The 121,896-nt window shown below is 39.9% G+C and overlaps 1 protein-coding gene, 1 non-coding gene and 1 pseudogene across 3 annotated transcripts; 1 reads left to right on the forward strand and 2 right to left on the reverse strand.

Moving 5' to 3' along the window:
* Positions 1–27,726: 27,726 nt before the first annotated feature.
* On the reverse strand, positions 27,727–27,799 carry Trnaa-agc (transfer RNA alanine (anticodon AGC)). The gene has a single exon. It is a non-coding gene; the product is annotated as a tRNA-Ala (tRNA).
* Positions 27,800–56,222: 28,423 nt separating this feature from the next.
* Gfpt1 (glutamine--fructose-6-phosphate transaminase 1) lies at positions 56,223–113,375 on the reverse strand. 2 transcript variants are annotated; one of them, XM_074049879.1, is made up of 20 exons: positions 113,201–113,375; positions 102,971–103,078; positions 101,976–102,083; positions 101,086–101,211; positions 99,298–99,356; positions 98,301–98,435; positions 96,446–96,507; positions 95,436–95,515; positions 95,133–95,186; positions 91,882–91,987; positions 88,710–88,873; positions 87,647–87,742; positions 83,272–83,369; positions 80,431–80,551; positions 79,903–80,060; positions 63,969–64,083; positions 63,485–63,612; positions 62,276–62,443; positions 61,724–61,885; positions 56,223–61,057 (listed from the first exon to the last, which is right to left on the reverse strand). In XM_074049879.1, the coding sequence occupies exons 1-20, from the start codon at positions 113,205–113,207 to the stop codon at positions 61,013–61,015; spliced, it is 2,100 nt and encodes a 699-aa protein (XP_073905980.1). In that variant the 5' UTR covers positions 113,208–113,375; the 3' UTR covers positions 56,223–61,012. The 2 variants fall into 2 exon arrangements, with proteins under 2 accessions (XP_073905980.1, XP_073905979.1); XM_074049878.1 differs by lacking the exon at positions 95,133–95,186 and having other exon boundaries at positions 113,201–113,373.
* Positions 113,376–115,941: 2,566 nt separating this feature from the next.
* On the forward strand, positions 115,942–117,910 carry LOC141414834 (large ribosomal subunit protein P1 pseudogene; annotated as a pseudogene).
* Positions 117,911–121,896: the final 3,986 nt, after the last annotated feature.

The raw sequence follows: 121,896 nt of genomic DNA on the forward strand, positions 1-121,896 counted from the left end.
TAAGTTATGTATGTTCTTCCTTCTTAGCTTAACTTAGGACATGTTTAATTTTTGGAATTTGAAACTACAAAGTTTTAATCACTTTTCAGTGCCATTTCACAGTGTACTTATAAAGCAATAAAAGCAGTCAACAAAATTTTGTCACTAGAGAACTCCAAGCAACACTCTGCTAAAAGATACCCAATCATGAACATTCGGTACTTCAGTCAGCATCTTTAGTTGGGAGTTTCTTTACACATTAAAATGGATATAACTAATAAAAGACATTTTCCTTTATGTCATAGAGTAGTTCACATTCTTGCATTTCACTTTCTTCTAAGGGAAGGGTGATAGGGCAAGAGATCTGTCAATCACCCATACCAGCCCCTTCCAAAACTGTGCTTGAATAGCCATGCAAGCCTATTCAGCCTCTCACTTCACATATTTTTTAAACTATGAGCACTTTGACATCCTCTTCCCTGTGGGTGCCACCCCAACTCTGCAGAGTTTATAACTTTGGTTAGTTTTCTTAAATTATTTACAAGATACCAATAAATGTTATAAAAGATGAGTTTTAAATTAATTATAGTCTACATTTCCAAGCAAGCTCTCCTGAAGAAAAATATTTCTTACAAATACAAAAAGTGGTTCATAGACAAGATGATGCAGAAGCATCCCCGTTCATCTGAATGCAGGGAAAATTCCTCTTGTTCCAAATGGTGGCAAGGATGGTGGACCTCAAACATCCAATGAATAAATCCATTCCTCAGGGGAGAAATGTGGGTCCCAATCATCTGTCCAGATGAAAGTCAGAATCTTTCTCACTTCAAACAGGCATGTATTCCCTTCAAATAAGCCTTTCTAATACCAAAGCCTAGAATGCCTTCTCCACAATGGGCAGAAGTGGGTTTGATGAGCATTTCTCTGCCTTTGCTGGTGTCTGTATTCTGTCTGCACCAGTGATGGAATCACCATGAGGAATAAGACCTGCAGAGTTGCAGCAGAACTTGGTTCCACCTCCTGCACTGACCAGACATTTTCTTTGGTCTTATCAAAGCTACTTACTGAAACGAATGTTCACTCTCTTTTTTTTTTTATTTTATTATTCATATGTGCATGCAAGGCTTGGGTCATTTCTCCCCCCTGCCCCTACCCCTCCCTTACCACCCACTCCGCCCCCTCTCTCTCCCCCCTACCCCCTCAATACCCAGCAGAAACTATTTTGCCCTTATTTCTAATTTTGTTGAAGAGAGAGTATAAGCAATAATAGGAAGGAACAAGGGTTTTTGCTGGTTGAGATAAGGATAGCTATACAGGGCATTGACTCACATTGATTTCCTGTGCGTGGGTGTTACCTTCTAGGTTAATTCTTTTTGATCTCACCTTTTCTCTAGTTCCTGGTCCCCTTTTCCTATTGGCCTCAGTTGCTTTTAAGGTATCTGCTTTAGTTTCTCTGCGTTAAGGGCAACAAATGCTAGCTAGATTTTTAGGTGTCTTACCTATCCTCACCCCTCCCTCGTGTGCTCTCGGTTTTATCATGTGCTCATAGTCCAATCCCATTGTTGTGTTTGCCCTTGATCTAATGTCCACATATGAGGGAGAACATACGATTTTTGGTCTTTTGGGCCAGGCTAACCTCACTCAGAATGATGTTCTCCAATTCCATCCATTTACCAGCGAATGATAACATTTTGTTCTTCTTCATGGCTGCATAAAATTCCATTGTGTATAGATACCACATTTTCTTAATCCATTCATCAGTGCTGGGGCATCTTGGCTGTTTCCATAACTTGGCTATTGTGAATAGTGCCGCAATAAACATGGGTGCGCAGGTGCCTCTAGAGTAACCTGTGTCACAGTCTTTTGGGTATATCCCCAAGAGTGGTATTGCTGGATCAAATGGTAGATCGATGTCTAGCTTTTTAAAAAGCCTCCAAATTTTTTCCCAGAGTGTTTGTACTAGTTTACATTCCCACCAACAGTGTAAGAGGGTTCCTTTTTCCCCGCATCCTTGCCAACACCTGTTGTTGGTGGTGTTGCTGAGGATGGCTATTCTAACAGGGGTGAGGTGGAATCTTAGCGTGGTTTTAATTTGCATTTCCTTTATGGCTAGAGATGGTGAGCATTTTTTCATGTGTTTTTTGGCCATTTGAATTTCTTCTTTTGAGAAAGTTCTGTTTAGTTCACTTGCCCATTTCTTTATTGGTTCATTAGTTTTAGGAGAATTTAGTTTTTTAAGTTCCCTATATATTCTGGTTATCAGTCCTTTGTCTGATGTATAGTTGGCAAATATTTTCTCCCACTCTGTGGGCGTTCTCTTCAGTTTAGAGACCATTTCTTTTGATGAACAGAAGCTTTTTAGTTTTATGAGGTCCCATTTATCTATGCTATGTCTTAGTTGCTGTGCTGCTGGGGTTTCGTTGAGAAAGTTCTTGCCTATACCTACTAACTCCAGAGTATTTCCTACTCTTTCCTGTATCAACTTTAGAGTTTGTGGTCTGATATTAAGATCCTTGATCCATTTTGAGTTAATCTTGGCATAGGGTGATATACATGGATCTAGTTTCAGTTTTTTGCAGACTGCTAACCAGTTTTCCCAGCAGTTTTTGTTGAAGAGGCTGCTATTTCTCCATCGTATATTTTTAGCTCCTTTGTCAAAGACAAGTTGCTTATAGTTGTGTGGCTTCATATCTGGGTCCTCTATTCTGTTCCACTGGTCTTCATGTCTGTTTTTGTGGCAGTACCATGCTGTTTTTATCGTTATTTCTTTGTAATATAGTTTGAAGTCAGATATTGTGATACCTCCAGCATTGTTCTTTTGACTGAGTATTTCCTTGGCTATTCGCGGCATCCTGTGTTTCCATATAAATTTCACGGTACATTTTTCAGTCTCTTTAATGAATGTCATTGGAATTTTGATGGGAATTGCATTAAACATGTAGATTACTTTGGGGAGTATCGACATTTTTACTATGTTGATTCTACCAATCCATGAGCATGGGAGATCTCTCCACTTTCTATAGTCTTCCTCAATCTCTTTCTTCAGAAGTGTATAGTTTTCCTTGTAGAGGTCTTTCACATCTTTTGTTAGGTTTACACCTAGGTATTTGATTTTTTTTGAGGCTATTGTAAATGGAATTGTTTTCATACGTTCTTTTTCAGTTTGCTCATTGTTAGTGTGTAGAAGTGCTAATGATTTTTCTATGTTGATTTTATATCCTGCTACCTTGCTATAGCTGTTGATGATGTCTAGAAGCTTCTGAGTAGAGTTTCTTGGGTCTTTAAGGTATAGGATCATGTCATCTGCAAATAAGGTTATTTTGACAGTTTCTTTACCTATTTGTATTCCTTTTATTCCTTCTTCTTGCCTAATTGCTCTGGCTAGGAATTCCAGTACTATGTTGAATAGGAGTGGAGATAGTGGGCATCCTTGTCTGGTTCCTGATTTTAGAGGGAATGGTTTCAGTTTTTCTCCGTTAAGTATAATGCTGGCTGTAGGTTTGTCATATATAGCTTTTATAATGTTGAGGAACTGTCCTTCTATTCCTAGTTTTCTTAGAGCTTTTATCATGAAATGGTGTTGGATCTTATCAAACGCTTTTTCTGCATCTATTGAGATGATCAAGTGGTTTTTGTCTTTGCTTCTGTTAATGTGGTTTATTACGTTTATTGATTTTCATATGTTGAACCACCCCTGCATCCCTGGGATGAAGCCTACTTGGTCGTGGTGAATAATCTTCTTGATGTGTTGCTGAATTCGGTTTGCCATTATTTTGTTGAGGATTTTTGCATCAATGTTCATTAAGGAGATTGGCCTATAGTTCTCCTTTTTGGAGGTGTCTTTGCCTGGTTTTGGGATAAGTGTAATACTGGCTTCATAAAATGTGTTTGGCAGTTTTCCTTCCCTTTCTATTTCGTGGAACAGTTTAAGGAGGGTTGGTATCAGTTCTTCTTTAAAGGTCTGATAGAATTCAGCAGAGAATCCATCAGGTCCTGGACTTTTCTTTTTGGGGAGACTCTTGATTGCTGCTTCAATTTCATTTTGTGTTATAGATCTATTCAGGTGATTAATTTCCTCTTGGTTCAGTTTTGGATGATCATATGTATCTAGAAATCTGTCCATTTCTTTTAGATTTTCAAATTTATTTGAATATAGGTTCTCAAAGTAGTCTCTGATGATTTCCTGGACTTCCATGGTGTTTGTTGTTATCTCCCCTTTTGCATTCCTAATTCTACTAATTTGGGTTTTTTCTCTCCTCATTTTAGTCAGATTTGCCAGGGGTCTATTGATGTTCTTTATTTTTTCTTTTTTTTTTTTTTCATTTTTCTTTTATTATTCATATGTGCATACAAGGCTTGGTTCATTTCTCCCCCCTGCCCCCACCCCCTCCCTTACCACCCACTCTACCCCCTCCCGCTCCCCCCCTCAATACCCAGCAGAAACTATTTTGCCCTTATCTCTAATTTTGTTGTAGAGAGAGTATACGCAATAATAGGAAGGAACAAGGGGTTTTGCTGGTTGAGATAAGGATAGCTATACAGGGCTTTGACTCACATTGATTTCCTGTGCGTGGGTGTTACCTTCTAGGTTAATTCTTTTTGATCTAACCTTTTCTCTAGTTCCTGGTCCCCTTTTCCTATTGGCCTCAGTTGCTTTAAGGTATCTGCTTTAGTTTCTCTGCATTAAGGGCATCAAATCCTAGCTAGTTTTTTAGGTGTCTTACCTATCCTCACTTTTGTTTCATTAATTCTTTGTATGGTTTTTTTGGTTTCTATTTTGTTGATTTCAGCTCGTATTTTTATTATTTCTCTCCTTCTATTTGTTTTGGGATTTGCTTGTTCTTGTTTTTCTAGGAGTTTGAGATGTATCATTAGGTCATTGATTTGGGATCTTTCAATCTTTTTAATATATGCACTCATGGCTATAAACTTTCCTCTCAGGACTGCCTTAGCTGTGTCCCATAGGTTCCAGTAGGTTGTGTTTTCATTTTCATTGACTTCCAGGAACTTTTTAATTTCCTCTTTTATTGCATCGATGATCCATTCTTCATTAAGTAATGAATTATTTAGTTTCCAGCTGTTTGCATGTTTTTTGTCTTTACTTTTGTTGTTGAGTTCTACTTTTACTGCATTGTGATCAGATAGTATGCACGGTATAATTTCTATTTTCTTATATTTGCTGAGACTTGCTTTGTGCCCTAGGATATGATCTATTTTGGAGAAGATTCCATGGGCTGCTGAGAAGAATGTATATTGTGTAGAGGTTGGATGAAATGTTCTGTAGACATTAACTAGGTCCATTTGATCTATTGCATATTTTAGATCTTGGATTTCTTTATTGATTTTTTGTTTGGATGACCTATCTATTGATGATAATGGGGTGTTAAAGTCTCCCACAACCACTGTGTTGGTATTAATATATGCTTTTAGGTCTTTCAGGGTATGTTTGATGAAATTGAGTGTGTTGACATTGGGTGCATACAGGTTGATGATTATTATTTCCTTTTGATCTATTTCCCCTTTTATTAGTATGGAATGTCCTTCTTTATCTTGTTTGATCAATGTAGGTTTGAAGTCTACTTTGTCAGAGATAAGTATTGCTACTCCTGCCTGTTTTGGGGGGCCATTGGCTTGGTAAATCTTCTTCCAGCCTTTCATCCTAAGCCTATGCTTATTTCTGTCGGTGAGATGGGTCTCCTGTAAGCAACAAATTGTTGGTTCTTCCTTTTTAATCCATTTCGTCAAGTGGTGCCTTTTGATGGGTGAATTAAGTCTGTTAACATTAAGCGTTAGTACTGATAGGTATGTGGTGATTCCTGTCATTTAGCTGTCTCAGTTGTTTGAAGGTTTGATTGTGTGGACCTAAGTTGAGGTTACTCTACTTTCTTGCTATTTCTTTTCCTGTGGTTTGGTGCTGCCTGTCTTTTCATGGTTAAGTTGGGTTTCACTTTCTGTGTGCAGAATCCCTTGAAGAATCTTTTGTAGATGGTGGCTTTGTGGTCACATATTGTTTTAGTTTCTGCTTATCATGGAAGACTTTTATTGCTCCATCTATTTTGAATGATAGTTTTGCTGGGTAGAGTATCCTGGGGTTGAAGTTATTTTCATTCAATGCCTGGAAGATCTCACCCCATGCTCTTCTTGCTTTTAATGTTTCTGTTGAGAAGTCTGCTGTGATTTTGATGGGTTTACCTTTGTATGTTACTTGGTTTTTCTCTCTTACAGCCTTCAATATTCTTTCCTTAGTTTCTGAACTTGTTGTTTTAATGATGATATGTCGTGGGGTAGTTCTATTTTGATCTGGTCTGTTTGGTGTCTTGGAGGCCTCTTGCATATGTATGGGAATATCTTTCTCTAGATTTGGGAAATTTTCCGTTATTATTTTGTTGAATATATTACGCATTCCCTTCGCTTGCACCTCTTCTTCTTCAATGCCCGTGATTCTCAAGTTTGGTCTTTTGATGGAGTTTGTGAGTTCTTGCATTTTCTTTTCACAGGTCTTGAGTTGTTTAATTAATAGTTCTTCAGTTTTTCCTTTAATTACCATTTCATCTTCAAGTTCTGAGATTCTGTCTTCTGTTTGTTCTATTCTGCTGGATTGGCCTTCCATTTTGTTTTGCAGTTCTGTTTCGTTCTTTTTTCTGAGGTTTTCCATATCCTGGGTGGTTTCCTCTTTAATGTTGTCTATTTTTGTCCCGAGTTCATTTATCCGTTTATTCATCATGTTCTCTCTTTCACTTTGGTGTTTATACAGTGCTTCTGTGGTTTCCTTTATTTCTTCTTTTGCTTTTTCAAATTCTCTATTTTTGTTGTCCTGGAAGTTCTTGAGTGTCTCCTGTACATTTCGGTTGACCCTATCCAGTATCATCTCTATAAAATTCTCATTGAGTACCTGTAGTATGTCTTCTTTTAAATTATTCTTGTGAGCTTCATTGGGTCCTTTGGCATAGTTTATCTTCATTTTTTTGGAGTCTGGATCTGAGTTTCTGTTCTCTTCATTCCCCTCTGGTTCCTGTACTAATTTTTTGCTGTGGGGAAACTGGTTTCCCTGTTTTTTCTGTCTTCCCATCATTGTCTTTGGTGTTGTTACTGTTCTTGTACTGTGTGCAATTAAGTATTTTCTAGCTTGTAATAATAACAATGGTAATCTTTAGAATGGAAGGGTGAGCTGAGATGGAAAGCAAGAAGTTAAAGAAAGGGGGAAAACAAATACACAGACAAGAAGGAGAAAACAGAACAAGGTATCAGACAAGAAAGTTTCAAAAATATAAACAGGGAGCATTAGTGTACTAATTGACAGTAAGCTGAACAGATATTAGAGAGACAGAGAGAGGATTGAAAATCAAAAATAAAAAAAAGATAAGAATAAAAATAAAAATAAGTAAATGAAAGAAATATCTATATATGAAAATGAGTTAAAATAAGATGAAAAATAGAAAATTAAAAAAAAAACCAAAAAACTAAAAAACCTCCAAGTTCAAATGCAATGAAGTTTCAGTCTTAATAATTTTGGTGTCCGTCTCAGTCTCCAATCCTGGAGATGGTGCCTCAGATATTGTTCTGTAGTTGTCTCTCAAAAGGGACACATAAAGTAGAACAAAACTACACACACACGCACGCACAAAAAAAAAAAAAAAAAAAAAAACCCACCAAGTGTCCCAAGTTCAAATGCAATACAGTTTCATTAAGTTTTTCAGCATGCAGGTGTAATTCAGTTGTTCTCTCATCAAGAGTAGGGAGAAAAGGAAAAAAAAGAGTCTGGTCCACATCTTCCCGAGCCGTCTGGGCGTGGGCGACTGGTGGCCCATGGGCCCTCCTGGTTTCTCCATTTAACGTGAAGTGAAGATTCTCTGCGCCAGCTGGAGGTGTGGAGGGGTCAAAGTTATGCCTCTTCTCAGTGATTATGCCTGCAAAGTGTGTCTCCAGCGTCTCTCCAAGATTTCACTATAGGAGGCTCACTTTCTGCTTCTTCCCTCAAGCCGCCATCTTCGTATATCACTAGCTAAGTTTTTAAAACAGTATTGTTGTGTTGATATAAACTTACACTTTGTGGGGAGTGGAGTAGGAGAAGCCTAGGAGGACATAAGCACAGCTGTACTCAGTGTACTGCAGGATGAGTTCAGCACAGCCCCAGCTAGACAGACAGTCTATCACGGCTCTCTTCGGCAGTTAGTCAGAATGCTTCAATACAGACCGCTGCTTGGACGCAGAGGACCCGGCGGCCGCGCCCATGTCTTCGGGCGCTGCTGCTCCTCGGGAGCCCGCACTTGGGGTCCTGGTGGACTCACACCCGGGAAGCGGTGGCCGGCCAGGTGGACACCCGGGACGCTGGCTGTGCGCACGCCCTCGAGTCTCCCCAAAGAGAAAGGGTCAGGGCGTGCCCTGGGTGCCAGGCAGCGATGGCCACACGGCTCAGAGCACTGCCAACTCCATCTGCCCTCACCACACAGAGCTGAATGCTCACTCTCAGTGGACCCTGGTCATTCCACCTGTTATTGCTGCGTCTGTTGATTTACACACAATTTTAATGTTTTGATCAGCATTTTATTGGATCTTTTAACATTTGCTTTTAGGGGATCCTTAACAGATCATTATCTGGCTGGGCATAGTGGCACTGGTTCATAATCCTAGCACTTGCGAGGCAGAGATGCCAACCCAAGACCGAATCTCAAAAAGAAAAGAAAAAGAACCAAGGATAATAATTAAGTTCTCATTCCCCCATTGCCTTTGCGCAAGTGGACCAAATATTCAAAAATGTGAACTCTTGTTGGGTGGTATTGAATGAATTCCTCTAAAAATTCATTAACTTTGTCAATTTACTGGATTACTTTCCAGTGCATACACATTCTTCCACACTCTCATGTCAGCTGAGGTCAAGTCCTTTTTGCTTTTGGCTTGAGAGAAAAAAATAAAAGTAGATGCCAGGAACTTAAGGAAGGTGCCAGAAAAAAAAAAAAAAACTTGCAGTGCTGGCAGTCATCAGAAGAACCAACTCCAATTTGCCTCATTTGATAAACAAATTATCAAACATCCTGTCACAGAACCAGACGCCATGCCACACCATGAATGTGCAGAGCAAGACACAACACTTGTGTCGTGGCTCACTGTGGAAACAGCAAAAATCCAGAATGATCACTGTTATGACACCAATTAACGCATCCATAAACAAAGTAGCTGTTTATTTAAAGAAAGGTTCAGGTTCTAAGAGTTCACAAATGCCTGCAAGAGCTTTGTCCCATCTGTGATAAGGAGGTCTCGCCTCTGCTTGCTGAGTCACAGCTGCTGGTATTGTAGAAAGGGGTGCTCTTTTTTCTCTTTTTTTAAAAATCAACAAACTTTATTAACAGTTTTTGATTTACAAAAAAAATTGAGGAGATATTGCCGAGTTCTCTTCTATCCCCTCTTCTCCTCATCCAGTCTTCCTTATTATTCACATCTTCTATTAATGTAACACTTGACAAATCAATGCTGACACGTTATTTATTAATGTCCATTAGAATTCACTCTTTTATTCTATGGTTCTTGTGACATGTGCATATTTTGACATGTGCACATGAACTCACCATGTGTCAGGCACTAGCAAGCAGAATAGGTCCACTGCCTTAAAACTTTCCTGTGCTTCACCTACTCATCTCTCTTCCCCTCCCCGCCCTTGACCTCCTGTGTGTTAGGATTCTCCAGAGGGGCAAAACCAATATACATCCATATCTATATGAGGACACATATAGGAGAGAGGGTTTATTAGAGAATTGGCTCATGCCAATATGGTGGCTGAGAAGTCCTACAACAGGTCACCTGCAGGCTACAAACCCAGGAATGCTGGTTGCGTGGCACAGGCCAAAGCTGACGGCTGTGGAACCAACGAAGCCAACAGTGCAATGCTCAGCCCAAGGTCAGAAGCCTAAGAACACAGGGAGGGGCTGCTGGTATTCATCTGGAGTCCCAAAGCTGGAGAGGCTGGCAGAGGACATTTCCCCTGGTCACCTGCAGAAGGTGGGGCATCTTCCACACAGTGGGGGCCCAAGTGATCCACTACAGTGTCTCCTGGGGTACCTGAATCCACTTTTAATAGTAAATGGGCAAGAAAAGCAGCCATGGCTTGATAAAGGGGGCTCAGCCCCAACAGGAATAAGGATTTGGGTCTCCCTATCAGGCTAGCCATCTAGGGCAATAGAGATGATGGCTGAGAGTGAGAAGCTAGCAGAAGGGGATGCCAGCAACCACTTCAGCCTTGATGTCAGCTGCAGCAGCAGCTGTAGTTCACACCACCATTTCTTACCTGAGTTCCCTAGAAAACAAGACAAATTAGAGTCCTGGAGAAGGTGGGCCCAAATATGGTGGCAAGTGGACCTCAGCAACACAAAGGTGGTCTGTGGTGCTCCATTCAGAGCCCCTCTTCAAGGTCAATGCTCCATCCTGAAGCTGCTGGGCATACAACCTGCTGATGCTCCCTGCCGAATCCCCTCAGAGACTTCTTCTCAGTCACAGAGGATTGCTTTGGCCAAGGTTACCTTCTCCTCCAATGGGCCAGCCCAGAACCAAAGATCAATTGATGGAGTACCACAAACACCTAATCACTTGCCTTGATTTGGGATGATCTGAAGGACATCCCAACTCCAGAGCTCCTTGTAGGATCAGCCCAGGTCTCTGCTGCAGCTATGTTGCAGGCCTGTCTTCTCACGTTCTTACTTTTATAGCTCACTGCACACTAAATCTTCCACATACACCTCTGGCTCAGTCTGGTCCAAAGAACCCAATCTAACCAAGGTTCCTAATATGGGAAAATACCTGCAAATGATTTGGACAATCACTTATACTGACAAAACATAACCACTCTCCAGCATTTGAACATTTGCTCATCACTATGTGCCAGGAATGGCCTGGGTTCTTTAGTATTTATTATTTCATTTAGTCTTCAAAATAAGCCTGCAAGGTAAGTATCAATTACAAATGCTTTGGACTATGCTACGGTTTGAGTGTGTTCCCCAAGGGTTCTGTGTTGCAAGCTTGGTCCCCAGTGTGGCAGTGTTGAAAGACATTGGGATCTTTAAGAGACGGGACCTATTGGGGTGTCACAAAACTGGCCCTACCCCTCCTTCTTCCTGTCCAGCAAAGTGAGATCTCTAACCTTTATGGTGCCATCCGTCATGAAGCAATGCACCCAAGCAGGCCCTCACCAGAGCTGGCATTTTGCTGTTTGAACTTTTTGCCTCCAAAAGTATGATTGAAATAAACCTCTTTTCTTTATAACTACCCAGCCTCAAATGTGTTGCTATAGTGATAAGAAAGATGGCCAGGAAAAGCCACCCTCAGCACGTCGGCTTTTTCTTCTGTGTGTGCTCAGAAGGATGCACTCAGTAAAAAGAGAAAAGTAAAAGCACAGTTTACTAGACAGAATTGTGAGCAGACAAAAAAGTATAAATTTAATTTACATTTTTAACTACAAAACTTTTTTAAGATAACAGAAAGTGTTATAAAACCTTACAACAATAGCAAGATTGGAAAAGGGAATGTCAGTGCATCATTATCCACAAGAAAGTCCTTGCCTTGAAAGATGACATAAATACCATATAACTTTGGAAGTATCAAAATAATTTAAACTTAACTTCAAAAATTAAGGTACACACTGAGGAATAGACTATAATCTATACCTTCTAACTAGAAAAGAAAAAAGAAACTGTAAGTAATTATAGGAATCTAATAGAAAGCAGGAAAACCAGGGACTTGATGCCAGCAGTTTTCCTCTGTGCATCCTCCAGCCATTTGTTGAGGTTTTGGTTTTGTTTGGGGGGGGTTTTGTGGCACATGGGTTCGAACACAGGGCCTTACACTTACTACACAGGCACTTTGCCAGTTGAGTGACACCCCAACGTTTTTTATTTTAGCTATTTTAGGGATAAGGTCTCACATTTTTGCCCAAGGCAGGCCCCCTATATCTACCCCAACCCACATAACTGGGATAACAGGTTAATGCCACCATACCCTGCTTATTAGTTAAGATGAGGTCTCCAACTCTCCATGCCAAGGGGTCGATGAAACAAATCCATGTTGGTGTTTGCTCACTTAAGAACTGACGTGTCAGGGCGGCCTGGCAACATAAGCCAATGAAGAAAATTGAGGCCAGGAGGATGATAAGAAATGAACCTGGCACAATAACACATCATGAGTTCTTACGAAGTAGACTGTAAGGATAAGAGCCTGCTGTGTTTTTTCTGATCAAGGTCCATTATCACTGAATGAAGCCATCAGGGGAAAAGAAACAACACAAAAGAACATCTATAGCTTTTCTTTTTCTGTACCTACTCATGTCTCCAAACCTCAACATTTCCCACTGAGAGGGTGCAAACCTCATCTCTGTCCTTCATTAATGATGATGTTCAGATTAAACCCTCAGGTGCTGGGAGCTGACATTTTCCAAAGCAGACTACAAAGTCCAAGGGCCAGCGCCCTAGCGCAGCAAGCAGGAGGGCATCCTGCTCTGTAGAGTGACCATGGAAATGTGCTCTTGCCAACTACTTAAAGCTCCCCAGTGGAAAACTGCAACATGACACAGTGTTGCCATCGCACAGGTGAAAGAGCAAGAGACTTTCTGAGGCCGACAAGTCACATTCACATGCAGGGAGGTGTCTTAGCCTCTTGGTGCTGAAGAGTGAATTTACTGCTCTAGAACCTCTGCTGGCGGTGAGCAGACACTGGGACTGCCAGGGGTAAAGGACGTTTTGTTAAGGCAGCTAAGACGTGCTCAGACATCCACTTTATCTTTACTCTTCCTAGTTCTACCTGGGTGAGGTCATCTTGGCATTAAGAGGATTTTACAGTAAATGAGGTCCGTTCTTACATCTGCAGCCTAACTTTTCACTCGGAATTATGGTGAATGTTTCATGTTGACAAGAAAGTAGACTTGAAGGTGTGTCCTTAGATTGTCTCGCATCCATTATATGAGAAAGAAGTGTGTGAGAGGAGGAGGAAGCTGAGACCGGCTGATGTTCAGGGACTTTATCCCTCAGAGGGAATCGTGACACTGCGGAGGCATCAATTCTGAAACTTCCCTGTGTTGCCCACAGCTGCAGTTTGGATTCCGACAGATAGGAATCATCCTATCCAAATACAGTTCTGACTTTGCAGACCCCAGCTCAAACTGCCTGTTGTGAAGTTTGACTTCTTGTGATCATGCAGCCATCTTGGAGGAAAGAGGCCACTTGTGCTTAGATTGGCAGGGTTGCTCACAGCTTTGCTTTCCATGCTGATTATGAGGCATTATTCCAGAATTGTTTCCATTTCCCATACTTTCAAGCTGACTATTGTTGCAGGGCCACTCGCTTCTCCTAGAGTATGAAATTAGGGCCTGCCTTACTAACTGCAGGGTCTACACACTGCGCCACGGTGTGCACACTTCCTGATGCAGATCTTGCTTAATTTAATAAAAAGGAAACCATAAATTAGTCATTGAATTCCCTCCTGAAGCTTTATAGTTTCTGACAGTTCTTGCCCTTGCTAGTTCTTTCATCAGATCTGTGCAAGAGCTATTCTCCTGGATAAGAATTTTAAGCAGACTTATGAACCCAAGAAGCTGTATTACAATTACTGTTGGTCCTACTGAAACACATTTCCTTAGGTAAAGACTACAAGAAACTGTTTTGTACAATGTATATCCTCAGTATTTTTACACATTTATATTAGGATGGACATTATTTTCCTTCGTACAGACAGCTTAAATAAAGCACTATGTCAATCTTCTAAAAAAAAAAAAAAAAAATGAGCGTCTCACTAACTTTTTGCCCAGGCTGGCCTCTAACTTCCATCTTCTAATCCCTGCCTCCAAGGGCTGGGATTACAGAAGTAGGTTACTGCACCCACAATTTTTTTTATTTTTTTTAAACACAGCAAATAGATTAAATTGGAGAACAATGAAAACAAAATAGGGCTTGAGATATAGCTCAAGTCCCCGAGTTCAAACCCCAGTACCACACAAAAACAAAAAAAGAACACAAAACAGACTTTATACCCTCCACCTTGCTGAAGACAGAATTTTTCAGTACCTTGAAAGTACCAGCCTTCTTTCCCTTCCTCTTCCCATCTACCTTACTCTTTGTCTCTTTTTAATTTTATCATTTATGGATGTATCCAACATTTACAATGTTTTTTTTTTTTTTTGGTGGTACTAGGGTTTGAACTCAGGGTCTCATGCTTGCTAGGTAGGCACTGTGTGACTTGAGCCTCTCTACCAGTGACTATTTTCAAGATAGGGTCACGTGAACAATTTGCCCAGGCTGGCTTCGAGCCACAATCCTCCTGACCTCTGTCTCCTGAGCAGCTAGGATTACAGGTGTGAGCCACTGGCACCCAGCTCAACATTTACAATATTGCATTTAATTTGAAATTTAAATCATTGGACTAACACTATAAATATATGTTACTACTTGTTTCATGCCCTAAATATAATATTCATAAGAAAGTTACTAGATGAATTATAACATTCATTATCACTAAATTAATAACATAATATATTTATTCATTCTCTGCTTAATGAACATTTAGATAATTTCTAAATCAAGCAGTGCTGCTGTTTGCAATCTTATATCCATCTCAGAGTGTACGGATAGGAATGTCTGTGGAGCAACACTACTCAAAAGAAAACAAGGGGGGCAACTGATGAGGGGCACGAATAAAACTTAAATTGCATACTAGCCACATTTTTAAAAAGTAAAAATAAAGAGATAAAATTAATACACTTTATTTAAACTAACAGCATTTTTCAATATGTAATTGATATTTTGAAATAAATTCAAATATGATTTTTTTTTCATAGGAAATCTCCAAAATCTGGGAATTTTATTCTTACAGCACACCTCAGTGAGGTCTAGACACATTTCATGGATCAAGAACCACATGAGGCTAGAGGCTGCTACATTACTCAACACCGCGGTTGAGTATAAGCCAAAAAGTGGAATTGTTGGGTCATAAGATACGCACATTTTCAACATCAGTCAATCGTGACCATTTTTTTCCAGTGATTGGACCAATTTACACTTTGACCAGAAGCCTTCAAGAGTTCCTGTTATTCCATATCCCAGTCAAAACATGACTTCTTTGAGAACCTGTGGGTTTTGCCAGTCTTGTGGATATGCATGGACAGTTCACGGTGGTTTCTCCTGAGAAGCACTCAGTCTTCATGAATGCTTATTGGTTATTTGTGTTCCTCTTCTACAATACTGTCTGTCAAATCTTTCACTCATTTTTCTTTTGGATTTTCATCTTTCCAGTACCAATTTTAGAAGCGCTTATATGTGCTAAATACTCTTTTTTTTCACAGTTATAGGAGCTGCAAATATTTTCTCCTAGCCTGTGAATTGTCTTTTCACTCTTGAAGATTCTTTTGATAAGCAGAGGACAGAATGGTGGTTTCCAGAGCCTGGGAAGGGAGAGAGAGAAAAGATGGAGAGAGAGTGGTTAACTTTCAGGGGACATTTGTTGTACCAGTGTCACCAGGCCCGCAGCAGGGAAGGGGCCAGCACTCGGCAAGGGCAAGGGCAAGGTGAAGATGGTTTCTCTGAACCAGCAACTGCATCGGGAACACTCTACAGAACTAAAGAATGAGTGTCATCTGAAATTGTACTTGGCTCATTAATAATCCCAGAACAAAGCTAGAGATCTCTATCCAAGGGCAAGTTTTCCTAAAAACCATTCCACAGAAGTCTGCCCTGAAGGCCTGCGCCCAGGATGCTGTGCTTAGAGCAGCCCTCATTCCTGTTCCTATCAAGAGCAATACTGCCCTAGAAATGGCTCAGACAATTGAGCCCAGGGAAAAGGAGCCAAGAAGAGAGGAAACCTTCACAAAAACATTGCAAAAGCTAAAGGACTGAAAGGGATTTTTAAAATGAACAGGAGCTGCAACCAGAAAAATATCACTTAGAAAACTTGAGCATTAGACGGACACACTAAGATTTCTCCTTTGGACTCCATGACAGTTTATTTAGTAAACCAAATCTGGTCGTATGGATCAATTGTGTAGTTCTGACCTTGGGAGTGCAGGAACTCTTTGGCTTGAGTGCAGAAGTTTGTTGGTGTCTGTTGAGAGTTACTGTAAGTTGGTATTTATTATGCTACAAAATCTTTTTAACTGACTTAGTAAGTCACTTTCCACTTTGTAGCTTAAGCACTGCCAAGTGGAAAATGTGGAGAAAAATGACTAGCTACGAACTCTATCCAACGGATGCTTTGTTGTTGTTGTTGTTGTTGTTGTTTGGCAGTACTGGGGTTTGAACTCAGTCAGGGCCTTGTGCTTTACCAATTAAGCCATGCCCCTAGTCCTTTTCCACTTTATTTATTTTTTGGATAGGGTCTCCCATTGTTGCCTAGGATCAGACCATGATCCTCCTACCACAGCCTCCAGGGTAGCTGGGATTATAGATGTGAATCACACAACCTACTTATTAATTGAAATGGGGTTTCACTAACTTTTTGCCTGGGGATAGCCTTAAATCAAGATCCTCCCAATCTTGGTCATTACAGGTGTGAGTCACTGTACCTGGCTTTCAGTGGTGGTTTTAAATAAGGTCCTCTCTGGACAAAGAGAATTTAGAATGTAAAAATCAGGATTTTCCTCTCTGTGGTGAATACTAAGCTTTGGCTTAAAACAGATACAGTACATTAATCACATCTCAGCAGTATCACTAAATTTCTTAGAAAAGAATCATTTCTGGTCTTCTCAAAACAAAATAAGATTAATCAATGAGTACTCCTGTTTTCTGCATTTTTCTGATTTTAACTTTTAACTGTTATCTCAACTTTGGATTTGGGGGGAAAAGGCAAACAAATCAGTTGCAACTTTAACATGAACTCATTTGATGTATTAAGTAAGACTTGTAGGAACTCCACCAAGAATTAGTATAAATCCCCCAAACCTATGTGGTTCAGTATTCTAATTTAACTTATATAAAGTTTAAATTCAGTTCCTCAGTCACACCAGCCACGTTTCAAGTGCTCAGTATGGGTTGGCGGAGTGGCTCAAGCAGTTGAGTGTCTGCTTAGCAAGCGTGAGGCCCTGAGTTCAAACCCCAGCACTGACAAAAAAAAAAGAAAGGAGACAGAAATAGCTTAATCAAGTGCTCAGTAGCCACATGTGGTCAGTGGATTCTGGTGACTATACTGCACAGTATAGAAAACATTTTAATCTTCGCAGAAAATACTGGGTATCACTGTTCTAGAAGCCAAAGAGCTCATCACTGATGAAGATAGCTGTAATCTTTTATTTCATAGCCTTTGACTCATGGAAAATATTAGCAAAACATGAGAAATAGCCTTTAACAAAACCCAAACATTCCATTTCCTGTTGGTTCAATACCGGGAAAGTTCCTTGTACCAAATGGAAGAGACTTCAGAAAGAAGAACTAGGAGTGAAAAAGAGCCTTGAGATTGTCGCACACATTGTGGAGAAGATCTTGGCATGCCTGTGTCTTCTAAAGTCATATTGACTTTATGGTTGATCTATACTTTCCATCCCCCTCCACTCTTCCTCCACACTGTGGAAAATATTGTTCATGTTTCATTTGTTAGACAACATGGTTTGGCAAGAATAACTCTTGACCAAGACAAACTTCCAATAATAAAGCCTGTAATATTATCCAAGGAACTCAGAAAATTGACCGAAACATCCCCAATAGGACCTAAGGAGTGAGGGCTTTGAGTCATCAAGACTGGAAAGCTATTGTGAGACACTGAACTTCAGAGCCTCTGATCACATCCTGTCAGTCAACAACTGTTGATTGCCAACAGGATCTGAAGTTAACACCATCTATGATCACCAATGAATATCCAAAGTATACTGAAGTAGAATCCAAGAAAAAATGTAGTTTCACATCACTAATGCAATATTTAAAAACATGCAAAATGATATGATAAACTATTTTTCATATATAATAGTATATTTAATAGAAATATAAACACTTGCATGGTAAGAATAAACACCAACTTCAAATAGCAGTGCCCTCATGGGAGGATGGGAGAAGAAAGACATCAGGAAGAGAAGCACAGAGTTCCAAATGCGTATGTTAATATTTCACTTTCTTTTTTAAAAAAATTGGATGCAGAGATGGCTTCCTGTTGGAAGAGGAAGAGGTGCCAACTACATTAGTCTTTTAATGTGTGTTGAAGTATTTCGTAACAAAAGAAAAGTTTAATAAAACAGTCCTACTTCTCCTAGGTGGTATTTGTGTGATCACTAGAGCCTTTATTTTTCTAGTGGCAAACAAGATTAGCATAATGCCTAGTGGACAGGTTGTTATAACAAGTTCAGGAGTGCTGGGACACACACAGAAGACATTGGGCACCTCACAGAATCAGCCCACTGAGAAGTGGCTGGAACACCAGGTGTGTGGTGGAGCAGGCCAGCCAATCCAACATGTGACACGCAGTTGTCATGCTTTGCTCTAAATGAGAGGCCAGAAGTGGCCCATTCACTTTTGGACCAGAATAGACTAGAGGAGGAAAGCTGGGCCCGACACTCCAGTTAAAGCAGAGGGAAGGTTTAGATTGTTAGCCTCTCTGCTTATTTTGGCTGGTCAGGCTGCTGTTTCCACATCTGTCAGGGGCAGTCTAATATGTGCTCGTAAACATGAGCAGCAGTCTTGCACATCAGCACTTCAGGAACCTGGATTCAACCCTGCACTTATATCTGGGCTGCCCACCTGCAGGGCAGGCAGCTGGTCTCAGCCAACTGGTGACTAGAATAGCTGAGAGCAATGGAGGGGTCGTTTGATCAAGGTACGTTATCTGCATGCATGGAAAGATCACAATGAAAACCCTTGGTACAATTAATGCTAATAAAATGTGCTAAGAACATGATAAAAGCAAGAGCACACCAGGGAGGGGTGAGGATAGGTAAGACACCTAAAAAATTAGCTATTATTTGTTGCCCTTAACGCAGAGAAACTAAAGCAGATACCTTAAAAGCAACTGAGGCCAATAGGAAAAGGGGACCGGGAACTAGAGAAAAGGTTAGATCGAAAAGAATTAACCTAGAAGGTAACACATACGCACAGGAAATCAATGTGAGTCAATGCCCTGTACAGCTATCCTTATCTCAACCAGCAAAAACCCTTGTTCCTTCCTATTATGGCTTATACTCTCTCTTCAACAAAATTAGAGATAAGGGCAAAATAGTTTCTGCCGGGTATTGAGGGGATGGGGGGGAGAGGGAGGGGGCGGAGTGGGTGGTAAGGGAGGGGGTGGGGGCAGGGGGCAGAAATGACCCAAGCCTTGTATGCACATATGAATAATAAAACAATTTAAAAAAACGAAAAAAAAAACAAATTAGATCATTATCTTAGGTGAAATAAACCAGTTCCACAAAGATGAGAAAAATGGTACTTGTTAGAGAGAAAAATTCAAGAGGGGTGTTTAGGCTAGGTTCAGACCTATCTGAAGAAAGCCCAGGCAAAAAAGTTAGTGAGACCTCATCTCAGAAAACAAACTCAGCATTCTGTAATTCCAGCTATGTGTCTGATACAGGATCATAGTCCAACGCCTGCCCTGGACAAAAACATGAGACCTTATTTGGAAAATAACTAGAGTAAAAATAACAATCTGAGTGTGTGGCTTCAGTGGTAGAGTACTCATCTAGCAAGCACAAGGCCCTGAGTTTAGGCTGCAGTACCACCAAGAAAAAAAAAAAAGGGAAATTTAAGCTGAGAACTGAAGGAAATGGAGCCAGGAAGATTTGTGGTAGAAGTACTCAGCAAACAGAAGAGCCTGGGCAAAGAAACTGAAGGAAGAATTAGAATTTCAGGTCTCTATAACTACAGCAAAGCAAACAGAAGGAGCATGGAGGGTATTGCAGGTAGAGAGGTGCCTGGACTCTACAGGTCCTGTTTCCAGGTCTGAATTGTATTTTAAAGGCCATGAACAATCGAAGAGTGGGGCATACTGCCTAGTGAAGGATACAGACAAACAACAGACTTCCATCCATGTCCCGCATGTAAAGGTAGGGATGACAGACGTACTGTGTGCTGTGAGATCACTAGGGATACATGGTCCAGTCTGGGAAAGTTATGTTTATTCATTCTCCAGTTGACCACTGCAGCAGCCTTTGAACAGGTGGGTGCCCTCCAACCTACCTTCCACACAGCTGCCTGTCATCTTCTTACTACACTTGACTGCATGTTAGCTCAAACCACCATGGCTTGCCAAACTCCTTGATCCCCTGTCACTGTCTGAACATAACCTTTATCTTTTCAACTCCTCTTACTACCAATCACAATGATTTTCAAACATTTTTGAAAAACTCAACCCACAGTAAGAAATACATTTTACAAGTATAAATATACACATCCTTACAAAACACTGAAAAAAATAAAAATAAAAATAAAATAAAATGTGCTAAGAATATTCTAATAAAAAATTGTAAAGAAATATCTGCGAGCAGACAGGCCAGTTTGGAACACCTCCTACTTTCCTCTCACTCCCCTTCTAACAGTCACTGTCCCCTCTCCACACCAACTCTTCTCCACAATGCCATCCTCCCTGCCATACCATTCTCAGCTCCTCTCAAGCCCTCATTTCTCGGTTCTTCTTGAAGCCCTCATTCTCACTTCTCTTTCCATTCCTGCTTCATCACTGGCCTCCTTCTGCTGCCTTCCAAGACCTGGCTGTCCCCCAGGGCGACTTCCCTCACATTCCTCAGTCCCATGTACCTCATCCTCAAGACCCAGAGGCAGTACTGGAATCCGCCTAACCCCTCCTACCACCCACACTCCTTCACCTCCCCTCAAGAATGTCATCAACCTACTTTGCAGGCACAGCCTGCATGAATTCTGGTGTTTCCTAGGGCTCTGAGCTTGGCTGTCTTTCCATGCCACACTCTCTCTTCATATCCACACCCACAATTTAAACTTTCCTTGTGAGCCAGTGACTCTCAAAGCTGCACCTTCAATACAGATGTCTCCCCAGCATTCCAGACATCTTCCCAACTGGCTCTGGACATGACTACCTAGATACCTCGGTTACTTCAATGCCACCAGGTTTGATTCCACATCTATTCCACCATTTTACATGGCCTCATTCTCTCTGACTCCCTTCTCCAAGCATATCCATCGTCTCAAATATAGCAAACAAGCCTCCATTGGCCTTCCTACTTGATCCTGACCCCATCTTCTCCTAACTTTTACATCTCATCTATTAGTCAACTTCCCATCACTGTAACAGAATACCTGAGGCAAATGATTTATTATAAGAGAAAATAGTTGTTTTGGTTTGCAGTTTTGTAGGTTCTAGGCCATCGTCAGTTGGTCCTACTGCTTTGGTCTGTGGTCAAGGCAACACATCATGGCAGAAGTATATAGTAGAGCAAAACTGCTCACCTCAACACTAGGAAGCAAAAAGGACACACCTACAAAGGCACAGACCTTAGGACCTCCCACAAAGCCCTATCTCCTAAGCCTCCACCATCTCCCATCCTCTCCCAAGTGTTTAATACAGGGAGCTTTGGAAGATACTTATCCAAACCATAGCATGGTCAGTGACCAAATTCTGTTGATTCTCTTTCTGAAATAACTCTCATATGGCCTCTTCCATTCAACCCTATCTCTACTTCCAAACCAGACTTATTCTGATAAATTCGGATACATTCTAAATTCATTATCTGTTGCCTGCTACATGGTACGAGCATCTCCTAACTTGCTCCCTGTGTTACTTGACACTGGTCTAACATCCTTTCAAGTTATGACTCTAGAATTATGTCTCTAAATTACAACATGGTCATGTCACTCGCCTACTTTAAAGCCTGTTTTCAGCAACAACCCCAAACTCCTTCACAAAACCCTTGGTCACCTAACCTCTGAACAAAAGGATGAGCTTGGGAGGCAGTCTGCCAGGGATCATATCCCAGCTCGCCCACTTAGTAGCCAAGGTCCTGTAAATCTGTGCCATCATTCCCTCATCTGTCACTGTGAATAATGATTATGACTTGTGAGATATGCTAGCTGCCATTGTTAATTTCCCAGTCTCACTGCTTCCCCTCCCTCCACAAGCACCATGTAATCTACCAGTCATTAAGCGTCCCCTGCGATCACCAAGTTCTGTCACGACTATGCTTAGGTACTTTCTAGTCCTTTTGCCTGGAATGCCTTTCCTCCCACTTATAAATCTGAAGAACTCTTATTTAAGCCTCAATATTACTTCCTCTATAGAGCCTCGTGCTTCCGCCCTCGCCTATCCTGATATATCACTCATTATATATCATTGTCACAGCACTCACTGTAAAATCTTATTCTTTTAACTCTACCAAACCCTGCTCCAACCACCTGCCAGGAAGTATCTACATCTTATTCATCTTTGTTTCTCTAGTATTTACCACCAAACCATGTGCATGGTTGATTCATGGATTACAGAAATGACTTTCAAGTGCCAAGCCTGGGTCTCAGACAAGAGAGTTGTCTAGCTGACTCTCCCAGAGCTTCCCCAGTCTTCTACCTAACATCAGGGCCACAGCTGGAAGGACAGCGGGGCATAAAAATTCATGAAACTATCAATAAACCCAAGATCTTTCCTTTACATCCACTGAAACTAACAGTTTCTAATTCAAGATAGCATACTGCCTTACGAGAGCTCAACAAAACAGTAGTAAAAATCCTTAAAAGCCCATCACAAATAAAGAAAGTGGGAGTTGCTACCAATGGAGGAGAAATTTTAATACATTCCTGAAAAACAGAAAATAATACAGAAGGAGCTGGCAACAGATGAGACAAAGTGGAAGGGGTTGCAGTTAAAGAGAGAGACCTGCCCTGAACAGCCCCAGAGAGGCTCCCAGCTCAGAAATGCCAGATGGTAGAGTGGGAGGAAGATGAAGGGATGAAAGCAAGGAGATTACTGGAAAACCTGTGCATGGAGCAGTGGTCCCAACTCGCCACCTGCTGTACAGAGCTGCTAACAGCCTGTTGTCCTCTAATAACCCAGTCCTCCTCCTCCAAGCAAAGCAAATGGTTCCTCTCTTTTTCAAGTGGAAAAACTAAGAGGGGTGTGGTGGTGCACGCCTGTAATCCCAACACTCAGGAACTTGAGGCAAGAAGATCGAGAGTTTGGTTACAGGCCAGTCTGGACTACATAGCTTGATCCTATTAAATAAACAACAAAAAAAGTAGAGAACCTAGAGCGGTCAGTGTAGGACATTTGGAGTCTCTTGGTGAGGTTTAACTTCCTGCCCACTCTCCTTGAAGGAAAGCAAAGTCTGCCACCATTGATAAGCTGTGCCCCATGAACAGACCTAAGTATCACTTTTCTCTATTGTCTCGTTCTTAAATATAGCCTGGCAACTACACACTCACTAGACATTTGAAGGAAACACACCTTGTGAAAGAAAAAGACTCGTGCAAACAACCAGAAATGAGTAATTCAGAGCCAGATGAGAATTTTAACTAGAGCCCTTAGATAAGACGCAGTGTCACCCAAAATGATAGCAACATAGTGTTAACAGAAGAGTCCAAGAAAAAACTGGAAATAATCAGAATGATTAGGAAATAAAATTAAGATGATTTCCTAGCAAGGAAAATACTAAAGATTAAAAATAGAAGAAAAAAGATAAAAGACATAGACATTTAATCCAGAAAGTTCATAAAGAGAAAAATCTTAAAAGCTTCCAGAAGGAAAAATAAAAGTTATCTGCAGAGGAAGAGCCAGAATGGCCTCAGAGCTCTCATTAGAAATACTGGATTATAGACAGCAGTGCAACAGAACCTTCCCATTTCTGAAGAAAAGCATAGTTTCTGCATGGAATTTATACCTCCAGGGGCCGGTGAGCCAGCCTTTGGTGGGGAGAAGTGGAGGATCGGCCCAGGGCACCCAAGTGTGTGCCTCAGCCGAGATCAAGGCCAGGCCTTGGAATGCAGGAGGCACGTGGTCCTGACCCAGAGAGAAGGAGAACGGGCAGCTGCTGAAACTAGTGCCTCTCTCCACCAGACAGCAGCTTTCACTCCTCCTGGGATTAGGTCTTTTTGGGGGGATGGGGTAGGGGATGGGGGTTTGAACTCAGAGCTTCATGGCTTGAGCCACACCTCCAGTGCATTTTGCTCTGGTTATTTTGGAGATGGGGGGTCTCAAGAACTATTTGTCCGAGCTGGCCTTGAACCACGATCCTTCTGATCTCAGCCTCCCATGTAGCTAGGATTACAAGCATGGTCCTTTTTAAGTTTTGCATTTTCCTTTGCTTTCCAGAAAAGTTAGACTGGCTTTTTTGTTTAAATGCCAAGAATTGCCAGAGGGCACATAGCACAAAGCACAGCTTTCACTTGGCCTTTCAGCTGTTTTTCCCATCTGGATGCTGAGAGAAGTGGCTGTCACCCTGCCAGCAGCATGTCTCTGGGGAAAAGAAATGGAAAATGTGCAACTGAAGGACTGAGCATTACTTTTAGACATATTTTGGAAGTACTGGGGTTTGAACTCAGGGCCTCATACTCTACCACTTGAGCCACACCCCCTGCCCTTTTTCATCTTAGTTATTTTTCAAGCAAGATCTCTCATTTTTGTCCAGGACCAGTCTCAGACTATGGTCCTTCCTACCTGTGACCTGGGATCACAGGCACAAGCCACCATGCCCAGCTCTCTTGTTGAGATGGGATCTCACTAGCTTTTTTACCCAGACTGGCCTCAAACCATGATCCTCCCAATCTCTGCCTCCTGAGTGGTTGGGATAACAGGGGTGAGCCACTGCACCTGGCTTCAGAGCATTCTTTGTACATAATCATACCCAGGTGAGTCTCTTCTTCCAAATGAAATATTGAAACATGACCTATTTAGGCAATGAATATATAATATGCAAACATTTTGGAATCATTCATATTTGGGTTGAAGTCCTGAATCAGTGGCTGTGTGACCTCAGGAAAGTCACTCCACCTCTCTGAGCTTAATTTTCTCCATCTGACTCATGGTAACAGTAAAAAGAGCTAACACTTAATTGGTTATTTTCTATGTACCAATGTTCTAAGCCCTCTCGTATATTAACTCTTTTCATCTTCATGATAAACTTTTTATACATATTATCATGGGTTGAATTGTGTTTCCCCAAAGTTCATGCATTGTAATCCTAACCTCAGAATGTGACTTTGGTTGGAAACAAGGTCATTGCAGATACAGTGAGCTGTGATGTCATCACACTGGAGTGGGACAGGCCCCTGAGCTAACACGTAAAGGACTGTTAGCCTTATGCAAAGGAGAATGTGGACACAGAGACGCGTACAGGAAGACTGCTGTGTGAAGACCTGAGTTGAGATGCCGTTAGCCAAGCAGCTCCCAGAAGCTGGGAGGGAGGCCTGGAACAGAACCTTCCGTGACGCCTTCAGGGGGAGTCTGGCTCTCAACATCTTGTTCTTCGACTTCAAACCAACAGGCCCAAAATGCACAGTAGATAGCTGAGCTGAAGACTAAACTCAATCAAAACCTTGACCTTAACCCGTCTTCCCATGGAAGAGGAACTTCATGGAACTGTCACAAGCACCGAGTGAGGTGATTCATGTAACAAGGTTAGCTTTGTCACCAGCATATATTAAGCGCTCAACAAGTTCAACTACTTCTGCTCTTTATCCAGAGTTCTACACTGAATATTCATCACCAGTTCATCTTCATCATCGCCCATGTTACAGACAAAGAAGCTAAGGCTGGGAATTAGTGATGGGACTGGGATTCAAAGCCAGTGTGTAGCTCCAAAATCCATGCTACCCTTTTTTTCTATGTTTTCATCTCCAGCTGTCTCCATTCCAGAAAAGAGTGCCCCTAAACCTTTGCGGGAAAGCCCCTCCACACTGGCACAGCTGCACTGTGACCATTTGTTTGGATAAGAGACAGGGGTTGACAGTGCCACCTGGGATGAGTGGTCCTGCAGGCCCTGAAGCTGCCTGAGTCTCTGCAGGCCCAAGCACGACTTTACATGGATCAGAACAAGACCAGGCCTGGCCAGAGAACATAAACCAAAACCCTTTATACCTCCAGAAATCCAGAACCGCCAGAATGGAGTCAGAGAAAAATCCCTCCGCTTATGATTTTATTAGCATATAATAGCTGTAAAGGGGATGCATTGTGATATTTGCATGTGTTTAAAATATATCTTAGATTTACCTCCTCCACATTCTCCCTCTTCCTCTTCTCCCCCTTCTTAGAACAATTTCAACAGGTTTTATTCTTCGATTTTCTTACATGGATACAAAACACATCCACTATATACACCCATATGCACCCTTCCCTGTACCCACCCCCAGAAAAGATATTGATAGTCCAAGGGGGTTTTGCCTTGGTAGTTCAGATCTGTATATACCGTGCCCCTCCCCTCTATCACTCACTCATGCACCATGCTCCCCTAATATCCATCAGCTTCCTGTAGACTGCATTATATATTACTCATACATAGATGGGTTGTTTCAATAGTTTTCATTCTCTAACATATTCTTTCTCCCTCCCACCTCCTGTAGTCCCCTCAGACAGACTTACTAATACAATTTTGTTTTCTCTGTCACTATATATATATATATATATATATGTATGTATGATCATATATGTTTCTGTATGTACATTTCTGTATGAGGGAGAACATGCGATCTTTGACTTTTTGAGCTTGGCTTACTTCGCTTAACATGAAGTTCTCCAGTTCGATCTATATACCTGCAAACAACATAATTTCATTCTTCATGACTGAATAATACTCCATTTTGTGTATATTTTCTTGACCCATTCATCAGTTGTGGAGCATCTGGGCTGCTTCCAAAGCTTGGCTATTGCAAATAGCGCTGCAATAAACACGGGTGTGCAAGGGGCTCTGTCATGTCCTGGAGCAATTCTTTCTGATCTATGCCCGGGAGTGGTATAGCTGGATCATACAATAGTTCTATTTTTAGTTTTTGAGGGACCTCCAAACTGCTTTCTCAGGAAAGTTCTGATCCATGACCAAAAAGTATAAGCAGTGAGGAAAAGATTTACAAATTTGACTGAATAAAATTGTTTAAGTTCTTTTCAGCAGAGGTAAGTGTAGCAAAGAGAAAAGTGAAGCCCAATGCAGAAGAGCGTTTGCAGTGAACATAACCAACAGAAAACCAGCATCCAAAGCACAGCTGTAAAGCTCCCACACCTCGGTGGAAATGAGAAAAATATGCTACAAAGGAAAACTGGGCCCAGACACTGAGGCTCCACCGGGACAGTAAGGTCGCGGTCTCGAGAGGCTTTGCAGCTCACGTGCTTTTACCCCAGAACGATGGCCTGCCCCTCCACAGATCAAGGTGCACCTAGGGGTCCAAACCCTAAAGAAACTCCTGTGTATGCTCCAGGGACCCCAGCCCTAATGAGCTCTGCAGAGCTCTGTGTGACACAGAAAATGAAAACAACCCAGACAGATAACAAGGGGCGGCATAGTCACAATCATGACCTAAAGCTAACGGTATCGATGTGTATGAATCTCACAAAGTTGAGTTACACGCGTGGGGAGTCGCTCAGGGGAAGAGATGTGCTTAGCTCCCCACCACCACCAAATGAGAGCAAGTTTTAGAAAGATCAATGGGGTACTACTTATACCACTTAAATAAACATGTAAGCATGTAGAACAATGCTGTGTGTTGTCTAGAGCTAAAGGTGTAGAAAATGAGCCTATGAATGTGGGCGGGCCCATGATAGACCCCAACCTCAGAACTGGGGTGCAGCTAAGGGGGACACACAGGAAGCTTCAGATGCATTTTTATTTTATTTATTATTATTTTTTTAATGAATCCTTTTATTTTTTGGCAGCACTGGGGTTTGAACTCAGGGCCTCATGCTTGCTAGGCAGGCGCTCTACCACTTGAGCCACTCTGCCAGCCTCAGATGCATTTTTAATGTCTGAAGCTAGATGGTGGGTACATGGTGTCCATGAAATTATTCTATAAACTTTTAGTAAGTCTGAAATGTTTCATAATCAAAAATGAAAAAACTTTTCTATTGAGAATTCTAGGACCGGACACATAGTGGTTTCTTGGGGACAGAATGTTAAGTAAACAGCAAGTGGCAACTTTTGGCTGGGGGCCCTGCCAGTCCTGGGAGCCAAAAAGAAAGATGAACATGTTAAGATCCGTGACTGCCCTCAAATTGTTTGTGACCTAGTTGAAGAAGAATAAAATCAGCAACAAGACAGCAGGAGTCAAGCAAGAGCCATCCAGCCATACTAATAGGTGGCCATCAGCTCCCTGCCTACCTGTCACCAGCCCACAGCCCATGAGGGCATTTGACCAGAGCAGTGAACACAATTTATCCTGAGCCACAAGCCTCTGAGACCATCTGAGTCCCTGTCCCCTCCCACTCACTTCCCTGTATCTTTTGTCATTAGTTGAATTTCGTTTGTTTAATTTTCTTATTTTTAATTGAGGACTATCTTAAATATTTTGGAAAAGTTATGTTGTCATTTATCAACATAGAAGGAATAAAATCCTCACACACTAACTATAAATCTTCCTGACTCCACTCCAAGGGGAACCTATACCTGGTATTCATCTCTCTCATGCATCATTTTGGATCTAGAAACAAAACATTGTTTTGATTTTAGGGGGTTCTGGGGTTTGAGCTGTAGGCTTTGTGCTTACTACACAGACACTCTACCACTTAAGCTGCAACCCCAGTCCTGTTTTGCCTTTTTTTTTTTTTTTTCAGTACTGAGGCTTGAACCTGGGGCCTAAACCTTGAGCCACTCCCCCAGCTCTATTTTTGTGAAGGGTTTTTCAAGATAGGGTCTCGCAAACTATTTGCCTAGGCTGGCTTCGAATTGCAATCCTCCTGATCTCTGCCTCCTGAGTAGCTAGGATTCCAGGCGTGAGCCACCAGTCCCCAGCTTGTTCCATATTTTTAATGCATATAAAACATTGGCTTTGGGGCTGGGGATGTGGCTGTAGCAGTAGAGTCCTGTCTGGCAAGCACAAGGCCCTGAGTTCAAACCCTTACCTCCAAAACAGAATTGGTTTCCAAACTTCTCTACCACATCCAATCTAACAAATTGCAGTTTACACTTTGGGTGAACATTCACCCACACTCGTGTGTATGTGCACCTGTCCCACAGGTCCCCCATCTAAAGAGTCAACCAACCAGGAATTCAAACTATTTGACAGAAATTGTATCTATCCTGGGCTTGCACAAACATTTCTTTTTGTCATTATTCCCTAAACAGTATGGTTTAACAATTACTTACATAGCATTTACGTAGTATTAGGTTTCATAAGCATTCTGGAGATGACTTAGCGAGCATGAGAGGATTGCAGGAGTGATAGATTCATAAGGAATTGAGCATTGTCAGGAGGCCTTAGACCCAGTCTCCAAAGACACTAAGAGACATCTGTATGCAATGACCGTGTGCACGCGCTTGTGAACTCTGAAACAAAACTTTCACAAGATGATACCGTGAACTACTTGCAGCTCATTCTAGTATTTTCCTTGTGTTCTAATTTTATTTTGTAATGCTAGCAGTGATCCATTAAATTGATTTCACCACCAACAAAAGACCTGTAACCAACAACATGAGAGAAAAATGAGATCCCATTGTATTATCATTTCCAGTTTTTCACCCTGAATGCTTTGAGAATCACCCACGTGTAATAGATCTGTTCATTCATTTTAATGTGTGCATGTTTTTGATACTTTATTCTTCTATTTCTGGATAATGAAACTGACTCCAGTTTTCACTATTCCCAAGAGCCTGCTGCGAGCTTTCTTGCCTGTGAATACAGAGGTTTCTCTAGGAGGCAAATTGCTTGAGTTGAAGCTTGCACCTGTGCCACATCAGTAGGTTCTGTTAAATTTTCCTAGAACCTGGACTATTAAAAAGCTTCTATTTCCCCACAATTTAATCATCACTTAAGCGTTTCAGATTTTGAATTTTTTTTCAGCCTAGTGGTTGTATGATAGTCTCTCTCCCTCTCTCTCTCTCTCTCCTCCCCCATTTCCTAACAAAGTGAACTATTTTTCAAGTGGCCATCTTGAAAAAGATGGATATTCAACTATCTTTCCTGTGAATCACCAACTGGATTGTCCCTACCTTTATCGTTAATTCTTAAGAGTTTTTATCTGCTCTACCCCCCAATTCTTTATAGTCATATATGTTGTACATATTCATTTTCATGTAATCAAGGTTATCAAATAAATGCCTCTTTAATTTTTTAGCCTGTTTCTCTCATTTTAAAACATTGTTCATACTCTGAAGTTATAACATTGTTGAAATATTTCCCTTTTAAAATATTTAAAGTTTTACATTCTGTACTTATAAATCAGTTGGTTGTGTGTGCTTATGTAGGTATCTTATTTATCTATATTTATCTATGGTTTATTTATCTATATCTTATTTATCTATAGTTTATTGTCCAAGACCATTTGTTAAATAATCTGTTCTTTCTCTGTTCCTTTTTTCTTTTCTCTTTTTTTTTATTATTCATATGTACATACAATGCTTGGGTCATTTCTCCCCCCCGCCCCCACCCCCTCTCTTTTTCTTTGCAAATTGCTAATAATCATAAATCTGTCCACGCACTTCCCATTCTGTTCCACTGGTAGAGTTCTCTATCTCTCTCCCAGTATCACATTGTTTAAATTACTATGGCTTTGTATAAATTTTTAAAATCTGGCAGGAAGATCTTTCATCATTATCATTCTAATTACTTAAGTTTTTTTTTTTTTTTTTACTATTTTCTCTTCTATGTGAATTTTTGGATCTATTTTATCAATCTGTCAAAAATTTTCTTTGGAATTTTTATTGGAATCAAATTAACTTTGGCTATATTTGGACAAAAAATAATTTTTCTTGGCAGTGCAGGGGATCAAACCCAGGGCCTTGTGCATGCTAGGCAAGTGCTCAACCACTGAACTACATCTCCAGCCCTTGTTTTCTTTTTTAGACAACCTCACCATGTAGTTTAGGCTAGCTTTAGAACTCATCAAGTAACCCAGGCTGGCCTCCAGCTCAAGATCCTTCTGCTTCTGCCTCCTGTGTGCTGGGATTATAGATGTATGCCACCATACCTGGCAAAAATTGGTATCTTTTATAGTAGGTCTTTCTATCCAATGACTATAGCATTTTGTCCCCAACCAGCTAGATCTTGTTTTATGTCTTACAATAAATTGTTTTGATTTTTTTTCAGGAAAGTTTTATATCTATTTCTAGAAGTTCATGGGGTTTGTTGGTTTTGCTGCTATTATAAATATATTTAACTAAATTTTCTAAGTTCTGTTACAGATGATTTTATGTATTGGTCTTGTTTCTAGCAACCTTGCTAAATTTTTGTGTTATTTCTACAACTTTGCCCGTGGGTTCTCATGGCTGTTCCATGTTGCTCACCACATAATTTCAAACAATGACAACTTCCTTTTTCCTTTACAAGCTTTTTCTTCTTTTTCTACAGTCACAGCAATCCCAACACAGCTTACAGGTACTAATAAAAGAGTTGACTTGACTCTATTACTGTCTATAACAACACAGGAGTGGAAGCAGCCAAACTAATAGTAATTCATCCTATTGTGGACAGCTGATCATCAGGCATGCTCAGTGCCCACTATAAAAACACAGATGATTGAATGTACACACTCATGCAAATTTTATAAATTATTTTAAACTTCTTTTTTTCTCTCATGGGATTCCACTTTGATTCTCATTAAGCACCTTCCACTATATTGTATCATGAGGCTGCTTATTCAGGAACCCTACTGGCCTAGAATTCACAGTTCCTTTCACTATTATGTCATTATAATACAAAGATTATCTTGGTGTCCTATGCAACCAAATTTAGTGTCTGCATTTTCTTTTCCTCAAGATAAACTTAATACTAGCTGGTATATTTTACATGGGTGTATAAACTAGACTAAACTTCAGTGGGATGGAATAAGCAAGAAGAAAATTTGGGCTGGGCATTGTGGTACAAGCCTGTAATTCCAGCTGCAGAAAGAGGATCACAGTTAAGGACTGCTCCCAGGCCAAAAAACCAAAAAAAAAGCATGAAACATGAGACTTTATCTGAAAAATAATGAAAGCCAAGAAAAAGCCTGGGGGCATGCCTCAAGTAACAGAGCACCTAAGTTCAATCCCCAGTACTGCCAAAAACAAAAAAAGAACAAAATGTGGGATATGGGCTTCCTACTTTCTCTTTCCAAGGTCTAGATTTTAGAGTTTTTAGTACTTTGGTTGGTTATTTTGGGGGGAGAGGTAAGAAAGGCCTTGTTGGGTTGGTTTTGAAGGAGGTTGTTTTTTGTTGGGAGGGTGTGGTGGCATTCTTCTCTCCTTAGTTTTAGTACTTGACATGAACACAAATAAGTTTTATTGCTAGTGTTATGCCCATTTTTTTTTTCATAACATTCTAGTCTTTCATCGTGGCTTCGTTGTTGATATTGTCTTATCTGTTAGTAAATCAAACAGATCTATATTTTATGGTTTCTTTGAGATTGCTTTTCCATTATTTATGTTTGGAGTTGCTGATCCTTCTGTTTGATGTGTCTGCAAATTCTTGCGCATGGTGAATTTTCCACCATGTGTTCTAAAATTTTTTACTGAAAACAAATGACATTTTATTTTTCAATGGAAATCTCTTATAACCAGGGTGATTTTCAGTCAGCCTCTGAATGTATCCTAGCAGTAGAATAACCAGGACCACTTTTTATGTGCACTTCTTGATTTAGGATGTCCACAATTCATGGAAAATACAAATTTGGTTTTCAAAACCTTTCTTTCTCACAAAAGATTTATATTTTCAACAAAAACCCAAGCAGATGCAAACTTTCTTGGGATCTTCCCAATTCAGTGGGTTGATTTTTTTTCCCCCTAGTCCTCTTTCACTGAGTTCAGCCTTACAGTTGCCCCAGCTTTTGGCTTTCTTGTTCAGGTTCCTGCACAGCACTGGTCCAAGGCCCTAACTCTCCTAGGCCCTACAACAGCACAGACAGGCAACACCATGCCCCACTCCCTTGCTGAGGTGCCTGCCTCCCACTTCCAACCACGCTCTGTCATTTGGTCTGCAGCTCCAGCAGCTGAACTGATTTGGTGTCCTTTGTTCTCTCATTTCTGTGCATTTGTAGTAGGAAGTTCCCATGTCAGTTGTTTCTCTTCTTCCACAGAAGCCTCTGGAATCAACCATACCTTAAAAGCTCTAAAAGAAGCCAGGACCTGGCCTCTGTGGGGTCGAGGATCAGACCTGCCTGCAGCACGCATCTCCAGAATTTGACCAGGATCTTTTTGGGAGGAAATAATTGGGTCTGTCTGATTTTTCACCAGATAATTTCTGGTTAACAACCACCTTTCTGTTCCTGCTGAGGAGAATTGGAATGCTTCTTCCCTGCCAGCATTAGGGGATGAGGTCATTCTTACAAGGTCTTTGGGGGGATATTAAGTCAGGAATGTTTTACAAAAGAAATGCACATGGCCTGTGAGCCTTAAGGAAACCCAGCAATGGATCCTCTCCTACAGACCTCACCCCACTGGCGCTGTGCTATTGTTGCTTGGGGGAGGAAGCATCTTGTTGGGGTTTTTAGTTTTGTTTTAAAGAAAAATAGCAATGAGTCAGGGAAGTTGGCCCGTGATGGAGCAAACAGGGAACTGCATGGGAGAGCAGGCTAAAGAGTCACAGCTGAACACCCTGATAGTGGTCAAAATTGCCTCTCTCAAATAGGATTGGTATGTGAAGTCAAGAGGAAAGCCAGTAAGTGTCTCAGGAAAGGTAGTCATGGACAAGAGAGTCCAGATTTCAAAGTCCACGAGAGAGCAACAACCCTTACGAACAATTCAAGTGTTGATTTTCTCCTATTAGACGTTAAACGCAGAGAGGCCAAAGGCCTGTACACTGAGGCTTGAGAACAACCAGTCCAAGGCTAAGTGTGTGGAAATGTCCTGGCTTTTGAACCTATTGCTGCCTTCCCTCTGCAGCATTTTCATGCTCCTGGTTTTCAAAGGGTCTCTAATCCCCTTCAGAAGTTGCTACAAGGGAAAGTTTGACTTGACTATCCCCCACACCTTAACGTGAACCTAATGTGTGGTCCATCTAAAGATGCTGTCTCTTGAACACTGGAGTCTCAGTGAGATAAAAATCTGCCGAAAACCTTATTGTGCACAGCAAGGACTCAAACAAGATCCTCGAGTTCCAAATCCCAAGTTCTTTCCTTGGGAAGGATGAGATGGAGCCTCTTTCTGGGATAAGAGCCCAGTGAGAACTGTGAGCTTGTGCTTTCTCTACCTATGGACAGGGACATCTCTGGGCAAGCAGCGATGAGAGACAGGCCCAGGTTCTATTTTTGCCACCTCAGCCTCCAAATTCACATCTCCCACCAGTCAGATCTGCTTGCTGGGGTAATAAAGAAACTAGGAGTTATGAGGAAATACGCTTCTTGCTCTTAGGGAGTTCTAAAGCATCTTACGGGAGCTATCAGCTAATTCTTTGCCATCTCTTAGGAATCTTTCAGCCTCCCAGAGAAATAACCAAAATAATTGTCCTAAAATAATTTCATTCACATCAGCCCAAACCTCAATGTACTAAACTTTTTTCAGGGTCCTAATCTCACTGAGAGCCTCTTCTATAAAGTTGTTTAGACATTATCCACAGTTGCTACTGGTAAGTGGATTTCACCCACAACCCCACACCTTGTCCAGAGCTTACTGAAACATGAGTGGACACTTGGCCCAGGAGAAACCAACCCATAGCTTGGGCTGAGATAATTAAATTCTCCCGAAGAGAAGCCCAGAGGATAAGATTGAGTTAGGATAGTTGGAGATGTTACTCAAGTATAGAGCACCTGCCTAGTAACCCCTGAAGCCCTGAGTTCAAATCCCAATACTACCAAAAAAAAAAAAGGATTGAGTTAAGCACTGGATGTATAATTCCAGACCAGGCCAGAGTTGTGTCACAGTGAACTGAGCCAGATGCAAGATGCGCACAGATGCCCATAGACCTGGGGAGGTGTACTTCATCTTCATCCTGAGGTCAGCCAAAGGCTGCATAAAAGCCACATGTGGACACTTGTGCTTTACTTTGCATTCAAATACCACATTGAAAGAGAGGAAGGAAGGAGAGGAAATTCTGAAGGACAAGTCATTACCCCACAGAAGCAAAAGGCCTCACAATTCCAATGCACTTGGCACATGAAGGGGAGCAATGTAGTGAGAGGGATGAGGGCCACACAATATCGCGTCTTAGTCCATTCACAATACCTTAGGCTGGGTCATTTGTAAACAACAGAAATGTACTGAGCACAGTTATGGCGGCTGAAAAGTCCAAGATCAAGACAGCAGCAGCTTAGCAGTGTAGGGAGGGCTCACTCTGCTTCAAAGATGGCTGCACCCTCATATCATGGAAAAGGGAAGGCAGCTCTCTCCAACCTCTTTGATAAGAGCACTAATCGTATTCATGAGGGCAGAGATTGGGCTAATCAATTCTCCAAAAGTCTCATCTCTTAATACTCACATTGAGTACTGGTGCCAACATATGGATTTTGGGGACACCAACATTCACACCACAGCACAAAAAAAAGGACACCTGGCTGCTACCTTGCCTTCCATTTTTCTCTAGATATTTCTTATTGATTTCCTTATAACAGTTTTTTTCTAAACTTCTACCCCCACTCCTTGCCCCTTCCCTTTCAGGTGGATATCTGCCCCTCCTATCAGTGAAAAGATCAGATCACCCAAGAAGAGCTGTGTCTTCATTTCATTGCTCACTCATTCCTTCCTCCTTTCCTGTTAGAGGAAACACGCGTCCTGCTTTACAAAGCTGAGTCTTCAGCCTGGACCTCCCTGGTACCTCCACCTGGCATCCTAAATCTCCTTCCTCTGCTGCAGTATTTCCTCTGGATCCTGCCCTGCTTCCCCTGTTCTCCTTTTGAAGGAGTCTAACACTTTCTCAAGTTTCACTCATCCCTCAACTCATGTTGGGAAATTGCCCTGGGGAAACAAGGAAAGCTCTCAATTGTGAAATTTCATGTCTTAGTTCCAGTCTTCATTTGGCACTATTTAACATAGCCAGCCATCTCCTCTCCATTGGTCACAGCCCAAACAGAACACAGTTGGCACACACAATCTGGCTGCTTTGCCCGAACCATCCCACACCTCTATAAACGGTCCCTTTCTTGACAAGGAGTGGTGCAGTATACTGGGGCCAGTGACAGAGAAGAGTTACCAGAGAGAGTGAGCTTTGTGGAGAGGACCACAGCTGAGGCCTGGGGGTGGGGAAGGGAGGAGTAAGAGCCAGGGAAGTGCCACTGCTTGCTCCCCTCCCTCCCTTCCTCCACCTCCTGCAGTGCCCACCCAGAGTCAGGAAGGTGAGAGAGACCACTGCTGCCAGTCCTGGGGGGTGGGGAAGGGGAGCGGTGACGGGTGTCCTGTCTGACATAGAGCAACTGAGATGAGATAGGAAGAAGGGTCCAGGGGCAAAGAGAATGACCAGGCTCCTCATCACTCCTCTTGACTCTTCTCACATGGTTTCTGTCACCTCAGAGATCCTGGTCATTCTCCTGAAGTTCTAACCTCACCTTGACAGTCTCACCACTGGTCTTTCTTCTTACATCAGCATCTTATGTGTCTTGTCCTAAATCCTACTCTTTTTTGCTCTTCATAAACTCCTCCTTATCCTCCTCTTCTTTCTATTTCTTTCTCTTTCTTTCTTTCTTTCTTCCTCTCTCTCTTTCCCTCCCTCCCTCCCTCCCTCTCTCATCCCACGAACCAATACCACACAATTTCCCACAGGAAAAATTTGAGTGCCTCAAATGCAACACATCTAAAATAACTCATTCTCCTCCACTCCTCATTGACAACAGGCACCTGTGACTCCACTTCCTTTACAGTCTTGCTTCTCACAGGGTGGCCCAAAACTTGCAGAAAGATATCTCCTAGAGATTTGGAGAAGCCTGGAATCTCAGGCCCCATCCAGACTTTGGGCATCAGAATCTGCATTTTACTAAGATCCCCAGGTGGCCCATACACACATTAAAATTTAGAGTGCTGGTTTACAGAATATTTTACAACCACTCCTCCTTCCCATCTGACACTGTAAGTGTTGACCTGTACTAGATGTAAAGGTTTTAATATTAGAGCACAAAGAACTAAACGTGATAACGAATAGAAACTTTGTGGAATTCTCCACTACCCCCACTCACTGCTTTGGTCTTTTTCTCAAAGGACATTGCATTAAGAGGGGTGGTGTGAAAAAGTACAAGGAGAGGAGGAGGAGAGGAAGGAGGAGGAGAGGGAGGAGGAGACGGAGGAGCAGGGAGAAGGAGGGGGAAGGGGAGGTGTGCGTCTAGACTTTACTTTGTTCCTTCTTTTAAAGACAGGGTCTCACTATGCAGCCCAGGCTTGCTCTGAACTCAAGATCCTCTTGCCTCTGCCTCCTGAGTACCAGGATTTTAGCTCTGCACCACCATACCCAGCTTCCTGCCTATTTACAGTTTTAAGAATCCTCAGGACTGGAGGTGGGGCTCAAGTGGTAAAGCACCTGCTTTGCAAGCAAGAAGCCCTGAGTTCAAACCCCAGTCCCATCAAAAAAGAAAAAAAAAAAAAAAAAAAGAATCCTTACCTGTCACCTCAATCCTTCTTACCTGTATCTTTAAAGGATCCTGAAAGGCACCTAGATTACTCTGTGTTTAAAAAACAAATTTTAATATTCATAATAAGAATTCCATCATCTGAAATTGACCCAGATGATGTCTGCAGTATGGAGAGAAGACACCCATTTAAGTCCTGTCAGTATTTGAATCTCCCTGAGCCTCTGCTTCTTCATGTGTAAAATGAGAGACGGTAAGAACTCTTTCGTGATGTTTCTGTAAGGGTTAGCTGGGGCAAAATATGTAAACTATGCCCTGCAAGTGGATGTGCTCACATAGTCATTGGATTAAAAAAGGACAGTATCGAACATACTTGAGCCTCAGGTCACTCACCAGAAGCATGAAGAATGTATTATCAAGTTTAGTGAGTGCTGGCTCCCAGCTCCTGTGTCATACACTCCCAGGGCCCACACATGCTGACATGGTGTGCAAATGTGAGCACAGACTTGCATGCACACCTCCAACCACATGCGCACACAGGCGGGCACATACACTCACGCCCTGTGTACACACATGCCTGTGAGCACGTACTCCACACACACCAGTCGCCAGGACCTCCAGCCACTTCCCACAGTGTCTCCTGCAGCCTCCCACCTCTGTGAACCCTCACCTGGATGAGGCACAGACTCTCCCTGGAGTAGCTACAGCTGGCTGGACCCCTTCCAACCTCTTTCACACAAACACGAAATCATCAAACACAAGCCTGACTGTCTCTCTGCTGCTTGACACCTCACAGACAGCCAGGCCAAAATCACTGTGTCCTTAAACATGCTGCCAGGCTTTGTGCACACTGCCTCCTCTGTAAGAGTCTCTTCTCTGGGTAGCTGATTCCTACTTGCCTGCCCTGGCCCAGGATTCTCCTGCTGTCCCAGGTGTCCCCTGTCTGGAGGCAAACCTCTAGCATCGCCCTGTCCATCTCCCCATAGGCTGCAAGGCTTGCCACATCTCACCGTCTCTGCAGCATCCACTACCCAGAGTGGGGGCACAACAGGCTCGGTGCATGGTGGGTAGAATGCTGGCTCCAGGAGAGGATGAGGAACTCTGCTCCCCCACCAGAGTTTTGCCCACCCTAGAATCTAAGGCAATAGCAGGATCCTCAGTGTTCACAGAACAGGCGGCTCCTCCAGGCTACATCACCTCCTGTTCCTAGTGCCACACTGAGGCACCAGGACTTGTTAGGTTTGTCCTGTGAATTTGGAACCACAGACACCGGCTCCTCTGTGGGCAGCAGCCCCTTGGAGTCTCACACACACACACACACACACAGAGCATCTGATCCACCAGGACCAGTCTCCATGTCCACTAGCCTCCACTGTAGCAGGTGCCATCCATACAAATGCTATGGACACTGACCTCAAACTTAGGCTTCTTTTGGGAAAGCCTGCGATGGCCAGGCACCATACAAGGGGCTTGGAGAGGGATGGAGGGAGACTTCAAGCCCAGGCCCTGCCTAGCCTGCTTTCACAGCTCCAGGCTGGATAGCATATGGGGCTGGAGGAAATCGGCAGTTGCCCAGGGAGGCTTACATCTTGCTGGAGGCAAGGCATAAGGCCCACACCAGGTATGGAAAGAAACCCACAGGGCAGGTGGCAATGAGGAGCTAAGCAGCGTGGCACTGCCACTACTTGCTCCAAAGCCTCGACATAATAGAGCTGTGCAGACAGGAATAGTCAGGGAGGTTCATGAAGGGGGAACTGGAAGGATGGATAGGCAGATGGGAAGTGCATTCTGGAAGGGTCGCATGTGTAAAGGTCATAGTGGGTCTGTATGGAAAACACTCCCCCTGCTGACACAGATTTCTGCCCATAACATTGGCCGTGACTTATTTGGATGGATGATTCATTTAGAAATCTGCCCTGCCGGGGCTCCAGGCAGCTTAGGAGCCTAGATAGGCTAAGTCATCTTCATTGCCCAGACATGTTAGCAAACCACTGAGCAAGGGCCAAACCACCAGGAGTTCAGCAGACCAAGGAGAGGAAAGGCAGCCTGAGAACCGTTATTAGGACTTGAAATGTCCCGGATCTCCATCTCCTCCCCTTCTTCATGGTTAAAAGGCATGCCTCAATTTCTAAAATAAAATTAAAAAGTGACCATCTTAAGTAAATCCCAAGATTTTTCCAAAATTTTCAAGACTCAGAAACTTTAAGTCTGACAACCATTGTATTACTTATCTACATACGTGTAATGAACTATTCCCAAATTTAGCAACTGAAAATAATAAGCATTTGTTTCTCCAGAGCTCCTGTGAGTCAGGAGCATACGTTGGTGTAGCTCGGTCCTCTGACTTGGGGTCCTTTATGAGGCTATGATCAGTGAGTGAGTGAGTCGGGACGGTGACCTCATCCAAAGGCTCCACCAAGGAAGGGGGATTCATTTCCAAGTTTATTCACATGGTTGATGGCAAGATTTGGGGTTTTGCAGGTTTTTAAAACATTTAGGGTGTTTTGGTTTTTTTATTTCATTTGTTTGTTTCTTGGGTTTTGTTGTTATTGTTTTGCAGTGCTGGAGATCAAACCAAGGACCTTGTACGAGCTAGGCAAGCCCTCTGCCACTGAGCTATATCCCAGCTCAGCTATGCAGGCTTTTGAACTGAGAAACTGGGTTCCTTGCCTTGTCTCCATAAGGCAGCTCACAGCGTGGTATTTGGCTTACAGCAGAAGAAGCAAATCAAAGAGCAAGAGGGCAAGAAAGATGGAAGTCAGAGTCTTTCTAGAGGCTGTGTGTGCAGTCATTCTCCAGAATATGGAGAACCAGGTTTGGCCATCTTCAGTGTGACAGGAGAAAAGGACAAAAGGGAGGAGGTACCTCTGGAACCCGATGGGAAGAAGAGGGATGTTTGACCACTGGCTTCATTTCCTCCCCAAATTACAGTGGCTACCAAGCGGGGGGTGGGGAAGCAGGTAGTGCAGTAGGAGGCCTGAGGAGAATGAAGGGCTTTAAAATGGTAGATGTGGAGGACATGAGACAGATACTAGCAGAGAAGCCCAGGTGAAATGATGCTCGAGCTGGGACCTGAGCCAGGACAGTTTTTTAAACTTCAAATAAGTTGTACTCCAAGGCTCTAAGCAGTTCGTGTCCATAACAAGTTGATACTTAAACCCACCCCAAAGTCAGATTTGCCTCTTGTGGGAAAACCATCTTGCAGGAAGCAAATGTCCTCCTTGGTCTCCCTGCAGGGCACTGTGAGGCCATCAGGAGGCCAAACTGTGGCCCTTCTCTCCAGCAGGGACACAGCTCATGGAGAAGAATCCGGCACTAAGTGGTACCTAGAGCACCACAGCTACCTCCACACCAAGGAATTCAGAAATGTTTTTGAATCACCAGATCCGACTGTTAAATCAAGGCACAAATCCCATTCTTCTTGGACCTTTGTCTTAGCTACAGTACTTGTCACCCCAAGCCCAGGACCCTCCCGCACACAGCATGCTTACTTTAGAGACATCACCATTCCTTGCTGGTCCCTGATGTGCTGAGGCCGGGGAACTCTCCCAGCCTCGCTGACCTCAGCTGTGTAACTTGTGCCAAAAAGGAATAAGATCCAAAAAGAAAAGAGGCGTGAGAGAACGCAGTTTGAGGAGAAAGATGTGTACGGATAGGTTCACTGTCTTGCTTTCAACACCTGAGCTATGAAGCCTGGGAAGGATGCAAATTTGCAACAGATGTCAGATACACAACCCTCTGTCTGGGGGTTGGGGGGTTGCTGTCATGCCAGCTTCCTGAATTCTTTTCTCAAAATCAGCTCCATGGGGACTTCAACTAGTAAGCATAAGATGGATTTTACCCTCCAACAAGCAGGAAGGGGGGGGCATGGGCCGGGCGCGACTGTCAGAGGGCTTTTTTGTGTAAATCCAGCACCTAACTCAACACGCCCACCTATGCTGCGCCCAAGCCAGGAACCGCACTTCCCACCAGAAGCCGGGACTCCGGGCCCAGCTCTCCCAGACTAGGGCCATTTCCTGGCTGCAGTTAAGAAGGCGGAAAGAACAACCACGAAACCTAGAGGACAGGGAGGGAGACCACCTTCGGTCTAGGCGGATGCTTGCGGATGCCAGCTCGCGGGCTCCTGCCGCCGGCCCTGAGTGGGAGGCCGGGTGGCCGTGGCGCGGGTGGACGTGGATCTCTGTGCTCAGAGCACTCCTACGAATGATCCAGTGAGAGAGGGGGCTGGTGCAAAGAAAAGCCGTGCCTGTTCTGCCATTGTGACCTTACTTTGACCCCAGAGTTTGGTCCCCACGATCAAGTCCCTTTCGTGTCCGGGCTCTCCCTTGTGGCCACAGCGCGCCCTGCAGCTTCGCGGTTCCCGTGTGCGGGGCAGACCCTGGAAGACCCCCCCCACCGCTCCCCCACCCCGCGCCTCCTCCCTAAGCCGGGTATGGGGCTCCTGGCACTGGCGAATGTGGTGACCAACGAGGAGGAGCTGTTGGACCACCATGGCACCTTCCCTCACAAGGAAGGTTCCGGAGCGGCGGGGCACCCCGGGATTACCGAAGTGTCTAAAGCCAGTGGCTGTCCCCAAGGTGGGAGGTGCCAACCTGGGTGAGCGCAGGGAGCAGGCACAGGGCTCGAAGATGACCATCCGGGGCTATCAGGGTCTGCAGCCCGAGATGCTCCCCAGAGTATCTAGTGGGGCCTGTCTAGGCTGCACCGATGGAGTCTGGACACCCCAGCCTGCCAGGACCATGCGCGCCCCCATCAGTGCAAGCGTGCTGTTCCCGGCCAAGGACAGAAAAATAAAAGATTCCTCCCGGCTCCGGCCGGGCTGGGCCGCGTTAGTACTGACGGGCTAGTGAAGCACTGCCCCCTAGTGGCCGCGGCCCGCCACAGCAAGTGTAGCGCCGCCCTGTCCTTTCGCTGGACTCTGCTTCTTCCACTCCCCGCCGCGTCACACACCCCTAGGGAGGATATAAGAGGGTACCACAAAATGTCTTTCCCCCACCTCGGTTCGGCCCCACCTGCGGAACTGTTTGTTCTGAGGACCCCCAGAAGTTCCAATCGATTAATTCAAAAAATTCCAGGGAGTCTGGGCCACTCTCTGACAGTCACCTTTCTTTCTTGCTGAGGCGACCCTTTCTCTGTCCCTTGCTCTCTTTCTCTCTTCCCTGTACTCTCAGTTCTTAGCCCCTCAAAACCTTGTGGCCTGCCTCCTTCAGCTTCTCCATACTCAATGGTCCCCTTCCCTTAAGATCAAGCTGGTGCTAACCGATGACTTTCTTTGGGTACTTCCTTCCTACCTGGCTCCTCTGTCCCTCTGGCAAGTACCTGCTGTCAACATTGTTCCACTGTCCCCCACCCCAGGTTCTCAAATTAGACTCTCAGACTGAAGCTCCTGCTAAATTTATAAGGTGTAGGGGTGTGTTTTGTTTTTTTAGTTTTCACATTTTAAGCAACAGTCCTTTCAAATATTATTAACAAAGAATGAGGACGTCTGCACCCAGGCCTGGATCAACATCATAGAAATTACGGTGCCTGGCTTGGAGATGGCCCTCAGTGCTCCCTGCTGGCTCTAGGGACCCCAGCCAGCAGTAAAGATCCAACACCCAGAGGTGAGAAAAATACCAACAGTGTATGTGAGAAAAATACCAACAGAAATCACAGGTATGCTGTGATTTCTGATCACTCTGTGTTCCTAGGGAAGGGATGTCTGAAAGCACCCAAAATTCCTTATCTCAGAAGTTAAATTTCCAAAATCTCTAAGCTGGGGGTGCAGCTCAGGACAGAGTACTTGCCTACCATGCCCATGGACCTGGGAAGGACTCTCAGGAAGGAAAAAAAGTCTTTCGAAAGGCAGGTGGGGACAGAATCTGGAACCCTCTGTACATATGAGCACTTAAGCTAGATCCAGTGATTCCTGCAACTGCCTTTCCAGTTACATGACCCCAAAATAAACCCTTTTCCAGTTGCATGATCCAATAATGAATCCCTCTTTATGCTTCAGTTCAACAGACTGGAGCTTTTGTTATTCATAACCAGACGAGATCTTACAATGCAGGAGCCTGTTAAGACTTCCCAAATAATTAGATATGAGCTAACAAGAGAGCGGACCTCAGAGGCAATATGAATACTGCCGGGCTCTGAAGAGAGACTAAGAAGCTAGGATGGAGGACTACAGGTTTTGTGTGGAGATTACACTTCCGAATGCCCAGTGTGGGCCAGTCCCGCAGAGCCTGGCTCAGTGAAAAGCCTGGTTTGCATTTTCGCATTGCAAATTAATCAGCCTCACAATCAATAACTCTCTCTCTGCCGGCAACATATCAGTACTTAACACTTAATTTTGAAGTGTTTGGCGTGTGGGAAAGAACCACACACAATAATAAAACTTTACCCGCGTCTAAACGGCATGAACTAGCTGCACACAGAGAGAAAAAGCCCCTGTGGATTGAGGATTATTAAATATGAAGTATGTTTGTCAGGAAAAAACCTTTGTTTATGTAAACAGTAGAAGTGCCGCCATGGTAACTGCTTGGTTTGCTGTACGGTCCATAAAGGCCTCATGGCCAAATTACTGCCTCTTTTTTCACTCCTGCCTACATTTGGGGGAAAAAAAAAATCTCCAGCCAAAATTCCATGATCTGCCTGCTTGGTTTCCAAAATCAGAAAATATCATTTTAAAAGTACTGGGGAGCCAGCGGAAACCACTTGCACGGCTTCCAAATGAAAACTTATTACACACACACACACACACACACACACACACACACACTACAGTATGCTTTCCCTTTTTTATGTAACCCCGTTTCCTTAGGCCTCACAACCTTGAATGGCCAATGAAATTCACGAATGTGATCAACAGTGACTCCATTCACGCTGAGGATTTCTCCCACCCGCTCACAAAGGTATGAGCCTCTGAGAAGGGCTCCTGCATCCCTTAGGTGTGTGCTTGGTTGTAGCCATGACCCTGCTGGCTTCATTGTTCACTCCAGTGCTTTCCCCAGAAACCAGGACACTTGGTGGTGTATGAGGCAGCCAAGAAAGCTGCCTTTGTGTCACATTCAGTGAACGTGTCTCAAACCAAGATGTTGTGCCCACTGTCTTGATGACATTTTTCAGAGGGAATTCTTATAGAGTTTCTGCACGGGCTCTGCCACACAAAGAACCCATCCACGGATCCAGGGGCCTGCCCAAGTGGTGGCTTTTCTCAGCAGCTAAGGACCAACTCATTATGTCTGTCATGTCTACCCTTGAAGAAGCCATTCATGCCCTCACCCAAGAATCTTCTAAACAGCCCAGCTGCCCCAGTCAGACACATCCAAACATGTCTGCACCCAATTATCCTCAAACAGGGATCTCTTGTCCATATGATAAGGGGCCATTAAATGAGAGAATGCAGCAGTGACAGCCACCCTCCCTGGTCATCATCTGAAACGGTTGAGGAAAGGTGGGCCTGGGCACTGGGGGAAAGAGTTACTGCACTCCAAGAGGAAAGCAAATTGACAGATTATTTTCCTACAGTGTCCCACTTCTTAATATTTGCCACATCGCCCTCTGCAGGCCAATTATCAACAGGACAGGATCGTTAATATTAGAAGTGAAATTAACTGGGATCAAGAACTTTATAGCATTCAAGTACATAAAGCACGAGATTTATGGCTGAGCTTCAAGTATGGCTTTGACCTGAAATCTTCTCATAGACGTCAGGGAAACGGCCTGGCATGGACCAGACCTGTAGAGACTCTTTAGAGTTGCAATAGACCAAGTTAAAAGTATTTATTAAATTGGGTCAAATTTCAGATTTCTGTTTTTCCTACTTGGCTTGCTCTAGTTTTGCTTTCTTTTTAAAAGTTTTTTAAAGTTCTTAATTTAACAGAGAATAAGTTCTCTCTCTCTCTCTCTCTCAATTACCTCTTCCTCATTCACATTTCTGGCGAGCTTCACCTTCCATATGCTACAGGTACTGAAACATTGAAAAGTCCTTTTATAGACATTTATTCAAGTACTAAGTGTCTAAGAGCTTCAAGGGCCCAATTCATTATCTGTTTTCACTATTGGCTCAGGCTTCAATTCATACATTTCCAACTCAGTCAAGGATAGGTAGAACCAAAAATGACTCACAGAGAAAGGCTCATCTTGGTGTTTCAATCTAGCAGCACAGCAAGAGAAGGATGCCTCCATTTAGTTCTAGCACTCACTCAGGAGCAGAGACAAGCTAAGCATGCTAGCACAGACCAGGACATCAACAGCATTACTTTCTCTGAGGTGTTATAAACACTTGCATAATAAAATGCAAGGGACTTTTTCTTTTGTTATTATCCACTGGGTGCTCAACAACAGACTGATGGTCCAGGAAGGCCAAGTGCCGTGGCTCCCACACATTCTTGCCCAAGGTTGTACAATGGACCCAATGAAGCACTGAGATCTGAAAATGATGTTTCTTAAAATGTGTATCTCTGCCACCTCTGTTCAGGTCATTGATGATTGTCACCAAATTCCTGCATCCTCACCCACTTGTTGATTAGCGAATCAATACCTTCCACGAGCTTTCACAGTTTGAGAGCCCCTTCATGGAGGCCTAGAAGGAAATTAAGCAAGGCTCAGCAGTCTCTTTTTGTAAAGTTGTTCTCTGCTGGGAAACCATGATACCAGGCCACCAATAAGATCCTTGAGGAATTAGAGTTGTACAGATTTAAGGCCCCAGTTCACATCACAAAATGCTACAAAACCTAACCATGAATGCAAAAAGCAATTCTGGATGGGTAGAATTTTAGGCACCTCATAGAAACAACAGCAAACTTTCTGAAGAAAGACTTCAACCACCTTGGCCTCAAAGAATTTCCCAAAGTAATTTTCCAAGAAACTCATTATCAAAACTAACAAAGCACACAAAGAAACAAGGCACCAGGAGCAAATGTCAATAGAAACAACAAACAATCCAGATATTGGAAATACAGGACACAGACTTAAAAATAATCCCATCTATCATGGTCAAATAAGTAAAAGACAAGCTTAAAAATAGCTTCAAGGAAGAGAAAATAAATAATGACCAAAGTTGCTAAGAACCAAAATGAACTCAGTAATACAGAGAGAGCCAGTAGATAGTCCCAGCTACTCTGGAGGCTGAGGTGGAAGAATGGAGAGTTCAAGGCCAGCCTGGGTAACATAGCGAGACCCTGTCTCTATTTACATAAACATGTATGTATGTATGTATGTATGTGTACACAGTGATTGAAATTTAAAAGTCAGTGGATTGACTGCAATCAAGCACCAAAGAACTTACTGGAGTTATGGATAGGAGCATTCTAAAATTGGATTGTGGTGGGTGTTATACAACTCTATGAATTCATTACAATGTATTGGACTTTACAATGAAAATGGTCAAAGTTTATGATATATGAGGTTTTCCTCTGAGACCTACTTTAAAAAAAATAAATCCAAAAGTTGCTTTAACAATTCAGACATAGCTAAGAGTGAACTAGTGAACCAGAAGACAAATTAGGAGAAATTATCCAAAATGAAACCCAGAGAAGCAAAAAGATGAAAAATTTGCCTGAGAGGTTAAGAGTCATGGAGGATATAATGAGATGGTCTGGTACAGGTCGAGTCAGGGTAGTGGAAGGAGTGGAGAGACTAAATGAGGAAGAGGCAGTATCCAGAATTAGCAGATGAGAATTTTCCAGTGTGAAATCCACAGATCCAATGAACTCCAAGTATATATATAAATGAATCTACACTTAACAGCAGGGCAAAACTGCAGACTACCAAAACCAAGGAGAATTCTAAAAGGCACTACAGAGAAACAGATTCCATCTGAGAAGCCAGTGAGTTTGGTGTCTAGCCACAGTAGAAGTTAGGACATAATATGATAAAACAACTATTACCGAGAATTCTATGCCCATCGAAAGAAAGCAGTAAGAGCACCTGCCTAGCAAGCCTGAGGCCCTGAGTTCAAACCCAGCACTGCCAAAAAGAAAAACTAAAGATACAATCAGATAAAGGAAAATAGTTTGCCTCTAGCAATATGTCAATAAGGGGCATCCAAAGAAAAAAAGCCCAAACACAAAGCATGAGGAACAGGAAAAAATAAAGATGAATATGGGAAAATCTAAATGAACACTGACTGTAAAAAAAAGAATAACTTTTGTGATGTTAAATAAAATTCATATGTTAAAAACATGAGAAAGGAAGAGGGAAATGAATTTAGATTTCCTATGGTCCTTCAATGTTCCTGGAGGAGGAAGAGCACATTGATTCACTTGAGACTTTAATGCACGATATCTGAATACTGTAGTTTCTACAGTGACCTGTGAAAGAACAGAAACGGGGGTAGCACCCAAACAAGTAGGACAGAAAATGGGATGGTGAAAAGCATTTAATCCACAAAGAGGCAAAAGGAGACCAAAGGAAACAGGACTAACAGGCAGAAAGCACAAGTAAGATTACAGAAATCTAAATTATTTTTAATGCAAATGGACTAAATGCTCTGTTTTTACAAGACCAACAATTTCAAATGTGGGTTTTTAAAAATTCAATTATATGTTGATTATAAGAGTTTATACATAAAAGGTTGAAAATATGTATTATGCAAATATTAACCAGAAGGAAGTTGGTGTTATCCTATTCTTATCCTACAAACTAAATTTTAAAGTAAAAATTATGGCTGGTGGATTAAAAGGGTCCTTTCATAAGAAAAAAGTTTCCAATTCATCAATAACAACTTTAAATGTATACACTCCTAAATATGATATGAAATACGTGAAGCAAATAGAGAAAAACAATATAATAATGAGAAGAAATTAGACAATTCCACAGTCATCATAGGAGGGGTTAAAACACCTCTCAGTAACTGGAGAACAAGGAAACAAGAAATTCAGTGAGGACAAATTATGATTTGACAAACACAACTGACAATGGCTAATGCATATATACAGAGCACTATTCCTAGCACCAGCTGGGAATATAAATTCAAACATGCACAGAACACTTGAAACCTGGCCATATACCACACTAGAAAGCAAGTATCAAAGAGATTTAAAGGATTAAAACAACAGAGTATGTTCTCTTACCATTCTAGATTTCAGCAACAAAGAGATAACTAAAACCGTATGTTTGAAAATTAAGAAACACTTCTAAGTAATCCATGAGTCAAAGAGGAACTCGTAATGGAAATTAGAATATTTTGAACCGAATAACTCAAATGTTGCGCATGGTAATATAAGGCCTCACAGAGGGAAATTCACAGTCCAAAAATGACCAAACTGAGTTTACTGGGAAGGCAAAGTTATCCAACTCATTAACAGATTAAAGGAACAAGTAATGTGATCACCTTAATAGATGCAGAAAGGGCTTTTGGTAAGTTGAAGCAGCCATATGAGTTTAAAAAGAAAGGGAGGGGAGAGAAGGAGGGAGGAGGAAGGAAGGGAGGGAGGAAGGAGGGAGGGAGGGAGGGAGGGAAGGAGGGAGGAAGGAAGGAAGGAGGGAGGGAGGGAGGGAAAGTAGAGCTTAGAAAACCAAGACTAGAGATTAAAAAAACAAAATGTCCAAACCTCCCAAGGCTGGGGGTGTGGCTCAGTGGTACAGTATGTGCCTAGCTTGAGCAAGGCTGAATCCCTAGCACCAAAGAGGAGGGGAAACTCCAAAACCTTCTGTAACCTGATAGACTATCTACAAAAGCCTACAGCCAACATACTAGCATTTACTGGTAAAATATTGAAAGCTTTCCTTTGAGATAAGGAACAAAACAAGGAAGTTTTCATTACCCTTTCTATTCAGATTATATGAGAGTCCTTGGCAGCAAGGACCTACTTTAATGTGTGAGGATTAGAAGACAAGGAACAAATCCACTATTATTCTTAGGTAGTATGATTCTGTATACAATTAGAAGTGAGTTTAGCAAATCTGGAACAAACAAAAATCAACATACAAAATTTTATTGTATTTCTGTATCAGTGACAAAGAGCTAGAAAGTGCTTTTTAAAAAAATCATTTACAAGAATAAAAATTATCAAATTGAACTGGGAGTGTAGCTCAGTAGTAGAGCACTTGCCTACCACACGAGGCCCTGGGGTCCATCCCCAGCACCACGCTTGTGGGCATGCACACACACAGCCCCACCCCCATCCCCAAATACCTGGGAATAAATACAACAGATGTACAAAGCCTCTGGATTGGGTCCTGTCACTGCTGTACCAAATTTGGTGGTTTAAAAACAACAAATTTGCTCTTCCAAAGATCTGGAGGCTAGAAGTCTGAAGTCAGCACAGAGTGGAAACCAGGTAGGGCCCCCACGCTTCCCTCTGGAGGCCGTAAGAGAGAATCCAGGTCTTATCTTTTCCGGCTTCTGGTGGCTGCTGCCATTCCTTGGTGTGTGGCCTCTAATCTCTGCCTCCATGGTCCAACACCTTCTCCTCCTCTGTATCAAATATCCTTCTGCCTCGTTCTTGTAAAGATACAGATAGGACCCAACCAAGTAATCTAGAATAATCCCATTTTAAAATCCTTAATTCGATCGTATCTACAAAGACCCTTTCTCAAATAATGTAACATGTATAGAGATTAAGACTTGATCTTTGGGGGTCATTATTCAGCCTACAACAGTGTTTTGTGGATTAAAATTACAGAAATGTAGAATCATTACAAGATTTAATCAGATGTGTGCTCAAACCATGTACATAGACTTGAAGGCTCAATTCCTATTAATCAATTCTTGGATTCGTCTGTAACACTAATGCAATCCCAGCAGTTGTACAACTTGACGAGTTACTTCTAAAATGCCTGTACACATGCAAAAGGCAAAGAATCACTCAGACATTCTTGAAGGAAACATGGGCAAGAGGACTGCCTTACCAGACATCAAGATGTTTTAAGCTGCACAGTGCAGACAGGGCTAAACTGGTGCAGAGACAAGTAGTCCCTGGAAAAAGATCCACTCGTATGAGCACTTGAGGTGAGGGGTAACATTGCAGAGAAGCTGGGGATGGATGTGGTTTGGTTTTGTTTTTCATGAGTAGTGCTGGGAATAGGGTATCCACATTTTAAAAAGTTAAAGTGATTCCCAGCTTTCAACAAATTTGAAAATAATTCTAGGTGAACTAAGAACCCAAGAATGAAGAAAAGGCAGAACCGTAAGTGTTACAGAAGATACTATTAGGAGAATGTATTGAAGACCTAGGAGAAAGCTTTCTTGAACAAATCTATTAGTGAGGGTTCTTCGGAGGAACAGAATCAATATTCTGTATAAAAGGGAATTTAGTGGATTGGATTACACAGCCAGGGAAACCAGTAGCTGCTCAGTCCAAGAAGCTGGACGCCTTAGAGCAAGAAGGACCAATGAGGCAGCATGCCAGGCCAAGGCTGAAGGCCTGGATGCCCCCTGGTTTTTAGAGGATGCAAGTCCACATTCAAAGGCTGCAGATCCTGGAGTCTGTTGTCCACAGGTGAGCAGAAGCTAGAGAAACAGCCACTGAAGAAGGGCCAATCTGAGCTTCCCCCTTCTTGGCTTTTTCACCCCCAATGGGCCCCCAGCCTACTGGCGGATGCTGCCACATCCAGGGCAGGTCTTCCCCACTCAGCAAGCTGACTCACACCACCAACCATCTCTGGAAACACCCACAGACACATCGACAAATGTGGCTCACCAATTTCCAGTGTCTCTCAATCCAGTCTAGTTACCAATCAAGATTAACCATCACAAGTCACATAAAAGTACTATCAATGAAGGGAAAAAATTGATAAATTTGACTATTTAAAATTAAGCATTTCTATACAATACCAAAATGAGAATGAAAAAGACAGTCATAAAGAGAACGTATTTACAATGTACATAACTAAACCCAGAATATGCAAAGAATCCCTACAAAATTAGAGTAAACATAGATCTAATCTTTAAAAACTGATTTTAAAAAGACTTACTCAGATAACTCATAAAAGTCAATAAGGAAAAGATAAGCTTTATAATACCTGTTAAATTGAAACTTAATAATTTTTGTGAATTTTTATCTCTACTAATGTTTTTGGAAAAAACCCTTTTATGTGGTAAAAGATATAAAACATACTTGTCATTTTGAACATTTTTAAATGTACAATTCAGTGGCACTAGTTATATTTACAATGTTGTGTAATCACTATTTTTTGAAACTGTTCATTACCTCTGTAAACATTAAAAAATAACTACCCATCCCCCTCCCTGCAGCCCATTAACCTATCGTCTCTATGAATGCCTCGCGTATACATTTCATATATGAATATATGAATGTCTATATATTTCATGTAAGTGGAATTATAGAGTCCATCCTCTTACGTGTGGTTTATTTCAATTAACGCATTTTTCAAGGTTCTTCCACATTTTGGAACGGATCAGGACATCATGACATTATGACTAATATTCCATTGTGTGCATATTTCACACAGTTTATCCAAGTGATGGACCCTGGGCTGTTCCCACCTTTTGACTATTGCAGATAATGCTATGAGCAGCCATGTGGAAATATCTTGAGTTTCTGCTTTCCATTCTGGTGGGTATAGCCAGGAATGGCACTGATGGTGCATGTGTTAATTCTGTTTTTGAGGAACTTCCAGACTGTTCCACAGATCTGTTCCATTTTCTAGTGATGGGTTTCACTGTGTCTTTCTTGTTGTATTAGCATAGCTCTCAGTTTTCCATGGACTAGGGTTTGACTGGTTTAACTCTCCTTAGCTCTTCACATTTATCCTGCATCTATTTTAGATGTGTCTCCTTAGTTTGTGGTCACAATGACAATGTATCTAGATTTTCCAAATTCCATTTCTTCCTTCTATGCCTTTGGAAACCATGTCCTCTACTTAAAATCTTTTAGTTGTTAAACAAATTTTAACATGTAACTCAAGAGGTAAAGCACTTGACTAGCATGTGAGGCCCTGGGTTTGATCCCAACCACCACAGACAGAAAAAGTTAGTATGCATAATTAACAAAGCCCAAAGTTATCTTTATATCCTGATGCCTAATAAAAAGGGGTTTAAAATATTTTAATTCTGCCAAGAATGTTATGTTCTACTTTGCTCAGACTTCCCATCTTTTTCCAGCTTTATCTTTGTGTCCTGCCCCATATATAGCCCATTAAACCTGACACTGGCACATGCTTCCTTCCCAGCATAGCCATCACTTCAGTGCTTGTTACTTCACTACTTTTTCCACTTCTTAGAATTCCTTTTTGGCAACTCACCTATGTACTTAAAGAGTTGTTCTTTTTCTTGTTTCATTTTTATCCAATATTATGTTTTCTTAGCTAGGAAGTTCCTCAGGCTATCTAGTCTCCCACTCTTGATGTAACTTTTCTCACACACATAGGTCCTCAGTTTATACACAAAGATGGGGAATGCAGGGAGGTGTGTCATCCTTGCTAAAAGTCCTGGCAAGGAATCACAACCACAAGGGGGGGGGGAACAGTAAAGGGACCCCAGAATGGTAGGTAATGTGTTTACCTCAGTGTGAAAAGTGCTCATCTGTATGTCTACATAAACTGAACACTTGAAAAATGAGGATCTTAGTTGCAATGCCTAATTTTCTTTACTTATTTGATATGTATACATACATATCAACTTTCCCCTCTCTTCTAATTACTATATGACTTTTTATCATATCAAGAAAGATCTGACCAAGCAAGAGGAATGACTATCACACAGAGATGGACAGGGTAATTTGTGAAACTTTTTCTTCTCTTGGGAAGAGGGTGGGTTTATCTTCATTTCACACAGGAGAGCTGCTGCATGTAAGGCAGAATCACTGCATTCTTCTGGTACTTCTGTGGAAATTTAAACATGAATACAAGGGTGAGTAGGACGCTGCAAAGTATGAACTGTGCGGTTCTATACTAAACTCATCCACTGTCTGGATATTCATCCACAGAAATTCAGTTGGATTTCACCAACTCTAAAGAGGTAGAAATAAGTATTGTCCAATGACAACTGTGATTGGGCTGCCAAGCATCACACAGCTGATGGGGGATCTGCCAATAGCTTCCAGGCACCTTCCTGAAAACCCCTCACCTACAGCTGCAGATTTCACAGTGGCCTCCCTGCCCCTTCTCCTCATGCTTTCTGATGGTTCTCCATATTAAATCCTTTCCTACTATAAATTCCACCATTGATTTCTGATTTCTTCATCAAACTCAGCAGATAAAGGTACTGAAAGAAAAAAAAAGGAATAAAATGCTATTTACAATACAACTTAAGTTGGCAGCTACTGTGGCAATTCTGTGCTTAGATACTTAGAAATATGCTACTTAGGCCAAGTCTGTTTTTACACAAGTATGCTCATGTGACCATGTCCCCAGTACACGGGCAGCACAAGGTAAAAGAGTAGAAAAGCAAGAGCTGGCTATTATGTTCTGTGAAGGGAATTTCCATTTAAATAATGATCCAAGTTGTAAGGCATCTTATTTGGACACAAGCCAAGCTGTGGTTAGGTTCTTTAAAAAATAACAGCATTAAAAAACAGCCATACAGGGCTGGCAGAGTAGCTCAAGTGATAGAGCGCCTGTCTTGCAAGCATGAGGCCCTGAATTCAAACCCCAGTACCGCCAAAAACCATCCCTATTTTCTGATAGGATGATTATCAACATTTTCAGAACTGCCTTTATTAGCTGAGAACCATTAACTTAGGAACATTACACAGCTAGAAAGGTCCAGTTGTGGAGGCTAATGTCTGCAAGTTAGGCTAGCTTTTCTCTGTCCTGAGGAACCATTACCCTCCTTCATTCTTGTGTCTTATCCCATGAAGAAACAGGAATGTACAAGCCTATTTCTACAAATCTGTCCTGAGAAAATAACTCAAAGCATTTAAGTTCTTGTGTCAGTAAAGTCAATTCTCTTGATATTCAGAAGCCAGCACACTTTCCCACTTTGGTAAATCATATTTGTGTCACACACACACAGATGTCACCTGAAATGGAACTATTGGCAGAAACAAGCTGTAGTGATCCTGATATATCTAGGTCATTGCAGCCTGGAAGTTGTATAATAATCTACATCAGTGGATATCAACCTTTAGGTCTCACAAACACAAATTAAGAACCAAGGGTTAGTTCACAATACTGTTTCTTTCATTTGCCCTTTAAAGGTAATGGATCTGAAATTCTCAATGAGTATTATATGCTTCAAACAGACTTAAAAAAAAAAAAAAAAGACTAGAGGGCATAGGCTTGTAGCTCAAGAGGTAGAGCACTTACCTAGCAAGCGTGATACCACCCCCGCCAAAAGCAAAGCTGAGTGATAAAAACTCCTAAAGATCCCAAGGGTAACAGCTATTAGATTTTTCATAGGTTTATAAGTTCTATGATATAACTTATTTGCTGGCTCTGTTTCTAAATTGTTGGATGATTCTAAACCACTCAGTATACTGCAGAAATTAAAAACATGAAAATATGCTGTTTGTCTTCAACAAACTATGTAAATAGTTTTTTTTAAATATTATACAGACATATAGACGCAGACTGATAAATAGGAACAATCATAATTCAATCAAGGGGGCATTTCTCTAACTGTTTAAAAGCTGCATTTGTATTCCATATTTTCAATTATACACCCATATTTCATAGTCATAATTTCCTGAAATGTAAAAAAGGAAAATATGACTACCTAACAGCATTCTCTCTGAGTCAGTGAGCACATTAATATGAAGTTCACAAATGTGCCTTTCAATCTTGGAAATAACCTGTGTGCATGCTTACCAGAAGAATGAAGACTTATCATACTCCACAGGTACTTCCTGGGAAGGAGGAGGGGATTAGAGACAACTCAGAAACTACTGACTTTTCTATGCATTCACATAAGATTAGTTTGTATTTCCAGGATCTATTTCTAAAAACTGAAAGAATATTTACCTTCAGATTAATGAGAGAAACTCAATCTACTTCTTTCTCTCTGAATACCACTCAATGAGAAGCAGCCTATTAATTTTTAGGGAAATTATTTCTTGGCCTTTAAAAAGCTCTCAGTAAATACATACTGACAGTCCATTGAGAATTTAAAGAAAACTGTCCACTAGAAGTAAAACTGAATTTTATGACAAAAGCATAGCCTGTAAAAAAAAAAAAAAAAAAGAAAAGAAAATACAAGGGGATCCTAGACAGTGAGGCACCCTTAAGCTTCACTGCAGAATGAGAGCATGGGAGTGGGGTGGGGGGAGAGAAGGGAGGAAGCCAGAGTTCAGAGACTAGACCGTGTGGGCAGGCCAACAGCACATCTATTCATTCAAATCACCCTCACCTGAGTCTCCAAAACACATAGCAAGTGCTGTAAACACTGGGGAGAGCTGTTTATAAAAGGATCTGTAAAGGGAATCTTTGTCCTGTAATCAGGTGACTGACAGGTACTACAGACACTTTAGCTTGTCCCTCCTCCCCCCATCACTCACCTTGCCTCTCCTCCTTTCCCAACTATCAGTGCATTAAAGTTTTGATCACTGTACACCCTGGCAATTTGCTATTAGCAACAGGTTTATGGCAAAAAAAAAATTAAGTGACATGAGAAAGTGTAATATTTAGGAGTGCCATCAAAAAGAGCACAGCCTTTGTTTTAGCTGATGATCCTGGGGAAGTCAAGGTACAGACACCTGGCTTTTGATAATATTTATGCAATTATTTCTTATTTTAAAAAACAATAATGAATAAATTTTTAACATCAGAAAAGTAAAATGTTGGCTACATTCTAAGTACAGTACATTTTTTTAAAAACAATTACATACATGCATACTCTTCAAATATTGACATTATTCAAAATGAAATACTCAGAAAGTTTTTGGTAATTTATTCACAGCTCTGTATTAAGAGTCACTGGTAACAGGACATAAGGACAAAATGACCAACGGGCTCAGAAAACTAAATATTCATTTCAAAGAACACAAAACCAAGATAAAGCAAAGATGAGTCCAAAATCCTCTCCCTGTACACAAGAAGTGTAAGTTAAACAAATACCAAAAGTTTTGTTTAAGCAAAAACACATTCAACCATAGAACATTAAAAAAACTAGCAGGATCATTTCTACCTTTATTTGGAAAGCTAGGAGAGAAAGCAAGGTAACCTGGGAATTTTCTAAGATGCTTTTCATTAGCCATTATTTATGGGACATTATATAACATTTTGATTCAAGCTATTACACATAAGCTACTAGGGAAAAACTTAATGGTCTTGTTAGTTAACTATGATTTTAATTGTAACCCTGCATATTACTGGTTTGAAGCCAATACTGTTCAGTCTTATTGGTCATCATTGTCCTATATTTGAAGATATCTTTAAACTCATCAAGCTTGGAAGATACTGAAATATTAACAGTCTTAATAGTAGAAAAACTATATGTTAAAAGATCTAACCTTGAGACTCAGTAAAACAAAGTAATCTGAGATGTTTCCATGGTTAAAACAATGCCTGGTATTCTTGTACATAAAATTTACTAAACATGTGGCTATCATAAAACAAAATATCTTTACCATTCCCTTCAAAATTCTTTGGCCTTTACAAATTCACATGAATTATGAATCCTTTTTTCAACAGTTTCAATGACATTGTGCCTTTTTTTTTTTAGAAAAATCACTTAAGTTGTAACATACAATAAATAGGTAACATTAGTCTTTCTCTTTATTGCTATAGAATATCTTAACTGTAAAAAAAAATAAGAGAAAAAAACTGACCCCAAAGTTCCTAAAATGTTTGTGAAAGCAAACATTTTGGCTGTTTTTCCTTCTTTGAAGAGTAATAGAAATAAATGTCAGAGGAATGCTACCAAGGAGCCAAAACCAGGCTCCTTTCCTCCCATCGTCAGCACTAAGACAGGACAAGAGACCTGATTCAAAAGGAAAGCACAGTATCATCCAGAAACAGGCTGCATAGGAGGGAAGTTTGTGCCCACGCTCTGAACCAAAAGCCCCCTGCACAACACCTGCCCTCCCTGTGTCCCTTCCTTCTGAGCAGGACTGCTTGGTGGTTTAACATCTTTGCTTAACAATGGCTGTTGTTCCACAGAGTACCATAGATCTATGTATTGTTATAGGCTGTGACAATAGCTTACTTGGCAAATGCATTTCACTTCTATGATCATAATATGTCCCACAACTTGGACCATTATTGAAGTAAACAAATCTACTCCCTCACAGCATTTAACAACTCAGCTCAACTCCACCTGTGCACTCTCTCACCCCAGGCCTTCCAATGAATCTAGTCTTCACGAGTGATGAGTCTACCTGGAGACAAATGAACACGCCTCTAAACATGTAATTTCTATGTCTAGCACAGTGACTTTCTTGTAATAGCTATTAATAAATATCTGCTGTCATAGTTTAACAAACTAAACAGCATTAGCATTCAATTTTGTCTTTATTCCTATGGCATAGAGATAAGATAGAAAAGCTGACTCAAAAGTATCAATCATTTACTGGGCCAGGTGTTAGGTACTACACGTGTTTATGCCTAAAAAGAATGTATGAGTGAATTTAAACTTTAAATGTATTGTAAGAAAGGATATGGTGACCAGGCACAGGGGCCCTTGCCTGTAATTCCAGCTACTCAGGAGGCAAAGATTGGAAGGGTCATAGTTCAAGACCAGACCAGGCAAAAAGTGAGACCCCCCTGCATCCCAATCAATAATTGGTGATATGCGCCTGTGGTCCCAGCTACAAGGGATGTAGGTAGATGGCTGGCAGTCCAGGTTTCAGGCAATAATGTGACATCCTATCTTTAAAACAACCTAAAAGCAAAAAGGGCTAGAGGTATGGCTCAAATGCTATGCCCTGTTTTCAAACCCCAGTACTGAAGGTGGTGGTGGGGGAACTTTTTATAGAAAGAACTTTTGTAGAATTATCTTTTTTTTTTTTTTTTTAAATCGGACTTCTGCATCCTATATTACATTGGTTTTAACTGGGCATGCTCACTTATTTCATGGCTTGCCTCACTGCATTACCTTTTGTGTGTTAAGAATTTAAAGAAAAATAATTAATTTATAAGCTGGTAGTGGTGGTACATACTATAATCCCAGCACTCAAAAGGATGAGGCAAGAGGATCATGAGTTCAAGACCAGCCTGAGCTACATAAAGACCCTGTCTCAAAAAATCAAGGGCTGGGGATATAGCTCAATGGTAGAGTGCTTGCCTAGCACTGGGTTCCATCCCCAGCACCAAACACACACTCAAAGAATTTAAAATAGCTACATTTGCTAGGGGCATGGCTCAAGTTGTAGAGCACCTGCCTAGCAAGTGTGAGGCTCTGACTTCAAACCCCAGCACTGGAAAAAAAAAAAAAAAAAAAGAGAGAGAGAGACAAAAACATCACTACATCTAATAGGGAAGAGAGCATGAAGAGAGAGGGAGGAGAAATCATATTTGTTTGGAAAATGCCACTTTGTTCTTCATTTGGGTGTCAGATATTCAGCTTGGAACTCACCCTACTTGGAGTATGTGTGGAGGGGAAGGTGGATAAAGGAGTACAAAGTCACAGCCAGATAGCAGGAAAAATTCTGCCATTCTATTACAACGAAGGGTGATTACAGTCAACAATACCAAATTATGTAATTCAAAAAGCTATGAGAGGACTCTGGATGTTCTTACAAAACATGACAAATGTTTGAGGTGATGGATAACCTAAGTATCCTGAGTTGTCATTTCATAATGTATAAATGTACTGAAACACCACACTGTACCCCATTAATGATGCACAGTAACCTGTTAATAAAATAATTTTAAAAACGAAATGTTATAAACCCATACAAATCATGTGTCAAATGCTATTAAACTATACACTTACTAAAACCTGCAGACTTAAATAAAATAGTCTTAGAACAGAGTAGATAAATATAACTAAAGTAGCAACATATATGATGAAATAGTGACATTATTTTTTAAATCAGATTTCTAATCACCATCAGTCCTTCCAAATTGCCTCAAAATGTGCCTCATACACAAGTAGAATTCTGTGCTTCTTTTGCAGCAATAATTGCTATCAGGAAATCTTAACCTCATGAAGAAGTTCAAATACAAAAAAAGAGAAAAAGACTGAGCTTATTAATAATTGTATTAAATATTTTACCTGCAGAATTTAAAAATGAAAGCTTTTGAGGGAAAAGGACTTAACCAAAACATAACCACTCTCTCATATGCCCACCAAGATCTGGCCCAAAAACCTCTGTTAAGAAATTATTACTCACATTTTGGGTGTCAAACAAATACTCTATTTTAAACATTGTAGTCCAAATTGTCAAATTCCATTTCAGAAAGTAGCTCAGTATCACTTTTACATATTCTGTCTTCATTCCCAAATAAATTTCAGGGATAGAACATAGAAAATACAGAGGAAAAATACTAGGAAGAAATACTAAACTTGATGCCATCCTTCTTTAACATCAGTGGAAAGCACAGAATTTTTCTGATCCTAGCCTATCATATACATTTTCACTCAAATGATTAGTCAAAGACTTGTAAATCTTCCAACTAATTGCAAAGAGTTTCCAAACTGGCACTACAGGTATTAATTAGTTTTATGCAACAAGGTAGTTCAACTGTAGGAAATTCTTTCTTTTGACAAAGTTGAAGAGAATACTGAATAGATCATATTGATTTAATTTGATAGCAGCTGTGCTGTGATTTCAAAGAACAAGAAAAAAATGTATCATTCAACAGTTATTTAAAAAGCAAAAGACTACAAATATAAGGAAATACAAACCACTTTTAGGAGATGAGAAAACAAGGAGCAAGTTACCCAAAATCTCATTTTCAAATTTAAATCCATGTTGTCAGTTGTCCAAAATATTCAAAGTTAAAGTTTGTGCTATGAAATTGTGCAAATATGTTCTATTAAGGATTGGAGCACACCAACGCACTACTATAATATTTTCCTTCCTAAATTACCCCCATATACAGATAATAGACAAGTCTGAGAATGAAGGTTAACTGAACTTAGATATAAGTCCCACCAGGAAAAGTGTTTAGTGTATGAGTTGTATAGTTTGATTTAAAAACAAAACAGAGGGGTAGGGGTGTGGCTCAACTGGTAGAGCGCCTGCCTTGAGTTCAAACCCCAGTACTGCCAAAAAAGAAAACAAACAAACAAGCAAAAAAAAAAAGCAAACACCACAGCATCTTTTTGTTTCTATATAACTTAACAAAATCGTCAGTAGATGTCCAACAATTGCACTATATTGCCACTGGCTTCAGACATCCAATTAAATGCACTGCCCCTTCACTGGTGTGAATGAACAGAAGCATGGTAAAAACAAAAAGCAATTATTTAAAATTCAAAAACATAACAAAATCCTCCCAGATTGAAGTCAAGTACCCGGAAATTTAGTACCTCGTTCTTTAATAGCTAAAATCTTTCTGGTATGGATTCCAATACAGATTTCATTAAGCATATTTACTGGAAAAATATAAGAGGCATTTTCACAAAAATCACAAGTTGAGTGGAATAATTGTAACTGATATATAAATAAGGATTTACTAAAAAAGGCTTCCAGAGGTGGTGTTTTAAATCAAAGTTTTAAATACGAAAGGTGTCTTGTGTTGCTGACTTGTCTCAGCTTCCGGGTGCTCATTACTCCACAGTTACAGATTTGGCAAGATTCCGTGGAAAATCAACCTGTAAAAAAAAAAAAAAAAAAGCAAGACTTGAGAAATCATACTGACTGGGGAAAGGATTTTTGTTTAGAGCCTGGCTTGGTGCTATGTGCCTAAAGTCCCTCAGGAGTTTGAGGCAGGAGGACTGCATTAGCTCGGGAGTTCAAGGCCAGCCTGGGCAACATAGCAAGCCTCTATCTTAAGAAAAAAAATGTTATCTTGGAAAAAAATAAAACTGAAAAACTTAGGGGAAAGAATTCTACAGGTACTAGAATTCTACAGGGGACACTAGAAACATAAGAACAGGATATTTTGGTTGCCACAGTAATTGGGGGACCAACAACACTAAAAGCTCTGCAATGTACATTGTAGGAGAGTTCCAAGCAACAAAGAATCGCCCCGCCCAAAATGCCAACAGCTGCCCTCTTAAGAACATGCACTAAGAAAATAGGTGATTCCCCAAGGAGAGTCCCAGTCTTGGTAGTGACCTCTACAGTTCCTTCAAGTTCTATGAGTAAGAAGATACTGTGATATAACCTAAAAAATGGGCCAGGAAAAGGTAACAGGTGACAGACATAAATTTGATGGAGTTCTAAAATGCTATTGTTCAAAATTTAGGAGAAAAGTATCCGGATGAGCCCACTGGTAAAAAGCCATCACGAAGTTTCTGCAGTAATAGATCACTTACGTCATAGCCTCTCAACACAGCAAGATGGAAGGCCAGCAACTGTAAGGGGATCACACTGAGAATGCCCTGCAAGCAGTCCACTGAGTGGGGCACCTTGATCGTTCTTTTTGTGTTCTTAATGGTCTCAGTATCCTCCTTATCACAAATCACCACAGGGCGGCCCTGGGAAGAAAATCACACACATAGACACAGTCACTAGTATGCAAATGCAGGGCTAGAGCACATGAATGTGCAAGTCTGCACTGCACAGTCTCCATGCAGCCTTGCTAGTAAGACTTTTTAAAACTCACAAGCTGTGTGGTTAAGCTGGATTGATCTCATTTTGCAGAAACAGTCTTGGTTCCATCTATTGTAAGATCTATGAGCTAGGGCCCATCAAAACTCTTTGATGTCTCATTTTTATAAATTCCAAAGCAAAAGGGTTTACAGGTAAACAAGTTTTGTAAGTCACCTCTCACGCACTGGTCTATCACTTTAAGTGTAAAGTCCAAATAAGCATTAGAAACATGACTCTCTTGAGCTGCAAGGTGTGCTTACAGCAACCTGACTTACCTGACGAGCAACTACCTGCTGAAGAGCATTCTGACACTTGGCGTACGTGTGGTCTCTCGTGATGATCATGATGACAGGCATCAGTTTATCTACCAAAGCCAGGGGCCCATGCTTCAATTCACCAGCAAGGATGCCTTCAGAGTGCATGTAAGTAATTTCCTTGATTTTCTAATAAACAAAGAATCAGATGGGCATTCAGTCCATTTTTCAAAATTCCATCTGAGGTAAATACTATACAAAACATTTGATAAGTCATTGTCTATCCAGAAGTAGTAGAAGACCACTGATCTGTAAATATACCTAGCAAGTTAACAGACCGTCAGTTCTATAACACCAACAAGTATTTGGAAGGCTGAAAGTTCCACAAGGATCTCCTTAAGACTTCAGATCATCATAAAAATATTCTTATTTCTTTGTACCTGTTCTACTGACTTCACATTTAATTTCAAGTTTATTTCTTATCTAAAGAACTGTAATCATCTTTTTTCCCCCCTGTGGCAATATTGGGGTTTGAACTCAGGGCTTCATGCTTGCTACGCAAGAGTGCTACAGCTTGTGCCACACCTCCAGCCCTTCTGGTTATTTTGGAGATAGGGACTTGCTTTTTGCCCAGGCGGGCCTGGACCATGATCATTGTATTTTCTACTTCCTGTCACAGATGAGATGACAGACATGAACCACCATACCCAGCTAATTAGTTAAGATGGGGTCTCATGAACTTTTTTGCTCAGGCTGGTCTCAAATCTTGAGGCTCCCAATCTCAGTCTCTCAAGTAGCTAGTATTTCAAGCATGAGCCACTGGTGCGAGGTGAGAACCTGAATCTTTTATTCATATTTGGATAATACATAAACTTAATTACTTGCTAAACTCAAGGTATCACATTAAAACATACTCTTCTTGTTTTTCACTTCTGAATTAAGTTCTGTGGCACTCTCCCAAGGTAAACAAACCATAATTCACGAATATAGAGGCACCTTAAAAAGTTCCACCTACTTTGTTCATTCATTCTAAAAGTATCAATGGGGTTGGGGGTGTGGCTCAGTGATGCAGGGATTGCCTACCTAGAATGTGCAGTCCCTGGGTTGGATCCCCAGCATTGCAAAATAAATATAAAATAAAAAAATTAACTTAAAAGATAAAATAAAAGTATGACTATGTGCCAGGTCCATAAATTAATAGGCTGAAATGAACCTGGTGAGAAAGCTTACCAGTGCTCCTTCAAGACAAGTGGCATAATGATAGCCTCGCCCCATTATCAGGACTGACTTCTGATGATACAGTTCTGTTGCCAGTTTCTGAATTTCATCATCCATGCTCAGCACTTCCTTAATCAAGTCTGTGAAGAAACATTAGCAAAATCTATGAAAAAGGAACAATTTATTGAACAGATAAAACATTATTATATGGCTAGCAGACAACAAAAGAAGAGTATTTCTATTCTTCCGCAGTATCAGCTAGGGATTTTTTTTTTTTTAATACATGGGAACAGAAGCAGAAAGATCTTATTAATGAAGCAGCTACAAACCACAGCTTCAAGAAGAGGGGAGGGCAGGCAGAGTGGCACAAGCAGTAAGAGGGCCCACCTAGTGAGCATGAAGCCCTGAGTTCAAACCCCAGTACCACCAAAAAAAAAAAAAAAAGAGGAGAGCTTCGCCTTGGAAAACAAGTGTGTGTGATTGAGGGTCTTCATACCTGGCAGCCGTTTCAATCCAAGCATGATCTCCTTGCGCCTCTCCTGCATAGAGATCCTATCATCACACATCATAAGAGCGAACATCACAAGAGACACAAATTGGCTGGTGTAAGCCTGAAACACCACGAAAAAGCAGAATTAGCTGCAGTTGCTTTTTAAGAATTTGGAATTTTTAATTTAAAACAGATGAAAATAAGATCCCATTAGTTTTACAGTGCATACTGCTCATCTTTTAAAGCAGCATTAGCAGCAACTACATTGCATCAGTAGTGGATATACTCTCCCTATTCTTCTTTCCCACCCATGAACGAATGACTTAACCATTACTGCTCAGGTACAAAAGCGAAACTCATCTTCATGCCCTGAGTGCTCATGAGACCCTATCACCTCAAGAAAGGAAGGAAAAGAAACATGCCAAAGGAATATAAACAATAAACCTGCATGCACCTAAACAGATTAAAGCAAGCGCTGGAAGGACTCTCCTTGGGGGTATGGAGTTGGCACTGGTGTTATTGGATTTCTTTAAAATGTTCTTTGATTTTTTTGTTTTTAACCTTTGCCTACTGCCTGTTCCTCATTCTCACTTCTAAAAACAAAAAGGTTAGCTAAAAATAGGAGAAAGTTTAACAATAGGAAAAGTAAGTAGAAATTAGAATAGTCTCCAATTCTGCTAATAGGAATAAGTCCATTAATAACAGTTATTTATTACTGGCATTTATGGATACTGCCCTTTTGTTTGTACTGATTTTCTTTCTTTATATTAAGAACATTCTTAGCAGGCACAATTTTAAATGGCTTTTACTCCTAATTAATATTATGAGCACTTTCCTAAGACAGGTTCTTTCTCTCTGTCCAGTGGTGGTACTTTTCCTCCCTTTAAGCCTCACATGCCCCACCAGTTACGGGCACAAGTAATAAGACTGTCGTGACAATTAATCAAGACACATAAAGCACCCAGTCACGGCCTGACATACAGGCTCAAAATATACTAACTTTGTTGGTAGAAGCTTGAACTAAAAGACATTTTTGTTCTTATGCAATAGTACTGTGAGTATTTCAAAACCTGCAGTCATGCTTCCAAGATCATTTTCATTCTCATTAGCTACATGCAAACGGGAGATGTACATATTGTGTCACATGCTGTAAACAACCGATTTATCTTTTAAACAAATGTATACCATTTTGGCTGCTGGACAGCAACACTTCACTGCTATTTAACCATATGTGCTCCTTTTTTTTGAGGCAGTGTCTTTTCTGTTTCCCAGGCTGGTCTCAAACTTGTAGGCTAAAATGATCCTTCCATCTCAGCCTCCCAAGTAGCTGGGAATACTTGCCCAGCTACCCACATAACTTCAATCCAAAACATTAAGATTTTCCAGCTGTGTTGGCCATTTTCTCTCTGGAGAATTAATTTTGTTGTTCTTTACCTGTTTTCCAACTCAGGTTTTGGTTTATATTTTGTTTTGCAAATTATTGAAAAGGCAGTTTCCGAAAGAACTATAAATGACTAATAAATACATAAACGTTCAACACCATGTTGCAAGTCAAAACTACATTGAGATTCCATCTCACCCCAGTCAGAATGGGTATCATCAAGAAAACAAACATGCTGGGCACCGGTGGCTCACGCCTGTAATCATAGCTACTCCAGAGGCAGAGGTCAAGAGGACTGCAGTTGAAAGCCAGCCCAGGAAAATAGTTCATGAGACCCTATCTCGAAAAACCCTATCACAAAAAATTGGGCTAGAGGAGTGGCTCAAGGCGTAGGCCCTAAATTCAAGCCCCAGCACTGCAAAAAAAAAAAAGAAAAGAAAAAGAAAAAGAAAACATACAACAAATGGTAAGGATGGGAGGATGGCCCTTATACGCTGTGGGAATGTAAATTAGTGAGACACTATGAAAATCAGTACTGAGGTTCCTTAATAAAACTAAAACTAGAACTCCACATGATCCTGCCATACCATTCTTGGACATATACTGAAGATATAAGATATATAAGTCAACCTACAGCTGAGGTACCCATACATCCATGTTTACAGCAACACTATTCACAATAGCCAAAATATGAAATCAGCCTAGGTGCCAAGAAAACAGATGAATTGATAAAGAAAATATGGTATGCGTACACAATGGAGAACTGTTCAGCTACAAAGAATGGGATTATGTTGCATGTAGGAAAATGGATGGAACTGGAGCTTATCAAGTGCAGTGAAATAAGCCAGACTCATAAAGACAAACACTGCATGTTTCTCTCATATGTGGAATCTAGTCCTTAAAAATGAATGACAAGAATATAAAACAGGTTCTATTTGGGGGTGTGTACCAGCGGGAGGGGGGTAAGGTAAGGGTGAAAAGGGATGAACGAGGTCGAAGTGCTTTATATCCATGAAAATAAAAGGAAACCTGTTAAAATTACTTTTTAAATTATATTATTGTTGTACTGGGGGGTACACTGTGATTTACAAAAGTTCTTATAATATATCATAGCTGAACTCACCCCCTCCCTAAAACTACTTTTTAAAAGGGGGGAGGAAATCAAAAAAAGTAATAGAGAGGTCAAACTACATCACATGCGTGTATGGAAATATCACAATGAAACAACTAATATATGCTAATAAAAAAGAGAAAAAAAACCCAAAAGGCTTTAACATTGTGCTTCAAGTACTTTTTCTGAGCTTGAATGACATATGGTTTTATTTTTTAACTTTCATGTGGTACAGACAATCCTTCTACATTCCTAACATCCGTTAGGGCTATCAAATTGTCTTCTTAGTTCTATTGCTTTCATTGTTCCTTTTTACTTCTTTTTTTTTTCTTTTATATTTTCCTTTTTAGTCTATCTGAAAGTAATTTTAGTGTGAGGTGTTAACCTTCTGTTTTTATTTTATAAGCAGCCAACTTTCCCTCCATTTTCTACTGGCTTGTGACACTTCTTTAGAATACTGAGTTACATTATAGGCTATTGATTTTGTCCCAGAGATCATTAAATAATAATAATAATAATAATAATAATAATAATAATAACCTTCCCACCCAGCTATATGGTATTTTCATGAATTTGTGCTAGTAATCTAAAAATGTAGTTGTTTTCATCTATTCAACAAATATTTATGGAGCATCTTGTGTATTTCTTGAAGTTATTTTTACTTAGTTTTTATAGCTACTGAAAATAAAATTTTCCTCCAACACACACCCCATATCTCCCAAGTAGATATTTCAGTTCATAGACGTTTTCTGCATATGTTTTATATACAGCACTTACTAAATGCTTACTCATTCTAAGAAGTCTTTTAGCTGATACTCTTAAGCCCTACAAGTAGTCAATCATAACTAAGAAGAATTATTTCATCCTTTCCCATTATTTTACTCACTTTCTCTCACTAAAAGGGATAGAACTTCTAGGACTGATAGCAAATAGATTTCAGATACAGTCAATGCATCAGTAACTCAGTGAAACAGTGGGTTGAGAAAGATTCTAAAGCCACCTGTTTTGCTTCTGTATCACAACATTGGAGATAAAATCTTCTGAAGGTTCCAGAAGAGCAGCTAAGGCTCACAAAGATGAAGGTCCTAAAACTATCTATTTTGCAGTTGGCTTACGTTTATCTATTATTTGCCACCTTCTGTTTTATTGGGTTTTTTTTCTAACTTTCTATGTTTTTAAATCTTATTTTCTCTTTGAAAATAAAGTATTTAATGCTAGCTATGAATTTACCTCTGATTATCACTTTGGCCATACTTTTACTCTGTTTGTTCACTGTCTGTACTTTTTTCTAATATGTCTTTCTTAATGCTCTCTTATCTTTTTAACCCAACAATTATTTAGAGGGATATTTTTATGCTTTAGAAATCAGAGATTTTTACTTACATTATAATTATTAAATCACTAGGACTTCTGTGCTGCCCTCATTGTTATATATAATTTTAACATTAGGAAATTTGTAATGGGTTATTCACTGAATTTGTCTTTTTCTTTTTTTTTTTTTTTTTTGGCAGTATTGGGTTTGAACTAGTACTTGCTAGCCACGCCTCCAGCCCTACACTCAATTTCTATACTCTTCTGTAGCTCACTTCATTGGTGAGTATTTTCCTGTCATAACATGGATAATGAGACCTCTTTTATAATGAAATGACAGTCTACACTGCTCCTTATCTCCCATGTTTCCTCTGGCTGGTCTCTAACTTTCAGCAGCTCATCTGGTCCTCTACAAATACATGTCCACACACTCTTTATGTTCCAGCAACAGACTGGAATTTCTTCCCATATACCAAAGTACATTTGGAGACCCTTTTCTCAAAGTCTAATGAAAACAACTATATTCTAAATTCCAATGCCTCCCAGTCTTCTTCTTCCTACTGTACTTTACTTTTTGATAAATCAAAATGTCATAAAATATACTATAAGGCAGAAGAGACCCAGTATCTTGAAGCCCTGGGATACCACAATGGTTTCAAATCCAAACTGATCATGTAAGAATTCCAGTTGTTCCAGCATATCACCAAAAATGCTATTCTGCAAACTAGTATTTCTCCTGACCAAAAACATCTCAATGCTGTTTTTTTTAAATTAGCATCTGTTAATTGTACAAAGGGGTTTCATTGTGATCTTCCATATAATATACTCTGATCAAATTCACACCTTCTATTTCTTTCTTTCCTTTTTTAATGGTACTAGGGTTTGAACTTAGGGCCCTGTGTTTGCTGGGAAGGCACTCTATCAGTTGGGACGTGTCCCCAACCTTTTGCTTCTAAGGGCTGGCCTCAGACTGAGCCCCTCTACCTAATCCTTCTGAGAAGCTGGTATTATAGACATGCACCATAACACTCAGCCCCCTTCTATTATTTTCTTAACTGATCCTCTCCCACCTTTTTTTAAAAACAATTTTTGATGTATTTCATTATTTTACTTTCATATATACAATACATACTTAGACTGAGGGAGTGACAGAGCACAAGACCCTAAGTTCATTCCCTAGTAACACACACACACACACACACACACACACACACACACACACACACACAATACTGGAGATAAAATCTTCTGAAGGTTCCAGAAGAGCAGCTGAGGCTCACAAAGATGAAGGTCCTAAAACTATCTATTTTGCAGTTGGCTTACTTTTATCTATTATTTGCCACCTTCTGTTTTCCCACAAGTGTGGGAGTTGTGGCTCAAGTGGAAGAGCATGTGCCTAACATTTGTCAGGCTCTGGGTTCAATCCCTAGTACTGGGGGTAAAAAAAAGTTTTAAGTACAAATAATAAACTTTAACTTTAATACACTGCTATTACAGCTCAATTTCTTATTTCAATGTTCTCTCTCTCTCTCTCCCTCACTCTTCTTTCTATCTTTGATGGGAATCACAGCCAGACCACTATGCATGCCAGGCAAGTGCTCTATGACTGAGTTATACTCCCTGCCACCACATTTTTCATTTCATTTATACATACCAGGAAACCAATTATGAGAAAAATAAGCTATAGACCACATTTAGAATCTACTGAGGTTTGAAAGAATTTACCAAGAAAATGTTGACTCTGACTTTTAAACTTTGTTTTCTTTTTGTTCAGCCAAAAACAAAGTTACATGGATGTGTTTTTTTTTTTTTTAAATCAACATAAGTCAGCACTGTGGTGAAATTTTAAGCACCTGCAATAACATATAAAAACTTCTGAGCCTGCATATTTATACTCATCAGTTCCTACAGAAATATCAAATTATCTATGGTCTGATATTATGAGAAAATCAGTAATATCCCTCTAATTTCAGTGATTTTTTTTCATGCAAAGTTGGAAATTCATAAGCAGTATCAGCACTAAGCCAAGGGATCAAGATCAATGATCAATTTCTTTGATTACCTATAACATATAAACCTATATTTGCCATTCAGAAATGATCTATGGCTAAATATCCCAAAACTCATTTTAAGCAACTCCAAGCCCAGAGTGTCTTAGTCAGTTGAGAAAGTAAAATCTCTTTGAAATCCAACAAAATGAAAGCAACACTAAATTGCCATACTTACTAATAAAGCATATAGTATAAAAGGATGCTTATTTAAAAAAAAAAATACTTATTTCCATATATAAGATGTAAGCACGGGAAAAACTGGGTGAAGAATACACAGGATTTCTCAGTACTGGGGCTATGATTTGAATGAGTGTCCTCCCAAGGGTCTATGTTAAAGGCTTGGTCCCCAGGGTAGCATTATGGGCAGATCTGGGACATTTAGGACCTGGGGCCTACTGGGAGTTCCTTTGGTCACTGGGGGACATGCCACTGAAGGAGCTTGCAGGACCTCTGGCTCTTAGACAGTCTGCTGTTCCATGCGCTCCCACCATGATAATGTCACCCTTGCCCAAGGCACAAAACAATCTTGAACTGTAACCTCCAGAACTGTGAGCCAAAATAACCTTCTCCCATCAAGAATTTTATTACCATAATGTGAAGCTGAGTAATACAACTTTGCAACTTCCTATAAATCTATATTAATTGCAAAATAGATTTTTAAAAGGACTGGCAAAAAGAAACAACTACTGATATTAATAACATGAATGAACCTCAAAGACTTCATGGTAAATGAAAGAAGGAAGATACAAGACATGTATTATACAATTCCACTTATAGGAAATTTCTGGAAAAGGACATAATATAGGAAGAGACAGCAGCAGTTGCTGAGCATGGGGCTGGAAGACAGGAGTAGGAACTGACTATCAAGGACACAAAGGAATTTTGTCATGTGACTGAAGTCTTCTAAAACTGGGTGTGGTAGCAGTTGCACTGTTAAATTTACTAATATTGGCTGGGGAGGGAAGTGGCACAAACAATGCATACATATGTAAGTAAATGTAAAAATGGTAAAATAAAAGGAGAAAGAAAAAATAAATTTACTGATACTGTATACTTAAAATTGGTGAGTGTTATGGTGTAATCTAAAAAACTGTAGAAAAAGGTAAATGGTAGAATCTAGGTGGTGGGTATATGGGTGTTAATATAAAATTATTTTAACTTTTCCGTATGTATGAAAAGCATCAAAATAAAGTGACAGGGAAAATTAAAGTTTTCATAAGCTAAAGTAGTAGAAATTTTTAAGAGAGTATTTCCCTTAGTAGCTTCTGGTTCAAGAAATATTTAATAAAAATGGAATCATCCTGTGTCCCACATACACCATGGTAAAAGCCCTTGGTTCATGCTTTGCTGTGAATGAGGAACCTGGGATTCCAATCCCCCAGGTCAAAGTTGTCTGTCTGGATGCTGCTCCAAAAACCCACAGCTGCTGCTGAGGGCAGCTGTTTATTTACTCATCCACAGGAGGGAAACCCAAGCTCAAACATCCTACAAGTTTTAATTACCACATGGAGAAAACTCAAGCTTCAGTTCTCTGTAAATTATAGTGTCAAAAGTCAAGATTCCCAAGAAATAAAGACCTCACTCAGAGTTTTTACATAAGAATCAAATTTTCCACAAAATTCTCCATGAGATTCTTTACAAGGAAAAAAAAGATTCAAATGTAGTTATATAAAAGTTAACATCATTTTTCATAAGCTTTTACCTCAAAACCACAAGTTATCCAATTATCTTATGAGACAATCAGCAAAAAAGATTAGACTTAAGCAAAACAAAAAGAGCAACAGAAATTTTGAAATCATACAAAGTAGTACACTTGTGATGAAGTAAGCCTTTTGTATTTATATGACTTCCTAAGATTCCAATCTTTTTACTATTACTAAACTACTACCTAAAGTAAGGTAATCTTACTAGCCTTTAAAAAAACAAAAATACTTTTAAACTTCCTCAGCTGTAATATCTAAAAAGAAACAGATATTGTCATATAATACTCATTTAAAGTTTTTTAAAATCTCTTTTAATTACCAAATTTTATACCAAAGGTGTATTCCTCTTTAAAAACTTTAAAAGCAGTATATACGAGTTACAGGTATAGCTCAAGTGGTAGAGTGCCTGCCTAGCAAGCACAGCACTCTGAATTTAAACCACTATAACGCTAAAAAAATTTTTTTAAAAGGAAGGGAGGGAGAAAGGGAGGGAGGGAGGGAAGGAAGGAAGGAAGGAAGGAAGGAGTGCATTTTGACATATTTATAAGAAACCAGTAATGTGTAAATAAAAATTAAACTGTATGTTTTCACTTATTATTTTCTAATTCCTGACTATATGTAGTAACAGAAGGGTTGTTTTATATGTACTACTTATCCCACTGCACCTGGCAGAAAGACTGTAAGTTGTAACAGGAACAGACAGCAGAGACCTTTTCAAAGTATTTGTATTATACACCTTTAGTACTTTGAAACACTAGGATCGGGAGAGGGAGGTAACAGTCTTTTAAGACTTATTACTGAGCCGGGCACCAGTGGCTCATGCTTATAATCCTAGCTCCTCAGGAGGCAGAGATCAGAAGGATCGTGGTTAGAAGCCAGCCTGAGCAAAAAATTTATGAGACCCTATCTCCTCGAAAAACCCTTCACAAAAATAGGGCTGGTGGAGTGGCTCAAGGTGAAAGACCTGGCTTGATTCCAAGATGGCGGCTAGAGGGAGGAAGCAGAAAGCGAGCCTCCTATAGTGAAATATTGGAGAAACGCTGGAGACACACTTTGCAGGCAAAATCACCAAGAAGAGGCAAAACTTTGACCCCTCCACACCTCCAGCCGGTGCAGAGAATCTCAACTTCACGTTAAACAGAGAAACAAGGAGAGCCCCCAGGGCCACCAGTTGCCCACGCCCAGACGGCTTGGGAAAATGCGGACCAGGTGAGCTTCGCGGTACCTTGGTACTCCCAGACAAGCCTGGGCCAGAGCAGCATAGCCCCCTGGACAGACCAACCTCCACCCTGGGAAAAAAAGAGAAACTGACTAATAAGCAATAAAAACAATAAAGACACACGGGAAAGAGGGTGGGGTGCCCTGAGCGTGAAAGATTGGGGGAAGGGAATCCTTCCCGGGAATGTAAATAAATAAGCCGAGCAGGCCGGAGAGGCCCTGGCGGGCGCACCCAGCAACCACGAACAGGAAAGCTTGTGAGAGAGGCAGAGAGAGGAAAACTCCACAGGAGAGGAGGTAAGACCCACTTCCCACGTGAACTGTAAACAAACATGGCGGCTGGCAGGAGCAGCAGCACCGACCAGTAATCAGGAGCAGGAAAGCTTGTAAAAGTTGCGGTGGGAGGAAAACTGCATAGGAGAGGGGGGAAGACCTACTTCCCACATGAACTGTAAAGAAACACGCAGGCCTGAGAATGTGGGTGCAGTGTCACCTTCCCCAGTGTGCTTGGAAAGGGGAAAGCTTGTAGCAGAGGCTCACGCATAGGAGAACTCTGAGTAAACAAAGCCTGCAGGGCCAGGTGAGTGCTAAGCTCACCCCAGAGATCTGCATAAATAATGCCACCAGCTACAGCAGGCTAACAGCAGCGGGCAGGCAAGCCACAGCTGCAAATACCATTCTCAGAACTGTCTCCAGACTTTTTTTTTTTTTCTCTTTTTCTCCCTACCTTTGATGAGAGAACAACCGAATTACACCTGCATGCTGAAAAACTTACTGAAACTGTATTGCATTTGAACTTGGGACACTTGATGGGGTTTGTGTGTGTGTGTGTGTGTGTGTGTGTGTGTGTGTGTAGTTTTGCTCTACTTTATGCGTCCCCTTTGATGAGACAACTATAGAACAACATCTGAGGCACCATCTTCAGGACTGGAGACAGAGACAGACACCCAAATTATTAAGACTGAAACTTCATTACATTTAAACATGGAGGTTTTTTGGTCTTTTTTTAAATTTTCTATTTTTCATTTTATTTTATATGTATATATATATATATATATATATATATATTTCATTATATATTTCATATATATATATATATATATTTCATTTACTTATTTTTTATTTTTATTCTTATCTTTATTTTTTTTATTTTTGATTTTCAATTCTCTGTCTCTCTAATGCCTGTTCAGCTTACTGTCAATTAGTACACTAACGCTCCCTGTTTATATCTTTGAAACTTTCTTGTCTGATACCTTGTTCTGTTTTCTCCTTCTTGTCGCTTGTTTTTCCCTTTTAACTTCTTGCTTTCCATGTCTGCTTACACTTCCATTCTAAATATTACCATTGTTATTATTACAAGCTAGAAAATACTTAATTGCACACAGTGCAGGGACAGTAACACCACCAAAGACAATGATGGGAAGACAGAAAAAACAGGGAAACCAGTTTCCCCACAGCAAAAAATTAGTACAGGAACCAGAGGGGAATGAAGAAAACAGAAACTCAGATCCAGACTCCAAAAAAATGAAGATAAACTATGCCAAAGGACCCAATGAAGCTCACAAGAATAATTTAAAAGAAGACATACTACAGGTACTCAATGAGAATTTTATAGAGATGATACTGGATAGGGTCAACCAAAATGTACAGGAGACACTCAAGAAATTCCAAGACAACAAAAATAGAGAATTTGAAAAAGAAAAGAAGAAATAAAGAAAACCATAGAAGCACTGTATAAACACCAAAGTGAAACAGAGAACACGATAAATAAATAGATAAATGAACGCAAGACAAAAATAGAAAACATAAAAGAGGAAACCACCCAGGATATGGAAAACCTCAGAAAAAAGAACGAAACAGAACTGCAAAACAAAACGGAAGGCCACTCCAGCAGAATAGAACAAACAGAAAACAGAATCTCAGAACTTGAAGATGAAATGGTAATTAAAGGAAAAACTGAAGAACTATTCATTAAACAACTCAAGACCTGTGAAAAGAAAATGCAAGAAACCACTGACCCCATCAAAAGACCAAACTTGAGAATCATGGGCATCGAAGAAGGAGAAGAGGTGCAAGCGAAGGGAATGCGTAATATATTCAACAAAATAATAACGGAAAATTTCCCAAATCTACAGAAAGATTTTCCCATACAGATGCAAGAGGCCTCCAGGACACCAAACAGACCAGATCAAAATAGAACCACCCCACGACATATCATCATTAAAACAACAAGTTCAGAAACTAGGGAAAGAATATTGAAGGCTGTATGAGAGAAAAACAAATAACATACAAAGGTAAACCCATCAAAATCACAGCAGATTTCTCAACAGAAACATTAAAAGCAAGAAGAGTGTGGGGTGAGATCTTCTGGACACTGAATGAAAATAACTTCAACCCCAGGATACTTTACCCAGCAAAACTATCATTCAAAGTAGATGCAGCAATAAAAGTCTTCAATGATAAGCAGAAACTAAAACAATATGTGACCACAAAGCCACCACTACAAAAGATTCTGCAAGGGATTCTGCACACAGAAAGTGAAACCCAACTGAACCATGAAAAGACAGGCAACACCAAACCACAGGAAAAGAAAAAGCAAGAAAGAAGAGAGTAACCACAACTTAGGTACACACAATCAAACCTCCAAACAACTAAGACAACTAAATGACAGGAATCACCACATACCTATCAGTACTAGCACTTAATGTGAACAGACTTAATTCACCCATCAAAAGGCACCGCTTGACAAAATGGATTAAAAAGGAAGATCCAACAATTTGTTGCTTACAGGACACCCATCTCACTGACAGAAATAAGCATAGGCTTAGGATGAAAGGCTGGAAGAAGATTTACCAAGCCAATGGCCCCCGAAAACAGGCAGGAGTAGCAATACTTATCTCTGACAAAGTAGACTTCAAACCTACATTGATCAAACAAGATAAAGAAGGACATTCCATACTAATAAAAGGGGAAATAGACCAAAAGGAAATAATAATCATCAACCTGTATGCACCCAATGTCAATGCACCCAATTTCATCAAACATACCCTGAAAGACCTAAAAGCATATATTAACGCCAACACAGTGGTTGTGGGAGACTTTAACACCCCATTATCATCAATAGATAGGTCATCCAAACAAAAAATCAATAAAGAAATCCTAGATCTAAAATATGCGATAGATCAAATGGACCTAGTAGATGTCTACAGAACATTTCATCCAACTTCTACACAATACACATTCTTCTCAGCAGCCCATGGAACCTTCTCCAAAACAGATCATATCCTAGGGCACAAAGCAAGCCTCAGCAAATATAAGAAAATAGAAATTATACTGTGCATATTATCTGATCACAAAGCAGTAAAAGTAGAACTCAACAACAAAAGTAAAGACAAAAAACATGCAAACAGCTGGAAACTAAATAACTCATTACTTAATGAACAATGGATCATTGATGAAATAAAAGAGGAAATTAAAAAGTTCCTGGAAGTCAATGAAAATGAAAACACAACCTACTGGAACCTATGGGACACAGCTAAGGCAGTCCTGAGAGGAAAGTTTATAGCCATGAGTGCATATATTAAAAAGACTGAAAGATCCCAAATCAATGACCTAATGATACATCTCAAACTCCTAGAAAAACAAGAACAAGCAAATCCCAAAACAAATAGAAGGAGAGAAATAATAAAAATACGAGCTGAAATAAACGAAATAGAAACAAACAAAAAAAAAGTTTGTAAATTAAAAAAAAAAAAAAAAAAGAAACCAAAAAAACCATACAAAGAATTAATGAAACAAAAAGTTGGTTCTTTAAAAAAATAAACAAGATCTATACACCCCTGGCAAACCTGACTAAAATGAGGAGAGAAAAAACCCAAATTAGTAGAATCAGGAATGCAAAAGGGGAGATAACAACAAACACCATGGAAGTCCAGGAAATCATCAGACTACTTCGAGAACCTATATTCAAATAAATTTCAAAATCTTAAAGAAATGGACAGATTTCTAGATACATATGATCATCCAAAACTGAACCAAGAGGAAATTAATCACTTGAATAGATCTATAACACAAAATGAAATTGAAGCAGCAATCAAGAGTCTCCCCAAAAAGAAAAGTCCAGGACCTGATGGATTCTCTGCTGAATTCTATCAGACCTTTAAAGAAGAACTGATACCAACCCTCCTTAAACTGTTCCATGAAATAGAAAGGGAAGGAAAACTGCCAAACACATTTTATGAAGCCAGTATTACACTTATCCCAAAACCAGGCAAAGACACCTCCAAAAAGGAGAACTATAGGCCAATCTCCTTAATGAACATTGATGCAAAAATCCTCAACAAAATAATGGCAAATCGAATTCAGCAACACATCAAAAAGCTTATTCACCACGACCAGGTAGGCTTCATCCCAGGGATGCAGGGGTGGTTCAACATACGAAAATCAATAAACGTAATAAAACATATTAACAGAAGCAAAGACAAAAACCACTTGATCATCTCAATAGATGCAGAAAAAGCCTTTGATAAGATCCAACACCATTTCATGATAAAAGCTCTAAGAAAACTAGGAATAGAAGGAAAGTACCTCAACATTATAAAAGCTATATATGACAAACCTACAGCCAGCATTATACTTAACGGAGAAAAACTAAAACCATTCCCTCTAAAATCAGGAACCAGACAAGGATGCCCACTATCTCCACTCCTATTCAACATAGTACTGGAATTCCTTGCCAGAGCAATTAGGCAAGAAGAAGGAATAAAAGGAATACAAATAGGTAAAGAAACTGTCAAAATATCCCTATTTGCAGACGACATGATCCTATACCTTAAAGACCCAAAAAACTTAACTCAGAAGCTCCTAGACATCATCAATAGCTACAGCAAGGTAGCAGGAGATAAAATCAACATAAAAAATCATTAGCATTTCTATACACTAACAAGGAGCAAACTGAAAAAGAATGTATGAAAACAATTCCATTTACAATAGCCTCAAAAAAAATCAAATACCTAGGTGTAAACCTAACAAAAGATGTGAAAGACCTCTACAAGGAACACTATACGCTTCTGAAGAAAGAGATTGAGGAAGACTATAGAAAGTGGAGAGATCTCCCATGCTCATGGATTGGTAGAATCAACATAGTAAAAATGTCGATACTCCCAAAAGTAATCTACATGTTTAATGCAATTCCCATCAAAATTCCAATGACATTCATTAAAGAGACTGAAAAATCTACTGTTAAATTTATATGGAAACACAAGAGGCCACAAATAGCCAAGGCAATACTCAGTCAAAAGAACAATGCTGGAGGTATCACGATAACTGACTTCAAACTATATTACAAAGCAATAATGATAAAAACAGCATGGTACTGGCACAAAAACAGACATGAAGACCAGTGGAACAGAATAGAGGACCCAGATATGAAGCCACACAACTATAAGCAACTTGTCTTTGACAAAGGAGCTAAAAATATACGATGGAGAAATAGCAGCCTCTTCAACAAAAACTGCTGGGAAAACTGGCTAACAGTCTGCAAAAAACTGAAAGTAGATCCATGGATATCACCCTATACCAATATTAACTCAAAATGGATCAAGGATCTTAATATCAGACCCCCAAACTCTAAAGTTGATACAGGAAAGAGTAGGAATATTACTCTGGAGTTAGTAGGTATAGGCAAGAACTTTCTCAACGAAACCCCAGCAGCACAGCAACTAAGAGATAGCATAGACAAATGGGACCTCATAAAACTAAAAAGCTTCTGTTTATCAAAAGAAATGGTCTCTAAACTGAAGAGAACACCCACAGAGTGGGAGAAAATATTTGCCAGCTACACATCAGACAAAGGACTGACTGATAACCAGAATATATAGGGAACTTAAAAAACTAAATTCTCCCAAAACTAATGAACCAATAAAGAAATGGGCAAGTGAACGAAACAGAACTTTCTCAAAAGAAGAAATTCAAATGGCCAAAGAACACATGAAAAAATACTCACCATCTCTAGCAATAAAGGAAATGCAAATTAAAACCACACTAAGATTCCACCTCACCCCTGTTAGAATAGCCATCATTAGCAACACCACGAACAATAGGTGTTGGTGAGGATGCAGGGAAAAAGGAACCCTCATACACTGTTGGTGGGAATGTAAACTAGTACAACCACTCTGGAAAAAAATTTGGAGGCTACTTAAAACACTAAACATTGATCTACCATTTGATCCAGCAATACCACTCTTGGGGATATACCCAAAAGACTGTGACACAGGTTACTCCAGTGGCACCTGCACACCCATGTTTATGGCGGCACTATTCACAATAGCCAAGTTATGGAAACAGCCAAGACGCCCCACTACTGATTAAGAAAATGTGGTATCTATACACAATGGAATTTTATGCAGCCATGAAGAAAAATGAAATGTTATCATTCGCTGGTAAATGGATGGAATTGGAGAACATCATTCTGAGTGAGCTTAGCCTGGCCCAAAAGACCAAAAATTGAATGTTCTCCTTCATATGCAGACATTAGATCAAAGGCAAACACAACAAGGGGATTGGACTTTGAGCACATGATAAAAGCGAGAGCACACAAGGGAGGGGTGAGGATAGGTAAGACACCTAAAAAATTAGCTAGCATTTGTTGCCCTTAACGCAGAGAAACTAAAGTAGATACCTTAAAAGCAACTAAGGCCAATAGGAAAAGGGGACCAGGAACTAGAGAAAAGGTTAGATCAAAAAGAATTAACCTAGAAGGCAACACACATGTACAGGAAATTAATGTGAGTCAACTCCCTGTATAGCTATCCTTATCTCAACCAGGAACACTTGTTCCTTCGTATTATTGCCTACTCTCTCTTCAACAAAATTAGAGATAAGGACAAAATAGTTTATGGTGGGTATTGAGGGGTTGGGGGGAAGAGGGAGGGGGAGGAGTGGGTGGTAAGGGAGGGGGTGGGGGCAGGGGGGAGAAATGACCCAAGCCTTATATGCACATATGAATAATAAAACAATAAAAAAAAAGAAAAAAAAGGTTAAAGACCTATTACTGACCCTCTAGTCTTACAATAATTATGAAAATAAGATATAGCCTGGTGTATAGCCTAGTGTGTTTCACCAACACTAGCTAAATAATCATCTGAAGGAGAAGTTAAGAGTTTACCTTTGTACTGGCCACACCAATCTCAGGACCAGCATTAATGTGAACTCCACAATCTGTCTCCCTTGATATAGAGCTGCCGACTGTATTTGTGATCCCCACAGTCAAAGCACCTCTCTCCTTACAATAACGGAGCCCCATCAGGGTATCTGCTGTCTCACCTGTGCAAAGAGTACAACAAAGTAACACACAGCAGCTTCAGCATATGCTGTTTCTTACATGCAAAAACAAATCGGCCATACTTTTTATATCACTTGTTTTAAATAAAACATAAAACATGCAGCTATAAACTTACTAAACTTCTAATAATAGGCTTTCTAGGCTTTTCTTTCCCTAGTTGAAAATTTGGCTCTTGAGCTTAAAGGGTGTTGATTTTTACTAATTCACAAAGAATGCAATATTAAAGTAAATGGGCATATGTCAAGTCATCTGCAATACCAGTTTATTTTTAAATACCAATTCTTCACAAGATATACCAAAATTACTAGAAAAAATTACTTTCCTTGGTTCAAGTCTCTAAAATGGACATACCTGACTGACTAATGAAAAAGCAAACATCATCTCGAAAGACTGGTGTGTTTCTATCCAGGAAGTCACTGGCTAGTTCCACCATCACCGGCAACTCTGTCAGCTCCTCAAGTACCTGCCGCGTCTGCACAGACAGAAAAGGTGACAAGGTCACACAACCTGCCTTCAGATACCATGCCACTGACTTCTTTGAATTCAGTACAGAGGTTTCACTTTTTCTAATTATAAAAAAGAGACATGGGCTGGGGATGTAGCTCAGTGGTATGGCCTTACATAAAATTTGCAAGGGCCAGAGTTCTATCCAAAAAAACCCCATAACTTTAGAAAATATAAATATAGATTTAAGTATGAAAAATAAAAAGAAGCAAAATCCCACTATCCAAGAGATAAGTACTGTGAACACTTTAGTACAAGTCTCTTAATACAATTATCAATGCAGACATTCTTACAAGCAAGGAAACACACCCACACATATAAAACATTTTCAGAAGTAGAAAAAGCACTGCTGAGACAGCCTGTGTGTTATCTCTAACTTCCCAATTCTTAATGTTTAAAAATTCATGTAATACCCAAGTCACTAAGGGATTTCAAATGACAATCAGATAATACAAACACTGGGTAAAAATTAAACACTTTGCAAATGCCACTTAATTGTAAATAGCACCATTTCCCCCCAAAAAAAGTCAATACATTTCACAAATCCTGCTTAAGAAGTTTACTATTTTCAGACTTCAGGGCACTGGAGCAAGGTGTGCGGAATGAGGTAGAGGTACAGGTAGTATACGTCTGTTCAAAGGGCATCTTACCATTCCTTTTACTAAACTTCGGTTCTAATTAAATTCCTCTTACCCTAAATATCAGGAAAGGTAAAACAGTAGAAAAGAAACTTTCAGGCACCAAATAAGTCCTACAGATGTGTAGACATGCAGCCTGCTTTAATACTAAAACTGAGATCGCCATTCTGAGAGCCCATCACCAGCTTCTCAGGCCAGCCCTGCGGACCTCTTGCCTCATTTCCACATATCTCCTTCACAGCAGAACAAACTGTAAAGGTGCCCTTGCTTCACAGCCTTTGAACTTTTGTTTGCCCATAAATAAAAACAAGTGGGTTGTTGTATTTGGTTTCCCAATAACTCCTGTTTGAACAGAAAGTCTTTGAAAATTAAAATGGTCCTATTTTGATTCCCCTTTCCATTAACATATTTTAATAATTGTACATAAATAAGTTACTAACACTAAAATGCTAAATGTTTACCTCAAACAAATGAAAACCAAACCTTTTCTCCCAGTTTACAACTGGAGTTACATTCTTCAAAACAAGATAAAACAAACAAAAAGAGATACAAATCTGACAACCAGATATTTAAAAATAACCTACACTGAAAAAGTAATCTCAACTCTATATGTACTAATGAGGAGTTTATTTAAAATGCACAGAATAACATATTTTCATCACAAGACAGTAACTTGATGCTATAAATTCTCCTGCATGCCACTGTAAAACCCAGAAGAAAAACATGCTACTCTGAGAATGATTTGAGTGTAGTCAGGATGCAGACAGTAAACTGAAAGAAGTCACACTAACATGTCATTCACATTTGACTGCAACAAAAAACCAAAAAGGTAGAGGAGAATTAATGGAATAAATAGCACTAATTTGTACAATAAACCACAGGAACATCTGTAATATCTGTTCACTATAATAATCTTGGCATCCACCAAACCAAACCAAACCAAAAAAAAAAAAAAAACCCTGTATCATCTCACAAGAACTGGAGAATTCTAACATAGCATAGAATTTGGAACCCCAAATTTAAGGATAGCATTGGATGACATGTTCAATCAATTTTTTTCGTTTCTGAATAGAGAGCTCATTTAGTAACAGAATTAATACACCAGTGAAATAGCCCATCCATTCACCAGAATCTTTTAACTTATTCTTATTTTCATGCTTAAAACAATTACCTTCTTAGACCTCTTCCCTTCAATACTGCATGGTCTTTCCTTCTAGGACCATGTAATATTTGGGAAGGAGGGCTTAGAGAAAATTAAAGTTTGTTGAGATGCAAAGGGTGGTGATCAGATAGCTTTACATATTAGTTAAATGAGTGGCTCCCACAAGTGTAAGATATAAATATGTGTATAACAGCAAATAAAAAGCAACTATGTCATGAACTTTGGGACTCAATCCAGAAAGTAAGCGTCCTTTGTACATCAGCAGCACATAATCTGTCTGTATAAAGAAACCACATGTGGGTCTGGTTTACTGGAGTAAGAGGCCACGGAGTTCCATAGTTTCTACACTGAAAACCAATACCAGTTTAAGGCACAAAGTGAATACGCCAATGAAGTAAACTCTTGTTGAGATTCACACATGTTGTGAACCTGGCCATCTGCCTGGTGTAACTGAGCAATGTTAAGCAAAATCCAATGCCCAACTTGGGAGGCTGAGGCAGGAGAATTGAGTTTGATGCCAACCTAGGCTACATCGTGAGACCCTGTTTCAACAAACAAAACACCCGAATGACTACTCTTATGGAAGGAGGCACGCTCCTGGGCTACTAGTCTAGGACAGTGCAAAAACTCTTCCCCTCTCCACCTTTCATGAAGTCAATTACAGGTGGTCTATTTGCACATGTAAACATCTTCTACAGTGGACCTTCCATTGATAAATAATTCAAACAGCTATGAAAAGTCCTCTACCTTCCTGATGTCTATCATTGCAAAATGAAAAGATAATATATTTTAAAAAGACAGTTTTACGTGGTGTGTGGCTAGAAGTACTACTGCTCTGCAGATATCCTCTGATATCTTACATAACTAAAATATAAAGAGGTCACTTACTGCCATACCAGCATGGTAACTTGTTCCACAAGCAATAAGAATCAAACGGCGACACCTCTGGATCTCCTTAATGTGATCCTTCAAACCACCCAAATTCACTGAAATAAAAGTATGTGTATGTTAGTATGTAGGAAAGAACTATATGAAACAGGCAATCACTTTTTTACAAATGTCCACTTTAAAACTTCACATCCTTTTATAGGAAGTATAGTTCTCTATACTAAAGGAAAGTAACTACAATTAATAGGTCACAACTTAATTGCCCCCCTCCCAAAACTTGTATTAATCTTACCCCACCTACTACAAGCATATACAGTATTTCTTTCATTCTACTTTTAGTCATTTTTATATTCCTTTCTTTAGATTAAAAAATTATCTTAAAAATGAAACTATAGGGACATAGGAAACAGACCAGTAGATGCTGAAGGCTGGAGGTGGGGAGAGGCTGACAACAAAGGGGCATGAGAAAATTTCTGGAGTGATGGTTCTACATTTGGACTCTGTAGCAGTCAGGATTATGACTATGTTTCAGAGGTTTTTTGAAACTCAGAATTTAAACAGGAGGCTAAGGCAGGAAGAGTGTAGTAGCTTGAGGCCAGCCTGGGCAATTCTGCCTCAAAAATAAATAAATAAAAAGAATTTTACATGCGTAGTGATGAATAGTGGCCAGGCACAGCACCTCACACATGTAATCCCAGCTACTTGGAAACAGAAATCGGGAGGATCATGGTTCCAGGCCAACCCAGGTAAAAAGTTAGCGAGATCCCCATCTCAACACATAAGCTGGGCCTAATGGAACATACCTGTCATCCTAGCTACATGGGAGGTGTAAATAGAAGGACTGCAGTCCAAGCTGATCTGCGCAAAAGTTTAAGACTCTATTAGAAAAGTAACTGAGGTAAAAGAGCTGGGGGTTGTAGGTCAAGTGGTAGAATGCCTACTTAGTAAACTTAAGTTCTTGAGTTCAAATTCCAGTACTGTCCTCCCCCTCCCCAATAAAGGAACGATGAGTACTGTATCTAATTACATTTCATTAAATCTGTCTGGAAAAAATCATCTTCCTTGTGCTTATTTCCACACTCACACATGTCTAGAACAGTGCTCAGCACACAACATAAACCTACTGCTCTACCGTTGCCATTTTTGTTAAGTGCCATCACCATCTACCTTCCTGCCCCAGTTCAAAGGTCGGTGTCATACGCAGTGTCCTCCTCCATGTCCACCTCCGACATGTCCCTCTACTGAAATCTCCCTGAACCACCATCTCTCTCAGGAAGAGAGTCTCCTGACTCTTCTCTCTTCCATTCTCAACCTTCAAGTCTGCCCTCCACACACAGCCAGAAAGATCTTTTATAGTGATCCTTCAGAAACATAAATCTGATCTTGAAAACTTCCAGGGGAGTTTTCCTGACTCTAGCCATTTATGTGTTCTTCTGTGTGTCTTATCTATGGATCCTTCTACACAGATTAATGTTCTATCTGAAAGAAATTCTCATTCAACATTCATTCAATTAGTCATCTAGTATTCTTGAGCACCCACCCAGTATTATCCTGGTCAAACCCTGAGCTGATATCAGAGTTCAGGGCCTGGCTGAGGAGACATGTATGTCTTCACAGGCGTTGTCCTTTTGGGCTCTCTACCTCTACTCTCTCTCATCCCTACTCTACCTTTGCTCTCCATCTCCACACCCTTTTTTCTACCACAGTTATAACTCCAAGGTATAAGTTTCACTTTTTTTTCCCTGGTGGAGACAGGGTTTAGGGAGTCTCTACTCCTATTTTCCACACAGAAAGCAGGAAATGTTTCTCCCTTTTGCTCCCGATTCTCCCCATTTTTATCCTGTTACACTAGATTCCTTTCCCAATTTTTTTTTTTCTGTACTGTGGATGGAACCCAGAGCTTTGCACTTGCTAGACAAGGAAAACGTTACAACTTGAGCCACACTCCAGCTAGATACCTTTCCTAATAAGCTTTATTATACAAAGAAAAAAAATAGTTCTACAAGGAATTGTCCTAGATCTCAACTGGTTTTTGTTGTTGTTGTTTTTTGAAATGGGTCTGACTATGTAGCCCAGCTGGCCTTGAACTCTCAAGCCTCTTGCCTCCATCTCCTAAGTGCTGAGATTACAGACATGCCCCACTGCACCTGGTTTGAAGATGAGAGAAACCTAATTGTGATAACATAGGTCACAACTCCTGGCAATAACCAAGAATGCCTGGTGGACAGTGGAATGGGATAGAGAGAACTCCATGACAACAGTGAACACAAGGAGGCTAGTACAGCTTCAAGAATGACTAGTAACATTACCTTTAGCAAGACATTTGAACTGACAGAGCCTGATCTCCTCTTCTGTTTTATTTTAACAATATATTTCATTTTTATTTAGTGAACACAGTATCTGCAATAGTTGACAGCCATACACCCTCCAATTTTATTAACTATTCATTTTGTAACAAAATATCAGATATTTTGCTATCAACAGATATTCTGGTATCAACAGAATATTTATCAAATAATAGAAATCAATACATACATTATTTATATATTAACTCTATAAATAGAAATGTCTTCTTAAAAAATAAGAAAATGGGATGACTTTCTCATCTTAAAAAGGATGGTAACAACTGTCCTATTTAATATTACAGATCTTTTATGCATGTAGAGATAAAAGAGCTTTTTAAACCATGAGCTTCTCAAGGATAGGGGCATAGCTTAGTGGTAGAGGACATGTTTAGCACATACAAGGTCCTAGCTTGATCCCTCACATGGGGGTGTGGACACAACAGGGATAAGGATGAGGACATACTATGAACTTCTCAATGTTTGTCTCACTCTCTTTCCCTACAAAACAAATACTGTGATGTTTACTGTTACTCTCCCCAGATCAATCACCTTCACCAACCCTCCCCCCAGACATGGGTCTTGGTTTATACGGCTCCTGTTTCTCTCCTGGTCCCCCACACCTCCTTCTCCTTTTTCTGTACACCAGAGAAGACAGTCTCCTGTCTCCTAAGTGGAAATTGCAGAATTGCAGCCCACTCTTTTCCTCCTGCAGGGTGCACTGGAGAATGGCACCCAGTCACCTCAGTAAAGCACAGTTGGGATCACCATGTGCTCCTAGACTTTGAGAGCTCTGCAATTTCTATAAAAGGAGATGCCCACTCCAAACCCCCACTTAGGATGCATTCAAGGTCTCTACAGCAGTTCCTCTTACCTTCTTTCCTAGACTGAGCTTGTTTTTATACCTCAAGTGCTAGATCTGACAGACAGGTTAGACTGCAAATTATTCCAGAAATAGATTCTTTTTTGTTTTCCATTAACTCTCTTTAGCTAGTCCTCTTCTACTCAAATGAATGTTACCATCTTCATCTACTAAAATCTTCCAAATCTTTCAGAGGCCTCTCCTCTTTCTGAAGCCACTTACACAAACAGACCCATTCTCTATTTTTTCTAAATTCAACATTAAACCTTAAGCATTCTAACTTTAAAAGTATTTCTAATGCCATATATCATATTTAACCTTTCTTTAAATAGTTAGTTGCTCCTTTAGATTAGACCTTTAAGGGTAAGACTATATAAGATATTACTTTCCTATGGCCCATTCCTGCCTATGAAGTAAGGTTGAGATTGATTGTCTGTAGGCATAAGATGTCTATAAACTCCTTTGATACAAGGTTTAGAGAATTTCCACAAACAAGACTAGAGTTGCACTCTGATTTCCACCTTAAACATGGAGAAAGGTGTATGTGTCTCACACAACATCAGAATCACCTGAAAGACTGCTGGGAAAGTTTACACCTTGCTTATTTATGAGAGAAAACCTAGCCTGGGCAGATATATGATTCCCAGCAAGTGGACCAGGTCCCATGCTTCTTAGACTTGCTGTTCCTAAAAACATCAAAATGCCTTACCATATCCCAGAACTGTCCCTTGACAGCCAAAGCAGGTGCCTGATACATAAAATTTACCATTTTAACTATTTCTAAGCTTATGATTCAGGGGCATACAGCACACTCACATTGTTGGGCATCCAATACCACTACCTATCTTCAGAACTTTTCTATCATCCCAAGTTGAAACTGTACTCAACTCACTAAGTGATAACTCCCCATTTCCCCTCACCCCAACACGTAGTAAGCATTAACCTATTTCCTGTCTATCTAGAACATGACTATCATAGGTGCCCCATATAAGTGGAAATGTACACTAAAGTGGAGTCATACACTAAAGGACTAGGCTCCACTGATGGCTGGCAGCCAGTAGTTGTTCAGTAGTTATTCTACAAAGCTCTAAAAGACAATGAACTTGCAGGTTACCAATGGCACTCCCCACCAAAAGACCTTGAAATAAACAAATAAATCATTTGTCATTACCAGTGTAGTCATCAAAGTTGACTCTTCCTCTCATTGTGTTCACAACAGATTCTGGCTGCTCAAAAATTTCCTTCTGCATAAATGAACTAAAGTTGCCTACAGGAATAAAAATTATACCATTAAAACAAAAGTTAAAAGCCAAAGAATAAGAAATTTATGCAAAAATCCTTCAACATAATCTTGATGAAGGAAGTGAAACAAAAGATGATAGAGAACAAAACTTCTATTTGATTATCTAAAGGACTTGATGTTTATTCTACATGAAGAAAAATGAGCAAGTAAGGAAGAATAGTCACTTTTATTTAGTTCACAGTTAAAATATAGTTATAGCAAAATAAGGGAATAAGTCAAACAATTTCTGAGTCAGATGTAGGTTCAAATCACAGTGCTATCCTTTACTATCTCAACTGAGGAAATTCCTTCTCTGTAAAATAAGAATAGTAGTTCCTTCATAGTGTATGTGGACTGTAGTGTGGAATAATATAGCACAGAACTTTACATGTGGTAGTTATATAATGAATATTAGCTTTTATTCCTATCATAACCCAATTAGGAAGAAGAATGAAAATTATAGCAAACATTATATAGAGTACACTAAGTTTGTCAGGCACCGTTATAAGGGCTGCATATACATACATACGTGTGTGCCCACACATCAGTCTTCTTAATCCTCAAAACAACTTTAATGAGGTAAGTTCTATTATCCCCATTTTTTATATGAGAAAACTGAAGCACAGAGAGAATACAAGAATAAGGAACAGAGCATAAACCACAAACTATGTTTGTACTTATCAAGTATCTTAAAAACATCAGGTACTATTAAAACAATCAATCGTTTTTGTGATGTTGAAAACAGACCATGAATTAATTTGAAGAACTAACTGAACTAATTGAAGATAATTTCTCCACAGAACCATTCCTTTTCCTGGGGTTGTCCCTTTACTATCATATAGAAGACTCCAATCAACATTATTATTGGATTCATCTGTAGGTCAGGAGGGAGAATGTCTCCTTTCTGTAAGGACACCAATCCATAACATGACAAAAATGGTCATCAGATCACCTTTCATGATCTGCTGGAGTTCCATCTGGAGGGTTTGCACAGCTCTTCCAGGATGATCTCCTGCCGTTCGTTTAATTCGATGGATAGAAAGACGGCCATCCACCACAGCTGCGACATCATCATCTTCTAGAAAGATGACCCGATTGGTGTGTTCTATGACAGCACTACAATGTTCAATGAGATATTACAATCAATAACTGAGGATCATTATCACTCACAAAACTATCATTAGAACACAATACTAAATTGAAATATAAACTCTATCATCTTGCAATACCTCTGGTAACTTTTTGGTTATCAATGTCCCACCCCCTTTACAGGGTAGTGGCAGGAAGATGGCCATTTTGGATAATAAAATAAAAGGATCTCTGTGGAGCAACCTAACCCAATTAAATCAGATGAGAAGGCATGGCTGTTTTTCACCTCAGTCTACCTGTTCCTAAATCCTGCTATTTTAACCCCTAAACATGTCTCAAAGCTTTCTTCTATGTTCACTGCCACATACCAAAACAAGCGACCATCAGTTCTTTGGCTCACTACTACAGCAACCTCCTAGCTAGTGTACCCATATTCTCTCCACCCATTCTCCTTCTCTGCCAAATCCCTATCAAAACACAACTATCATTGGGATTTAGCCCTCAAACAAAAAACCACCTGGTGGTTCTGTGGCTCTCAGAATACAGAACACCTTACCACACCTGGCCACATAGTCTTGATTTCTTTTTTTTTTTTCTTGGTGGCACTGGGGTTTGAACTCAGGGCCTCATGCTTGCTAAGTAGTCACTCTTACTGCATGAGCCACTCCACCAGCCCTCCCTCTCTATTTCTGCCAATTACATCCCTCCCAAATGCTCACAGCATGAGCCATCTACAGAGAAGGAAAATTCTTCCCTTTATCCCTTTGCCTAATTAGCTCCTAATCTTCCCTTAACTCTCAGTTCGAGCTTCATTCCCTTAAAGAAACCAACTCACACCCAGTGATAATACAGGAGGATCTTTGTTTGGCTAGAAGTCAAGCTGTGTTTTCTCTCTTTCTATGTTCTACCCTATGATTTATATGTAACTTCTTACTCTAGTATTACAGACCCTGGCTTATCTCTAAAAGTAAAAAAAAAAAAGAAAAAAATAACTTCTGGTTTATTTTTACTGTAATATCAGAATAAACATTATGGTTGTCCAACACATTTTACTGTTCTTATATAAAGGTCAGTAGAAACATAAAAGGATGCTGCAGGCTTTTAGAAAAGGCAACCTGGGTTCTTTTTGGTTTTTGTTTTTGTTTTTTTTGGCTGTACTGGGGCTTGAACTCAGAACCTCACGATTGCTAGGTAGACACTCTACTACTGGAGCCAGTTCATCAGCACTACAAGGCAATCTGGGATCATGATCAACCCCAGCCATCTTTGCCCAAGGCAGCTGAAACACAGTTAAAGAGTAATAATTAAAAGTTATCTGTATTTGCTTCATTTGGAACCTAACAGATTTCCTCCTCTATTGGTTCTTTTTACATGCATTGTGAAAAATTTAGTCTCATTCATAAATAAAACTTTAAAAAAAAAAAAAAAAGAAACCAACTCACAGAGGCTAAAACACTGTTAGAAGCATTTTGTAGCTCTTGTGACAATGGGAATTCTATAACTGTGTTATTATTGTTTAAAATTTGTCTTCTCCATCATGGAGGAGCTCCTTCAAATCATAGTACTGTTATTTCTTGCTCATCATCTCCTGAGGCTAGCACACAGCGTTACTCAGAGTGCTCAACGTGAATACAACAGTAAGTGAGAAAAGCTGGTATGCTTCTGCAACTTCCAGTTTATTTAAGCCCACTAGTGACAGTGGTTACACATCTTAGCACTGACTACCGTCTTGTACCTCTGCAAAAACAGGACCTAGTGGAGTTTATTTTCCTGCTGAGACAGCACATTCTCTGAGGTCCTAAAAAGTATCATTTTCTCATTTTTGTTGTTTCCTCTTATTTTCAGGAACAGTAAATTAATCAAATAGTTATTGGCAATTTGAGTTGTTCCATTTTTATCTTTGTTATCCTGTAGTATTTCATTGATACATGCATCTAAACATTCCACTGCATTTTCTTTCAAAATGTCTTAGTATTACTCCTTTACAGAAGTAATTATGCTATAAGCTCATTCTAAATGCAAAGGCAAGTGTCCACTTAGACTAAAACTACAGTGGTTCAGCAAATGTACAGTAATCGGTGGGATACCAATTAAGTTATTATCCAATCTAAAATCTCAAATGATAGAGTGCCTGCCTAGCAAGAGAGAGGCCCTGAGTTCGAGCCCTAGTACCGCAAATAAATAAATAAATAAATAAACACCTGGATAACCTCCAAAAAAGAGAAAAAAAAACCCAAAAGCCAAACAAACACTCTGAAGTAAATGCACTGGAACAAGTTTCGGGAATATATGTGCCCTTGGTAAGCATGCTCTAAAAAAGTTGCCTCTATTTCTCTCTCTTTTTTTTGTTAGTACTAGTATTAGAGATTGAACTCAGGGTCTTCTATTACTTGAACTATGCCTCCAACCCTTTCTGCTATTTATTTTTCAGTTAGTCTTTCACTTTTGGAATGACCCTCCACCTGGGATTACAGACATGTACCACTACACCTGGCTTATTCTTTGAGAGAGGGTCTCATTAAACTTTGTGAAGGCCAGCTTCAAACTGCAATCTTCCCATCTCCACCTCCTACATAGGTGGGAATTACAGATATGTGTCCCCACACCTGGCCACCTCTATTTCTTGAATTAAGAAAGATCTAGGCCAGGCACAGGTGGTTCATGCCTATAATCCTAGCAACTCAGGAGGCAGAGATGAGGAAGATCATGGTTCGAAGCCAACTTGGGCAAATAGTTCACAACACCCCATCTTGAAAACACCCATCACAGAGAAAGGACTGGTGGAGTGGCTGCTCAAGATGTAGACCCTGAGTTCAAGCCCTAGTACTACAAAAAAAAAAAAAAAGTTCTAGGGGCTGGGATATAGCTCAGTAATAGAGCACTTTCCTAGCATGCTTGGGCCATGGGTTGCACTGCAAGAAAAGAGAAAGCTCTCTTATATGGCATGACTATGTTTATACAGAATGACTTCCTAGTTTCCTGTAGCATGAGAAGTTCTATTAAACATTCTCTTTGAATCAATTAAGGAAGCTCACCTTGCATCAGAAGCAAAATAATACTCCACTGCTTTTTCTTCAACAGGGAAAAGGCAAGTTGTGCTGTCCACACGAGGGAGATTGCAGCTTCCTTTCTTGTCTTTGCCTAGAGCATATAGAGTTAACATGAATTGACAAACATAGAAAATCATGGCCAATATAGAAATATACATAATTTTTAATAAAATCAACAAAAAACTCCAATAGCGACACAAAATAAGTTTAGCAAATTTTAAATGCCAAGTAGGGACACTTTATTTCCATGCAATAAGCCAATAAGAATGACAAATAGTGAAATAGCAGCTATGAAAGAATGCATGGAAGATAATGGTGCTAACAGGTAAAAGCCCAAGAATTCAAAAATATAATTAACTTTTAAAAAACAAAAGTAGCTAGCAGAGTGGCTCAAGTGGTAGAGTGCCGTCTAGCAAGTGTGAGGCTCTGAGTTCAAACCCCAGTACCAAAACCAAAAAAATCTATCTAAAATCAAAACTATATGTAGACTAATTTTAATTTAATGCCATAGCAAACTTATTGTAATTAATACATATAAGCTTGTGTACTTATACTTACCACTAAAATTACATTGAAAATTATCAAAATGAAGATCAGTAGCAAATGACTTTTTTTATAACAAAACTTCTCCAGATTTTAACAGCAAGTCAGCACAACAAACCATGTAGCGTCTACACTAATAATGACTTAAAAATAAACCAAAGGTATGCATCACTCTCTAACCATGGTACATCCTATGTGGCACCTACTGCTAGACAAAAGATATATTATAGGCCAAGATCTCTCCTATCTTAAAGTTGTGTTTTCTTGTACTTCTTTTAAGTCAGGATAAAGTATGACCCTTTTGTAATGACAGTATCTTTTTAACTCTAGCACGTCAGAATGGCATCTCTACGTAACTTGTCAAGTCAACATGAATAATTTTTTTCTTTTTTGCTCATTAACAACTGAAGTGGAAATGAGGAACTATGCTAAAGTTTTATGAGTTAGCCTGTGGTAGGAAAAAACCTATTAAAAACTATATAAATGTACTAAAGACAGCTCTTTGCTCCAAGGCCAGACATAGAACTTAGAACCTATAGATACAATAGCCAGAGAATGCCACAAACAGACTTGTAAAAACTCCTATCTATCCTGTAAAAGGCATGTATAATGATTTGGTAATAACCACTCCTTAGAAATGAACATTCAAAATTCTCTGCCATCTTTAACTATTTGGTATGTTTTAGGTGTGAAAACAAAATAGTCCTTCCCATCCAAACTCCAAAAATAAGTGTACGATGATATCCTAAAAAGATAACTAGAAAGGGTTTGCCAGAGTCTGGGAAGGGGACAAGGGTTGACCACAAAGGTATAACTCAGGGAACTTTTTTGGAAAGGTACTGTTCTGTATCTTCATAGTGGTTACAGTTAAACAACTGTTTGCCTTTGACAAAACTCATTCAAAAAGTGAAGTTCCTTTTATCTAAAAAAAGCAAAAGGGGTTGGGGTGTGGCTCACTGGGATGGCATGTGCTAATAGCACGTTCGAGGTACTGGGTTTAATCCCAGCACCAAAGAAAAAAGCAAAGTAAAAAACAAGTAGAAGAAAAGTCCAGCACTTATATTTGAAAAAGTAAATACAGCTAGCCTGGTTTAGAAAATATCCTAACAGGATTGAGTTTCACTCCAAACACTTGATGATTTCATTCTTCAAACAACAGAAGTATATTTAGTTAAATATACTTAAATATTTAAATAGAATGCGTTATCGCTCTCTATTTAAATAACATCTGTACAGCTCTTTCAGTCTCCAAAATGCTTTTCCATATATTGATTATCTCATCTGACTAAGAGTCACTGTCCCTATCCTGCAGAGAAAAAAGGTGGCTCTATTTGGTCATTAGTCTACCTGGAGAAAATGGCAAAAGCCTAAAAACCAGTGCAGAGTTCTCCCTCTACAGAGCCCCTTACAAAGGAAGCTATTCTTTTCACTAAATGTCACTGAGCCATATATTACCTACCTACCAGAAGACAGAGAAAGAAAGGCTACTCAAATACAATCTCTCATGATAAAACTTTCTTCCAACTTCTTAAGACCTTTTTCAATGCTTTCCTATTATTTCTAAAAGCAGCCCCAGACAAACTACAAGGTAACACTTACATAACATATATACAAGAATTATAAACAGAAATCTGGAACTCTGGATCCAAATATTGTACTCTCACTAGCAGACTAGTTTTTCTTCTGGAAAGGATGGGGAGTAAGAAAGGGAGGTTGTAGGAAGAGAAAATAAGAAATTCTAGTATCTCAGGATCAAAGGTTGTTTAAGGAGACAACTTTCTGCTCTAGATAAAACAGTGAAAGCAGTCACCAACAAATAGGTTCAGAGTATTTTGATAACTGTTTTTCAAGAAACCAAGGATTACATATTAATAATATAGGTTTCAATTTCCTAAACCTACCACCCCATTGTACATGGGAAATTTTTAGCAATAAAAATTAATATAAAGAGTACATTGTCATTGTTTTACTTTTCTGTGTAATTATACAAATTGGTACAGAATTTGTATAGCTAAAAGATGTATTTTAAAAATTAACTTCAGGGGCTGGGTAGGTAAAGGAGGGGGCGGGGGGAAGGAGGGAGAAATGACCCAAACATTGTATGCACATATGAACAAAAGAAAAAAAAAATTAACTTCAGATCTGGGGCTATAGGTCAGAAGTAGAGCGCACTTGCCTAGTATGTGCAAGACTCTGGGTTTGATCCCCAGCACCACAAATAAATAAATTTCAAACATAAACAATAAAAGAACTCCAAATTCTTCAAAATTAAAGCCAATCAAATTTTAAAATGTAAATCTAAAAGTAAAATGCCATGCATAAAATAAAGACCATTTAAGCGCATTTCAGTTAAAAGCTAGGCTAAATTATTCAAGTAGCTACCACTTAGTTCAAACTATAATAACCTTGCACACAATGCTCCTTTGCTAATCTAAGTATATATCTTGCATAATTTTAAAAATGGAAACTTACAATTTAACTATTTGTTCAAACTTCAGATTTTAATAAAATGAATTATTAAAAGCAATTTTCTAAATGTCAAAAGCAGACAGACAAAATATATTCCTCAAATTATAAAAATAAATGTCAAAATGTTTCCCAGAAAATAAGCACATTTTTAAAGGCCCAGCACATTCATTCACTCCAAGAACAAATTAGTAGAGAATCAACAAAAAAGGGTGTGCATTTCCCACCTCTTTCTCCCTGTGATCCCCACCGTGTGAACTGTGATCCAAGCTGAGTCCTAGCTAAGGATATACAACAGAAAAAAGTTCTACTCGTCAGAAAACTCACAAAAACAAACCTTTTCCATGTTTAGACAGAAGGGTATATGTGTATGTGTGTATATATATACATATGTAGGTTTATATCAATACACATATATGGATACATTGTGTGATCTGATGAAAGAGCATTTATTTTAATTTGAGGGAAAGAATTCTTATATCTACTACACTCCATTTATACACTTTCCCCAAGGCAGGAATGAGTTCTACCTGTTCTATACAGTATTGGAATATGATCCGTAGAAAGCTTATGTTCACTCCGTACACCAATCAATAGAGGACTACCTCGCCTATAAATGAAAGATGAATCACAATTAGAATCTCTTTTTAAATAATGTACAAAACATAAAATTTTAATTTAATAAACTTAAAATTCATTTAAATTTGAAATTTAATATTTTTCAAATAATGTTTGAATTTTCCCCTAAACACAACTTTAGATATAACAAAAAAACTGGGTCAGCAAACAAAGACTCACAGGCCACAATTATCTATTAGTTTTTAATTGTCATTTTTCAATGGATAAAATTGTTTTAAATAAAGTCTTACTGAAACACACCCAGGCTCATTCCTTCATGTATGACCCATGGCTGCTCTCTCATGAGAACAGTAAATTGAGCAGCTACAAAACAGCTACATGGCCCAGTTACATGGGCCACTATCTGGCCCATTCCAGAAAAAATTTGTATCCCCTATTCTATGACACTGCATTTTTCACTGTTCTCCTTTTTAATGTAAAATGAACTATTTTTCAATTGTATACAGACTGCCAATATATGAATGACTGGTACTTTCTCCTTAATCACCTTGTCTTCAGGTTAAAAGTACTTCTCTCTCACACAAAATCTTAACCTTACTTCATGATCAGTTCTAAATACCTTAGCAAAAGCAGTGATCATACAATTATCTAGGAAATCTGTCTGGAATATTTCTAAAAATTATGGAGAAACTTAATGCTTTGAGCCATAAATTAAATAATATTCACTATCCAAATTCACAAAGTAACCATAGTGTCCCATCAAAGGCCAGTCATAAACACAAAAAATGTATTTGCTTCATTAAAGGATTTTGTTAAATGAAAGAATGACACAACAATAGATAAGGAGGAGTATATGAGAATAAATATGCTCACAAAAGTATCTCTAAGAAAAGGTAGAGCCTTTAAAGCAAAAGATTTGATTTGTAAGTCAAATGTTGGCTCTTATTAGATTTATATGTACCTTGTGCCAACTGCTTGCCCAGGAAAATGAACACTTTTAAATACAAGTGCAAAAGCACCTTCCTATGGAAGAAAAACAAATACATTAGCAATATTTATTGCAATCAATTATCAAATATGAAATGCTGAAAACATACTGGCTTCAGCACAAAAATTTCTTGTTCATACAAGTACTCTTTTGCAAAACCCTTGTTCCTTCCTATTATTGCTTATACGCTCTCTTCAACAAAATTAGAGATAAAGGCAAAATAGTTTCTGCCGGGTATCGAGGGGGTGGGGGGGAGAGGGAGGGGGCAGGGTGGGTAGTAATGGGTGGTTGGGGGGAGGGTAGAGAAATGACCCAAACATTGTATGCACATATGAATAAAAAAATTTTTTTAAATAAATAAATAAAATGAAGCAGTTGAATTGAAAAAAAAAAAGTACTCTTTTGCAATAGTTTATAAGCAAGAATGAATTTCTGACAGACACTTAAGATTTGGTATACACAACACCAACTCTTGTAATTAAGCCTAATTTCAGCATATGCTTAATAGATAACATCTTCAAAAACACACCAGTTGAAAAGTCACCTTTGTACATGCTACCAACATTTCTCAATAATATGTCATATCTCTTACATGAGGAACTAGTAGGGGGAGGATAGAATTTAAAAAGATCCTTAGGTCAACATGCAAAACCCATTCTCTGCCCTAGTAATTGCACATCACTGTTAACTTCCATTCTTTCTAACATGGATATTAGAGACATGAATATATACAATACATACAGGGCTGCAGGTGTGGTTCGAGTGGTATCACAAAAAAACATATACCACACTTATGTATTATATATTATATAAATGTTATTATGTGTTGTTACCTAATATGCTATATAAAATACTGTGTATCATGTATATGATACATACACAATCACAGTTATAAACATGCACACCACACTATCCCCCATCAACCCAGTCTCCTCAAGGACAGGGTCTAAGAAGAATAGATAAAGGAAGAACGGGAAGAAGGAGAGTACAGAATCTCTATAAGACATGAACTGGACTATACAGCAATTGGAAGGGAAAGCCTATCAGAAACAAAAGCAGGCTGGGAAGGCACCCTACTCTGTCTCAGGTAATGGAAGCAACAGACCTCTATATTCTCTGCCTTCCTAACTCCTCCTGCTGCAGACATGATAAGGTTTGGGTGGAGGTGGAGGGAAGGGTTTCATCTTAGTAGGGAAGTAAAGGGCTTTTAAATGGGAAAGTTAGTTATAAATTGAGGAGGCAGGTGTAGGCATCACTATGGAATTGAACTTTTATGGATCTTTCATGACTTTAATCTTTAACTAAGCCAAATGAGATGGGATTAAAGGAATACTGCTTTTCTCTTAGGCTGGAAAACACTCTGGAGGTACAGGAACAGAGAAAAAATCCCCAAAAGGTAAAATAGCTGATTATGCTGGCTCAAAGATATGCAGCATTATCTCAGAATAAAGACTAATTTCACTGAAGGTGCCCTTGTGCCAAGTTATTCATTGAAAGCAAGAGAGTGATGAATCCTTCATTGTATGTGCTGACTACACATTTGTGTGTGGTGAGATGAATTCATATGTAAGTTTATAGTTTATGGACAAACTTACTTTTCAATCTCATGACACCAAACTATAGTGAATTAGTAGAATTTTAAGTGCAGGGGAGGACAGGTCAAACAATAGTCTCTCAAAATTATTCAAGTGAATTATTCTATGTATAGGAAATAAAAGCAAAAAAATACTCAAGAAATTAGTACAGTTCCTGCTTTTTAGAATTAGTTTTAAGAACATTCCTCTTGATTATTTTTGGCATAATTATCTTTACGAGTGTGGTTTAATACCAGCTGTTGGATAACTCTCTCCACCAACGTAGTGAAACTGATGTCTTGACTTTCCCAGTTGTCATACATGTATTTAACAAGCTTGGCAATTGTTTCTGTATCTGTTTCAGATTCAAAGTCATAGCCTTTGCTTTCCTGTATAAAAAAAAAAAAAAAAAAGACATTTAAGAAAATATTCATGATATCCATATTTTTTCTACAGAATTTATCCCTCAAAAATCTTAACTAATTTCTAGTAGTTTTGAACACCATATTGCACTTACTCATTGTTCAAAATTAAAGTTACCATCTGGTTTTACTAAACCCAAAATAACATGGAATCTATATAACTGAGCAGACACTTAAATATATGCCACATATGAATTTAATAAATTTTAAATAATTAAAATAAAGCATATAACACTTAAAATACCAATTTTATAGTGAATATAATAATTCTTTCATTGCTGATGATACTGCACAATGGCTAAATATAGTAAAATTTACTTAAATTTAAAATTCAGTGTCTATCATAAGCAGTTCAACAGTCATTTGTGGATGGTGGCTACTGTGTTAGACAGGAGTAATTCCTGTCTTAGGAATTACTCAATCATACCTAGATAGTGTTACACATTCCAGCTACCTCATGGTTCTCATTAGAAGTATTCTAGGGCTAGGGATTTAGTTCAGTGGCACAGCGCTTGCCTAGCATGCACAAGGCCCTGGGCTCAATCTCCAGCACCACATACACACACAAAAAAAGTACTCCCAGTCAGGTGGCCAGTGGCTTACACCTGTAATCCTAGCTACTCAGGAGGCGGAGATCAAGAGGAGCACAGTTTGAAGCCAGCCCGGGCAAATAGTTCACCGGACCCTATCTTGAAAAACCCTATCACAAAAAGTTGGGCTGGTGGAGTGGCTCAAGGTGAAGGCCCTAAGTTCAAGCCCCAGTACAGAAAAGAAAAAAAAAAAAAAAGTACTCCCAAAGACTGGCATCTTTTGAGGTTACTCTACTTACCAAAAACTTTTTCAAGTCTTTGTAGTTGGTGATGATTCCATTATGAATAACAATAAACTCTAGAAGTTTGATGACAAAAAATTAGAAATCTGATAAATGCTCTAAATAGCTATAATTATCAATAGATTTTTCTCTAGTCAAAACTTTTATATCATACTATACTTCTAGGTGTAATCAAGGACCACCTACTTATCATAAGTTTATCATCAGGTAGGTCAGCAGCACTAGATATGCTCCTTAGTGGAAGCACACAGGGTAGTATGGTGGAGAAAGAATAAATTGGAATCTAGAGATATCAATTTCAGCTGTGGCTAAACTACTGGAGCAAGTATACTGGGCCCGTTTCTTCATTTCCAAAATGAGAAGGCTGACCTAAGTAACTACCATGCTTACTTCTCTGTTCATTCATTCTTGCATATGAATTTAAAGAGAAGGCCTTTCAAACTAAATCAGTCACCTGATCTACAGTCAATGAGTTTAAGAGTTTACTAAAAATAACCACATAATTATTCAGTTCCATAGTTAAATTTATTTGTCTGAGGTCCAGATAATTCCTGTAAAGTTAAAATATCATCCCAAGACCAAATAAGTATGACCTTGGGATTCTTTTCATCTATTTTTTATTAAATGGTAACTTTGAAAAAGTTATCAAAAGTTGATAATATTATTATTTGTAGCCACTGAAAAGGTACATGAAAAAATTATCAATGTGGAGTTAAGGTTAAACATCAGAAGAAAAATTATTACTAAATCTTTTTTGGCTTTTTTGTTTTCTTTTTTTTTGAGACAGGGGTCTCACTACACAGCCCTGACCTGGAATTTACTATGTAGTCCAGGCTGATGTCAAACTCAGGATCCTCCTGTTTCAGCTACCCAAGTGTGTGCCTGGCCAATGGGCAGCTTTTGATTTAAATTATAAAATCAAAAGGGATACACATGCACACATTCAAATGTGTACATCTGCTTATATTTAAAAGTGGAAATACAGACTCAGAACACTGGTTAAATAAGATGTGGTGACACACTCACACCTACAATCCGAGCACTAGAGAGGCTAAGACAGCAGGATCATGAGTTCAAGGTCAGTCTGGGGTACATAGTGAGTTTGATGCCAACCTGGGCTACAAAGCAAGACCCTGTCTCAAAAAAAAACAATGGTTAAGGGACTAGGGGTATAGCTCAGAAATAGAACATTTGCCTAGCATCCATGAGGCCTTGGGTTCAAGTCCAAGCACCACAAAAACAAACAAAACTGGTTAAATGGCCATGCAATGAGCACAAGGCCCTTAGTTCAAGCCCCAGTACCAAAAAAGGAAAAATAATTAGCGTCAGTAATAATCACCAATGGCTGCTAAAAACACAAAAGAAAAATATCCAAACATTACAAATTTCTAGAGGTAAACAAACACTATACCAATTTATAGGAAATATAAGCGACAAAAAAAACATGTTAAATGACATATCAGGGATGTATTCAATTAGCAAGATCTAGACTGTAGGAAACACAATAAACTACACGGAAAAGAGAGAAGGGAACCCGGAGTTAAGACACTGAAGAGTTATCAGTCCACATACTATATTTATTGGCTTCCAAAATAATCTAGGTATAGACAAATCTAATTCATGTACTTCATAACTGTTAAATCTGGATGATGGATAGATCAGGTTCTGTGTACTGAATATGTTTAAAATTTTCCAAATTAAAATAACAAAAACATAAAAGCCTTCATTCTTCTCCCACTGTTGGCCCTCCACCATCATTCCAAACCACAAAGAATCTGTTCATACCATTATTTTTATCAGAGCGCTGGGGATGGCTATTAACAGGATTGGGTTCTCCATGTGTTGCCCAACGGGTATGAGCTATTCCAAGATGTACATCAAATTCTATATCCAAATCCATATCCTGTTGTTCTGAAAAGATAAAAATTTCAGTGTTTAATAATCCTGTGGAGATGAGAGAGCAATATTAAATATAATTACAGTAGCTCCCCCGTTATCTATAACGGATATATTTCAAAACACAATCTGCCTGAAACTGTAATACAAAACACAAGTCCTATACCTTTTCCATCTTAATTAAGCACTTATCACGCTTAACTTTTTTAGTTTGAGATGCAATAGCAAAACTAGCAAGAATTTCCTTTTTCTTCTTCACAATTCTATGAATAGAAGATTCATCCTTATTATAGATCATGGCAACCTCAACATAGGATTTTTCTTCCTTCCTTATTAAGTAGAGACCTCCCACCTTCTTACGAAAAAGAAGCACTTTATGGCTTCTCATTAGCATATCTGAATTGCCAGCATCAGAATGCATGCATCTGGTGCCATCATTGAAGTGAAAACCACCACAAAATGAAAGACCAGACCATCACTAAAAATATCTTTGGTCCTATGAAGGGCCCCTCCTCAGACATGATTGTTCTGAAGTTACTTCATTCTAAGATACTGGGCTTGCACTGAAGCCAATGTACTTTACTAATTTCCTTCCCTGGTTGCTATGATCATTTGTAAAGCTCAAGCACAATTTAAAGTCAGTCAAGCAGTAACAAAACTACTTTTCTTCCTCCCTTCAATGTTAAGAATCATTATTCTCAAATGGGTGCCAAAATATGGGGTATCTGCTGAGGAGGGGAGAATGGGAAGGGGGACAAAACCCAAACTAAGTACATTACTGTGAACTTCTTCATCCAGTGCCTTCACCTTTCCTTTCTTCTTAATGAGCTGGATTTTGCAGGCATTGGCTTCCCAATCTTTGTCATTGCCTCCGTCAATTCCCACACCTAAATCATCGAGATGCAGAAAAGCAAGAGTATAGTATTACTCTTAGTATTACTAAGAGTATCAGTAGGAGGCAAAAATTTTATTAAAGATTGTATGTTCATTTTATTAATTCATTTACTTATCTATTTAACATTTACTTAAAAACCTATTATGTGTCAAGAATCATGAGAGCTGCTTGAGACAAAAACAAAAATAATCCTGGAATTATAACTCAGTGGTAGAGAGCTTGCCTAGCATGCCTGAAGCCCTGGTTCAACTTCAGCATCACAAAAAAAAAGAAAACAAAGGCAGAAAAGGATTCAGTTCCTGTCTTCAAAGCAGTCTGTTGAGAAGCAACACGAGGAAGTAAGTCCTCCTGACTTCACTCTTTGCTGATTTTGCTTTATTCTTTTGCAGTAATAAATCACAGCCATGAGTGCAACTACCGGTCCAGTCTTATGAGTGACCCTAGGGAATCATGGGATCTGAGGGTCTTAAGGGCTCCCAATGCAGGGGGAGCTAGAGTCAAACAGTCTCTATGAGAGGAAGTTATTTTAACTTGATTTGTCATTTATGTAAAATAGAAGAATCTCAGGAGGAAAAAAAATGAAAGAAAAAATTCAGAGTAAGGCTCTCAAGAATTTATTTCCATGAAAATGCCCATCTGATTTGTTTTTTTATAGTAACACACTTAACACAAAGAAGAAGCACTGCCCTACATGAATGGTAATAGTGTTGAAGTGACATAAACCCTTTAAACATAAGAAAATGAGAAAGGCAAAAATTGTTCACATTTGGATTCACAAAACAACAAAACAGACATTAGAATCTAGCTTCCTAAAAACAATAAAAACATTATTTGGGTTCAAGAATCATGCAAAGTCCATAGTATATTAAAAGAAAATACCAGCAGAATCATAGCCTCTGTACTCCAGTCTCTGAAGGCCTTTGATTAGGGTCTCCAAGATTTCTCGTCTTGTGCGAGGAACATGGTAATTCAAATAAGCAAATATACCTGCAAACAAATATTTAATGGGAAATTCTAGTTAATGAATCAAAACTGACATAATTATGTTTAGGATGTACAAAAATATGAAGGTAGATTTCCTCCCAGACACTTTTATTTAGTGGTACTGGGGTTTGAACTCAGGGCCTTGTGCTTGCTAGGCAGGTGCTCTACCACTTTACCACATCAATAGCCCACTTTTTGCTTTAGTTGTTTTTCAAATAGCATCTCGTTTCTTAGGCTGGCTTTGGCCCTCCTACTTACTCCTCATGTGTAGTTGGGATTATGGGTGTACACTACACTATGGTGTCTGGCTCCCCACTTTTCTTTTTTTTTTGGTGGCACTGGGATTTAAACTCAATACCTCAGGCTTGTTAGGCAGATGCTCTACCACTTGAGCCACTCCGCCAGCCATGTTTTATGTTTGGTATTTTTGCGATAGGGTCTCTGGAATTGTCTAGGGCTGGCTTCAAACCACGATCCTCCTGATCTCCACCTCACAAGTAGCTAGGTGTGAACCACTGGCACCCAACTGCCTCTCCATTTTAAAAAAAGAAATCTTTCTTTTAAATTATTATTATTATTTTTTTTTTGGTGAGACTGGGGTTTGAACTCAGGGCCTTATGCTTTCAAGGCAGGCACCCTACCACTTGAGTTTAGAACTAAAGGCAGTGAAACTTTTTCAAAGGGGAATTTCTTTACATATAAAAGACTGAGGTAAATGTCAAAAAAGAAATGTGTAGCTTTTTTTTTTTTTCAAAGAAGCTTGTAAGGCTGACCACTTATTTCCTTGACTGCCATTTTGTCAAGTGAATTTGACAATTAGCTAAAACCATGATACTATCCTACATATTATTACATTCAAAGAAAAAGCCACTTTCTAAAATAAACATTTTAAGCAGCGTATGGGTCCCACAAAACTACAGAGATGGAGTAACTTCACTTTCTTCCAATGACCACACTATCAGTAACATTTAGGAATAATGATATGAAGAAGACTTATAACTTTATTTTTTCTCAGCACTGGGAATTACATGCAAGGAAAGTGGTTTATCACTCAGCTGCATTCCCAACTCAATAACTTAATTATAGAAAAATTTGACTTAATATATATATATGACCTTCTTTAAATGACTGGAATCACTTGTTCACCATGCTAGCAAAAGACAACCACATATGTTGACAACTCTTGGAAATCCATGAAAAGTGAGTTTTTAGAAAAACAAAACTAGAAATAGAAGACTAGAACCAGATAAGCATACAGAACACTGCATGGAAATGATCTGGCCTCTTCTGTAGGTGTGCTTTGGCCAGGGTGAACAGAGCCTAAATATATACAAACTGAAGACCAAAGTATATGAAGACACAAGTTCAAGATGCCTACTTATAAAAGAACTTCACTTTTTCTTAACTACATTTCACTACAATTCTGCTGATACTTGAGGGGTTTAATTCTGTGGGACAGAGCTACAGAAGGAATAGTCTTCATTCACATCTGAACAGAGATCTTTATTTCTATAAAGAGCACAGTCCTATTGAAACATGCAAAATGCTATGCTATCAACATCTGACAGAAGAGTATGCTAATCGCCATGACTATGCCCTTAAAAGGAAATACATACTTTAAAATTCAGCTGGTACGGTGGCTCACACCTGTACTCCTACCTACTCAGATGCAGAGATCAGGAGGATCACGGTTTAAGGCCAGCCCTGGCAAAAATTTCGTGAGAATCCACCTCAACCCAAACAAGCCAGTTGTCCCAGCTACTGGAAGACCTAAATAGGATTGGAGTTCGAGGCTAGCCCTGGCAAAAACCTGAGACCCTCCCTGAAAAAATAACTAAAGCAAAGAGGGTTGGAAGTGTGGTAGAGTGCCTGTCTAGTGAGGCTCTGAGTTCAAATCCCAGTACTACTAAAGGGGGGAAAAAATCTAAAATCCAAAAAAGATTGTTTGAACTTCCCCCAGGAGGCAGTATGAGCCCAAAGATTGACAGAAATCCTGTTATTTCATTTGAATTCTTAAAAACCTTACATTTTGAAAGATTTTTTTAGTTTTCATGTAAAAATAGAAACTGAATTAGTCAACATCCCAGAGATAGCAACAAATAGTATTAGCAATTTCAAAGCACAGCAAGTAAGATGCCCACCACATGGGTAAGAATATTTCTAAGGTGAGAGTGGCAGCAGCACTACAGTGAGCAGGGCTCCACTTCCAAAGGCTCTCCCTGATGTAACCACTAGAGGGTGCAGGAGGAGCCACAGCAGGCAGTCCACCCATTTAATTCAGAAGCATGAGCTCCGAAGTTTTGTTAACTGCTGTAACTTTATAAAGTACTTGTGACAAGACTGTAAATCAAACTTTTATTTGTTGTACACTTCCTCCCATAGGTCACTGACTTGAGAAGAATCACACACACACACACACACACACACACACACACACACACAGATAACTACCAGTAAAGCCTGAAAGAAGTATTTTAAATGATCAGTAAGACAATAGGGCTAGGGGTCATACTTAGTGGTAGAGAAAAACCATGGTTCAGTCCCCAGTATCACAAAAATAAGAAAACAATATACAGAATATAACTCTTTTCCAAACCAACAGCAAGGTCTGTAACCTTGCTATTGCTATGGGGAGAGAAGATAGGAGGATTGTGTTATAGATCAGCCTGAGCAAAGTTGGTGAGATTCTGTCTGAAAAACAGACAGAAGTAAAAATAAGCAAAATGGACTGGAGGTGTGACTTAAGTGGTAGTGCATTTGTCTAGCAAGTTAACTACTCTACTCCCACCACTATGATAAGCACCAGCTAGACTGCTAAAGAAGAATCCAGTCTAGCTCACTGGAAGGCTGCCAGACTCTGATGCAGGCTGGAGCACTGGACAGCCTGAGAAAGGACGTTTAGAGCTGTCAAAACCAGATGCTTCAGTGCATCCAGAAATTTCACTCCTGAACCATCTTTTTCTGCTCCTCAAATTTTATATTTTTAACACACATTAGTTGTACAAATTAGTGGGGTTCACCATATTTCCATACATGTACACATCTCACACTGATCACATCTATCCACCCTTCCTCTCTTCCAGAACCCTTTCACATCCATAAGATCCCTCTCAATTTCTTTCTGTCCCTCCCTCTTACCCTCCCTTGTCTCTAGTGTCCACTATTCTATTCCTCACTTCGACAAGGCTGACTTATTGATTTCCCTACGTGGTGAGAACACGTGGTATTTGTCTGTGTCTGGCTTATTTCACTCACTATAATATTCTCCAGTTTCATTCATGTTGCTGCAAATGACAGGAGTTCATTCTTTTTACAGCTGAGTAGTATTCCATTGTGTAAACATACATTTTCTTTTCCTATTCGCCCACTGACGCATCTGGATTGGTTCTGTATTTTGGCCATTATAAATAGTACCGTAATAAACATGAAGTTCAAGTATCCTTTTGATATAAAGATTTCATATGCTTTAGATCTATAGCAGATCATATGCTAGTTCTTTTAGTTTACTGAAGCATCTCCAAACTGTTTCCCATAATGGCTATGTTAACTTACATTTCCATCAACAGTGTATAAGAGTTCTCATTTCTCTTCATCCTTGCCAGCATTTGTTATTTCTTGTCTTTTTGATGATAGCCATTTTATCATCAAGTCTGTTGAGTACTTTCTAGGGCTTTAGAGACTGATGGCACTGATCTTAAGATATGCATATCTTCTCTTTGTGGTCCATATAATAATAATGAGCATTCCAATCAGTGATGTCATCTATCAAAACTTACAAACTGCTTGATAAATGAAGTACTGCTACTACCAATAACCATTACTGTCATTTTTTGGTTTGTTGTTGGAACAAAGAAAAAGAGGAATAAAGGAAGCAGAAGTAAGAGCAACAGTTCTCCTTACACAACTGAGCAGGATCCGAAAAAGGAGAAAGATGAAGGAACTAAGATGTATGGAGAGAAATTTTCTAAGACTAAAGTAATATAGCTGGGAGAATAAAGAAAAGGGGATTGGCCTAAATCATACTTAATTAGGAAAAAGAGAGGGAAGAAGAATCTGTCAGTTTTACAGACCTGTCTCTTACAACTATTGATCCAAGACAGTCCACTGGCTGAGCAACTGCAATCTTAGGGTGGCCAAGAGATAGAATGGCAACAAATAACCAGCTACCATGCATCCAAGGCATGTTCACAGGGAGGGATGCATGCTCAAAACGTTGCTTGTTACATGAGAAATCACTAGGTCAACTCTTATTTTCAGGTATTTGACCTGTCATATCAAATTTGCCAATAAACACTTCTGCTTAAGGCAACTACAAAAGACCAAAAAGTCACTCTCTGATAACTGCTCCAGTCCTATGGAGTAGTTGTGTGAGCTTAGGATATTTTCTACTGCAGATCAGCATGCACTTTCAAAGTGAAGTTTTCTTATTAATGGCACACATTTGCAATAAAATACCTCCTTACCTAAACAGATGCTTGTACCTACAGGTATCACTCTCTAAAAACAGCAACTTAAATTCAGTAACATAAAAGCACTATGAACAACTTGTTTAAAAAATTTCAGCGGGCATGGTGGTACATGCCTGTAATCCTATCACTCAGGAGGTTGAAGCAAAAGGATTTCAAATTCAAAGCCAGCCTAGGCTACATTATGAGACTGTCTCAAAAAAAAAAAAAAAAAAAAACTTTTCCAATGTGACCTGGATCACAGGATTAAAATATACCATGCAGTTGCAAGTAGAGACTTTATACCTTACCAAAACGAACAACTTAACTGACTAATCAAAGTTTAACTATGCCTGCTTGAATTTATGTCCTTATGAATAACAAATCTTACGTTGACACAGTTTCCATGAGCTATGCACATGCTCCACCACTGAGCTACATCTCCAGCCCAGAGAGCTTTATTTTAACACATGAATGTGACAGAAAGATGTTGGAGGGCTCTCCATGTCAGTACACATGTATCCACCTCATTCTGCTTAATGGCTACACACTAGATCTATCCTATTTTACATAACCACTTTCCGCCTGAGATCTGTCTAACTCTTTACAATGACAATGCCATGCTCCAATTCAACTTATAGACATCGACCTGATGTTTACATAAAAAAACTCAGTATTATAATTAGTTACATTCCATGTAAGATTCCTTTTTAAAATGTATTGATAGCATTTTCTGCAATCCTAAGAACACAAAAATTGTAATAGATGTGTTTTAATTGTATTACATCTTTTTTCCTATTTATAAAATGCTGGGTCAGCTTGGCATATTTTTTCATTAGATAGTTTCAGTATTTCAGGACCTTAGACACCTCTTAGTGATACGTGTTCACAGTAACAAGTGTTCATTCTCTAAATTTAACATTTTTACAGCACAGTGGTAAAGCACATGCTTAGCATGCATGAGGCCCTAGATTCAGCCCCCAGCACCAGGGAAAAATGCTGGGTCAAATCTCCTCTCCTTTGCTGTAACCCTATGTGGCCACTAGAAGGAGCTCTAGGACATTTGCCTGGCACATTTAACCTTCTGGTGCTCACATGCCGTTGGCTAATTCTAATCATCCACTCTGAGCCTTCTGAGTCCATCTCTCATATCTCTTCCATTTCTCTCTGATCACTGACATCAGACTACAGTTCTTCATCATCCTGCCAGGTCAGCCCCTTTGGGTCCACTGTGCTGTCATTCCCAAGTCCATCCCTGCATTAAACTAAAGAGACCCATGCAGAACTCTTCAACCCGTATCAGTCTACTTCCACGTAAGCCCTTCTAAGTACTGACCATCCTGAGAATTCCTCGCTTACCTAACTTCCAAGTGTCTCCCATATATTATTTCAGAGTCTGGAATACACACAATTCTCAAATCCCATCTCTTTCTCCCCAGCTTCTTTCTCATTTCTGGTAGATATGCACTATAGAATTGAAGCCACCTTCTTCAACACTTAATTCTTTCTTAGAAGCTCAAAAAGAGAGACATATTCCACGAACTACCCTCCAAAGCTAGCCTCTCCTTGTAACACACACACACATTTTTGAGGGGCAGTACTGGAGTTTGAACTCAGGATCTCAAGCTTGCTAGGTAAGCATTCTACCACTTGAGCCACACCCCCAGTCCTTTTTGAATTGTTTATTTTTGAGATAGGGTCTCACTTTATGCCCAGACTAGCCTGGAGTACAATCCTATTTGTGCTTCCCCATGTAGCTGGGGTAATAAGAATGCACCATCATGCCCAACCATAGGTTAGGAAAGAAAACATGACTGACCTTTTTCTACTTTTGTATACTGTCCAAGCAACCCACTCCCTTGGAACTCTTTCACCCTAACCACTGTCCTTTGCTCTCTTTTTCTGGTACTTCTATTTCTTCCTTCAACCCCAACAGTCATTCTCAACCCACTTCTCCCTCCACTCACTGATGGGAAAAAAGATGATTAAACTCTCTTTGTACCCTAGTCGCTATCAGTCACCATTTCTCAAGGCTGGCATCCTGCCCCCATTCAGGCATGGAAATTCCTGGTCTAGCACAGATAACCCAAACCCAGAGCTGTCGGGTCTCTGAATTTCGGCTTGTGGCCTATGATACGGCATTAACAGGGAGGTGAGCCACCACCTACAGCTACTGTATAAGCATTAGTTTCCTTTCCTCTGACCAGACAGCAATTCCTTGAAGACAACTCCCTTGTTTTACTCATCTCTCCAAAGGGCAGTGTGCCAAACATGAAGCCATCACTTCATAATATCTTCTAATACTTTCTAGGTACCTGAAATATATAGTCAAAAATTTCCAAATGGCAGAAAAAGAACACTATTTGCAGGATACTAAAAAGAAGCAACATCCATAAATGAGGTAAGTGAAGAATGGTTTCTAATGAAAGGTTTAAGAAATACTAGGTTAAACAAAGTTAGCAAGTTTACTTTCAGAGCTTTCTAGAATCTTTAATCTTGCTAACAGTCAGTTTCCAAGAGCAGAATCTCCCAAGCTGCTGTGCTACAAAACCACTTTCCCACTCTCTCCTGCACTACTAGCATCTATTAACTTCTCCCTTTCCAAGTAACATGATAGAGGGAAAATGCCATTAATTATCCCTCACAACTTTATATCCAGCATGATTTCTAAGGGTATGTTAATAGTACTGGTTTTATGGCTCATCCTAGCAGCCAGTGTCAGCATCCTTCAATTATTTCCAAGGCTATTGGTATAATTACAAAAATATATATATTAAGGATTCATTTCAGGATATTTTTGGTTTTTTCTTTTAAATTTGGGAGGGATGGTACTGGGGTTTGCACTCAGGGCCTTGAGTGTGCTAGACAGGTACTCTAGCATATACTTGAGCCACAGCACTATTTTCTTTAGTTATTTTTTTTAGGTAGTCTCACATTTTTGCCCAGGCTGGCCTCAAACAGAGATTCTCCTACCTATGTCTCCCATGTAGCTGGGATTACAGATATGAACCACCATGCCCCATCTGTTTGTTGAGATGGGGTTTCACTAGCTTTTTGCCACTCCCCTAAGGCTTTTGAATTAAATCCTCATTTATAAAATTCTGTTTATATACACCATCAGATCAGAAGTGTGTAACTAACATTTAAAAACCAGAAAAAGCTATGAAAAGCTAGGGGTAGTTTAAGTGACCTGATGCCTGACACTTCAGCAAAATCAAAAGTAATACAGGGGCTGGAAGTGAGACTCAAGTGGTAGAGTGCCTAACCTGGTAAGCTCAAGGACCTGAGTTCAAAACCCAAATGCTAAAACAACAAAAAAAACCCTACAGGTAATACAAATAAAAATGACAAAGTGTGTTTCAGGAATCAAGACTAAGCCCGTAATTCAAGCTCCTCAGTAGGCTGAAGCAGAAGAATCAGAAGTTCCAGGCCAACCTAGGTAACTTAGCAAAACTACATCAAAATAAAATAAAAAGGGCTGGAGATTTAGCTCAGTAGCAGAGAGCCTGCCTAGTACAAAACCCTGATACAATGGAATCAAGGGGAAAAAAAATGGAACCAAGAATAAAAAAAAGATAAAATAATTTGGAAAATAGGCACCCTACTCCTCTCTGGGAAATCCACAATATTTATTATTAATTTAATGTGTTAATATGTTGCTTCCCAGAGTTGCTTGCCCTTAGAATCTTTTTAAGTGCCCAACACCAGTTAGTAAACATTTTAACAGTTTTGTTAGCATATCTGATTGAAACACTCATCACAGAATGAGAGTCCTCACTAATCTGCTTCAATATTTTACAATGTTGTAACAAAATAACCTTTTAGAGAAACTTGATTAGGCAATGAGTAATGGAAGGGAAATTTCTAAATGTTCCCATCTACTCTCATTTCCACTCAATTTTTTGGCCTAGAAATTTTATTTCAGTGATTACGATGGCTGACACCTGTAATACTAAGGCAGGACTGAGATTTTCAAGGCCAGCCTGGGCTACATGGGCAGACCCTGCTTCAAAATAACAAAACAAAACAAAACAAAACAAAACCCCAAAAATCAAATCAAGACAAATGCTCATCTTAACTTTCAAATTTTACATTTCAGAGGAAATAAACTGTGGACACTATTCTGAAATTATGCAAAACTCTTGGTCTGGGTCAAAAGGAGGAGCTTCAAAATACGTCACTGAATATCTCACTTATCTTTATAGTCAGTCTGTTTCTTCAGCAGTAAAACTCTGTTTAATGGATGTAATACTATATGGGCTATGTGAAAACTGCCAACATTTAGACTCCACCCTAAAAGTCTTCCTTATCTGAGCCTTTCTAAACCGGATCTGATTTCTTTTGTGTTTGAGTTCTTCAACACCCTTTTTCTCCAGGAGTAAGATGAGAAAATAACCTGCAACCTGAATATCAGGTACTTGACTATGCACACAACTAATCATTCAAATACAGTTAATTACTGAATGAAGCACACTGGTGGTTAACAGGTTTTGAAAATTCACTACTTCACAGCTCCAAACTAAATTATGGGTTTTGCAAAAACCATTCTACTAATTAGACACAGCAAAAGTATAACTAATTGTGAAGTCAGCTCTACTCTAGTAATTTCAGTAAGTTATTTATAGGTGTTTCTGTTTTTATGTGGATTTTTAAAATCTAATCTAGATTTAAACCTGCTCCTCATTTTCAGAAGCTGAAATGAACATAAATACAAGAGAACTATAAACTAGCCAGTACAATCCTACCCAGTTCCTTCATGCAAAAGGCCAATTGAAGAATAAGTTTACCAAACAGCTTCAATTCTATTACAATCATACCTCTCTTTAAAAAGTCTTCTTTCTTCTAGAGGTGACGTCAATTGTAAATTTCAAAAAGAAAAGTAAGAATTCTTTTTATTGACAATGGCTAGGTTAATCCTAATTTTAAGATATCATCAGTTATGTCAGACATAATCCTCTCGATCACTTTCAGTAACACTTTTAGGTAATAAAATAACTCTGAAAGCGTGGAAGATAAGGCCCTAGTTTTATTTTCAGCTGTTATTTTAATAGTGCACATGCAAGTGATAGCCGATATTACTCATAGCTAGTGTTTTAAATGGGAGTAGAGGACATGCAAGTGGTACGTGTGATCTATCGCCAGGGGCATTTCTCGGCCTCTTCCACCAAGGCATAAGCCCACTTCATCAAGTTATCGATTAGTAATGGTTTCTGTCAAGACAGGGAGCGGCAGGAAGTAAGATCCTTGTAATACCACTGCCGGAGCTCTATCTAGAGTTCTATTGGGCCTGCCAGAAAGAAAGCGATTATTAACTTTTTTTTTTTTAATGCAAGGTGAATCAAGAGATGCCACTGATGTTCCACAGGTAGGCTCACTCACCTGGTAGCCCATTTTGAAGGCACCTCTCCGCACCTCCTTTTCACATACAGGCATTTATCCCCCTCCGGGTTCCTCCTCTACGCAAAGGCGCCCCCTTCGGCCCTCTGGGGACCACCACTTCTCAGGTGTCCTGCTTGGGACCACGACCTGCGCTCCCGCCCCCGGCAGCCAAGTCACAGCCGCCACAGGACGCCCCCTGCTCGTCACGCGGACTTGGCCGCCCCGCACCCCGGGCCTCAGCGGCGCCGGCACCGCACCCCAGGACCGCCCCCCAATACGCCCCCAGCCCGCGGCCCCTTACCGCACATAATGCTGGAGGCGCGGCCCGCGCGGCGAGGTTTGAGCGACTGGCGAGATCCGGCGTGTACACACGAGCCTGGGGGCGACGTAGGGGCGACGGGAGAGCTCCGGAGCCCGGGTGGCAGCGGCACGACTCCCTCGGGATGCGACGGCTCAGGCAACGACAGTCTTCTCCGCCTCCCCAGCTTGGCCAGCAACCGCCGCCGGGCCCCGCCCCCCGGCGTGCAGCGCGCCGCCGCGGGCTCGTCCTATTGGGCTGCGTCCGCGCCGCTCACGGAGTAGGTCCCGCCTCCCCGCGCCGCCCCGCCCCCTCTCAGGTCTACGCAAGCGCTGGACTGCTGGCGGCGGAGACGTGGCAGCGGCTGGTGGTTGCATCCGCCTAAGGTTCCTGGAGCCGCCCGCCTCAGGGCGAGCCTCGGGATCCACCAGACCGTGGGGGAGGAAAAACTCCGCGCCTGGCAGAGAAAGACGGAAAGAGGAGGATGGAAATGTTAGCAAAACAAACAGCACGCCCAGACCCGACCTTCGGCGTGCCAGAAGCGGGAAAAGAAGGAAGAAACCACGAGGCTTGCAAAGGAGATCGTGGGGGACAAACAAGGCAGGGTGCAAAAGGAACACAAGGCTGAGGAAAAACTGAAAACTGGTTGAGGTGAGGGGAGAGGGGTACCAGAATTCTTCACTGCAAAGCGCCATTCGGACCAGTCTTCCCGGTGACAGGCCATTCAGCTCCCCACTGAGCTCTATGTAACGTGCTAGGTCTCGGCGGTGGCCTTCGCACCCCCTCCCTTCCTCCCTAGTCCTAGGTTTATTGCAGAGAGGAAGCGGAGGGTTGGAAGGCTGAACTATCCCAACTCTGCACCCGGGCTTCAGAAACTCCAGGCCCGCCTCCGATGGCCACCTGGAGGACTGGAAATTTCCTGTCAGCGTGTTTCACTCCTGAGCGATTAATTCTATGAATTAATGCACCGTTCCTGCCAAGAGAGACTTGATGAGAGAGGAATGATGTTTCTGAGAAATTATTACCTGGGCATTTGCTTCAGGAAGACATAAATCGTATCTTTAGTCAAATGTAGATAGTCAAGACTATCTATAACCCACAGAAATTCTAACCCTGTTGAGGTATCTGTCTAGTCTTACCTCATCCTAGTGCTCTCTTCCTACCTCACCTTCCAGCTTAACACTTCAGTAAGGCGGCACAGTATTTCTCTTACTAAGCCAAAATTCTCAAATCTTTTGTGCATTTTAGTTTCTCTCAATAGAGGCCCACCCCATCTGATTAAATGCTACCTTTTCTTTTCTGAACATCCTTTTTGTCTCCCACAGGCTTAGAGCTGCTCCTTAGCTTCTTATTCTTTGAGCTGCTTCCTTTAGTGCAAAATGTTTCTATATTTCATGAGCTTTATATCTGCCCACTAAGCTGTAAGTTTCTCATGGATAGAAAGTTTCTTCATATAATCAACACCTAGTTTAGACCTTAGCCAAAAGTAAAGACTCAAAACCGTTTTTTGATGAAGCGGGGGGCAGATCATATCTTAGCAGAATTAACCTTCTATGACTGGTTATAGGAGCAAATGAACAAAGGACTTTGAAATTTTTCTTAGTGAAGAAAATGGGTTTTTATCATTTGCCTCATAGAGGCCGGAAGATGTAAGTTTTTGAGTAAAGCCCTTTGTTACTTCAAGCTCTTAACCAGGTCTCTAGACCCTGAGCAATGTTTTAAAAACAAACAAAAAACAGGTTGTTTGTTTTGTTTTTGGTGGGACTGGGGTTTGAATTTAGCTTTGTGCTTGCAAAGCAGGTGCTCGTAAAGCAGGTGCTCTACCACTTGAGCCATACCTCCAGTCCACTTTGCTCTGGTTATTTTTTGAGATTGTGTCTCAGAAACTATTTGCCCAGGCTGGCCTCAGACCGCAATCTTCTCCATCTCAGCCTCCCAAGTAGCTAGGATTACAGGTGTGAACCACTGGCGCCCAGCTGAACTGTTTGTTAATAAGCAATACATTTCTTAATTCAAAAAACAATTGTCTCTGTGGGTACACATCTTACATAGTCTAACAACCCTCATCTAAGAGATTCTGGTCAGACCTGGGTGATATTGCCCAGGAATTTAGATGGGGTTCCAATGCTTACACAATACCTTTATTCAGTGGCAGCAAACCTGTTTACCACAAAGAAAATGCTAGCAGTACCACCAAAGTGCTCTTGGTCCAACTATAATAAATGATTGAACCCCTTGCTCTCCTCTTCCACCTTCTGCTCCCTCACAATGACAGTTCAGTTGTCTTAGCCATCTCCATCCTACAGCTATTTTGGAAGATGCTTATGCACCAACTGAAAAGAAGAAAATTTAAAGGTCAATATTTTCCCAGCCCAGCCTTGAACACTCACTAACCACCACAACAAAGAACTCTTTGTAACCTTGTGCTAGTCAAGATAATGACAGGGAAGAACTTTGTCTGACCCTCGTTCAAATAGAGTTCTGCCTCAGCTGGGCCACTGAAAATAAGGCCTGGAGGAGAAAATAAATGGTCTATGAAGTAAAGGCAACATCTGGGCCTAATTTGAACATCCAAAGGAAAGGATTTTCTAGCTTAATCAAATTCTGAACAGACTTAACAAATGAAAAAGAAGGAAGAAATGAAGGAAAGAAGAAAGAATGAAAGAGGGTCTTGTTCACCCTCTTTTATATAAGTCCCCTTCTCTGTTCATATATTTAGGCCCATCAGATCTGGTGGTTCTCAGTGAAAACATATCACTTGATATGCAGCCCAATGGGCTGAAGGCCCTCAGGGCTTCCAGTTGCCATTTCTAAAGAACCAAATAACCATAGTTTCATCAGGTACCTACCACCATGCTGGGCAGTGCCAGCCTATACTTGTCCTCACCATGGTCTCTGTCTCTGAGCTCACCAGCACCTACTATGCCTTCATCTTACATGACAATGAGGTGACCATCACAGAGGATAAGATCAATGTCCTTATTAAGGTGTCTGATGTAAATGTTGCATTTCTTCAGCCTGACTTGTTTGCAAAGGCCAATGTCAACATGTGGAGCCTCACCTGCAATGTAGGGGCTGGCAGATCTGCTCTAGCAGCTGGTGCAGCACCAGCAAAAGGTCCTGTCTCCTCCACCACTGCTGGTCTAGCTGAGAAGGAGAAGCAAAGAGAGGAATCTGAGGAGTCTGATGGTGACATGGGTTTTGGTCTTCTTGACTAAACCTCTTTCATAATATGTTCAATAAAAAGCTGAATTCCATGGGTTGGACATATAGCTCAGTGGTACAGCACCTGCTTAGCATGTACAAGGCCCTGGATTCAATCTCCACCACTGGAAAAAAAAAATCAACTTTAACTCTGAAAAGTAAACAAAGGGAAACTGGTGTTAAATGGTTGGGGCATAATGAAAAAAGGACTAGATAGCCACCCACAAAATGGATATAAAGGGACCAGAAAATTCCCTTGTGAAAAATGACTTCCACTCCCTACCATCACATTTCTAAACTCAATCAGTAAATATACATTTAATGCACATCTCCCCCCAAGTAATTATCAAGTATGAACATTTTAAATAGTTTAATTGTAGAGACTGCTTATAGGGTTACTTTTTATTTGGGTAACAATTGTGAAAATATCACTAGCGAATGGGAATTTTGATGGGGATAAGATAAAGATATTTCTAAAATCAGGAGGAAGGCAGACCTGAATATACTGCCTTGGTGAATGACAGTGGGCCAGGAAGGTGCACTATAAGAGCATGAGGAATTGAGCATGGTGAGATAAAGAGGCAGCCAAGATATGGAAGAAGGGCTCAGAAATGGATGATGAAAGCAAACCTTACACAATGGAATAGTTAATTTTATGTATCAACTTAGCTGGGCCACTATGTCCAGATAGTTGGTCAAATACTATTTTAGGCATCTCTGGGAGAGAATTTTTGGATGATCTTAACATTTAAATTGGTGGGTTCTGAGTAAAGCAGATTGCCCTATGTAATGTTGGTAGACCTCATCCATCAGTTGAAGGCTTGACTGGAATAAACGTCTGACCTCTCAGAAGCAAGAATAAAATCTGTCAATATACAGCCTTTGGGTTTGAACTGCAACATGCAGCATTGGCTCTTCCCTGCACCTCCAACCTGATAGCCCACACTGCAGATTTTGGACTTACCAGTTTTCATAACTGCATGAGCCAGTTCCTTAAAATCAATCGATCAATATTTATCTATCTGCACATATCAATACAGTCATATGGGTCACCTAATGACAGGGATATCTTCTGAGAAATTTATTGTTAGGCAAATCTGTCATTGTGCAAACATAACAATCTAGATGGTATAGGTCAATCACCTAATATGGCCTCTTGGTGCAAACTTTTTTATATAAGTAAAAGGAGCACAATACAAAACAATGATAAAAAGTATAGTAAATAAACTAATAAGTCATTTATTATCAAATATGTATGTGACTGAGCTCAATGATAGAGTATGTGCTTAGCATACACAAGGCACTGAGTTCAATTCCCAGCACCATAAAATAATGAACAGTACCTGATTGTATGTGCTATACTTTGATAAAACTGGTAATTCAGTAGGTTTATAATAACACCACCACAAATATATGAGTAATGGCATTATGACAGCTACAATGTTGCTAGGTAATAGGAATTTTTCAGCTCTATTATATTATGGGACCACCATTGTATATGCAGTACAGTACCTCATTGACCAAAATGTCACTATGTAGCACATGGCTGTGTATGTGTGTATGTGTATATATATATATATATATATATATATATATATATATATATATATATATATCCCTTGGATAAGAGGGGACTCCTTGTGGATGCCTGAAAGCATAGACAGCTCTAAACCTATATATGTTATGTTTTTGTCCTATACATAACTATAATAAAGTTTCAGTTATAACAGTAATTATATTTTATATTAATAAAATATAACAATTATAGTATGTTGTAATAAAAGTGACTACACCTCCCTCTCGCCCTCTCTAATGTCATATTGTACTGTGCTCACCTGTGTCATAATGATATGAGATGATAAAATGCCTACATAATGAGATGAAGTGAGCTGAATGATGCAGGCATTGTGATAGAGCATAAGGCTACCATTAATCTTCTGACATATGTCGGAGGAGCTCATGAAGCCATGACAATGTCAAATGAGGCAGGTAACTGAAGTTATCAACCAGGACTACTGTGTATACACAGGACAGGATATGTATACATCCTATCAGCTCTATTTCTCTGGAAAATCCTAATCCAGATTTCAATACTGAGAGTGGTTCTAGTGGAATGAAACCTTAAGGATCGGTATTCTAAACTGGTTCTGGGGTTTCTGGAATTGGCTTTCTAATCCAATTATATTTAATGACACTAGTGACTCTCTCTCCCTTGGTAAGAAAAGAGAACATGGATAATCCATAGTGTGCTGTAGTAAGAGATACACAAAATCACTGTTGGATACTCCTAATCAAATGCTCACACAAGGCAAGAATCTGGATAACCATGTGTGTGACACTATCAAAGACTGTTGTCAGACTCAGGGGCACAGTATAATGAGATTGACTGGTTGCTCCTAATGCTTTAAGTGGGAAGAGAAAGGATGAATTTAGGGATCTAAATTCCCCGACACATAATTGACCCGAAAGTGTCGATTCCTCCCTGAAAAAGACTCTTATCTCCTATAGTAATAGGGCTGAGATTGGTAAAAAACACACTCAAAATCTCATCCTGCTAGTGACTTTATTACAACACAGATTAAACTGCATATTGAACACCCAGCCTTATAGATGTCTAATGGACTGATTGGAAAGGAATGGAATCCTGAATTACAGTTGGGAACATGTGGGAAGACCCTGATGTATGAGAATGAATATTAAGGGTGGGTGATATATGTGACAGGAACATAAAGTTGGATCAGGCCAAATTTCTTGACATGGACCCAAAGCAGAGATTCTGCATCTAATGTTGCTGCTCAGGGAGTTAATAGTTTGCTTTAAATGGTTGCTCATTTGAAACATGAACCAAAAGGTGGCCCATAGTAAGTGACCTCAAAATTCTACACCTGCTTTGGCTTACTATCGAGGAAAGGACTCAAAAGCTTAGGGATATTGGAATGTTACAGTTAATTTCTTATTAAAGATTCACTCACTTAGCCTGGGAGGTTCAGAAGACACACCTCTCAACAACTGTGGAAAATATATTTTAGAGGAGCACTCAGCATCCTTGAACAGCTCTGTGATCATTCTTCTCCGTAATCAAAGCTTAATGCGAACTGCTGCCCCCTAAATGCAAGGGAAGTAACTGGATCCCAGGGAGGCAGGGGACAGGCGGCAGCACTCAACTACCAAAGGCAAGGAGGGCATGCTCACCATAATGGGCAAGAGAATCAAAGCAGCAATCAGAATTATCTGATCCGTACAGACATATGGTGTTGGCTAATCACAGTGTTCCTAGAAGTGAAATAGATAGGACACCTACTAAATTTGTAATTAGAATGTATAAGCAGGAAAGTTCTAGGTCAAGTGAGTTAAAGTCTAACTTGAATCATAAAAATAATCATGAGCTGGGAGCAGTGGGGCATTCCTGTAATCCCAGCATTTAGGAATCTGAAGGAGGATTCAAAGTTTGAGGCCTGCCTGGACTATATAGTAATACCCTACCTCAAAAACAAAAGAAGACGCCAAAACCCCTCATGACCCCTCAATAATTCCCAAACATAAGATAGTTTACAGACTCAGAAACCTTTTAAATGAAGGAAAACATGAGTTCCCTTGAGGAAGGACCCTGCATACTGCCAGAAATTATTATTTCTTCTAGCCTTCCCTAAAAGGATCAATGGTCTTTTATCAGGGTAACTGTGTACTGAGGAAAAATACATCTTTTGGGGTCTACCAGACACTGGCTCTGAACTGACATGAATTCTAAGTGACCCAAAATGTCACTGTGGTCCACCAGCAAGGCATATGGAGGCTAAGTGATCAATGAGTGGGCTAGTGGCTCCCATAATTCTCCAGTTACAGAATGCATAATTGGAACAGACATACCCAGTATCTGCCACAATCCCCACTTAGTTCCCTGACCTGGGGAGTAAGAATTATGATGGAAAGACCAAGGGGAAACCACTAGAACTGCACATTCCTAAAAAAATGGTAAACCAAAAACAAGACTACATTTCTGGAGGGATTACAAAGATTAGTGCCACCATGAAGGACTAGAAGAACCCAGAGGTGGTGACTCCTATTTGGCTTGTGCAGAAGACTAATAGATCTGAGAGAATGAAAATGGATCATTGTAAGCTTAACCAGGTGGAGACTCCAATTGCAGCTGCTCTACCAAATGTGATCTCATTGCTTAAATAAATTAACAATACCCAATATGTAGCTACTGATCTGACAAGTGACTTTTTCTATGTCCCTATTGATGAGGACCACCAGAAAGTGTACTTTAGCTGGCACAGTCTACAATACACAGTCACAATTGTTTTTAGTAGTATATCAAATCTCCAAACTTGTCATAATTTAGCTGGCAGTGATTATGACTGCCTTGTTCTCACAAGATAACACACTAGTCCATTCATTTCAATGACAAACAATAACATTTCACTCAAAATAGATGAAGAGGATTTATTAGCTAATGTAATTGGAAAGGTCAGTGATATAAACACCTTTAGTCATATCTATGTCCAGGAATACAATCAATGTTGTTAGAACTTTTTCATCTCTCTGACCTCATGGACAGGGAAAGGACCCTCCAACAGCTGTGGAATCACATGTTCATAGCTTGCAATCCAAGGAGAGAAACTCTTCCTTCATACTTGCATCTTATATTCTAGGGGAGGATTCTAGTCCAGTGTGAGTCATATGCCCCACTCCTGTGACAAAGAAGGTGGAACACTGTGACTGGAAAGCTCCATTTTTCAAAGGAAAGGGGAAAGTGTTGCTAAAAGAATGAAGAAGGAACAAAAGACACAAATGAAAGATGTCCACTGTATCAGGTGAACACGGCCTGCTTCCCTCCCACAAACTTTAAGGACAAAGGATGCTAACTCCAACTAGAAGTAGTACTCTCTCCCTAATACTCTCTGAGTGGTTCCAAATTTTACCAGTAGGCAGAAATTGGAGCAGAGATTTCTAACTCTGCTAGAAAAAAAAACTCATTCTACTGCCAAGAAAGTCAACAAAGTGAAAACCATGAGATTAACTGGTCCTATATTTAACTTCCTATTTCTGTCCTGTAGGATGTATTAGAGTCAGCATTAGGGGTGGATCATTCAAGGAGCTGCTTGGAGCTGAAAGATCACCAGAAATGTAAGGAGGCAGAAAAGTACTATTTTCTAGAGTTTCAGAGGAGGCAAAAGTTGTTTCTGTATAGCTGTAAGCCTCTGTAGAGTTATTGCAAGTAACTCTTGATATGAGGAAATGGAGTATAATGCTGGAGTTTTCCAAAGGGATGTAGATTTCCACTGGACTGGAGAGTAGGCAGCTTCATATTCCTGAATTTAAAAAACAGACATATAAGCAATACTACTGTTTTGGCCTAGTGTAGTTCTAGATTAAGTGAAAGAGTTGAAAATGTTTCTTGCCCACTACTTAGCAGCTATGAAGGCTTGGAAAGTATCTCTCCTTCCTGAGGTAAGAATATGCAGGAAGGGTATGCGGGCCAAGAACCTTTA

The sequence above is a fragment of the Castor canadensis genome, chromosome 12 (assembly GCF_047511655.1).
Source record: "Castor canadensis chromosome 12, mCasCan1.hap1v2, whole genome shotgun sequence".
Lineage (NCBI taxonomy): Eukaryota > Metazoa > Chordata > Mammalia > Rodentia > Castoridae > Castor > Castor canadensis.

Bases quoted from the DNA above. Each gene is read 5' to 3' on its own strand.
- Gfpt1 (XM_074049879.1), bottom strand. The intron at 95,187-95,435 runs GTAGAACTCATT...GTATATCCTTAG, and splicing joins TCCAATACTGTATAGAACAG to CTAGGACTCAGCTTGGATCA. The intron at 91,988-95,132 runs GTGGGAAATGCA...TATATGCTCTAG, and splicing joins GGGATCACAGGGAGAAAGAG to GCAAAGACAAGAAAGGAAGC.